At 37.2% G+C, this 136,024-nt stretch overlaps 20 protein-coding genes, 1 long non-coding RNA gene, 1 other non-coding gene and 2 pseudogenes across 33 annotated transcripts; 11 read left to right on the top strand and 13 right to left on the bottom strand.

Moving 5' to 3' along the window:
- Window positions 1–1,467: 1,467 nt before the first annotated feature.
- On the top strand, window positions 1,468–3,936 carry LOC137742575 (uncharacterized). 3 transcript variants are annotated; one of them, XM_068482484.1, is made up of 4 exons: window positions 1,468–1,857; window positions 2,505–2,645; window positions 3,186–3,357; window positions 3,634–3,936. In XM_068482484.1, the coding sequence occupies exons 1-3, from the start codon at window positions 1,621–1,623 to the stop codon at window positions 3,327–3,329; spliced, it is 522 nt and encodes a 173-aa protein (XP_068338585.1). In that variant the 5' UTR covers window positions 1,468–1,620; the 3' UTR covers window positions 3,330–3,357; window positions 3,634–3,936. The 3 variants fall into 3 exon arrangements, with proteins under 3 accessions (XP_068338585.1, XP_068338584.1, XP_068338586.1); XM_068482483.1 differs by lacking the exon at window positions 3,634–3,936 and having other exon boundaries at window positions 3,186–3,525; XM_068482485.1 differs by lacking the exon at window positions 3,634–3,936 and having other exon boundaries at window positions 1,471–1,824; window positions 3,186–3,525.
- A 5,138-nt stretch (window positions 3,937–9,074) lies between these two features.
- On the top strand, window positions 9,075–11,931 carry LOC137741441 (uncharacterized; annotated as a pseudogene).
- Window positions 11,932–13,579: 1,648 nt separating this feature from the next.
- On the top strand, window positions 13,580–16,902 carry LOC137741330 (uncharacterized). The gene is made up of 3 exons (XM_068481051.1): window positions 13,580–14,238; window positions 16,118–16,255; window positions 16,551–16,902. The coding sequence occupies exons 1-3, from the start codon at window positions 14,017–14,019 to the stop codon at window positions 16,695–16,697; spliced, it is 507 nt and encodes a 168-aa protein (XP_068337152.1). The 5' UTR covers window positions 13,580–14,016; the 3' UTR covers window positions 16,698–16,902.
- A 1,376-nt stretch (window positions 16,903–18,278) lies between these two features.
- On the top strand, window positions 18,279–20,129 carry LOC137742574 (uncharacterized). Its single transcript, XM_068482482.1, has 3 exons — window positions 18,279–18,537; window positions 19,452–19,592; window positions 19,864–20,129. Exons 1-3 carry the CDS (start codon window positions 18,316–18,318, stop codon window positions 20,008–20,010), a joined length of 510 nt encoding a protein of 169 aa, XP_068338583.1. The 5' UTR covers window positions 18,279–18,315; the 3' UTR covers window positions 20,011–20,129.
- Window positions 20,130–22,925: 2,796 nt separating this feature from the next.
- On the top strand, window positions 22,926–26,643 carry LOC137742420 (probable anion transporter 4, chloroplastic). Its single transcript, XM_068482280.1, has 9 exons — window positions 22,926–23,449; window positions 23,973–24,199; window positions 24,341–24,707; window positions 24,918–24,962; window positions 25,047–25,193; window positions 25,524–25,661; window positions 25,769–25,802; window positions 25,909–26,088; window positions 26,299–26,643. Exons 1-9 carry the CDS (start codon window positions 23,018–23,020, stop codon window positions 26,304–26,306), a joined length of 1,578 nt encoding a protein of 525 aa, XP_068338381.1. The 5' UTR covers window positions 22,926–23,017; the 3' UTR covers window positions 26,307–26,643.
- Window positions 26,644–27,327: 684 nt separating this feature from the next.
- On the top strand, window positions 27,328–30,728 carry LOC137743579 (calmodulin-binding receptor-like cytoplasmic kinase 2). The gene is made up of 6 exons (XM_068483502.1): window positions 27,328–27,694; window positions 28,321–28,562; window positions 28,646–28,814; window positions 29,050–29,139; window positions 29,260–29,555; window positions 30,173–30,728. Exons 1-6 carry the CDS (start codon window positions 27,463–27,465, stop codon window positions 30,494–30,496), a joined length of 1,353 nt encoding a protein of 450 aa, XP_068339603.1. The 5' UTR covers window positions 27,328–27,462; the 3' UTR covers window positions 30,497–30,728.
- A 1,021-nt stretch (window positions 30,729–31,749) lies between these two features.
- Window positions 31,750–37,792, top strand: LOC137743866 (alpha-glucan phosphorylase, H isozyme-like). Its single transcript, XM_068483798.1, has 16 exons — window positions 31,750–31,992; window positions 32,109–32,365; window positions 32,451–32,630; window positions 32,855–33,031; window positions 33,115–33,200; window positions 33,452–33,641; window positions 33,848–33,940; window positions 34,264–34,448; window positions 34,594–34,711; window positions 34,793–34,921; window positions 35,428–35,646; window positions 35,759–35,962; window positions 36,164–36,322; window positions 36,453–36,716; window positions 37,002–37,192; window positions 37,432–37,792. Exons 2-16 carry the CDS (start codon window positions 32,147–32,149, stop codon window positions 37,556–37,558), a joined length of 2,541 nt encoding a protein of 846 aa, XP_068339899.1. The 5' UTR covers window positions 31,750–31,992; window positions 32,109–32,146; the 3' UTR covers window positions 37,559–37,792.
- Window positions 37,793–38,208: 416 nt separating this feature from the next.
- On the bottom strand, window positions 38,209–41,333 carry LOC137743867 (serine/arginine-rich splicing factor SR45a). 4 transcript variants are annotated; one of them, XR_011069540.1, is made up of 8 exons: window positions 41,199–41,333; window positions 40,660–40,682; window positions 40,282–40,359; window positions 40,076–40,178; window positions 39,833–39,982; window positions 39,588–39,672; window positions 39,326–39,389; window positions 39,179–39,246 (listed from the first exon to the last, which is right to left on the bottom strand). XR_011069540.1 is itself a non-coding variant. In XM_068483799.1 (7 exons), the coding sequence occupies exons 2-7, from the start codon at window positions 40,680–40,682 to the stop codon at window positions 38,468–38,470; spliced, it is 1,197 nt and encodes a 398-aa protein (XP_068339900.1). In that variant the 5' UTR covers window positions 41,199–41,333; the 3' UTR covers window positions 38,209–38,467. The 4 variants fall into 4 exon arrangements, 2 of the variants coding, with proteins under 2 accessions (XP_068339900.1, XP_068339901.1); XM_068483799.1 differs by lacking the exon at window positions 39,588–39,672 and having other exon boundaries at window positions 38,209–39,246; XM_068483800.1 differs by lacking the exon at window positions 39,588–39,672 and having other exon boundaries at window positions 38,209–39,246; window positions 40,288–40,359.
- A 5,674-nt stretch (window positions 41,334–47,007) lies between these two features.
- Window positions 47,008–58,460, top strand: LOC137741684 (DExH-box ATP-dependent RNA helicase DExH11-like). 5 transcript variants are annotated; one of them, XM_068481383.1, is made up of 24 exons: window positions 47,009–47,307; window positions 47,656–47,913; window positions 48,149–48,409; window positions 48,495–48,563; window positions 48,715–48,799; window positions 49,302–49,480; window positions 49,606–49,713; window positions 50,533–50,634; window positions 50,725–50,925; window positions 51,073–51,183; window positions 51,749–51,816; window positions 52,025–52,412; window positions 52,872–53,027; window positions 53,107–53,217; window positions 53,452–53,505; window positions 54,171–54,428; window positions 55,076–55,185; window positions 55,468–55,621; window positions 55,946–56,405; window positions 56,814–57,028; window positions 57,132–57,370; window positions 57,764–57,890; window positions 57,965–58,195; window positions 58,375–58,460. In XM_068481383.1, the coding sequence occupies exons 1-23, from the start codon at window positions 47,173–47,175 to the stop codon at window positions 58,175–58,177; spliced, it is 4,062 nt and encodes a 1,353-aa protein (XP_068337484.1). In that variant the 5' UTR covers window positions 47,009–47,172; the 3' UTR covers window positions 58,178–58,195; window positions 58,375–58,460. The 5 variants fall into 5 exon arrangements, with proteins under 5 accessions (XP_068337487.1, XP_068337484.1, XP_068337486.1 ...); XM_068481386.1 differs by having other exon boundaries at window positions 47,008–47,307; window positions 48,724–48,799; window positions 49,302–49,477; window positions 57,965–58,460; XM_068481385.1 differs by having other exon boundaries at window positions 48,724–48,799; window positions 57,965–58,460.
- A 177-nt stretch (window positions 58,461–58,637) lies between these two features.
- LOC137741685 (uncharacterized) lies at window positions 58,638–59,926 on the bottom strand. Its single transcript, XM_068481387.1, has 3 exons — window positions 59,649–59,926; window positions 59,030–59,266; window positions 58,638–58,807 (listed from the first exon to the last, which is right to left on the bottom strand). Exons 1-3 carry the CDS (start codon window positions 59,868–59,870, stop codon window positions 58,766–58,768), a joined length of 501 nt encoding a protein of 166 aa, XP_068337488.1. The 5' UTR covers window positions 59,871–59,926; the 3' UTR covers window positions 58,638–58,765.
- On the top strand, window positions 59,322–59,393 carry TRNAG-UCC (transfer RNA glycine (anticodon UCC)). Its single transcript has one exon. It is a non-coding gene; the product is annotated as a tRNA-Gly (tRNA).
- Window positions 59,927–63,962: 4,036 nt separating the features above from the next.
- On the top strand, window positions 63,963–66,002 carry LOC137743691 (protein GRAVITROPIC IN THE LIGHT 1-like). The gene is made up of 3 exons (XM_068483622.1): window positions 63,963–64,108; window positions 64,257–64,966; window positions 65,047–66,002. Exons 2-3 carry the CDS (start codon window positions 64,297–64,299, stop codon window positions 65,820–65,822), a joined length of 1,446 nt encoding a protein of 481 aa, XP_068339723.1. The 5' UTR covers window positions 63,963–64,108; window positions 64,257–64,296; the 3' UTR covers window positions 65,823–66,002.
- A 562-nt stretch (window positions 66,003–66,564) lies between these two features.
- On the bottom strand, window positions 66,565–69,977 carry LOC137742771 (mitochondrial uncoupling protein 2-like). Its single transcript, XM_068482720.1, has 9 exons — window positions 69,685–69,977; window positions 68,930–69,148; window positions 68,746–68,824; window positions 68,411–68,544; window positions 68,207–68,305; window positions 67,984–68,088; window positions 67,388–67,462; window positions 67,144–67,230; window positions 66,565–67,032 (listed from the first exon to the last, which is right to left on the bottom strand). Exons 1-9 carry the CDS (start codon window positions 69,763–69,765, stop codon window positions 67,009–67,011), a joined length of 903 nt encoding a protein of 300 aa, XP_068338821.1. The 5' UTR covers window positions 69,766–69,977; the 3' UTR covers window positions 66,565–67,008.
- A 1,386-nt stretch (window positions 69,978–71,363) lies between these two features.
- LOC137742572 (proliferating cell nuclear antigen-like) lies at window positions 71,364–73,629 on the top strand. Its single transcript, XM_068482478.1, has 4 exons — window positions 71,364–71,751; window positions 72,387–72,539; window positions 72,631–72,728; window positions 72,836–73,629. The coding sequence occupies exons 1-4, from the start codon at window positions 71,433–71,435 to the stop codon at window positions 73,067–73,069; spliced, it is 804 nt and encodes a 267-aa protein (XP_068338579.1). The 5' UTR covers window positions 71,364–71,432; the 3' UTR covers window positions 73,070–73,629.
- A 4,510-nt stretch (window positions 73,630–78,139) lies between these two features.
- LOC137743153 (cytosolic enolase 3-like) lies at window positions 78,140–82,758 on the bottom strand (annotated as a pseudogene).
- A 2,759-nt stretch (window positions 82,759–85,517) lies between these two features.
- LOC137743690 (uncharacterized) lies at window positions 85,518–88,238 on the bottom strand. 2 transcript variants are annotated; one of them, XM_068483621.1, is made up of 4 exons: window positions 88,157–88,238; window positions 86,823–87,506; window positions 86,032–86,739; window positions 85,518–85,854 (listed from the first exon to the last, which is right to left on the bottom strand). In XM_068483621.1, the coding sequence occupies exons 2-4, from the start codon at window positions 87,432–87,434 to the stop codon at window positions 85,774–85,776; spliced, it is 1,401 nt and encodes a 466-aa protein (XP_068339722.1). In that variant the 5' UTR covers window positions 87,435–87,506; window positions 88,157–88,238; the 3' UTR covers window positions 85,518–85,773. The 2 variants fall into 2 exon arrangements, with proteins under 2 accessions (XP_068339722.1, XP_068339721.1); XM_068483620.1 differs by having other exon boundaries at window positions 86,823–87,509; window positions 88,157–88,237.
- A 2,807-nt stretch (window positions 88,239–91,045) lies between these two features.
- On the bottom strand, window positions 91,046–95,704 carry LOC137743537 (uncharacterized). Of its 2 annotated transcripts, XM_068483452.1 has the most exons (6): window positions 95,355–95,704; window positions 94,514–95,151; window positions 94,204–94,425; window positions 93,670–94,113; window positions 93,482–93,563; window positions 91,046–91,207 (listed from the first exon to the last, which is right to left on the bottom strand). In XM_068483452.1, coding segments are annotated over exons 2-6 (1,362 nt in total). In that variant the 5' UTR covers window positions 95,126–95,151; window positions 95,355–95,704; the 3' UTR covers window positions 91,046–91,205. The 2 variants fall into 2 exon arrangements, with proteins under 2 accessions (XP_068339553.1, XP_068339551.1); XM_068483450.1 differs by having other exon boundaries at window positions 93,670–94,425; window positions 95,355–95,701.
- On the bottom strand, window positions 91,316–93,197 carry LOC137743538 (uncharacterized). Its single transcript, XR_011069505.1, has 4 exons — window positions 93,038–93,197; window positions 92,867–92,936; window positions 92,205–92,267; window positions 91,316–91,521 (listed from the first exon to the last, which is right to left on the bottom strand). It is a non-coding gene; the product is annotated as an uncharacterized lncRNA (long non-coding RNA).
- A 5,331-nt stretch (window positions 95,705–101,035) lies between the features above and the next one.
- On the bottom strand, window positions 101,036–106,026 carry LOC137743536 (uncharacterized). The gene is made up of 7 exons (XM_068483449.1): window positions 106,006–106,026; window positions 105,781–105,896; window positions 103,277–105,608; window positions 102,994–103,069; window positions 102,260–102,888; window positions 101,375–102,166; window positions 101,036–101,269 (listed from the first exon to the last, which is right to left on the bottom strand). Exons 5-7 carry the CDS (start codon window positions 102,860–102,862, stop codon window positions 101,183–101,185), a joined length of 1,482 nt encoding a protein of 493 aa, XP_068339550.1. The 5' UTR covers window positions 102,863–102,888; window positions 102,994–103,069; window positions 103,277–105,608; window positions 105,781–105,896; window positions 106,006–106,026; the 3' UTR covers window positions 101,036–101,182.
- A 6,343-nt stretch (window positions 106,027–112,369) lies between these two features.
- LOC137743152 (uncharacterized) lies at window positions 112,370–113,655 on the bottom strand. The gene is made up of 2 exons (XM_068483049.1): window positions 113,014–113,655; window positions 112,370–112,936 (listed from the first exon to the last, which is right to left on the bottom strand). Exons 1-2 carry the CDS (start codon window positions 113,653–113,655, stop codon window positions 112,370–112,372), a joined length of 1,209 nt encoding a protein of 402 aa, XP_068339150.1.
- Window positions 113,656–118,785: 5,130 nt separating this feature from the next.
- LOC137743151 (uncharacterized) lies at window positions 118,786–120,435 on the bottom strand. Its single transcript, XM_068483047.1, has 3 exons — window positions 119,830–120,435; window positions 119,037–119,744; window positions 118,786–118,866 (listed from the first exon to the last, which is right to left on the bottom strand). Exons 1-3 carry the CDS (start codon window positions 120,433–120,435, stop codon window positions 118,786–118,788), a joined length of 1,395 nt encoding a protein of 464 aa, XP_068339148.1.
- A 4,268-nt stretch (window positions 120,436–124,703) lies between these two features.
- LOC137743150 (secreted RxLR effector protein 161-like) lies at window positions 124,704–125,300 on the bottom strand. Its single transcript, XM_068483046.1, has one exon. The coding sequence runs from the start codon at window positions 125,298–125,300 to the stop codon at window positions 124,704–124,706; it is 597 nt and encodes a 198-aa protein (XP_068339147.1).
- A 2,335-nt stretch (window positions 125,301–127,635) lies between these two features.
- Window positions 127,636–128,157, bottom strand: LOC137743149 (uncharacterized). The gene has a single exon (XM_068483045.1). It carries the CDS (start codon window positions 128,155–128,157, stop codon window positions 127,636–127,638), a length of 522 nt encoding a protein of 173 aa, XP_068339146.1.
- Window positions 128,158–130,382: 2,225 nt separating this feature from the next.
- Window positions 130,383–132,803, bottom strand: LOC137743147 (uncharacterized). The gene is made up of 3 exons (XM_068483044.1): window positions 132,195–132,803; window positions 131,403–132,110; window positions 130,383–130,487 (listed from the first exon to the last, which is right to left on the bottom strand). Exons 1-3 carry the CDS (start codon window positions 132,801–132,803, stop codon window positions 130,383–130,385), a joined length of 1,422 nt encoding a protein of 473 aa, XP_068339145.1.
- Between the last annotated feature and the right edge of the window lie 3,221 nt (window positions 132,804–136,024).

Below are 136,024 nucleotides of genomic sequence, written 5' to 3'. Positions count from 1 at the left end.
TGAATAAAGTTATTACATAATTTTTAGTTAAAAGAGGGCTCTATTCAATAAAGTCGGGCTACCACTGGGCACATTCTTGAGTGATTCCAAGGATCAACCTCAGATCGTCATTGTCTATATCTATTTTGGATTCGCTTTGGAAGTTGGTGTGGAAACTTAAAACCCCCCAAAAAAATCCAGTGCTTTATGTGGAAGTCCCTGCATAATGCCCTGGCCACAATTGTAGCTCTCTATAGACGAAAATCTGCCTCTTCACCTTTATGCCCCCTATGCAACTCTCAAGAGGAATCGATTGAGCACCTATTTCTCCTCTGCCCGTGGGTGGAAACTGCATGGTTTGGTGGAGTTTTAAACTACAAGGTAAACTGGAATGAGATTACAACATGGTTGAATTGGCTTCTTGCAATTATCAGGTCCAACGAAAACTTAAAGGCCGACCTGGAGAGGATACTGACTTTTTTTGCTTTCTCTTGTTGGCATATTTGGAAGGCTAGATGCTACTTCCTCTTCCAACAGAAACAAATAATCCTGTCCTAGGTGCTGGCTAACAATACGATACTCTACGTTTTTAACCATTAGATATTCATTTTTGTATTTTTAACTACATATCTAACAGTTAAAAAACTCTGCGAATTCGATACTATGTATCACCTTAATAAACTCTAATCTCATTACCCCTTGCACCTTTAAATTTGGTGGTGGACAGACCTATTTTTACATATCATACAACTTTTTCAAATTTCGACTATCAAAACGAGTCTATATAAATCCAACACTAAAGGTGAATACTATTTTTTTGGTGTCACAAGATTCAACAAAAGTATTTGGACAAAAATGCTCCTCAAACAAAATCTTCAAAAGCAACCCAAAATAATGTATCAAATGTGGCAGGGGTATTTTTGTCATTTAAACAATGTTTTTTTTTTAATAATTACTATTTTTGTACTTTTTTTTAATTAGTATCTCAAAATAAGTTAGTAATAATGTGATTCAATCAGCTGTTCATTTAATATTATTTTCTCTACTTTTAAACACGTTCAAAACATCTTAAGAGACGTGTAATGTCGGTTATAAAAAAAGATCTTTCGCACGCAGATAATAATGTGATTAATTTAGTTGTCAAATAATTTTTTTTTAAAACAAACGATATTATCTACACTAAAGGGGAGGGGGTTGGCTTAGCCTCACAATGGGCTAGTAATAATGTGATTCAACCAGTTGTTTATTAAATATTATTTTCTCTATTCTTAATGTAAATTTGATACAGATCGATTTTATTATATGGATTCAGTTGCTTTAAATGGTTTATGAGGGTTTTTTATAGCATGATCTAACATTATTAATTTTCTTCAAATATTTGACTTTTCTTTTATCAATTTACGTATATAAATACATTTAAAACGTGTAAGTTACGCTTAACATATTATGATTCAAAAAATATTTTCTGTGCGCGTGAGAGCATGGCTAGTGAATTTAAAAAGATGAATAAGTAAAACTTAAATTTACCCCTGCAGAACCGGCTTTGTTCAATTACGCGGAAGCACTTTGGTTCCCTGCCCGTAGTTCGGACATTTTTGGGGTTTTCAACGTTCTTCTTCGTTGTTCCAGTCTTCCAGAGAGATGAGAGAAGAGAGTTTGGCTCCGAAATTGGAGGATGCAAAGAAGTATCTCGAGGTGACGCAGGACGAGTCAGAGGCCGTGTCGCGACTCGTTTTTCCAAGCGACAGGAGTATATACGATCATTTCGTTGAGTCAGGCATCCGAGTCGACCGAGTCCAACCCGGATTCGTCGTCTGCACTTTCACAGTCCCTCGCCGCCTCACCGTGAGTCTTCCCACCGCTCACCCACTTTTCCTCGTATAATTTCTGGAATTAGCTTCCGTTTTTATTTATTAAAATCCTAATAACTAATCTATGCTAGGTTAGGATTTGAATCCATCAGTAATTTGGATTAATTAAGAGTACAAAAAATAAAATTAGGTTTTCTAGCGAAAAAATATACAAAATTAGGGTGAATAACTTCCAATTGAGCTTGTAGCTTTACAACAATAACAAAGCCTTAATCCCACTATGTCGGGTCCGCGGTATTAATCTTACAACTGCGCTCTGTTTTGCCCTAAGTCTACCTTTAGCTCAAGTACGCCATATATTTTCTTATAGTCTCTTTCTAAGTCTTCGTAGGATAGAGGAAGTTTTGGAATGTGAGGCATTACCAATTGGCAATAGGAGGGAGTGTCCCATTGATTTTAAACTATTAGCCAAGCTTCCCTTGCACGATGTGGGATTCAGACTCTCGAGTGGAGGATCTTGAGTATTTAAGAATCAAGCTTTTATCTTGAATTGTCAAATTCACAGGTGGATTTGATTGATATAGAAACCTTTGATTCTTTTCCTAACAGCTCAAATTTTTTTAGTGGGATTTGATGCAATTAGTATTGGTGATATTTATTGAAAACACGAGTTGCTTGTGAGTAATTTTGGAAATGTGTTTCTATTGTTTGCAGGATAGAGCTGGAAATCTGGCTAATGGTGCAATTGCAACCCTTGTTGATATGGTTGGTGCCTCTACTGTTTTTGTTCCACATATCCCTATGAACGTTTCAGTGGATATGTCCATCTCGTACATGGCAAATGCGAAGCTTAATGTAAGCAAAGCTTTCACTAAGTAGTAAATCCCCTTTTTTTTGTTTCAGATTTATGCTCTCCATGGCAACCTCTGAATTGGCCATACATGTCCACGTTCAATCTAACAGCTTGCAAATGTATGAACTATGTGCTGGAAAACCCATTATAGGTCTGGTTTCGATGGATCGGAATTATTTCCCTTCATATTTTGATTTTCAGAATTTGGTTACTGTAATGGATAGTTTTGTCTCTCTATTTTTCTCAAGGTCATAGGTTTTAACTCTCATGAATATGAGTTTGATCTGCCGTGAGTATTTTTTGTCAAAGGGAAAGAATGATTATCATTTCTAAACAATCTTTTAGGATCATTTCCATGCACATTTGGCTATGTTCTTATGTTTCTAATATTGGGATTTTTCCTACTCGTCTTGTGCTGGTGTTATATGATTCTCGTTTGGATATTTCTTGCTTGAACATCTTTTCTCTGTATCGTTCTGATTTTATCAGATTGTTCGAAGAGAGCTATAGCATCTGATCACTTTCGATCTCTCAAATTGCAGGATGAGTTAGAGATCACCTCGAAACGGTTAGGACAAAGAGGACGTTATTCTGGAACCTATGTACTTCTAAGAAACAAAGCATCTGGGGAGATTATTGCTGAAGGTCGACATTCGTTGTTTCGTTCGTCTTCCAGCAAACTCTGAGTCCTTTCCACATATACAAGTATAAACGGTATGCGTGAAGAGCACTATCCATTTATGGTTGGTTTCTTCTTGTAACTATTTTTTAAAATAATCAGAATGTTAGAAGGACGTAACCAAATTGATTATTAGCCCATATTCTTCCCTCTTGTAATACACACAAGATATGATTTATATGTAAGAGATTAAGGCCGATTAAGATCGATTAGTAGTTAGCGATTAGTAGTTAGCGCGGCTGTTATTCTTCTATCTGCTTCGTTCATTTCGAAAAGTTATAGGAATTCTTATGTAGAATTCAATTATGCAGGCGAGGAAGTGTTAAATTTCACTACATGGTGCATGGAAGTAAAAGGCTGCTTCTATGAATGAAATTTTCATATCACACACTACTGTGAGTTTTCTACTTGAAGAATGTTTATGCATGCGTCCAACAGATAAAATTATGACAACGGGGAACTCCGATGAAGATTGTAGTTTGGGAAATGAGCGGTGAAAGATTAACTGTAAGTAATTGAACAGTTGACTTAAATCGAAACATAGAAAGTTTGTTAAAAGTACGACTATGATTACTTAGTACTACAGTTTAGTGGTATTCATCTTCACTTCTAAGTGAAAGATTTTAAGTTCGATTCTCGCCAAATTTGAACCATATTATTGGAACTCATTATGAAGCTAAGCCTACTCACTCCCTTATAATGTAATATTGTTTGTTCAAAAAATGAAGAAAAGAAATCGGACTCTAGTAGGCTAGACTACTGAACGTAGACCTGTATTCATTTATTAATACTATACAACTCATCATTTAGAGTATCTCTAAAGGAGATGCCAAAAGTCCACATTAGTAGTAATAGTAAAAAAAATAATATGAGTGTTTTTCAACGTAAATGTTAATCCTTATGGGGCATGACGTGGATTGACAACAAAGGTGGTTGCTGTCAAACTTGACAACAACTTCAAATACATTTTTAATTGATTAATAAATACTTTTTATTTTTTTACTTTTGTTCTAAAAATATTTATTACCATTGTAAAAAGTAAATAACATAATAAATAATAATTTAATTTGACATATCGAGTGAAAATCAAAACTAAAAAAATAACATCAAAGTGCCACATAGGCTTCAATTTAAATTTTATGTTTAAAATTTGACATCTCATTAAAAATGTTTTTAACTGTCAATCATTTCATTATGCTTTATCTATATTATAATGAAAAAATTAATAACATCACATGTTTGTGTAACTGTCAATCACCAAAGAGCCAATACAAATAGTTTCGCAACCTTATAAAAAGCCCAATAATACAATAAAGCTAGTTGACAGGGGTTGGTTAGGTATTGTTGTACTTTGAAAAAAAAATTTCTTCTGCTATGATGTGAGAAAAAAATATTTTTTTGTGTTTTTAGCATTTTTTTCATTCAAAATTGTGAAGAAAAAAAAACTGAAGCTGAATGTTTACCAAATAAAAAAAAGCTTTTATAGTCACATTTTTCAGAATCACTTCAGTACGAAACCAAGACTAAATTTGGTAGTTGCTCTTGACATTTTAACGGTTAAGTCGTGCTGAGTTGTTTATTCTTTATTGATCAATCGGATGAAGGTTATAGGTTCAGGGAAGTTCTGATGGAGAAGGCGAAGAGGTCTCTGGGGCTGAACTCGGACGCGTCAGAGACCGTGTCGTGAGTCGCCATCCCTGCTCTCCAAATCGGAAAGTCCAGCTTCTACAATTTCTTCGCTGTAAGAGGTATCCGAGTCGACCGAGTCGACCCCGGTCTCGTCGTCTGCACTTTCAAGGTCCCTCCCCGCCTTATCGTCATTCAACTAATCTACATGTTTCGCTTTTGTTATTTAAATATTTTTTGAATTTAATTATTAATTAACTTGGATTTTTTTAATTTTATTTATCGATTAAATTAGTAGATTGTTTAAGGTTTTTATAGTACTTCAGGAAATTTCAGATGTAGACTCTAAGCCTAACTAGTTTTATTTTCATGAAAAGCATTATCCTATGGCTACTCATATGACTGAACCACCACGGGGTGTCCAAAGTGATTAAAGCAAATTTTAGGTCTATATTTCATACGGTTTGTCTTGAGTTTGATTCTTGGTAATGGTGAATCAGTGATGATGGCTAGAAGAGGCTAAAATACATATGTAAGTTTTCCCGACCCTCAAAAGAGTAGAATATCATGACTTCGCCACCAGCTGGTCCCTTTTTCAAAAAAATAAAAAATAAAAAAAATAAAGGGCCTACTTGTAAGATTGAAGTCTCTTCGCATAATATTTTAACATTTTGTTTTTTAGTTTTTAGCTAGAAATCAAAAGTTCTTTTAATATGATTGAAAGTACTTTTGATGAAAATGTTTTTGAAACCAATTCTTACTAAAATTCTAAGTAGATCATGAGAAAACACTTAAAGGGCTACATATGTAGTGATTGTTCCAAAAGCACTTAAATTGCTTTCGGAATTCAAAATCAATTTCATCAAAAGTGCTTTCAATCTTTTTAAAAGCACTTCTAAACGAATATTAAAAAGATTTAGTTTCATGTGAGAGATTTTGAATGTTCTTCTTAATAATTTGTTTCCAGGATAGAGATGGAAATTTGGCAAATGGTACAAATGCAAACCTCGTTGACATAGTTGGTGGTTCCTTAGCTTATGGTGCAATTCCAAGTCTCCCTATGGGCTATGAATGTTTCTGTCGACATTTCCATCTTTTATGTGTCAACTGCCAAGCTTCATGTAAGCCAAATCTTTCCACTCCGATCCTCTTCTTCTTGATGAATATGTGCTACGATTTCGCTTGGTATTTTCCAATCTCTTTAGTCAACTAGGAGGAAATTTGAACTTTGAACATCTTCTGACGTTAGAAAAAGAGATCGAAGTAGCATGAGATTAAGAGCTAATTGGTTAACACACAGATGATCGTTGTATCGTTCCAATCTTAATCATTGGATGTCCCGAAGAGACCTTTAAGGCCACCTCCAACATACCCGGCCAAAGGGTCATAGGCCAAAAAATAGCCGGTTTTGACACGAAAACCTTCTCCAACCGAGGGCTAAGCCAAAGGATTTGTGGGCTCCATCCGGCCAAAAATTGGAGAACCGGCCAACAGGCTGGCCAAGAACAGTCAGCCAGCTAACCCGATAGCCTAGCCCAAACACATGCTACCTGACGTCATGCTGACGACAGGTTACTGTTGGATTTGACTCTTTTTTTTTTAAACAAAATTTTTTAAAAAAAAAATCTAAATTTTTTTCCTATAAATACCTAAGTCATTTCTATCCCATTTCTCACATTATTTTCATCATTCCATACTATATTACCTCATTTTATTTCAATTCTTCATATCATTTTCATTATATAAAAATAAGAAATCCGGAAGCTTATTAATTTAGCAACAAGTGACACTCAAAATGTCTGAAAACCTTATTTTAATATGATAGTTTAATTCAATTAACCATATTAATTCAATTAAAATAATAAATTATTGAGGGGGCTAAAAAAAAGCCCCCTTGGGTTGGATATAGGTTTTTTGTCAAACGCTATGTTTTGGCCTATGACCTTTTGGTCTCCTCGGCCAGAGATGGTATAAACTATGGTATGTCATTGTTCATTAAAAAATAATTTATTGTTGAGCTATAAGGCTAAACATAGCCCCTTGGCCTTCTTTCGGTTGGAGATTACCTAACATTTTGATGTCAAATTACAGCATGAGCTAGAGATAACAAGGATTTTAGGAAGAAAAGAAAGTTACTGTGGAACAATAGTAATTTTCAAAAATAAATGAACGAGAAAGATAATAGTTGAAGGGCGACATTCATTGTTTCGTTTAAATGCTGGTCTCGTTCCCAAACTCTAATCAGTCATTCCCACATTCATATATATGAAGGTATCTCTAGAGGTCACATCTCTATTAAAAAAATTATATAAATATGGTATGAAAAATATGATAAAAGTATCATTTTTGTATTTAGTTCAAAAAGTTCACTCTTTTGTCCGTTCAAAGATTTCATAGTTATTCTTGTTATAAAAAAAATAAAAAAAAGGTCATAAACAAGATGGAAATGATTTCATTTACGCGCGTCATGCACTTACGTACATGTTCTAACATTTGTTTTGCCATGGAATAGAACATATTGTTGATATGCATTTGATATTGAACAAAATGTACAAACATGTAACTTACATTTTCGACAATATTAACGTGCATCTATAATTTTTTAAAGAACAAACATACTGCTTAGAGAATGTTTATCTGGTTAGTATTCAAGCACTGCTACTACTGTCGCCAAACATAAGAATTTCTCACGAGACCTCAAAAGCAAAACAATGATGGGCTATAGCACATGGACGAGTTCACAATTATCCCAATCTAATGGCAACACATAGGCCTATTGTTGCCCACTGTGTAAATGGTCATTTGCATCATTTCTTTAATAATGGCACTTAATATTTATTTTCAGAATATAATTTAAATTAGTTAAATAAAGAACACAGAATATACCCTGATGGAACTTGAATCCTCCGCCCATCCCCACCCATTCGTCCCTTTCCCACCCATTCCTGCATGGAGGCATATTGTCTGCTCTTCTGTTTGGGTGTTCTTCTCATCCACTTTTATTTTGTTTGGTCACGGTTACGTCACGTCAATATTTTATATTGATTTCTTTTTTTATAAAAATAATAAGACAAAAAGTAATTGGAATATAAACTATCGATGTGTTTTAATCGTGACCGCAAAAATAGGAGAGGATAGGAATGACATCCAAACAGGAGTGCAGACAATCTGCCTCCTTCCTGCCTTTCCCATCATCTCTTTCGTGTTTATTCTTGGTGCACTTGGCCACCATCCCCATCACCGGAATTGGCATCAACCCAGCTAGGAGTCTTGGGGCTGCCATCATTTCCTATGCGCGTCCTCTTCGACATCGTAGAAGTTCTCAAGATCGGTGTAATTGTCATCGTCGTCGTTGTAGTGGTCTGGAACTGAATGGTGTGGCGCGGCGGTGTTGTGATTTATGGGTTCCTCGAGGAAGTTGAGACCCTCGTGGTCGTCGTAGATAGGAAGCGAGTCGCCATTCAAGGTGGGGATCGGGGCCGAGGAGGGAGACATTCCGCATTCGTCAAGTTTTTTGTTCTTGTTTTTATTTAACTAATTTTTGTTAAACAAAAGATTTTTTAGGCAAAATGGTTATTGATATTTGTATAATTCATCACTTTGATTTCTAAGATTTGAAATCAATATAAGTGGTCAATGAGATTGTCTAACATCAATCATTTTGGTCATTCCGTGAATAATTATGTTAAATAAACATTAAAATAACAAAACTACCCTCAATTTAATAAACAATAGGTCAAAATGATTTGACAAAAATTGATGGTATTTTTATAATTTTATCCTTATTTAATGAAGATTTTTCAAGGAATGATCAAAATGATTGATGATGAACAAACTCAAAACCAATTATATCGATTTTAAATCTCAAAAACCAAAATAAATAGTTATGCAAACCTAAAGAATTATTTTGAATAAAAAAACCAAACAATGTTTAGCGGGAGATGTGATATCATGTGATTGGAGGGAACACCAGCTCACTGTTCACGATATGTGATATCATTTGATTGCAGGGGAACACCAGCTCACCAACGGTATAGAAAAAATAAATTCTCGCACTTTTTCAAGCCAGCCTTTGGTCTTTACATTCCAAGTTTTCAACGCCGGAGCGAGTCGTGACTCGTGAGAAATGGATCCGAATGAACAAGGTAATACTAATATGGGGAGGGCGAAGAGGTTTCTGGGGCTGACTCGGGACAAGCCAGAGGCCGTGTAGGGACTCGCGGTTCCAGAACAGGCAGCCGGCGCGGGAAAGAGCTTCTATGACGCTTTCGCTGTTGCGGGAATCCGAGTCGACCGAGTCGAACCCGGACTCGTCGTCTGTTATTTCAAGGTCCCTCCCCGCCTCACCGTAAGTCATCTAATTAATTCACTTCCCTCCTTGTTTGGTTACAATTGCATGTAAGTTTTGTATTGCATTTCTTGAAATTTGGATTAGTAAAACCATCATCAAACGCCGAATTAGCTTGAATTGTTGGTAATTTAAGCTGTATTTTATTTCTTTTCAGTTGTTATGTGAATCGAATCCCGGAAATGTCAAATTCGCAACCAATTTAATCTCCACTTACTTAGTGTAAATATATGGTTTATATATATATAAAGTCTAAGAATCTATAAGAAACCTATTAGTATTTGACAATTTGTTGTGAGGAATCACAACAATGGGTCTCACACACAAAAGTCACTATTGCCGATATTCCCCCCATTTTAGCCATCGGAAGAAACAATTATGGGGTGCTACCAAAAGGCCTCAGCAATATGTGTGTGTGGTACCATTGTTTATAAAGCACATGCTCATCTCACGAGCTAAAAACCAACAATCTCTACTTTGGCTTGATTCGAGCCATCTTTAAATTCACGTCTCACGATCCAAATACAAATAGAGCTCTACCTTGACCACATGCAACAAATTCCAAATGAGATGTCCAACTTCAAATATTGTGACAATCACCAATTCAAGTGTTGCCTGGTGCCTGATACCAATTGTTGTGCAAAAGCACACCAACGGGTCCCAGACACATGAGTTGATATTGCGATATTTCTTCCACTTTAGCCACCCGAAAAAATGGTGTATAGGGTTTTACCAAAAAACCTCGTCAATATGTGTGGTACCATTGTTTATGAAGCACTAGATGCTCATCTCACTAGCCGATGTGGGATTCTCAATTTGGCTCAAACCGAAGTCACCAAACCCAACGGTGTTCTCACAATGGAGTTGAATTTTGTGCTTTAAACATCTTAGGACTATCACACTTAATGGCCACAAATTAGAAAGCGCTACGTTTGAGGGGACGTGTTGAGGGTATTTCACAATGAGGATGGAAGTTTCATATACCACTTTTGCATTGCCTATTTGAAACATAATATGTGTAAGCGTATCTCCACCCGAAATAGGATTGAGCATGACATAGAGTCCCATTACTTGAACCAAGTTCCTAGTATAACCATATTGAACTTCTTAGCCCTCTCAACCAAACAGTTTTAAGTTTTATGTTGGACACTTGAGTACAATTGGTGTGTTTTAATATGTCAAAAAAATTTAGTTTTAGTTCTTGTTTGTGTTTGCAGGATAGAAGTGGAAACTTGGCAAATGGTGCAATTGCAAACCTTGTCGATCTGGTTGGAATTTCTCTGGAATTTGGCAAGGGACTCCTTAGGCCATCTCCAAACGAAGGGTCCAGAGAGCCAAAAATAGCCCGAAAACCGTCTCCAACTGAGGGCTAGGGTAGAGGGTTCTGGAATCTGAGAGGATCCCACGAAATCGGAGAGGACTAAAGGGCTGGAGGGCTGGCTACATCCAACCAGCCAGCCCGAGGCTGGCCATTTTTTTTTTTGCTTATGTTGGATTTCCTGTCGGTTATAACCGACAGGAATTCTTTGAATATTTTTTTTAACAGTTTTATTTATTTTTTATTTACAAAAACTTTCCTATAACTTCTATTTTTCATATTTTTTTTTAAATTCTATTTTTTTCCTATAAGTTTTATTTTACAAATTTGTTTCATATATTTTTTTTTAATTTCATTTTTTCCTATAACTTCTATTTCACAAAATTTGTTTCATTCTATTTTTTTTCCTATAACTTCTATTTCACAAAATTTATTTCATATTTTTTTTTAATTCTATTTTTTTTCTATAACCTCCTAAGCCATTATACAACATTAAATTAAATTAAGTAACATGAAACAACATTAATCAATATTAATAACATTAACCAACATAAAAATTATACAACATAAAAAAAACATTTAACAACATGAAACTTAAACAACATTTAAGTTGTAGTTTTTAAATAATAAATTATGTTTGGCTCTCGGTTGAAAACGGTTTTTTGTGGCAGGGCCAAAACGAGCCCTCTGACCCTCGGTTGGAGACGGAGGCAAATATGGCCCTGTACTGTTCGTTAAAATATTAATATCTTGGAGAATCTTGGAGAGTCAGAGGGCTAAAACGAGCCATGTGGCCAGCCATCAGTTAGAGATGGCCTTAGTGTTTCAATCGACATGTCTATCTCGTATTTCTCTACAGCGAAGATTAATGTAAGCATAGCCTTCCCCTCAAATCCCTGTTTCCGTATGAAATTCCATTCAGTCCAGCATCCTTAACGGACTTTCTGGGCGAACTTCCGTCCCCTAGTACGACGTATATGCATCGCCAGTATTAATCAAAGCTGTACTGGTAGAAAGTTTGTTTGTTGCAAATGATCTCTCTTCAATTTTCTGTTTCTAGTGTTGGGATTTACCTTGTCATGCGCGCTTCACCTCTCGTTCGAATTTTCTCGGATGTTCCCGAAATGACTCTTATCAGGCGATACTTTTTCCTTTCATGTCAAATTGCAGGACAAGCTAGAGATCACCTCAAAAAGAATAGGAAGAAGAGGAGGTTATACGGGAACGGTGGTAGTTTTGAGAAACAAAACAACGGGGGAGATTATTCCCGAAGGTCGACATTCGTTGCTCCGTTCACGTCGTTCTAGCAAACTCTGAGTTTCAACCTCCCTCCCCTTGAAAATTCGATGGCGATGGTCTTGAGGTACGACAACAAACAACTAGGCACAAGTTCTGGTGGATTCCACGTACGCTCTTTACATTTATGTAACATTCGCCGTTCTGAACCATAATTTAAAGAACGAATGAAATTAGAATTGTTTTAAAAGCTGTATATTGGTATCATATTATGTAGCTTATGTATGAACACGTCTTACTTCCAAGATAAGATCTTTGAGATTAGTTTATCTCTGAAGAACCTCCGCTAGCAATTCCGAGTAATAACGATCACAAAGAACTGAAGAACCAACTTCAATTGCTTGAGAGTATTAAAAGACGGAAGAGGACCAGCCTTCATAAGAGATACAAGTATTACGATGACGACAACAACAAAGTTTAATCCCATTAAGTGGGGTATGCTGTATAAATTCTAAAACACTACTGTGCTCGGTTTTGCATCAAGTCTTCCATCGACTGGTGATAATTTCACATGTGACACCCTCATTAATTCTCTAGCTTCTACTCTTCACTTTCACTTCTTTCATTCTGACCTTATCAAGGGGCTTGAGTATGATCGATGACAAATCCAACTTTCAAATCTACTGTCGCTGACTTCCGATCAAAGCCCACGTCTACTCGATGGCAATTTATAGTGTCCTTCTCCGACATAAGGGAGGGTTAGAACAAAAACTAGGGAGGGAGAAAGAGGTAGAAAGAGATAGAATTGAGGGGAAGGCAGAGATGGGTGGGAGTGGGTGCGGAGGTCGGAGACTCCGGCAGAAAATCAGAGTTCAATTTTTTCAATTAACTTTTTTTTGTTTTTATTTAATTTATTTTCTTTACGAGATAGGTTCGATTCTTGCAAAAAGCGAATTCGAACCACATTATTGGTAACTTATTGTGAAACTAAGCCCGTCATCTTCCGGCTAGCGTAAATAATGTCATAAAGATAGTATACAGTGTTGTGTTTGGCTCATATACTTATGAGTTGGCAACAATTTTGTAATTGTAACTTTATGAATGCTTGGCTTTCGGTTGTGGCATGGAAGACATGGTGAAACTAAGCCCGTCATCTTCCAGCTAGCGTAAATAATGTCATAAAGATAGTATACAGTGTTGTGTTTGGCTCATATACTTATGAGTTGGCAACAATTTTGTAATTGTAACTTTTTGAATGCTTGGCTTTCGGTTGTGGCATAAATAATGTCATAAAGATAGTATACAGTGTTGTGTTTGGCTCATATACTTATGAGTTGGCAACAATTTTGTAATTGTAACTTTATGAATGCTTGGCTTTCGGTTGTGGCATGGAAGACATGGTGAAACTAAGCCCGTCATCTTCCGGCTAGCGTAAATAATGTCATAAAGATAGTATACAGTGTTGTGTTTGGCTCATATACTTATGAGTCGGCAACAATTTTGTAATTGTAACTTTATGAATGCTTGGCTTTCGGTTGTGGCATGGAAGACATGGTGACTGCCACAAGCAAAGTCGGAAGCAAGAAAATCTTGACTTTGTGTTTGCTTGCACGCAACTGTGCATGTTTTATTTTCTATGCATTAAATGGCACATGGAGAAAAAGTTGTACTCCATAGGCTAGGTATAAAAAAGGGAGTTGCCGTGTGAACTTCCGGAGGAGAACACAAAGGAGAGAAAATAGAGAGTGAGAGTGAGAAACTCTTGGAGGTAGACTCAGGTTCTTGGGAAAATTCTGTGAGTGTACAAGGGATTGGGGTTTGAGTTATGTTGATTTAACTCAAGTGTATCTTGTACTAGTTATTCTCATAGTGAAAAGTAATATCTCTCCGAGTATGTAGGCATGATTTTGCCGAACCTCGTAATTCTTTCGGTGTCTTTATTTCTTGTATTTTAAACTGTTCAACTGTGGATTTGTAGTTTGATGAGATGATCTGAATTTGGTTTTGTCCTGACCAGCCAAAGCACAACATACAGGCCATGTCACTGTATCAGTCATCCATTACCTGAAAAATTTTCCCCATACGTACGTACATACTTTTTCCAGTGAGCAAGGTCTTTGCTGTTTAAATTCGAACCAGGCCGGAGCGAGTCGTGACTCGTGAGAGATGGATCCGAATCAACAAGGTAATAGTAATATGGAGGGGGCGAAGAGGTTTCTGGGGCTGACTCCGGTCGAGACAGAGGCCGTGTCGCGACTCGCGGTTCCAGAATGGGCAGCCGGCGCGAGAAAGTGCTTCTACGACGCTTTTGCTGTCGCGGGAATCCGAGTCGACCGAGTCGAACCCGGACTCGTCGTCTGTTCTTTCAAGGTCCCTCCCCGCCTCACCGTAAGTCATCTAATTAGTTCACTTTCCTCCTCGTTTTGTTACATTTGCAAGTAAGTTTTGTATTGCATTTCTTGAAATTTAAAATCATCATCAAAAAAAAAAAAAAAATCATCATCAAAAGCCAAATTAGCTTGAAATGCTGGTAATTTAAGCTGTATTTTAATTCTTTTTAGTTGTTATGTGAGTCGGATCTGGGGAATGTTAAGTTCGCAACCAAACATTTTTGAATTTATGTACAATTGGTGTGTTTTGATATGTCAAATGGAATTGGAACCTATCCGGATCTATTTTGTAGGGATCATAAGGATTCTCACATCTTAGCTATTCAACGTGTATCGTACGGTCAGAAATTATTTCATTTTTTTTGTTTAAAATTAAATATAAATAGTATTTGACGAAAACTGACTGCACGATATATGATAAATGGTCCACAAAATAGATCCGGAGAGAATCCCTTTCCATGTCGAAGTTTTAGTTTTAGTTCCTAATTTGGAACAAGGATCCTCTCCGAATCCTCTTTGTGGGATCCAAGGATCAATCAATTTTATCTGTTCATCGTATATTGCGTAGTCAGTTTCGTTAGACACTATTTATATTCAATTTAAAATTTAAAATTTAAAATGATTTCTAATCGCACGATGTACGATAAACGAACAAAATTGATTGATTATCTAGATCTCTACAAAAAGTATCCGAAGAGGATCCTTGTTCCCTAATTTGAGTGGGTTTGTCCTTTGGCCTTTTTATGTGGATGATGGCCAGTAGAAAAAATGGAAGACTAACAAACGGAAAATTAACAACGGCAGAATTAAAAATGGTCAAGGGTAAAACTGAAAATTTATTAGGTACTTTTGGTTGGGCCATGTTTATTGGACTGATTTAGGTTAGGCTTTGTCCTAATCATTGAATAAAATTATTACATAATTTTTTGTTAAAATGTCAAATTTTGAATATAAAATTTAAATTTTGACAACTTATGTGACACTTTGATATCTTTTAAAGTTTTGTTCTCTCATTGATATGTAAAATTAAAGGGTAAAGTAAAAAAAATTACTTTAACTATTGGTGTCACGGCACTTTCATGCCTCATCTTTTAAAATTAATAATATCATACTTCATTTTTAGAATTTATGTCAATGTTATACCTTCCGTTAGCTTAGTCGTTTATTTCTCAGTTAAATGTTGACGTGATTTGATCCGGACCCATTTTCTATTAAAAAATTAATAAAATATTATTAAAACTAAAAAAATCATTTAATAATTTTTAAATAATAAAATAATAAAGAAAAGTAAAAAAAATAAAATTAAAAGATGAAGTATGAAAGTCTCGTGACATCAATAGTTGAGGTAGTTTTTTGTACTTTACCCTAATTTAAGTTATTATTTTATAAAATAAATTATTAAACTAATTAAAATTTAATAAATGATATTTAAAGTTTAATTAGTAATCTGTACACCTTCCTTGATTGAAAAAATTTAAAATAAAAAAAAGTAGGATAATTGCATTGGTCAACTCAACATTGATTATAATAAATGATTAAACTAATTAAAATTTAATAAAATATATTTAATAATTAATTAAAAAATTAAAGTTGACAGCAACCTCTTTTGTTGCCAATCCATGTCATCGCCACATAAGATTTGACATTTTCTTTGGATATGTTTTTCTTATTAGTTTTCCTTTTGGTAGTTAAATAAAGAACACGGAATTTACCAACTTGAATCCTCCGCCCATCCCCACCCTTTCCCATCATCTCTTCATGTTTTTTTCTTGGTGCACTTGGCCACCATCCCCATAACCGGAATTGGCATCAACCCAGCTAGGAATCTTGGGGCTGCCATCATCTCCTAACCGTAAGTCATCTAATTGTGTTTGCAGGATAGAAGTGGAAAGTTGGCAAATGGTGCAATTGCAAACCTTGTCGATCTTGTTGGAATTTCTCTAGAATTTGGCGAGGGACTCGGTAGTGTTTCAACCGACATATCTATCTCGTATCTCTCTGCGGCGAAGATTGGTGTAAGCATGGCCTCCCCCTCAAATCCCTGTTTTCGTATGAAATTTCATTCAGTTCAGTATCCTTAACGGACTTTTTCTTGGCGCATTTCCGACCCTATTGTGACATATGTGCATCGCCAGTGTCGGTCAAAGTTGTACTAGTAGAAAGTTTGTTGGAAATGTCATGCGCGCTTTGTATTCGATCTGCATTTGAGCATTTCTAGCTATATATAACACACGTCTCGTTGTAATTTTCTCGGATGTCTCGAAAGGACTCTTAACATGCGATACTTTTTTCTTTCATGTCAAATCGCAGGACGAGCTAGAGATCACCTCAAAAAGATTAGGAAGAAGAGGAGGTTATACGGGAATAGTGATAGTTTTGAGAAACAAAACAACAGGGGAGATTACTGCCGAAGGTCGACATTCGTTGCTCCGTTCAAGTCGTGCTAGCAAACTCTGAGTTTCAACCTCCGTCCCCTTGAATACTCCTATGGCGACGGTCTTGACGTGTGACAACAAACAACTAGGCACAAGTTCTGGTGAATTCCACGGGGGCTCTGTACATTTATGGTCTCATTCGCCGTGCTGAACCATAAGTTAAAGAACGAATGAAATGAGTATTGTCGTAAAAACTTTATATTGGTATCATATTATGTAATTTATGTATGAACAAAACTTACTTCTAAGAAAAGATCTTTGAGATTAGCTGATCTCTGAAGAACCTCCGCTAGCAATTCCGAATAATAGCGATCACAAAGAAGTGAAGAACCAACTTCAATTGCTTGAGCGTATTAAAAGACGGCAGAGGACCAGCCTTCATAAGAGATACAAGTATTACGACGATGATGATGACAATAACAAAGCTTAATCCCATTAAGTGGGGTATGTTATATGAATTACAGAACACCACTTGCTTGGTTTTGCACCAAATCTTCCGTTAACTCCAAGTATTTCATGTTTTTTCTTAAAGTCTTTTTCCACCCCTTTTGTCATAATCCTTTGTCTCACAATCGTATTCTAACCGAAGCATCTATAGGTCTTCATTTCTCATGTCAACTTACTTAGGCGAGGGAGGACCTTTAGATTCCAAAACTTCTTGCCAAAGGTTAAGCTTCACATTTACTCCTCATACATTTCCTCTATCAATACTATCATTTACAAAAAACATACCCCAAGGGATATTATCTTGAATGTGTCATGTTAACTTATCCATTACCCATACAAAAAGATAAGGACTTAAAGCTGAACATTGGTATAACCCTATGATTATGGGCCCTCATGAGTTCTTATTGCAGTCCTTAGTTCATCGTACATATCATTTATTGCTCGAATATATGTTATTGGTATTCTTTTCTTTAGAATCCTCTAAAAAATTTCTCTTAAAATCCTATTTTACGCTTTTTCTAAGTATTTATTAAACATAAATCCGTACATAAGTTAAAACTTTTCTTTGTGCACGTGAGACTATTTCAACTCAAAAATTGCAGAAATAAACATGGGTGCTTACCTCAAAACAATGGGCCAAAAGAGACAGATATGTCACATTGCGAACTTGTGGCAGGAGCGCCACCGTTCTTCTTCAATGCAGGGGTCTAGAAAGTTCACTCTTTAACTCGTTCGAAGAGTTATTAATGTACAAACGGAAATGATTTCATTTACGCATTTCGTACGCTTACGTACATGGTTTAGCATTTGTTCAACCATGGAACATAACATATTATTGATGTGCCTTTGATATTAAACAGAACGTACAAACATGTAACGTACATTTTCGACAATATCAAAGCGCATCTATTCTTTATTAAAAAATATACATAATGCTCAGAAAATATTTATTTGGTTAGTATTCGAGCGCTGCTACTACTGTCTCCGCCGGACTTGAGAATTTCTTAGGATACTTCAAAAGCAAAACAATGATGGGCTGTGGCCCATGTACGAGTTCACAGTTATCCAGATCCAATGGAAACCCACAGGCCCGTTGTTGCTCTTACGTAATACGTACCTACTTCTTCCAGCCATAATGGTCTTTTGCTCTTTACATTCCAACCATGCCCGGAGCGAGTCGCGACTCGTGAGAGATGGATCCGAATGAACGAGGTAGTACTAATATGGAGAGGGCGAAGATGTTCCTGGGGCTGACGCCGGACGAGTCAGAGGCCGTGTCGCGACTCTCTGTTCCTGAACGGCAAGCCGGCGAGGGAAAGAGCTTCTTCGACGCTTTCGCCCTTGCGGGAATCCGAGTCGTCCGAGTCGAACCCGGACTCGTCGTCTGTTCTTTCAAGGTCCCTCCCCGCCTCACCGTAAGTCATCTAATTAACTCGCTTCCCTCCTCGTTTGGTTACGATTGCAAGTAAATTTTGGTTTACATTTCTTGAAATTTGGATTAGCAAAATCATCATCAAAAGCCAAAATTAGCTTGAAATGTAGGTAATTTAAGCTGTATTTTAATTGTTTTTAGTTGTTAATTTTATATGAATTTTCTTAATTCTTTCAACATTTGCACTGGTACGATCATTTCTCCTTACAATTTAGGGGCAATTTGCAAATTTACAATTTAACCTATGCTTACTTTTATTTATTTAATCAATTTAATCAATTTAATTTAAGAATCCATAAGTCACTTATTACTACGCATTATTGGCATTCGTGTTCACTTGTAGGTGAGAGTCTCTCTCAGAAATGTCCAGTTCGGAACCAATTTATTCCCCTCGCTTCTTAATGTAAATATATCGTTTTTATAAAAAATAAAATAAAAAATCTAAAAATTTATAAGAAGCCTATTAGTGTTCTCACAATGGAGTTGAATTTCAATTAATTTTGGATTGGATGATTTAATTTAATCATATGATATCAAAGCTAGGTTATTCTCGTGTGACACTTAACGGCCATAAATTAGAAGGCGCTACGTGTCAAGGGTATTTCACCATGAGGATGGAAGTTTCATATACTACTTTTGCGTTGCCTATGTGATATGATTACGTGTTAATCATTCTAGTTGGGAACTAAGATACGTTTAAGAGCCTCTAATTGCTTGTTGAAAGGTAATTTGTGTAAGCGTATCTCCACCCGAAATAGGATTGAGCATGCCATAGGGTCACATTACTTGAACCAAGTTCTTAGTATAACCATTTGAACTTCTTAGACCCTCTCAACCAAACAGTTCTGAGTTTTGATATGTCAAATTTTTAGTTTTTGTTCTCAATTGTGTTTGCAGGATAGAAGTGGAAACTTGGCAAATGGTGCAATTGCAAACCTTATCGATGTCGTTGGAATTTCTTTAGAATATGGCGAGGGACTCCCTATGATTGTTACAATCGACATGTCTATCTCGTATCTTTCTACAGCGAAGATTGATGTAAGCAAAGCCTTTCCCTCAAATCCTTTTTTCCGTATGAAATTTCAGTCAGTTCAGCACCCTTAATCGACTTTCTTGGCGAATTTCCGCCCCTATTGTGTAGAAGTGTCACCGGTATTGTTGCAAATGTTCTCTTTTGGCATAAAACTTTGTTTTGCAATTTCTGTTTCTATAACAATCGATCTCTCTGTCTCATCCTAATTTTATCGGATGTTCCTGAAATGACTTATAGCATGCGATATTTCTTTCTTTCTTTCATGTCAAATTGCAGGACGAGCTCGAGATCACCTCAAAAAGATTAGGAAAAAGAGGAGGTTATACCGGAACGGTTGTAGTTTTGAGAAACAAAACAACAGGGGAGATTATTGCCGAAGGTCGACTTTCGATGTTCCGTGCACTTGGTTCTAGCAAACTCTGAGTTTTAATCTCAATAGGGTTCCTTTCCTTTGAAACATTTTGTATTTACCATTCATGTTTGGCCATCTAATGACTCGTATTGATTCCAAATCTTCTAATGCTACCGTTCTTAAGCAAATACTCTGCAAGTTCCATCTCAACCTCCCGCTCCTTGAATTCTTGGACGGCGATAGTCTTGAGGTTCGACAACAAACAACTTTTCTTTGTGCACGCGATATATTTCGACTCAAAAGGAAATGAATAAGAGTATGCCTGTACTTGCCTCAAAACAATGTGCCAAAAGAGAGATGAAACATTGCAAACTTGTGCCAGAAGCGCTATTATGCGGTTGGAAAAGGCAGGTCGTTGCATCAATGCAGTGGGCTATTTGACACAACGTCCAGCTTAATATCACGGTTTTCAAGCTTGGGGCATCAATAATAGATGGACGAGTCCCTAAACTAAGTAACGTTTCTTGCTTGTTGGGTTCCAAACCTCCCACGTATATGGGTCAATCTCCTATCCTTGCCGCTATTGTGATGCACTATATCCATGTGAATTATGTCCTCTATCTCTATGAAGGAATTGTTCAATTATTGTTCACTAATAAATAATAAGCGAATCATTGGCGCAGAGTCAAAAAGTTATTCTGACCCAACACCGTTGATGAAACAATCCAATAAATCCAATTATAACAAGTTCTTATACGATTTCTAGTATAATTAGAAAATATTATTCTTTAGTGTTCGTAGACCTACTTAAGTAGTTATGGTAGTTACGGTTCTTCTCTCTACCTTTGAAATGCATTCTCCACACTATTTCAGATTCGTTGTGTGTGCTAAAATCGCTTGATTCACTGAAATCGTTGCCATCTCTGAGATCCATATTGAAGAATGACAATGACAGTTGTTCCTCCCGATTGTTCCTTGTGATGAAAGGAGTACAAGACTCAAAAGCACTTTTTCACTCTTTCATATGCTGAGGGATTTCACTTGGAAAAGAAAATGTTCCACAATAATGGATTCGGGTCTATAGCTATGGGTTCTACCAACAGACAAACTTATGCGCAACGATTTCAATTCAGGTGCAGAAATTATGAAGCTTAAAACTTCGTGAGCGCTGATATCTCCGTCAACAGTCAAGCCCTAAGTACGGTGGGACTTCGTGGTAAGAGCATCTCCATTGAGAGTTTTCAAAGCTGTCCTTATAGCTCTATGTCCTTATATATAAGGACTGTGGGACTTCCAATGGGAAGGAGCAGCTGTCCCTATAGTATAGAAACTGCTCAAAAATCTCCACATATAGGGAGTCCACAGGAACTCTTGAGTGGAGCCCAATGTTGATTTTGAGTGGGACAGAGGCCCTTCGCCCAATCCACGTGAAGGCTTTTTTTGTATTTTTTTATTTTTTCAACCGATGAGACCAACGGTTTAGATCTAGATAGCTTCTTGTTATTTTATTTTATTTTATTTTATTTTAATTTTCTTATTGTTTAGATCAATGATTTTTTAATCTTTTAATCCCTACTAAACTATAAGAACCTTCCATTGAGGATAATATTTATTTAGAGACTTGAAAACTCATTTGACGTAGTCTTTAAAAATGTTGGTGGGAGTTTTTATTTAAAGAATATAATCAAAGATGCTCTAAGCCTTAACCTAACCTAACCACTGATTGATGCTTTGACGTGGAACCATGGGCGGATCCATATAGGGACCCGGGAGGTCCTGGACCCTCTGGAAGCTCTGAAGAAACATTTGTAATCGACCTTCGGGACCCTTCAACAATTTGGGCAGGTGCAGCGAAGCCTCCATGGATGTGCATGCAGCAATGCTTAAAACGAAGAAGATGAGGTTTCTAATTTTTGTTTTAATCCTCCAAATCGTCGCAACCTCTCAACTTTAAACTCAAGTTACCCCAGCCCCAAGTACCATCTGCCGTTCCACCACCTCTAGCTGCCTAAATTTATTTCTTCCAAATTCATTTAAGTTTTTTCAAACCTAGACTCTAATCTCAACTCCCCATTGTAATATATATGTTACATTAACAAATTTCATCTTTGTAGAGTCATTAATTGATGCGTTATGTTGTTAAGAAGAATTTGTTGGTTTTATACTTTTATTACCTTTGAGATTAATCTTGATTATTATTATTTTATTTTTTTTAAAAGCGGGACAACTAGTGGCAAGCCACGGTTATCCACCCCTTCTAGGGACCTAGAAGACTCACAGAGGCATTTCAGCTTTCTCCTGGCCACAGTCAAGCAGACTCACTAGCTTGGAGCCTCGAACCCGAAACCTCCCTATTTTTTGTATTTTGAGAGCCAAAATCCGCACCCTTACCATTGAGCCACTTGATGTGGTTAATTAATTTTGATTATTCAATGAACCAAATTCAATAAAAAAATAGTGCTATGGAACTAAACTAGTCTAATATTTTTTTTTTGAACTTTTATTTTGGGACCTCCCGATCTTGAAATTCTAGATCCATCACTGCATGGAACCCTTTTGTACCCTCATCCTTTATTAACATAAAAATCTAATCATGTGATCCACAACTAGTTGACGCATCTAGCATCGCCCAAACCCAAAATGTAGACAATGAAATGGAATCCGGATCCATTCATCGTACTGTGCAATAAGAAATCATTTGACTTTTTTATTTAAAATTAAACACAAATAATATCTAATAAAAACTGATTACACAATGTACGATAAACAGTTAAACATTGAAGATTCTTATAATCCTCCTAAGGTGGATTTAGAGAGGATTCTCTTCCAATAAAAGGTAGTGAAAAATCATTTCAGTACCTAACTCCCGCAATAATTACCGGTTTACAAAAATTAATGATTTGATAATATAGATTTCCACTTCAGCCCTCAAACTTTCTCCGAATTTACAGACCCGCTCTAAACATTTTTTGCAGAACAGGAGGGCAGTCCACGTAATTTTGGCACTATCAAAACACGCGATTTCCGTCGACACTCTCACTGGCGACTGGGACTTTCTCCGCCACTACGCACTTGACCATGGCCTCCGCAATCCGAACTTCTTATCTCGATCTCTCCCCAGACCGAAACGTTACGAAACCCGAATCGAAGTTCACGATCCCTCCGCGTTTCGTCGACTCACGGAACCGAAACAACCGATTCCGAGACGTTTCGTCGGCGAGCTCGCTCCAGAGAATTCGACTGCGGCATGACTCGGCCGTGCTCCGCCCCGTTGCCCCCCACCGAGTTAGGGTTTCTTCTAACGACGCTCAGTTCGGTTCGTATTCGGAGGAGAACGAAGTTCAGGCGCCGAGTTTCGCCGAGTTTATCACTTCGGAGCGGGTCAAAGTTGTGGCGATGCTCGCTTTGGCGCTGGCTCTCTGTAATGCGGACCGTGTCGTGATGTCGGTGGCGATAGTGCCGTTATCGCTCTCTAATGGCTGGAGCCGCTCGTTTGCTGGTATTGTTCAGGTAGTTATCTCCTCATTTCTCCTTTTTAAATTTAATTTAATTTAATTTTTTATTGAAATGATTTTATTTGAATTTATGAAGTATATGAGCATAAAAAGTTCTGAAATTAATGCCTTCAGCTGAGGGACTGGTCCAAATCACCAAAGAGTTGAACTTGAATCAAATAATTGGTGATTTGAATATTGAGAAGCTGTTTAAATATGTAGATGTTGAATCAATGGACTCAATTTATTCTCATGATCTTATTATGACTACGGAAAGTAATTTCCACACTTATTTTCTCCCCTTGCACACCCATGTTTATTTAAGCATGCGGACTGAATAAATCTAACGAGAATCAAGAGACGTAATAAACAGGGTGTGCAAAAGGAGAAAATGGGCATGCGGAAAATGATTTCTTTATTATTTTTAAATTAAAACTGTTGAACTCATGGGTTTTCAACAAAATCGATCTAGAAATTGTTTTTGGTGATATGGTGATAGTAGGGAAGCTGAAATACTCTTTTGAAAAAATGCTTGGCAGTCATCTTTCCTTTGGGGATACATGGTATCTCCCATAGCTGGAGGGACACTTGTGGACTATTATGGTGGTAAGGTAGTCATGGCATGGGGGGTTGCTTTGTGGTCTTTAGCTACCTTTCTTACACCGTGGGCTGCGGAAACTTCTCTATGGGCTCTCCTTGCTATGCGAGCTCTCCTTGGAATTGCAGAAGGAGTGGCTCTTCCGTGCATGAACAACATGGTAGCGAGGTGACGGTGGTCTCTAAACTTCGTTTTTTGATTTATCAATCGCATTAAAGTCAATTTAATGATGTGCTTCTAGACGCACGGGTTCTTTTTCAGTTAAATTGTTGGTTGAGCTTTGATCAAGGTGTGAACTTTGTGTTTCAGGTGGTTTCCTCCAACAGAACGAGCCAGAGCTGTTGGACTTGCAATGGCTGGGTTTCAGCTTGGAAGTGCAGTAGGACTCATGCTTTCTCCAATCCTTATGTCACAAGGTGGTGTTTTTGGACCATTTGTGATTTTTGGTTTATCTGGATTTCTTTGGGTTTTGGTGTGGTTATCTGCAACATCAAGTACTCCTAACCGAAATCCTCAAATATCAAAATATGAATTGGATTACATATCGAACAAGGGGCAGAAGTCCTTTTTGGTGGAGAATAAACCTAAGACAGCCAAAGTGATCCCTCCTTTCAGGCGCTTGCTCTCTAAAATGCCAACCTGGTCCATAATAGTTGCGAATGCCATGCACAGCTGGGTAATGCATATACATCTCATGTCAGGTTATTTTACTCTGAGAATCATATTGTTAGTGACCTTAAAATGTGTTGAATATAACATCATCTAATCGGGGACAAAATTCCTATAGATAGTTATTGTGAATTCATATTTGCTTTGTATCCTTGTATGGAAATTATATATGCTTGCATGGACTCATTATTTTTGTTTCCTTTTTCAAATTTTGCAGGGTTTTTTCATTATTCTTTCCTGGATGCCCATTTACTTCAACTCTGTAAGGCCTAATATTTAACTGTATTTTCTTTTTTCCCTTTCTATTGTGAGGGTTGTGTAGCTTATGCTTGACTCTCTACTCCAGGTGTACCACGTTGACCTCAGACAAGCAGCTTGGTTTAGTGCTGTTCCATGGAGTGTCATGGCGGTCATGGGATATGTTGGTGGTTTGTGGTCAGACATATTGATACGAAATGGTACGAGTGTCACTTTGACTCGAAAGATCATGCAGGTATGTCAAGGAAATGCGGTCTATGTACTAGTTTTTTACTGTAACGAGTCATTAAACTTAAAGATGGATAATCCGTTCTCACTTCAAATATGGATAGAATGATCAATAAAATAGATGGGAAGGAAACTTCTATATTTTGAGCTTATTTGCAGAAGGTTATACTTGTAATCTTGAAGTTTAGTATTATCACATGTTTCTCATCACCGGGGACTGTTAAATTTCTAGCCAAAGTAGATCTTTGTTCAAGAAAAATTTTATATCCTATAATGTCATATATGAATTGAATTTCTAGTCATCTTATTGAATGTGAATATTGTTCCTTCTCTGCAGTCAATTGGTTTCGTTGGCCCTGGGATAGCTCTTGTGGGTTTAGTTACAGCAAAAAGTCCAGCAGTCGCATCTGCTTGGCTTACTTTAGCAGTCGGGCTGAAATCTTTTAGTCACTCTGGTTTTCTTGTAAATCTCCAGGTTGGCACAGTGAATGTTGTTAAAGTCAACTCTTTGTTAGTAGTTAGTACCCAGAATTGATACTTTATTTGTTTGGTGTGACTTAATTATTATGTTTCTTTAACCAGGAGATCGCTCCACAGTACTCTGGTGTTTTGCATGGTATGTAAAAGTAGAATTCAGTTTATTAATTTTCCAAAGCTTAGTGAAATATACAAACTTGTTTATTTGGTAAAATTTGATATTATCCCGTTATTTGTTGTGTTAGGAATTTCAAATACCGCGGGAACATTTGCTGCCATTTTGGGAACAGTTGGAGCTGGTTTCTTTGTTGAACTCGTGGGTTCTTTCCAAGGATTTCTATTGCTCACATCACTCTTATATATTCTTTCTGCCCTTTTCTACAACGTCTTTTCTACCGGAGAGAGAGTAAATTTTGATGAACCTAGTAAGTATCACTTGTTATTGCTTCTTCAAACTTGATTTTCCGTCCAAGCCCCCACCCCGCTTTTAAACTTCCATTAGGAATTACGGAGATTTGACTTAATGACCAATTCGTTGCTTTGTTATACCGTTTAAACATTACACGGTTTTATACTCCTAATGGGTTGACAGTTTTATATCCCTAATGGCATGTGGATTGACTTTTGCTTGACAGTTCATTAATGATATTCTAAGGCTGCTGGTGAAACATCCATTGATGATGATGAGACGATGCGTTTTCAACTGTAACTAATGGAGCTGTCTTATGGAATTGGACAGTTTGTTGGAAAGCGACTTGACGAATGGTACAGATCGTTTGAAGTCATCCGTTGTATCGATAAATAACCTTTTTGTTCATAGTATGAATCCAAAGTGTGTACAGTGGATTTTCTAGTAGTGTTCCTCCTCCTCATGCATCAGTAGTTTGTTTCAGGTGCATATGGGGATTCTGGTTACCAAATTTTGTAAAAGATATGTATAAATATGTTCCGGAGGTATGATGCCGGATTCTTTCCTCTTATTCCTCATTGATTGATTTCGGTTAATATCTACACATGCATGAACGACTGATGATAGCATTTTTTTTCGAGTGATAGCCAAATGCAAATCAATATCGTTATTTTAGATATATCAAGTAAAAAGTTGAAGTCACGAGCGCATGCTGAAAATGAACGCTAAAAATGAAGATTTGAGCAAAGGAAAATGATTTACACAATCCAACCTTTTGCATTCATCCATCTGTGGATGTTTCTTAATTATTTCTTATTTTATTCAATCAAATGGTTAGAAAAAGAAATGGGCGTACAGAAGAAAAAGGGAGTGCGGGAATGGAGATGCAACCTATTAATATATTGTTCCATTGGAGAGATTTTTCAGTGTGATTGGTATATGGGATGGTACATCATGTGTCATTAAACAAATAGTGGGATATGTGTGCTAAAAAATTAATAACTTAAAAAAAAAAATTTCCACCATGCCTTAGTGTACCATTTGTATTCTCGTCACAACTAAAAATTTCTCGCCGATCAAATATATTTTTTTTTTTTTTTTTTTCCGTTTTGGCAACCACTATTAACATATTATTGAATTCTTCTATTGACCAAATCATAACGTTGATAATTCAAATTACTGTAGCTGAGTTGTCCTTAATCAAAACACGGAATCACGATTAAATTACTAATCACTTGAATCAGTCTTACAAAGCAAAATTTAGGACTTAAAATTATATAGGTAAGAATCATAAAAACATGTAAGCAACAAATGCCATGTTGGTTTCGTTTCATCAAAAGAGATGATCAAAATCCGCATCGGACGCCCAAAAACTCCATAACTTGTGGCCATGAAGAGAACGCCAGGTCCTCACAACCTGCAAACAAATCAGAGGAAGCAATTATCCAGTTTGCAGCATGAAGATGCCAACAAGAACAAAATTAAGCAGCAGCATCGAACAAGTCGTATAAGGGCAGCGGTGAAGAAGGTTGCCGGGATTTTCAAAGTTCTCTTCGGGCAGCGAAAGGCTGCTGCTGTGATTGAAACAAGAAGAAACAGTTCTCGAATCCAAGGGATTTCGTGTAAGTTTTCAACTTTCGTGTTGCTTCTGCACAAATCTAAAATTAGACATGTTTGGAAGTGCTTTTATAATAGCTAAAAGCACTTTCTTCCAGACATGCTTTGGATTTTTATTGATAAATTTGGATGTAGTTTGAATGAAAGTGCTTTTGAGTAGATGTTCTTTCTGTAGAAGCATTTCCAAATGGACTAAGATCATGTGTTTTGCAGCTTGGTAGATATTGTACGCAGATGTAGGCCTAATTTGGTACCGAGTTGATTCTGAAAAAAGTGGCTATCAACAGTTTTTTTATGTTTGGTAAACATTCAGCTTCAGCTTTTTTTCACAGTTTTGGATGAAAAAAACTCAAAAACACAAAGCTGCAAAACCCAGCTTTGAAAAATCAACTTTTTTTCAAGTCTGTTTTACATAAAAATTTATCAAACACTGAAATGCTGCTTTTTTTTGTTTTTCAAAAGCACTTTTATAAAAAAAGTTTACCAAACACTGCTTTATTTTACAACCGCTTATTTTCATAGCACAACAAAAGCAGTTTTTTTTTAAAGCACAACCGTACCTAACCAGCCCGTAATGCTTTCAAAAGTCGAACATTGAGTAGTTTTGTTGATGTTTTCTTCTGCCCTGCAGCTTCAACTGATCGTTCGGCAGGGAGTGAGACTAGGAGTAGGAGCTCGTCAAAGTTTAAGCTCTCACAGTCCACTAGTTCTGCCAGTGGATTAATTGAGATGACGAATTTCTCCTACGAAGAGATTCTCAAAGCAACCGAAAAATTCTCTCCCGCGAATAAGATTGGCCACGGTGCATTTGGAACCGTCTACAAGGGAAGGCTCGGAGATGGATCTGTTGTCGCTGTAAAGCGTGCCCGGAAGGTATGGATATTGGTGAAGCATGGTTCGGACAATAGTTAATGTCATTTTCTGTTAGCTTGCATAACGACTTGAAGTTTGCGCAGGCTGTGTCCGACAAGCACTTAGCAATGGAGTTCAAGAATGAAATACATACCTTGTCAACGATCGAGCATCTGAATTTGGTAAGGTTATATGGATACCTGGAGCATGGAGATGAGCGGATTATTGTGGTTGAATACGTTGCTAATGGAACGCTTCGCGAACATTTGGATGGTAAGTCTTGTGAAAACTTATGTAACTTTATTGGGTTAGCAAGTATAAGCCGGAGAGCAGAATTAGTACCCGAGTATCTGTTAGACATAAGTTCATCAGGTGGAATATGTAAGTTCCGCTGAGAAACTGGAAATGTTACTTCAAAATTTCAAATAACAAAAAGAGTTAGATAAGAAATAACGTAGTACTTCGATACAGAAATGTTCTTTATAAAAATAGTCATCTTTTCATGAAGGTATCATTGGAAATGAACTTGAAACTGGGGAACGTTTGGACATTGCTATTGATGTGGCTCATGCAATCACCTATCTTCACATGTATACAGGTATGTATATCATTTTCGATCCAGAGTACTCGACCGATAAAGATTTTTTCATTTTGCTTCCCAATTAGTTTGATTAGACTTGGGAATTTGACAACCTAAAACATCTCATGTATTTGACAGATCCTCCGATAATCCACAGAGACATAAAATCTTTAAACATCCTCATCACTGAGAAACTTCGGGCTAAAGTGGCGGACTTTGGGTTTGCACGAGCATCTGCAGACCCAAATGCAACTCATATTTCAACTCAAATAAAAGGAACTGCAGGATACTTGGACCCCGAGTACCTCAAGACTTATCAACTCACTGAAAAGAGTGATGTTTACTCCTTTGGTGTCCTGCTTGTAGAACTTATGACAGGAAGACGACCCATCGAACCACAGAAGCCAAGCAATGAAAGAATAACAGCAAGATGGGTAAGAGTATAACTGATTAAGCATTCTTTACATTACTAAACCAATATGAAGCTGGAAATTTGTTGGGATTGATGTCTGTTTCTGTATGTTGCTTTGCGGTAAAATCTTCCCATATTTCCACCTTACATGATTTAGCCATCGCTAAAGTCTTGTTTTACTCTTAATCTCCCCGATTTCTTTGACTTCCGACATTCATCACATGTTTCTGTTGAACTTTAGACATTTTGTCATTCATGCTCTAGTAACATCCACCATGTTCCTGTGTTGCATTTGCACATGAAACACTCATCAAATGAAACCGCTACAGGTGCGGTGGCTCAGTTCATCCTCCTCTTCAGACGTCCTGTTCCCATGTGTTATAGACAAAGATAAGGCATTAGAAGTGGTACGAACCAAACATCAGCCTAACCATGTTAACACATAGATACCCGACAAAGCAAATTCCAAAATTAGAAACAGAAGAATTTGATCATTCGAATTACAACTAGTAGTTGTATAATTCTAGTAAAGATTGAAAATGCATGTGCCTTTAGCTTCAAATTCATGAGACCGGTGAAGAAAGTTTCCGATCCCTATAGATTATCGGAGCACAAATGAACTGTTGTTTACATCTGCAGGCAATCCAAATGTTGAAACGAGGAGATGCGATACTTGTCATGGATCCAAGGCTACGGAGAAATCCGGCGTCAAGCATGGTATTGGAGAAAATCCTGTTGCTAGCTCAACAGTGCCTTGCACCTCTAAGACCGTCAAGACCCTCCATGAAAGAATGTGGTGCAGTATTATGGGGAATTCGAAAAGATTTTCGAGAAAAATCCCTCTCTTCTTCCTCTTCTGCTGTTCATTGTTCTGCCAATTATCCTGTGAGAGATCCAAAGATGACTCGGCAGATATCGTTTGGGATTCAAGATGATGATAGGCATAAATTTATCTCTGCCTAGCTTTTAAGAATTTTGAGTGAATTATTTACTTAAATTTGTTTTCTTGTTTAATTCAAGTGTTAATTTGAAGAGAGAGAAAAAAAAAAAAGAAAAAAAAAAAAAAGGGATCTTTGTGTATAAAACCCAATCTTCAAATATTAAAATTCAATGTCAATCAGATTTTGTGATGTCTGTAGCTCCTTCTCTCTTAAAAGGACATGTAAAACCCAAACCCAAACTACATAAACTGTTTTATTCCATTCTTCGTGTAAAGCCCCTTTTCATGCTTCCAAAACTTTTGGACAACTTTTGGAAAAAGCACTTCTCGCATACAACAACAGAGTTGTATCATGACATTATTGGTTTTTTTTTTTGTTCGGGTGAGTGATGTTAATCTTACCACATATTTGTATCATCATTTGTATCATCTCTCCAATAAAAATAGGGCTCACTAACAGGGTGGGATCCATCTCTATTAAATAGATGACGCAAATATATGGTAAAAGTAGCATTTGGGATATATATCATTATTCCATCATTGCAAAACTTTCCTATTTTCCTTCTATCTTCTCGGCTCTTTTTGACATACTACAATATTGCACGATAATCCAAATCGTATATTTTTTTAGTAATCAATTAAAGATGAACCTTGCCAAAAACCAACCAAATTCGAAATCCTTTAATTATCTAACGATTATTCAATAAATAGACGAGCTATGTTATTCAGTTAACTAATACTTTGATAACGTTAATCATATGGTTCAACGATTTTTAAATGGTGAATTACAAAATAGACGATTCTGATCATGGTAAACATTGTCGATGTTATACATAAATCACAACCTCATACCTAAGTCAAGAGATGCTAACAAAATTGTTTCGCTCAGCTATAGATGTTTATCAGTCATTAATATAGAAAAAAATCTTGTTATATTACATCAAAGATAACTTTAAATGAATTATGAACGATTGTCGCTAACCTAACTTTACTTAAGCTTCACCCCTTATGAAGAATTCTTACATGCACACGTGATCCAAGGCACCTTGGATCAAATGCAATGACGTGGGATCCCTACCTAAAATTAAAAAAAGGCAAAAGAAAATGTCAAAATCTGATCCCCAATTGAAGCAAAAGCTTGTCATTTGCACCTTTCACTCACTCTTTTGGCTCCATTTTCATGTGACCGTTCACGTTCACTTCACCCCAACAAAACAAGAGAAAAAAAATAAACAAAAATATGAAAATTTAGAACCTCCCTCCTCCAATCTTCTTCTTCCTCCTCTCTCTCTCTCTCTCTCTCTCTCTCTCTCTAGTTCACTTCCAAAACTCTCTTTCTGTTTGCTTCCTTGTCTCTTCCCCCACTAAAATATCTCTCTTTGGCCTTTATTTTATAAAAATATCTCCTCCCTCCTCCATTCAGATTCTATGTTAAATTCCTTTATGCTCATAATTTCCAGCTGATTATATCACTCCAAGAACCTCACAATTCCAAAAGCCAAAAACCCACTTCAAAGATGTAATATTTTCTCTCTTCCTCTTCTGGGTTTTGTTCGTTTGATCAATTCTGTTCTGGGTTTTTTGTTTACAGTGTAAATCAACACTAATTTACTAACTTTGCATTGATTTTTTCAGATACTATTGAGGAGTGAGAAGCTGTTGCGAGTTCAGCCATGGTGCTTACTGAGAAATCGGACGGAAAAACAATCACAGACTCCGCCATTTCATCCAAGATTCCGGCGACAGCAAACCCTTTAGCCGAAGAGCCATCGCAGATTGCTTCGAACATCAATTACCACGCGAAATTCAGCCCCCACTTCTCGCCGTTCAAGTTCGAGCCGGAGCAAGCCTACTACGCGACAGCTGACAGCGTCCGCGATCGCCTGATCCAGGTACTGTACCGCAGTCTCTCAGCCTCCGGGATTTCATTGGCGTCCGGTTTTTATTTTTATATTTGCCTTTGTTGGCTTTTTTTAGCAATGGAACGAGACGTACCTGCATTTCCACAAGGAGAATCCCAAGCAGACATACTACTTGTCCATGGAGTATCTTCAAGGACGAGCCTTGACCAATGCGATCGGGAATTTGAATGTTCAGAGTGCTTATGCTGATGCTTTGAACAAGTTGGGGCATCAGCTGGAGGAAATAACAGAGCAGGTAATCTCCGATACGATTTTCGTTTGTTTAATAATGTAAAGATTGAGTTTTTGTTCTTCTACTCAATTAACTTTTGAGTGTTTACTTCTAGTGTTGTTGAAATGAGTTGTATTGTTTACCTCAGAGGTTGTTAAACATTTAAAATGGATTCTTAACTGGTTTTTGTTATATGAAATCGACGTGCAATCTGTTGATGGATGATTGGTAGAAATGAATCTTTGTAGGAAAAAGATGCAGCACTCGGAAATGGTGGGCTGGGAAGGCTTGCTTCGTGCTTTCTAGACTCCATGGCAACGCTAAACTTACCTGCGTGGGGGTATGGTTTGAGGTACAGATATGGTCTATTCAAGCAGCGGATCGCCAAGGATGGCCAGGAAGAAACTGCTGAGGATTGGCTAGAGGTTCTGTATCACCTTAAGTTCTGTAAAATTTCGTGTAGTTCATGCATTCTTACTGATACTTTTTTCGATTGAATTTTATGCAGAAGTTTAGTCCTTGGGAAGTTGTCAGGCATGATGTTGTGCACCCTGTCAGATTCTTTGGCCGTGTTCATGTCAATCCTGATGGATCGTAAGTATCTAATACTGATAACAGACTAGATTCGTAACTCCAAGAATGTTTTTTAATCAATTATCGTAAATTCACATGCAACGTGACACAGAAACAAGCGCAATGGCATTCTAGGATTCATATAGCCGACCCCACTTAGTGGGAAAAGGCTTTGTTGTTGTCGTTGTATCGTAAATTCACATGCAACTTGGTTGGTTGCTTGAAATATACGTACACTAACTCAGCAATAATTTCTTATGACTATATCACAGCCGAAAGTGGGTTGAGGGAGAGGTTTTGCGAGCTCTGGCTTATGATGTGCCAATTCCAGGATACAAAACCAAGAACACTATTAGTCTTCGTCTATGGGAAGCTAAAGCATCTGCTGAGGATTTTAACCTATTTCAATTTAATGATGGACAGTATGAATCTGCTGCGCAGCTTCATTCTCGAGCGCAACAGGTTGGTCATTAATATCCTAATGGCAAGGTAGTCTTGGAACCACTTCCCATTGTTCAAGTCTTCAATAGACATACAATCAAAAGCCTTTTGAATTTGTTATATGTACATATATATGTTTATATTATTGTGTATAATAATGTGTCTCCACCTCATCGTCATGTTTTTAATGTTTTCTTGAACCACGTTATGAAATTGTGCTTTTACAGATTTGTGCTGTTTTGTATCCTGGAGATGCCACAGAGGTGGGGAAACTTTTAAGGCTGAAGCAACAATTCTTCCTGTGCAGTGCATCACTTCAGGTCGGTTTATTATCATTTTAGCCTTCATTATTTTGTTGGTGTAAGCGTCACCATTTTTTTCTTTCTATTTTCTGTTTCAGATGACCATTTAATACTTCAAATTTAATTAAAGTTGAGAAGGTGAAAAGAATCTCACACATTTAGAGAAAATTTTCAGATTGATGTTTTCCCTCACAGTGGTGCTTGATTTCAGATTTCTTGTTTTTTTGTTTTAAAGATGAAAATTACATATCCAGTCTTCTCGTTAAGAGGCATTTTCAGTTTCTAGTTTGACATCCTGTCAAGATGTTGTGATCATCACTCTTAAAATCTTGAAATTACAGGATATTATTTGTAGATTCAAGGAGAGGAAGCAGGGGACAGACTCATTGCAATGGTCAGAATTTCCGAAAAAGGTTGCTGTCCAAATGAACGATACTCATCCTACACTAGCAATCCCTGAGCTAATGCGATTGCTATTGGATGAGGAAGGGCTTGCGTGGGATGAGGCATGGGAAGTGACAACAAGGTGCATTCTATTTCATGTTCTTTTAGACTTTCTTGGTTGAAGTTGTTGCCGCACATTCTTGTTTCTTCCATGACTGCTCTCCACTTATTTGTAGTACTTTTTGCACAAGGAGTTATAAAGTGCTAACTCGTAATAATTGAACCAGGACTGTTGCTTATACTAATCACACAGTCCTTCCTGAAGCACTTGAGAAATGGTCACAAACTGTAATGTGGAAGCTTCTCCCTCGCCATATGGAAATAATAGAAGAAATTGACAAAAGAGTAATATTTCTCATCTTTTCTGCTTTGTTCTGTTTATGCTAAAATTGTCATCTCCTAATGTAAATTCTTGCATCCTGGCAGTTCATTGCTATGGTACGTGCTACACGAACTGATCTTGAGAGCAAAATTCCCAGCTTGTGCATTTTGGATAACAATCCCAAAAAGCCTGTTGTGCATATGGCAAATTTATGTGTGGTGTCTGCACATACGGTAAGACATCTATTTTGGGAAATTTACAAGTATCTCCTGTAGTTTATTCTGAGCTGTCTTCAACATAAACATATGGTAACCTGGTTATTAGAAATCTTCTTTCAATAAACTTCTATGAAAGGCAACTTATTCCCTTTTTCCCTAAGAAAAAGGGTTGGGAGGGCAAGCAAGAGATTGTGCGCAATAGTGAATACAGAGCCTATGACTCTAAGGTACGATCCACCATGTACGTTGGTGAGACTTGAACTCAAGCTTTTAACGAGGAGAAGCAAGTTATTCCCAGGAAGACACCCATTGGCAGTCTGCAACTCTGCATAAGTGCATATTTTGACTATTCTATTTTATCTCAGAGTCCCATTTGTAATAAAATCTTATGAGGCTTGAAAATAAATATTTTCTGCTTTCCTTTTGTTTTTTTCCTCCCACAATATAAGAACCCCTTATTTCCACATTTGAGCTGTTGAGTGTTGACGTCGAGAAACTCATTGCTTCTTGTGTCATTGTAGGTTAATGGTGTTGCCCAATTGCACAGTGATATTTTGAAGAATGAGTTATTTGTAGACTATGTCTCTATATGGCCAACAAAGTTCCAAAACAAAACAAATGGGATTACTCCTCGTCGGTGGCTTCGCTTTTGCAGTCCTGAGCTCAGTAACATTATAACCAAATGGTTAAAAACTGATGAATGGGTTACCAACCTGGGCCTACTTGTAGGTCTTCGAAAGGTATGCATTTATGTTTTCAAACATATATATATATATATATATAGAATTGTTTGTCCTTGCCAGAGCGTTCCTGCAGTTGAATTATTAAAACTCAATGTGTTTTCTCCAACAGTTTGCCGATGATTCAAAATTACAAGAAGAATGGGCGTCTGCCAAGATGGCTAACAAGAAGCGTTTGGCACATTACATAGAGCACGTGGCAGGTCTCAAGATTGACCCAAACAGTCTGTTTGACATACAAGTGAAGCGTATCCATGAATATAAGAGACAGTTGCTGAATATTCTGGGTGCAGTTTATCGGTATAAGAAGTTAAAGGTATAAAAAGCATATGAACCTGCATGCTCTTCCAACTTGATTTCTGTATGCATCTTTGTCAATTTCTTCGTAATGGTTTTGCACCCACTAATTACACTTCATAGAGTTTTATCCAATTCTTTGGAGGCAGGTTTTAAGGCTATAACACTAGTAAATTTATGCATGGTTTTTGAGAACTTGCCCGTAACTGAACTGTCGCAGGAGATGAGCCCTGAAGAGCGGAAGAAGACAACTCCACGTACTATCATGATTGGAGGAAAAGCATTTGCAACATATACAAATGCAAAAAGAATAGTCAAGCTGGTAGACGATGTAGGTGCTGTGGTCAACAAGGATCCCGATGTCAATAGCTACTTGAAGGTTGGTTAATATTTTTAAGAGGTGCTTCATATCTCATATTTGCTTGCATTGGTTCTGGACGTCCTGTAAAGTTTCAGTGAGGAGTTGGGACCCTGGTTTGATTCTGACCTAATAACCATTAATTCTTCAGGTTGTATTTGTTCCAAATTACAATGTATCTGTTGCCGAGATACTTATCCCAGGAAGCGAGCTGTCACAACATATCAGCACTGCAGGCATGGAGGCAAGTGGCACAAGCAATATGAAATTTGCTCTGAACGGTTGCCTCATAATTGGAACATTGGATGGGGCTAATGTGGAAATCCGTGAGGAAATTGGGGAGGATAACTTTTTCCTCTTTGGTGCAACAGCAGATGAAGTCCCTAATCTACGCAAGGACAGAGAGAACGGCCTGGTATGAGGCGTCATTTTCTCTTTATTTTATTAGTGTCACTCAGATCAGTGTAAGTAGTATGGAAGCTCTGCACTCATTGTTCTTAGAGGTAGATGTCTTCTTATCTTCGTTAGAAAATGGTACTGACATCATGAAGCTTTAATTTCGGGAGAACTTGCCAAAGCCTGAGCAATATTAATATGAATTTCTTACATCTAGCTGAAAATTTAATTCATTTTTGTGCGTACTGGTAAACAAGCACAACTCTTCCCTATCTGACTTTGCCCCTTCTTGCAAATCATGCAGTTCAAACCAGATCCTCGGTTTGAAGAAGCCAAGCAGTTTGTTAGGAGTGGAGCATTTGGGAGCTACGATTATAATCCACTTCTTGACTCTCTGGAGGGGAACACCGGTTATGGTCGCGGTGACTATTTTCTTGTTGGCCATGACTTCGCACAGTATATGGATGCTCAGGCAAAAGTAGATGAAGCTTACAAGTAAGATGTCAAACCTACTAACCTTTACAATATAGATTTCTTGAATTGCAAGTATCTACTCCGACTAGAAAAGAAAATCCGAAAGCATTTACCCACATGTTGGCTGTTGTCATGAATCACATCGCTTGAAATATGAGTCCGTCACCACAAGACAAGGATTTAGGAAAAGGTTTAGGGTTTAGGGAGAGTTGCTAATATAACCTATTTCCACTACCTTTGACACCTTTCTTCACCTGCAGGGATAGGAAAAGGTGGCTGAAGATGTCCATACTAAGCACTGCAGGGTCTGGCAAGTTCAGCAGTGACCGGACAATTGCTCAGTACGCCAAGGAAATCTGGAACATCGAGGAGTGCCGCGTGCCATAGATCCCTCCACGGTGCTGGTTCTAATGCTTATGTTAATGTCGTAATTATGGGACGAGAAGCTTAAGGTAGAGAATAAAAGAAGCCAACAGAAGTAGCAACCACCATACGTACCCTGTTTGTATTATTGTGCCTGAGATCTAACTGAAATACGCACAACGATCCAAAGACAAAAATAAACAAGTGTATGTAAGAAGAGAAATAATGCGTTTGGAAATCGTTTGGCCTATGATTGCATCACTGTTAGTTTCAAAGTTTCCTCGATTACTATGAAAGGGAAATATCATTGCTCCATTTGGTTATGTGGTGGTTGGGGACCAAACCAAATTACAGTAGTACTACAAGAACCGAGGAGTTTTCGTCCCAATTCTATCACGTAAACCTGTCCAAGACCGCGTCACATGAGAAAGTTGAGACGAGTTTGAGCAGCTCTTGAAACTCGTAATTGGGTTGGATTTTATAACTCGCTAGATTCTATGTACGAAAAAATGGTTGCAACTAGCAATTTTCTACCTTGAACAAAACTTTGAAAGAAACATCCATTTCTTCATTCACAATTCATAATAGTACGATAGCTCATGGATGTGAATGTTGTTAGTTTCAGATCTTTGCGGCCGAGTCTTCGCCACAAGATCACTCGCGAGGGCTCAACGTTTATGAAAGGTAGCGCCTTCAATTTATACATAAGGTCAAACCAAACATCAGACACTGAATAGTATTAGATAGTCATGAAACGTTTCACTAAAATGACAGACTGATCAACTCCACAATATACAATAGTTGATCATCAGCTAATAGTACCCATCCCAAAATGCATGATAGACATTCCCCACTCAACCCCCCACCCATTGGTACCGACATCACGAAATCACCATCCCTACACAAAGCTAGACACATGCAAGTTAACATCCTTCACGATGAAGGTGAAGTAGACCTAGGGGTTGCGGATCTTGACATAAATCTGGAACTTGCATTCACACTCGGACTCCGGCTGCTTGAGTAGCTCCCCCTGGAAGAACCCCTGTGAGACTTTGAGCTCCTGCGTCTGGGAGATACGCTTCGAGAGTAACTCCTTGTTGACCGCTTCTTCACCGGTTCAGGTGATACACTAGGGGAATAACTCCTCCTGGAGATCCTCCTAGGCCTGGGCAAAGGACTGGGGGAGTAACTCCTCCCCCTAGGTCCGGGTGAAACACTAGGTGAGTAGCTCCTGTAACTCCTCCTCCTATGCCTGGGAGAGACACTGGGGGTGTAGCTCCTCCTCCTCCTCCTAGGTGACACACTAGGAGAGACAGAACGATAGCGACGCCTCCTACCATAGTAAGAGTCATCTGGTGAATAGTCCCTGTAGCGGCGTCTCCTTCCATAGTAGGAGTCATCTGGTGAATAGTCCCTGTAGCGGTGTCTCCTTCCATAGTAAGAGTCATCTGGTGAATACTCCCTGGAGTCATACGGAGAGTAGTCCCGATCATGCCTTCTCACCGGTGACCTACTGTAGGGGGAGCGAGACCGAGAGTAAGATCTACGCCGACTGTATTCAGGAGAGTATGACCTCCTCCTACGGTAGGGTGGAGAGGATGACCTGCTCCTGCTTCGGTCAGATGAATGAGGTGACCGGCTATAGCTCCTCCGATAAGGAGAGTAGGTAGGAGACCTACGAGGAGGTGAGTAGCTAGGGGTTCGTTGACGAACTACAACAAAATAAGAAACATTAGAGCCAGAAACAAGATATGTACATCTATGCAGATATGGTCTTTAAAATGAACTTACCATGAACTGTTCGCAGCCCAAGATACCTTCCTGGAGTGGGAGTTCTCCCTCTCCGCCTTCTAGCCTAAAATAGATGAAGACAGAATGAGAGCAGGGAAATGCCAATCAACGGGGATGTAACTATTGTAAATTCTTATCAATAACGTTGACTTCAGAAGACAAAATTATCAACCGGGCAATAGAAAATAACTGAAATAGCACAACATTCTAATATGTAAAGAAAGAGAGAAATGCAGGGCATACAACCCCAAAGATCTGATACTTGTTGAATTTGATTTGTTTGTTAAGTTGTGGTTTGGAATTCGTTGTAGAGCTGCTTCACACAGCTAAACCTGCTGCCACAAACACTTCAAGTGGAAAGAAGCAAACAACTTTCAAACTCAAATAACTCATAGCAAATCATCTTGAATCCATAAACATTGCCAAATGAAGTGTGGTATCAAATAACATAGACTAAAAGATGTCACAGTTGATCAATCATCGAAATGAAAAATTAAGGAACATTACCTTCTCCACTGTAATGACACGGCCTTCAAGTACAGATCCATCTAAGTACTTGATACAGCGCTCAGCCTCATCAACATTTTCCATTGTAACAAACCCAAATCCCCGAGATTCTCTTGTCCATGGATCAACCACGAGATGGACATCAGTGACCTGTAAACCAAAGGTACGGAAACTAAGAACACTACAGAAATAATAAATAACTTCCGAGTTACATAACAAATAATTAGGAAAGGGAAATCATACCTTTCCCTCAGCTGCAAAGTGCTTCTCTAGCTCTCTCTTTGTAACCCGAGGCGACAATCCAGTCACATACAAATTGTTCCCCGGGTTCTCCACAGACGGACTTCTGCAAAGCCAGCATCAAAATGCATACAATCAGAAACGTCCACAACATAAAAAATACCAATTAAAATTGTCCAAATGAGAAGCAACTTTGTTAAAGGCACAACCTTGACCTGTATCTCGACCTTGAAACAGACCTCGAAAGGGAACCACTGTATCGCTTCGGGGATGGAGAGTAGGAATACCTGATCAAGTAAAATGAAAATCAACAAATTGAAAATGAATTATTACAACCAACATAGCTATTCGTAAAGGCTACTCATTGGGTTGTTAATGAGTACCCATTAAGACTCATTTAGTTTGATTTCACCTTGCACCATCATCACCACTTCCAATCTCACCTCTATGCTATGGTGATATAAAATTAAACGGATCTTAATGGGTACCCATAAAAAAAGCAATGGGTTGATTTGCCACCTCTAGCTATTGACTAATCATAAAATTTTTAAGAACAGTGCAAGGGACTAGTTCTGAACAAAACGCACCTTGACCTTCTGGAGTACGACATCTGAGATAGAATAACAAAATACAAACAAGAACCCAGATTAGTATTAGGAATAACACGAATACATAATTAACAAAAATCAAAAGATCACCCAAAAAAAAAAAAAAACACAAAATCTCAACTTTTTGTAATTTTTATTACATCATTAAATTCAAACAACCAGATTCTCACATACCATCATAACGCAACAATTAATAACCAGTTTCAGCAACGAAAATGTATAAAATTAAATAAAATTAAAAAATTCCTAAATTTCTCATAAATTAATATCAAATCGCATCGGAATTAGCGTCTACAATACCACAAACGTTAGTTTTCTAGATAAATAGACGTCGCTTATTTAAAAATAAAAATTAATACTTATAAAAACGATCGCCAACAAAATATAACAGAAGAATAGGTGTAAATTTATACCAACAACAATAAATTGAATAATTGAATGAGAAAATCTAATTGCCTACAAGTACAACTATCATCAGATCAGTGAAGACGAAACACCGCGAGGGAACGAAGGCTTACCGTAGCAATCACAGGCAGAGATTAATCACTCTTCACCTTCCTAAATCAACGATCAATCTCTCGCCTTCTCCTCTCGCTCTGTGGGGAATCGCTTTGTCTGAGAACGGGAATTAACGGTGAAACCCGATTGGCGAAAACAGAAGGCCTTATATAAGGAAGGAACACGTAGGAGAAGTTTCTGGAGCCCCGGACGCCAAACCACATTAAAATAAAATTTAATTTACATACGGTGCCAACTTATGCCACGTGCTGACCAGTGATGGTTTTGGTAAAATTGGTAATTACCACCAACTTCTTCAGCTCGTAATCGCTTTCGCAAGTAGCAATTTATTAGAAACATATTGAAATCCAATGTAAGAGTATCTCTAAATGAAATATTAAAATTGTTAGCTAGGTATATATCAGTAAAAAAATAATAGCAAACTCTATCCAAATTAGCCTTTAGTTTCTTAGGTGGTGCTAAGTCATTTGAAGGTAAAGTCTTTTGCTGTCAAATTTATTAAATAATATTTTAATAATTTAATATAATATATAATAAATGTTGTTATATTTTTGAAATATTTGATTGGTTGCTTTAATCATTTGACTCCATAAAAAGATAAAAAATTTATTAAATGATATTATTATTTGACATATCGGGTGAAACAAAATATTGTACAAAATGTCAAATTGCCACATAAGCTATCAACTATCATTTTGATGTTTAAAATTTGACATCTCCTTTATAAATGCTCTAAGAAATTTGATTACATTTTGCGTCAAAGATTTTTATGGTCACTGTGAGTATTTTTAAACAAAAATGTTATTTTTATTAATATTTATATATGTACTATTTTTTTAATAGTGACACGACTACATATTTTGGTCGGTCCTATTTTTATTAAAAAAATGTTACAAATGATGAATAAATAATTAAAAATGTGTTAAGCGTAACTCATTTTAAAAGAAGATGTTAAAATGTCAACATAAAACATAATAGTAAAAAACTAATATTAGTATTTTCCAACATAAATATGAAATTTATGTGGTATGGCATGGATTCCTCGCAAATGTAGTTGGTCAATAAATTAAGGTGCTATATAAACTTTTAAATTTTAATTTTGTATTTAAAATTTGTTATTTCAAGAAACTTTTTAGTGTGCTTAAAACATGCATGGTACAATAATTATTTTTTTTAAATAAACGATATTATTTACATTAAGGTGGAGAAGTGAGATAAACCTCACAATGTGCTAGTAATAACGTAGTTCAAATTCGTCTTTAGCGAGTGGTATGATAAATTTTTGGAGAAATGTGGAATGATAAATTAGGCATGAAAAGTATGATAAATTTTGTAATCAAATACCCACAACAAAAGTTAATTAAAAACAAAAAAAAAACAAAAAAATGGTTTATCACAAATGGTCCATGTGATTGATCAAACTCATTATTTTGATCCCTCACTTTCAAAATCAATCAATGTGGTCTCTGACATTCACCACCCATCAATTTGGTCATTCCGTTAAGATTATGTCAACTACTCTGTTAGTTTGTACGTGGGACCCACAAATCCAATGAAATTGTGACACATGGATTACACAAAATAAGGGTTTTTATCGCAAATAGTCCCTAACATTGATCAAACTCCTCATTTTGGTCATTGAGTTTCAAAAATCAATAAATTTCATAACTTTTACTACCACACATCAATTTAGTCCTTTTGTTAAAATTTCATCAATAGTTTTCATTGTATGCTAATGTGATCCCACTAATTCATTCATATGACTCCACATGGATGAACTAAAAGAAACTATTTTTTTTAAGAGTAAACCAACAAACAAGTATTCTGCATTGACATTTTTCTCGCATCCCACATCCCCAATTGGAAAACAATTCAATCTAGATTTGATAAAATCGAATCCAAATTCAATTCAAATTTGATGGGACTATAACCAACTACAGAGAATGAGGAGTGAGTTCAAGAGGCCAAGTATTCTAGTGGTTTTATGGTACCTTCTTTTTCTTTTTTAGCATACCTGATGAAGATGACAATGACTTTATTTTTCTTTTAGTTTTGATTTTTAGTTTCTTATTTTTACTTTTAGTTTTCAATTAAAAAAAATAATAATCCATGTTGCGTCATATGATTGGATTAGTGGGACAAAAAATATTAACGAACTTTTAATGGAATAATTAAACTGACGTGTGGTATTGAAAGTCAAGGACTAAATTGATCGATTTCTGAAACTCAATGACCAAAATGAGGAGTTAAATCAATGTAAATGACCATTTACGATAAAAACCTTATTTTATGTAATCCACATGTCACCATTGCATTGAATTTGTGGGTCCTAAATACAATCTAACAGAATAGTTGACAGAATCTTGATGCAAAGACCAAATTAACGTGGGGTAGTGAATGTCAGGAATGATATTTATTGATTTTGAAAGTGTGGGACCAAAACGATGAGTTTGATCAATCTCAATGACCATTTGCGATAAAAAAAATAAAAAATAAAACGGTTGATAGTTGATACCAAAGGCAGTGAAAAAGTGACAACGATGACACTTCTTTGAGTTCTTTTGACAACCCATCAAACAAAACCCGCCAAAAACTAAACCCTTCGGAATCGGAATAAAAAAAAATCAAGAGTGTTCGAAAGGTTTTTTTTAACCCTCGAAACACTCTAACCCTAGAGCCCAAAACATGGATCTAATAGAAGCCGCGAATGGGCTCTCATTCTGGATTGGATTCTCTGGCCACAGTGGCCACCTTTGGCTTGAGCCCCTCTCCACTGTTGAAAGCTCCAACCCTGCCAAGTCTCTCCCTAATTTCATTATGGTCAGTTCTCTCCTTCCACTTTGCAATTCTGCTGCCAATTTTGTTTTCTTCTAGGGTTTGCCTTTGCAAAGTCACTCCCTTTTACTTCTTAATTTGCATAAATTGGATGCCATTATGTTTCATTGTTGTGTTGGATTTTGGTATAAGTGCATTTGGAAACTGAATTGTAATGTGAAGAGTGTAAGTTTGAAAGCTTGAATGCTTCAATGGCAAGCAACCAAAGATTGGTTGCAAAATTTCTTTCCGAAAACTGAAGACTAGGAAAGTATTTTCAATTTGTTGTGAGTGATATCAAATCTTGATGATTTGGATAAATTCGACTCTATCTAAAGATCTTTTTCCTTGGACTATTGGAATGGATGAATGCAGATTTATGTGGCTTTCTTTCGTAAAACATTTTGTTAGAGCTTATCGCACACACATTCATAGTCTTCGTGCTAAGATTCAAACGATCAAAAAAGGTGATTCTTCGATGACTAATTACCTCAATTCACTTAAAGAAATTTCTGACAAATTGGCTGTTGTGGGTGAACCAATTTCTGAGTCTGATTTGGTAGCCTATATTCTATCTGGTCTCCCTGATGATTATAAATCATTTGTTGATTCCATTGAAACCAGAGATGAACTGTTACTTCTAATGAACTCCATGGTTTACTTTTGAGCAAGGAAATTTCCTTTCAAAAGCGTAAAACTCGATTAACTGCATCCAATGTATCTACTCCATTTCATGCTTATGTTGCCCAATCCTCTAATAATTATGGTCATAACTCTGGATTCCGAGAGAATTATCGAGGTCGCAACTAGAATCGTACCAAATTCAATCAAAATCACAATTTTGGGGGAAATCGCTCTACTAACCAAACTGGTGGAATTCTTGGTGTTGGTCCATCTTGATTTGGTGGTTTTCAGTTTGGTCAATCATCTTTCTTATCTGGGAAATCAATTCCATGCCAGCTTTGTAACTAGCATGGTCATCAAGTTCCTTATTGTGGGCATCTTCTTCATCTTAAACAAGCCCCTAGAGCTTAGCATGAAGCCTTTTCTAGAGCTATTCTTTCCTTGGGTTCCTCTCCATCTTCTTCAGATACTAGCTTATTCATCAAGAAAGACACAACTATCATCTTCATGTAACATCCCACATCCCCTAGGGGAGTGGATCATGTAAGCCTTATATGCATATTCTCATATTTACCTAGCACGAGACATTTTGGGAGCTCACTGGCTTCGGGTTCCATCGGAACTTCGAAGTTAAGCGAGTTCGCACGAGAGCAATCCCATAATGGGTGACCCAATGGGAAATTTTTGTGTGAATTCCCAAAAACAAAACCATAAGGGCGTGGTTGGGGCCTAAAGCAGACAATATCGTGCGACGGTAGGGTCGAGCCCGGGATGTGGTGGGGGCCCGGGAGGGGATGTGACAATTTGGTATCAGAGCCAATCCCTGGCCGAAAGTATGCTGACGAGGACCTCGGGTCCCTAAGGGGGGTAGATTGTAACATCCCACATCGCCTAAGGGAGTGGATCATGTAAGCCTTATATGTATATTCTCATCTCTACCTAGCACGAGGCCTTTTAGGAGCTCACTGGTTTCGGGTTCCATCGGAACTTCGAAGTTAAGTGAGTTCGCGCGAGAGCAGTCCTAGGATGTGTGACCTATTGGGAAGTTCTTGTGTGAGTTCCTAGAAACAAAACCGTGAGAGCGTGGTTGGGGCCCAAAGCGGACAATATTGTGTTATGGTGGAGTCGAACCCGGAATATGATGGGGGCCCAGGCTAGGATGTAACATTCATCTTGGTTTATGTTGATGATATAATCATCACAAATAGCTCATCTTTAGTATACCAAACCATTATTTCTCAACCACAAGCTATGTTTCCTATTAAAGATCTTGGTGATATTCAATATTTTTTGGGAATTGAAGTGCAAAGGTCTTCCAAAGGCTTATTTCTTCATCAGTCTAAGTATGCTTTGGATTTGCTCAAGAAAACTAATATGTTAGGTGTTAAACCATGCAACACTCCAGTTAATTATTCTAAACTGGATCACTCTAGTACTTTACTTCCAGATCCTACTTCCTACATGTCCACTATTAGTGCATTGCAGTACCTTACCAGGGTTTGACCTGATCTAGCTTTTGTAGTGAATCAAGTTTGTCAACATATGCAGGCTCCAAGAACCATACATTTGCAAGCTGTAAAGCGTATCTTACGATATCTCAAAGGTACCATTGACCAGGACTATGGTTTACAAAAGGTGCTCAGCATCTCACAGCTTAGTCCGATGATGATTGGGCTGGCTACCTTGTTGACAAACGCTCTACAAGTAGATATTGTGTGTTTTTGGGATCGAATTTGGTGTCTTGGAGTGCTAAGAAACAAAACGCAATGGCTAAGTCATCCATTGAGGCAGAATACAGGTCTCTTGCAAGCATTGCTGCAGAAATTACTTGGATTTGCAAGATTCTTTTTGATATTTCATTCCCTTTTCTCAGAAAACCTGTCATCTTCTGTGATAACAAGAGTGCAACATCACTAGCTTTCAATCCAGTTTTCCATGCTCGGACAAACCATGTTGAGAATGATCATCATTTCATCTAAGAGAAGGTTTTTTGGGACAAATTGGTGTTCAACATGTTAGCACAATGTCATAGATTGCTGATATTTTCACCAAGTTTCTTCGGCTGATTGTTTTGCTTCCTTGGTTGACAAGCTTTCAGTTCGCTCCTCTACCTTAGGCTTGAGGGTCTGTGTTAGGAGTAATGAAGGTTCACAATCTGATCAAGGGTGTGAAGCACCACATTAGTACCTTAGTCTACATGTTAGTTAGGGGAGTGCTGAGTCAGCATAATTAGTTAACTTTGGTATTTATGTATAAATACTGATTGTACACAGAATTTTAATGCAACTGAAAATACAGTTTAACAATTCTCTCTCTCTAAAACTCTGATTTCTTACTCACTAAGATACTATTTTCTACATATAGTTGAACCAAAGACAGTGAAGAAGTGACAACGACGACACTTCTTTGAGTTCTTTCGACAGCCCATCAAACAAAACCCGCCAAAAATCAGACCCTTCGGAATCGGAATAAAAAATCAAGAGTGTTCGAAAGGTTTTTTAACCCCCGAAACACTCCAACCCTGGATCCCAAAAAATGGATCCCATAGAAGCCGCGAACGGGCTCTCGTTCCGGGTCGGATTCTCTGGCCACAGTGGCCACCTCCGGCTTGAGCCCCTCTCCACCGTTGAAAGCTCCGACCCCGTCAAGTCTCTTCCTGATTTCATTCTGGTCGGTTCTCTCCTTCCACTATGCAATTCCGCTGCCAATTTTGTTTTCTTCTAGGGTCTGCCTTCTCAAAGTCACTCCCTTTTACTTCTTAATTTGCATAAATTGGATGCCATTATGTTCAAGTGTCGAATTGTCGTGTTAGGTTTTGGTATAAGTGCATTTGGAAGCTGAATTGTAATGTGGAGAGTGTAAGTTTGAAAGCTTGAATGCTTCAATGGCAAGCAACCAAAGATTGGTTTCAAAATTTGTTTCCGGAAACTGGAGACTAGGAGAGTATTTTCAATTTGCTAAACATGGCTGCAACTCGAAATTCGGATATTAATGTATGCGTTGTTTTGCGTGTATCAGCCGCCTGCTTTTCCTAGGGAGACGCCCGGATCGATAAAAGAGTATATAGAGGAGAAGTATCTGTCGCTGAGATTGGATGACGAAGTATTTGCATCCGAAAAGGTTGGGAGGCAGTGGGATTTTGACTGGTTTGATAAGGCAGATGTTCCCTTGGAGCCATCACTGCCGCGCTGCGTTGTGGTTCCCACGTGGGAATTGCCATTTCGGCGCCAGAAGAATGGGTCGGCTGAAGGTGAATGGGAACCTAAATCTGTGCAGGTATGTGGTTCACCCAGTGTTTGTGTTTACCCACACATGTCGATTAGCTTAGCGTGGGAAGTCAAAAGCACAATGGGGGTATATATAATTCATTGATTGTTCTAGATGCTATTAGAATACAACCTAAATCACCAGGAATTTTTGTTCTTTAGGGTTTTTTGTACTGTTTTAGTGCTACATTTGTTACCCTTGTGTTTCTAAGTGTGTCCCAGAGTTTGCTTTTATATTGGTTTAGGTGGATGTGTCAGAACTTATAGTAGGAGCTCGAGAGTCTGGTTCATTGCCACGTTTGGCTGGACCAGCTAAGGATTTTGTACGGGGAAGCATCAACAACCGCCCTTTTCGTCCAGGAGGCTTGGATGATTCCCAATCTCTAGAAAGAGTTGTTCCTGATGGTGCTTGTAATGGCGAATGGGTACGCGAACTTCTGGTTGGTGGCTCTCCTCAGGCTGTACCTCCAAGCTTTAAGCAAGGATTGGACCTTGGTGATCTGAAGGTTAATTTAATTGTCATCTAGATTGAAAGTTGTAAAAATATAAATTATACATAACATAATATTGATGGAATAGCTTTTTTGGAAGGCCTATCCATGCTCGTGGAATGTATATAAGGATCAAAGTTCCATGGAGAGCACGTCAGATGAAAAACTGGTCAGTTTTGCTTCTCTCTCTCTCTCTCTACTGAGTCATAGTTTAAAAACTCAGTGGTTCCTCCTATATTCTTTTTATACTTCTATCCTTTCTATATTATAATTGTCTCTTATCTTAAGTTAACAAATGTTTTATTTTTATGTCTTGCTAGTATTCGCAGAGTGGGTTGTCTGTACAGTTTGATGACCTGTTCAAGAAGGCTTGGGAAGAGGAAGTTGTTGAATTTGAAGGAGATGGTATGTATAAACTGCTAACTGGATACAATTTGTTTATAATGTTTAGAATTTTATGGGTTAAGAGTAAGAGCTGTAACTTAATTCACTGGGCCTTGATGCTTAGGCTTATAAAATCAGGGCAGTCGTAGGCCAGATTTAGAATATTTCTGCTTTCAAATCAGCTCCGGTTAACTTGGCTCTGTTAGGTTGAGATTGCTTTGATGTTTGTTCTCAACTAAGTGTAGAAAGTAGATTATGCAGAACTGTGATACATTTCAAGATCATGTATCCACATTGGATTTCAGCTTCTACTAGTTGCAGGGTTAATAAACTATGCATCTATAATAATTCATAAAGTGAAAAGTTAACTCTATTCCCCCTGCCTATCAAACATCAACTAGGGTTGTGGATTATGTTGCAAATACTTCACAGGGTAACTTTGAACAAAGGACAATTCTGTGAGCAGTCTCTTAAGTGTTTTGCTTTCATTATTTTTGGGCTAATGTGGATGCCGTCCACAAAGGTCAATTGTCAGGATCGGAATCTGTTAAGTCAGAGGATGAAGCAAAGGAGGTTGATGTTGCCATCGATTCTTGTGAGCCTGAATTGTCTTTGTTGGATGAGCTTTTGTCAGTTGAGGCAGGAGAAACAAAGTCAAGATCTAATGGAACTGGTGAAGATGATGAACAAAATCCGAAAGTGGTATTTAGTTGTGAAGTAACAGTTAACAGAAAATTTCTAATATTTCCACATGTCATGTTTCATGCTTTTAACTGAAACTTGCTCACTGCTATATTTTTATTTTTTAACTAGTTCACCATTGGCAGGCTTGGGCTATTAGTGGAGGTACTGAATATATTGCACAGAACTTTCATGATCTTGTTCCCAACAAAGCAATGGATTTTCCTTTTGAATTGGACAAATTCCAGAAGGAGGTATCGGTCAATCCAGACTCTCTTCTGCTATTTTTCCATTAGAAGACTGATTTATTTTTTTTCTTGTAAAATTCTTTTAGACCAAAATTTATAGATTGATTAGTTTCACGTAAAAATGGTAGCGGTAGATCGTTGCTCAATGATTAGTTTTGAGGGATAAAATTCTGATATTTAATTACTAAGCTTGGTTTTCCTTGGCTTGTAGTTGAGCTCATATCCCTTTAGCTAATACAATTTAATTATAATGATGAAAAAAAAAATGATCAACAGTGGATTTATACATATACATCACTCTCAGTCTGTTTCAAAAGTGGGATGTTGCGGATGACCCACAGGCATTGATTTTACTGACTACATAATGAAGTCAACATGGTTAAGTGCGTTGTACATTGTTGTCATGTAGAGAACAGGGCTAGATATAGGTATATTGTTGGGTGAGTTATACTTGTAGTGCTATTGAGAAGGATCAAATTTAAACAGTTGTGTAGCTACTTAATTATATTATCCATATTTTCACCATATGCATTAGAGAGGGCAGTCCAAACAACTTTATATCTTCTTCTTTACAGAATCTAGATGTCATGATAATGCAGCTTCTCATGTTGAAACTGTCATCAGACTTTTCATGTGACAGTAAATTGTAGGATTTTGTGGACGAAAAAAAATTACACATAGAAATCGTTCATATTTCTAAATCTACTTTCCTCCTTTTCTCTCACGTTATAGATTACAAATTATTTAACATTATTATCTTAAGATTGCTTTGAAATTCTGTTTTATACCCTAAATAAACTTTCCTCCGCATTGGGATGTTTACAGGCTATTTATTATCTTGAAAAGGGGGACTCGGTATTTGTGGCTGCTCACACATCAGCTGGAAAGACAGTTGTTGCAGAATATGCATTTGCTTTAGCATCAAAAGTACACCTTGAATCTATGAGCTCGCTGTTTCTTTAATCATATATATTTGGTTTCTTTGTCGATTCTGACCCTTATGTTAATTTTGTGCAGCATTGCACCAGAGCTGTGTATACAGCTCCTATCAAAACCATCAGCAACCAAAAATATAGAGATTTGTGTGGAAAATTTGATGTTGGACTTCTCACTGGTGATGTTAGCTTGAGGCCAGAGGCTTCTTGTCTCATTATGACAACCGAAATATTGAGGTCAATGCTTTATCGCGGTGCTGACATAATACGTGATATTGAATGGGTAAAAGGCTCATTTTCTGTGATATTCTTTTGAACAGTAATTTCCCACCATTTTGTTGGTTAAGTTTTGTATTTTGTTTTCCCCAGTTTTTTTTTAATAAGCAAAAATATTTTTTTGCTACTCTTTCTGCATCTCTGTGGGAGATAGGTTATCTTTGATGAAGTGCACTACGTCAATGATGTCGAAAGAGGTGTTGTTTGGGAAGAAGTTATTATAATGCTTCCAAGACACATCAATATTGTCCTCCTTTCAGCTACGGTACTTACTTTTTCCTGATACTGTTGCCAATCTCAACATGAATGAAATATGCAAATATCATGAATGAAATGTGCAAATATGAAGTATGATTATCTATAAAAGAAAAGTATAAGGGTTTAAGTTTGTTGATCACTATAGTCTTTTATTTGACAGAATAAATTATTGATTAGGCATTTAGGTGATACAGCAAAGAATTTCTTAAAAGTTATTGTTTCTTACTTTGTACTACTAGAATATATTAGGATCAGATGATTTAGACCAAATAATTTGATTGATAATAAATGCTATGGTTGGAAGAACGTACCTATTATTGTAACCTGGGTAGCAAGTGGATTTGCTTGTTTACCTTACCGTGGTGCCTACTCCCTTGTATACATCTTAGGAGTGCCTATTATCAAAACTTTGGAATAACTGTTGTTGCTCTTAAGCTAAATTCTCAGCTTCAGTAAATATATTTGGAATTTGATATGTGGACAGTTGGTCTTTATTTTCCCCTGCCCCTGTTTTATTATTTATGTTTGCAGCACAAGATGCATTGCATTACGTATTAATTATGAACTCGTAGGTACCAAACAAAGTCGAGTTTGCTGACTGGATTGGACGGACAAAGCAAAAGCAAATCCGTGTTACCGGGTAAGCATGAATCTTTGTGGCATATGGATTTATTTATGTTATTTTGGTTATTTTGTGACAGTTCAAATTATTTGAAACTCTCTTGATCTGTTTTTGTCTTGTTGTTCAAACTATTTATATAAGGATGTGGCTCAAAGGAAATTTGAATTGCATTGTTGTCAACTTATTTACACGATTTTCATATTTGAGAGTATAATTCTGATATCAGGACTACAAAAAGACCAGTCCCATTGGAGCACTGTCTATTTTACTCCGGAGAACTTTACAAAATATGTGAAAGTGAAAGCTTTATTCCCAAGGGGTTCGAAGCTGCAAAAGATGCATTTAAGAAAAAGAATATGAGTTCTGCCACTGGTGGTAGTGGATCACAGGCACCAGCTTCAGCTTCTCATGATGGGACTCGATCTCAAAAACAAAGTTCAAACTGGGGCGGAAAACAGAAGAAGCAATCTGGTCCCCAAAATTCAGGGAATTTCTCCCGAACGAGAGGAGAAAATCAAAACAAAAATGGCATGAACAGTTGGGGTTTAAGAAGATCAGATGTTTCTTTGTGGTTGTCACTTATTAACAAGCTCTCAAAGATGTCACTATTACCTGTATGTTCGAATATAATCCCTATGGCGCATGCCTGTTGCTTTCAATTCATTTGATTCTAGTCATTCATGGAAAGAATACAACTACCACCCGCAAGGATTGTGTAGTTTTTTTTCCTCCTATTAAATAAAATATAAGTGGAAAACTCAAAAAATAAAAATTAGTTTTTTCTACTGAAGTAGAGTAGTTTTAGAAAAACAAGAGGAAAGCACCGCGAAATGTGTTTTCTGCATTAGTTTCATATTTAACAGGGGAAAAAAACATTGATTCCTTCCATTTTTTTCAGCTGTAGCTTATACGAAAGTATTGTCAATAGTCCATGGCGAGATTGGAATTTCCACCCAATATGTAGGAACCAGAGAGTTGTTGCGTTATTCTTGTTAAGCCTGTGTTAGTAACTTAGCGTTACCTTCTCTTGTAGTAGTTATAATTATGTAATCTTGGTTTCAATGTCTGCCTAGGTGGTGGTATTTTGTTTCTCAAAGAATCGCTGTGATAAGTCAGTTGATAGTATGTATGGGACTGACCTTACAAGTAGTTCTGAGAAAAGTGAGATTCGTGTTTTCTGTGACAAAGCATTTTCGCGGCTAAAGGGATCTGATAGGACTTTACCACAGGTTCGGTTGCACGCTAAATATTTCTTTATACTTAACCAGAAAAACCTTGAGGCTTGACATAATATGACTTGATATTCAGGTTGTCAGAGTTCAAAGCCTTCTTCATAGAGGGATTGGTGTCCATCATGCTGGACTGCTTCCAATTGTTAAGGAAGTTGTGGAAATGCTTTTTTGTCGTGGAGTGATCAAGGTATTTCACTTCTGTATTATTTCTGTGTTGTGACATTCGTATTTCGATTTTCAAAATGATACACCAGGTACCTTTGATGATCTTTAGTGGTTAACAAAAATATTGCAAATAGTTGTATATGTGTGTTAATAATGACCATTAGAGTTCAGGTTTCACCATTGTTGTTATCGCATTTGATTGAGTTACGCTCATTTTTTATCTATAATGTTTTACTGCTTATCTCTGTTGTTGTAGGTTTTGTTCTCAACAGAGACATTTGCAATGGGGGTTAATGCACCAGCTAGAACGGTGAGTTGTGTTATGCAGTTTTCTCAAAATGGGAAGGATAATTCTGCTACAAATATAAAAAAAAAAAAATGTTATTTTGTCCTTTGGCGCATATTCTATGTATCCGAATTCTTTTGTTGAATTGGTTTTCTACTTTTTAATTTTGAATTGATTAACATCAATCAATCTGAAAAAACTTCAAAGAAATAGTCGTACAAGTTTAGAAATAGTCCTGTTGGCACAAATGTTTGCAAATCTGTTGACTGAACTAAGTATTTCCATCATTTGAGGCTACTCCTGTAAGATCTTCTACTTTGACATCTTATAACGTGGTCATGTAGAAGTCTCGTTAATTCAATTCCAACATTAAACTGATTCGCTTGATGGTTTTGATTTCATACTTGAGTTCTATACTTTTATGTTCCATTAATCAGTATTTCATTAAAACAAGAAAGAACATAGTCTCTGACACCTAACTAGAGTATAATTTTCTGCAGAGCCACTTCATGTCCTATACTAGTTGTGGTTTGTTTGTATTGATGAAACTTCAATTTTGACAAACATTTCTGATTTGCCAATAGAATATCTTGTAAATTTACAAGTGGCTTAGTGACAACCGACTGGGCATCTTTATACACGTTTGCTCTGTGTTGGTTGCATTCTAACATTCTTTAAGGGTTTTGCAGGTTGTTTTTGATACATTAAGGAAATTTGATGGCAAGGAATTTAGACAATTACTTCCAGGAGAATACACTCAAATGGCAGGGCGTGCTGGCAGAAGAGGACTTGATAAAATTGGTACAGTTATTGTAATGTGCCGTGATGAAATCCTAGGAGAGAGTGATTTGAAGCATGTCATAGTTGGAAGTGCAACCAGGCTTGAATCTCAGTTTCGGCTTACCTATATTATGATCCTGCATCTCCTTCGTGTTGAGGAACTGAAGGTACCTAGTTACTTCTTTCATACAAATAAGGAAGGGAAAAGGATTGCAGATCAGCATTTTACCAAAATTGAATTAACATCCCAAATTCTAGGAGCTAAATATAATGTCTGCATCTTATGGTATAACCAATATATGCCTCTTGTAAATAGAGTGGCCCAGAATCAGTAATATTTCAACGAGGCTCACTAGGAGGGGAAAGAAAACCCGTTAGGTGCTGCTCAGGCTGCATTTAAAGTAATGCCCATCATGGCCCCACTGGGTGAAGGAATAGCTTATGGATTTTAATCTCATTCTCACAGTATTCTATCAGCAAAAGCTGATTTTTCGTAAAGTTATAATGATTGTTCCATTTAGTTAATTCTTTATTTATGGAGAATACAAGTCTTCTTTTCATATCATAAGTCCGTAAGGTTTTAGCTCAGTCTGCACTTAAAATATAACAATCTTGGGTATATTGGATAAAGGAATGGCTTCTGCATGTTAAACGGAGTCTCACGGTTTTCTATCAACTCACATCGATTTTTCCTTTTAAGTTATTCTGTGTTTATGAAGAATACAAGTCTGCTTTTCATATCGTAAGTAAAGGTTTTAGCTCTGCAGTGTAAGTAACTCCATTTTAATAATATTGGTTGGGACTGTCACTGCAGGTGGAGGACATGCTGAAAAGAAGTTTTGCTGAGTTCCATGCTCAGAAGAAACTACCAGAACAGCAGCAACTTCTGATGCGAAAGCTTGCTCAGGCTACAAAAACTATCGAGTAAGTTTATGGACTTGTATAATAATTTAATTTGTATACTTGTAGCAGCATATTAGCATTTATGAATGATATAAAAAAAAAAAATTGATTTTTTTTTAAACAATGGCCGATGGGTTGTCCTTGTTGATCAGTTTAGTAGATGTGTAATGTGGGAATCTCTATGATACTAATATCAATGAAATGTGAGCAAATTAGATGCTGTACTGCAATTTATTTTTTGATGTTATTTTTTGCCTTTCATCACATACAAACCTTTGTGTTGCATGGATACTTTGCATGTAGATGTATAAAAGGTGAACCAGCTATTGAGGAGTATTATGACATCCACTCGGAAGCTGAGAATCATAACACGGAAATATTGGAGGCAGTTATGCAGTCTCCTGTTGCCCAACAATTTCTTACAACTGGGAGAGTGGTAGTCATGAAATCACAGTCAGTGAGTCCCTTACATAGTTACACATTTATTCCAGTCATATCCTAAACCATTTGTTTTTTTATATTAAGTTCCCCGTCCTTGCCCTCCTTCAGGATCAAATTGTAGTATTGCTCTTCGGATTAGTGTTATTATGCAGTGAACATGCTGTAGCAATATGTGTTACTAACTGCTAGATATGATTCTTTTCCTGCATGACTTTTGGTGATTCTTTACGTGATTTGTGGTTACTGATATTATGCTGGCATCTGATTTATATCTATAAAAAAATAACTCAAATTCCAAATATTATGGGTATGCTGATACCGTATCATGCTTTACCAACAGGAGCGGGACCACTTGCTTGGAGTCGTCGTGAAAGCACCTTGTGCTACTAATAAACAATATATTGTTTTGGTGCTGAAACATGAACCACCGCCGCAGACTCCACTGGGTAGTGGTAACTTGCAAGATAGCAAAAGCACGGACTTTCGACAAGGGTTTTTTGTGGCACCAAAATCTAAACGTGGTCTTGATGAAGATTATTGTTCTGGTGTCAAAACTCGGAAAGGAAAGGGTGTCATCAACATAATATTACCACACCAGGGTTCTGCTGCTGGGGTGAGCTTTGAGGTTAAAGGAGTCGACATCAAAGATTTTCTATGCATATGCAATTGCAAGATAAAAATTGACCAAGTTGGGCTTCTTGAAGACAATAGCAGTGCTGCTTACTCCAAGACAGTTCAACAGCTGTTGGACACAAAATCCGATGAAAATAAGTACCCTCCAGCCTTGGATCCACGTAAAGGTAGATCTATCTGTCAATTCAAATTCCAAATAAGAAATAAGATTCTGGGCAAGTGCAGTTGTATCATTACAGAATTCCCTTCAATCCCAGATAAATATACACCTTAATGCAACAGTGCAACTATAGAGTTGCGATGCATGCCTTCTTTGGTTGATTTTTGTGCTGTTGGAAATTTGAATTCACTCCTTGATTTGATATTCGTTTGTCCCCTTTTCTTTCTCCTTTCTGTTCAGTTGTTTCTGTTAGGTTCAAAATTTAATTGTTGAGAAAGCCTTCTAGCCTACTTATATAATAGCTTGCATGTTCTCATTAATTGTTAAAATGTGCCCAACACTTGGGATAAATTAAGAATTGTTAAAGCTGAACTCGCTCTTAAAGCTGACTTTCATTGTGGTGACTCTGGTTCAGATCTGAAGTTGACAGATATGAATCTCGTGGCAACATACTACAAGTGGACTAACTTATTGCAAAAGATGGCAAAGAATAAGTGCCATGGATGTATAAAGTTGGACGAGCACAGTAAGTTAGCAAGAGAGAAAAAGAGACACAGTGAGGAAGTCGATGCTCTTAAGTTTGAAATGTCAGATGAAGCACTTCAACAAATGCCAGACTTTCAAGGCCGGGTACATTTCTACAATGCGGATGATATTTCTTAGTTGCTTGTGGCTTGTGATAATTGTCTTAACACTTGTGATTCATCTTAGTAGTTTAGCTTTGTATTTTCAGATAGATGTTCTGCAGGAAATTGGATGTATCGATGCTGATCTTGTGGTTCAAATAAAAGGCCGTGTTGCTTGCGAAATGAACTCTGGGGAGGAGTTGATAGCCACAGAGTGTTTGTTTGAAAACCAACTGGATGACCTGGAACCAGAAGAAGCGGTGGCGTTGATGTCTGCTTTTGTGTTTCAGCAGAAGAATACTTCTGAACCTTCTCTTACTCCAAAACTGTCTCAGGCCAAACAGAGGTCATTCACTCCCATCATCTGCATACAAAACTTTCTTCTCTGTGCCAAATTGCATGCTTAAATATCGTGTTTAATACAAGGATTTGGGTAGTCTACTTTATGCTTACATTTAGAGGCTGCAATCGACCAGTAGGTCTGGCCGGATTTGGCATAGAATTTTTACTTCTCGGTGTCTCTGAGCACATACTTGTTATCAGATATGAGATGCTTATGGAGTCCTGGCTTGGGTGCTGATAATCAAAACTTTGGTTACATCATGCTGCACATGCCATAATTTCCATCAAAATTGGTTTCTGTATTATCCTCCTAGTTTCAGCACACTATGACAAAGAAAAAGAACAAATCTTGTTCCCGTTCCAGAGTAAACTCAATTTATATAATTATTCATTTCAGGTTGTACGATACAGCAATAAGACTTGGCCAGCTTCAATCCCACTTCAAACTTCAAATAAATCCAGAGGAGTACGCTCGAGAGAATCTCAAGTTTGGTCTTGTTGAAGTCGTTTATGAGTGGGCGAAGGTATTTATCTGAGAATTTCATCAACTCTTCCTATGATTTTGAGTGATTGGTCTTACATCCCCTTGTTATTGCAGGGCACTCCGTTTGCAGACATTTGTGAACTTACAGATGTTGCTGAAGGAATGATAGTGCGAACCATTGTCAGACTTGATGAGACGTGTCGTGAGTTCAAAAATGCTGCATCGATTATGGGTAATTCTGCTCTGTACAAGAAAATGGTAACAGCTTCAAATGCAATAAAGCGCGACATTGTATTTGCAGCTAGCTTATACGTCACCGGAGTTTAACTGCTTCTCAACTTGAAGGTACACCTCTCCACTTCATCCCTGTTAAGTACTGAATAGGAGGATCTGGAGAAGCAGACATAACCGTTTGTTTAATTGTAAATTAATTCCCCCCTGTTCCACATCTCAATTTCCGCAAAGTTCTCAATGTCCGGTCATCGAATTTGTTTTATACCTTAACTGATTCGTTCTGATAACAGTTCCAGATGTTGTAGAACTACAGCAGGACATCAATGTGCAATTTTAGTTCAGACAGGGAGTTAACAAGTGAGATTTTCTTTGTTTTGCTTGTGCTAAATGTTTCTGTGCCGTTTTGGAACGAACTTTATTTATTCAGACACGCCTGTAAGTAGGCGGGCACATACCCTGATCACTTGGCCTAACCCACATTCGCGAACATTTGTTTTGCTCATAAGTTGAAAACAAATATTGAACTTCCTCTATAGAAGGAGCATAATACCAATGAATGAGAAATAGTGATGTACTTATTGGCAACACTGAAAAGTGAAAACCCCAAATTGCAAATTCACAATAATATTATCATACAGACTTAAAATCTGCTACATTAACACACTCCCAGTCCCATCCATCTTAATTGTCACTTCTCCTTGGCTTGCCTGAATCAAAAGCCACCTGGAACAAAAAGCAAACACACGATTGAGTTAGACCACCAACAAATGCAAATTGGTTAGTTGACTTAACTGTCATCCGCGCTTCATAGAAAGTCATTTTGCACTCTTTCATATACAAGTACACATTTTCGTTATCATAAAACAAATAACGAGTGACGGACTAGTTCTGAGTGCTAATAACAGTTAATTGGTAAAAACGTGCGGGGGGTTAAACTGAATATACTGTATTGGCAGCAGAAGCATCTGGGATCCAGTCATTAGTTGCTGGGTTGCACTGGCCAGAGGCATGGACATCGGTGTCGGAATCCGGTTCCAAACTGTAGCGGTTGTCACTTTTGTTGGGCATTTTGATGAACCCAGTTCCTGTGGTGTGGTGCTGCTTGTCCGTTTCGTTCAGGTCCTTGTAGTAGTCTGTCTCCACAAACTCCTCACCAACCTCACTTCCGTTCAGCACTATCTTCTGCTCACATACAAAAATAATTTATTATAGGAAAGAAAATGAATCCGACAAGCAAGCGTTTGTAGTCCAACGGTTAGGATAATTGCCTTCCAAGCAATAGACCCGGGTTCGACTCCCGGCAAACGCATATCACCCTTTTTTGTTTTTTTTTTTTTTGTTTTTTGTTTTTGTTTTGCCCTAATCTTGTATTAGGTAATGTATTAGATTTTTTTGTCTAAACGAAATTATTACAAAAATATAGCTTCGTTTTGACATAAGTAGCTCTTAAGTGACTTTACGCATGCATCTTACAAACTAATTGCGAGAAAAAAGGTATGGTGCTAAATGATTATCGTTAAATTGCAACAATTAGTGAACTATAAAAGTTCATTGCAAAACCAACCTGAGAATCGCTTTCGAGACGGTGGAACTCAACAAGTTCGGGAATTTCGTCTTTATTTTTCAAATCGTCCACATACTTTGATGAATACTCACTGCGTTGAGGTTTGGAGTGATGCTTGGGAGTCACTCCATCGAAGTACTCTCTCGTCTTCGACTCGATCTCTGCCTCTTCCTCTCTCGACAAATGAGCGTCACTCCTGTTTGGCCTCCCACAGCACTCCATTTTTCTTCTTCTTCTTCTCTAATCTCTTCTGTATTTTCCTACAAACTTTTCTTTCTGTTTAATTGGGTTTTATATTAAAGAGGGAGATATTTTTGCTTACCTAATTATCTTGGTGACTTGAAGAAATTGTGGTGGGAAATTTTTGGACCAAAAGTATCCAACTTCTAGGATGGGAAATATCTCAGTGATCTTATCTATTTGTCCCTTGCTTACTTGGCATTGTTAGGTGACAATTCAAGTTGGATTTTCTATTTTTTCTTCTAGATTTTGAGCATTTGAGGTCCCGTTGTCTTTAACTTAGATCATTAGATCTTTTATGTCACTTCTGGGGGAGGTTTAAGGGAGATTTTTCGGTATGTCCAGAATATGATACGATATACCACATGTTATCACATAACTAGTGGAAAGTTTTTGTTTTTATTTTTATTTTTTATTGTACCTCCAATGGTATAATTACATATGGTGTATCACCTGTTTTTCGGACACACTAAAAAATCTCTCAAAAGCTCAAGAGATACCCGCTCCCAATTTTTATGCAAACTTTGAACAATTTTTATGGTGCAAGGATAATGTGAGTCAATCTAAGTCTTTAAATTGCCAAGATGAATGCAAGAATTCTTGCAACTCAACGACATTTGTCGCGCACACACTCTTAAATTTCCTGAGAAATGAGAGGTTTAAACTTCTATCGTGAATCTGAAAGTGCTTTATAACTGAAGTTATGAGTCCTACAAAAATTAGTTGGGAAAGAGAAAAAAGAAGAAATGCATTTGGTTTTAGCTTAAAAATTAGACTGTTGTGATGCCCACCGACCCCATACGAAAAAGATAAATGACAAATCAATATAAGATGAGTAAAAAAGTACGATGGGTAAATAGGCACACCGGTCATAATTTTGGGCAAAAAAACTTTATTGGATTATTTCATGGAACTTACGATGAGTATCTGCCAAGTTATGTTGCATTTTGTCTATTTTTATTTAGGACTATTGAGTGAGGTTTTTTTATTGAACACTTGTTGTGCACCATAATGTCACATAGAAGAAATAGAAGAAGAACGACAAAGGAAATAAGAAGAAAATTAACAAGTAACTGTACAGAGGGGGTTGCACAAAAGAAGCAGCAGTTTGAAATTTAGTATTTTGACTCAAATTTTCAATTTGTTGTAGTTGTGTATAGGAGTCGTATACAAATACACAAATAATACACATTAAGGTTATGAAGTTATTGGAGTCATGAGCAGCTAATACCCTTATATTGGCTCCGCCACTAAATGGGCATACTAGCACTCACCATTAATCACATAATAAATTTAGCTAGAGGGGGGAAACTTTAGCATCTCCAATGGGAGTCCTACCACCATTTTTAGGACTCATTTAGGAGTTTTAGAGGAATATTCAAGTCCCTAAAAGAATATTGTCTAAAATGAAAATTCCTTATAGTATAATCCCTAAATATAGGGACTAAAATATTAAAAAGTTATTATTCATTTCATTGAAATATTGTAACCATTGATTTTTCAAGAATTAAAAAAAAAAAAAAAAAAAAAAAAGGCAAATGACAAGTTGCCCCACTTGGGCGGGTTCGAATAGAACTGGCATTTTGGACCTAACCTGTTAATATTAGTATTTTGGTAGATGCTTAACGGGTCAGGTCGCTAAAGGGTGAACCCGTTAAATAATAGGTCATTTTGGGTCAATTCGTCAGACCCGTTAGCACCCATTATAAATTATAACCACACCTTATCTTTTTCCTATTTTCCCATCTTTTTTTCCATCATCGATAAATAATCTACTGCTTCATTGATTCATTCATTTGATTAGTTCATGGCAATATCTCCATAAGCATTTCCGCCGCAAGAATGCAGGCCCTTAGCAGGGGCCTTCATATTGCCCAAGCTCTCCAACCAGACCCTCCTCCGCTCCTTCCACCATCTCTCCCGAGAAATCTCATCCCTCAGTCTGTATCCATCCTCTTTGAAGACATCATTTACAGCTCCACTGCCGTCTTTTCCCACTCTGCCATCCTCTGCTCCAGAGGATCCAAACCCGTCTTGAAGACTCCTCCAACAGCAGCCGAATGTGGCTCCTCCTCCAGACCGAGTATCTAGCAAACAGCTTCCACGAGCTCACCCTCGACCTCTCCACCTTAAGGAAGAGTTCCAGAACCAAACGGAGGAGAAATCCAAGTCGTAGCTCCTTGTCTGTTTACTATATATCCGAGTCCCTTTTTCATTATTAGCACCCTTTTATACATCCTTGCAGTTAATATGTGTAATTGTATTGGAATGCCTAAAAAAAAAAAAGAATGTTAACCGGTGAAATAGGTGATCCGTTAGCTTAATGAGTCGGGTTTGGGTGACCCGTTCGCTTAATGGGTTGGATTTAACCTGATCCAAACCCGATAAACCCAACCTGTTTACAGGTCTAGGTTCAAAAAACAAGGAAAAAAAACATAAAGAGCAGCACCATTCCCACTTAAAATTAATATGGAGTCCACTATTTGAGTCCATTTATGTAGTCCTTATATTGAGAATTCTTATGAGGTATCCGGCGAGTTTCTATGTATTCATATACTTTGAGAACTTCAATTTCGGCACATTGAAAATCATTTGTCCCTATATTTAAAGACTATACGGTTATAGGGACTCCATTTAGGGTCTCCATTGGAGATGCTTTAATCTTCTTTCAAATTGTCTTCCAATCAAATATGTCACATTATTTTTCTAGATTTTGTATTGGCAAATGTGCCACGAACGACTGAGAATTTGACCATAAGTGAGAAATTAGCCATTTTATAAGTTTAGGAGGGCTCCAAACTAAATTGAAATTTGTCGAGCAACATAGCTAAAATTTTCTCTTAGTGATGCAAGGAGACTTGAGAACTTTTGTGCTGCATTTCAAAGTGTCATTTGATTCCTTTTTGGTTTATTTAAACCAAAAGCTAGAAGAAAAAAAAAAGGAGTTTTAACGAAAAACATACGGTACTGTTCACTTTAACGAAAAATCATATTTTTATATTAAAAAGTCAATCTTGGTACTATTCACTTTACCATTTATTTTGTTCTTATCATTAAAACTCAAAGTTTTAAAGTCATTTTCATTAGTTTTCCTTAAAAAAAAATGCAGTTGTGCAAGAGGAGAAAATGGCATGCATTAATCATTTTCGTTATATATTATTAGGCGAGTTTCATTTAATCTACCAGCTAAAATTGTCTTAAAAATCAAACTCATTTAACAACTAATACAATTTTGAACTTAGCAGTGAGCAAATCTTGCTCAAGTACGGGCTACTGTAGAAGTGTTTTTTTTTTTTTTTTTTTTTTTTTTTTTCAAATCATAGCGATAATAAGAGATGGTGGAGCTCGTTTTAAAGTGATTTTAAAATGACTTAAAAAGCTTTTGATGAAAAGATTTTTGGATCTTTGGTAAAAATGCAACTAAATCTTGAAAAACGCTTCAAATACTTTTAAAACTAAAAAACATTAATAAAAAAAACAGTTTTCAAGCATTTTAAAAGCGCCTAATGAAAAATGATTTTTCCACAAAAATTAACGCATTATATATAGAGTTTAAACCCCCTTCTCTTTTCCATGATGTAATCTAAAATGATAATTTAGAATTTAACTTTCATGCTACGCAAGTAACGCAACATTAAATGCTACGAACATTGGATAACATGAATTCACAGGACCATAATAAAAGCAACAATTCAAACAAATGCAGACCACCTATGGCTTGTATTATTCAATACTACGAAACATGAAAAAAACCTTCGATAATTTGGCTTGTGATAAAACATAAAAAAACTAATCTCTCGGTTTTTTTTTATTTTTTTATTTTATCCCTTTTCAAACTTAATTTGAGTTTTTCCTGTTCTGGACACTATGATTCAGTTCCAGTCATCTCTATCAAATTGAAAAGGACAACTTTTTCATGGTCAACCGTCCCTCCAAATCCTCACCGTACAAATAGAAATATCGCACACGTGTATGGTAAGGGGACAACTTTCTTCACATGCACGTGCCCCTCCCCGTACTCCACAGTGGTATCCTTACTCTGAATCTGTGATAACCTACCACCTTACACTAAATAACGCCGTTAATTTTCCCGTAACTCAGAAAGAAGAAGATCGTCGCCGTCAACGGCAGCCGGGACAGCCTGTTCGCCGTTCCGCTCCACGGTGATCCGTTGCCGGTTGGGGAGCTTCAGCAAACACGACTGTCACTGAGTCCGATAGGTCAGTCTCATACAGCTTCGTTTTTTGTTTTTAATTAAGTAGTTAATTAATTAAATAAGCTATCTTAAACGGTGGTAACAATTTCTTATCCTGCGCACCCACCCCTCACTCAAAGCACTGGTCTGCGAATCTGATCTTGTTTTCTCAGAGGCTGAGAAGTGCTGAAGGCAAAGAAGAAAGGGGAGAAAATGGCGGGAAAGGCTTCGAATTTCTCGGATCTGATTCAGCGAGTGGCGGCTTCTTGCTTGCTCCATCCACTCGCCGCCGGCCGCTACGATTCCTGTGATTCACCTGTGAATCGACGCGCCGGCGATGAGGAGGACGAAATGTACGAGCACGAAGCCGGCGACAAGCACGACGGAAAGGAGGAAGACGAAGACGATGAAGTGATTGACGGGGGAGGTTTAGGGGTAACGGTTGGGGAGGATCGGGGGTCGACGAAGGCGAAGGAGGTGGTGGAGATGGAGATGGCAATGAGGGAGGTGTTCGACGCCGTTGCAGCGATGAAGAAGGCGTACGTCAGCCTCCAAGAGGCCCACATCCCGTGGGACCCGGAGAAGCTCAGGGCAGCTGACGCGGCGGTGGTCGGTGAGCTGAGAAAAATTGGGGTACTGAGAGAGAGGTTCCGAAGAAGGCGTTGTAGCGGCGGCGGAGAGCGAGTAATGGCGGGGAGTATGTTGAGAGAGGTGGTGGCTCCGTACGAAGCGGCAGTGGACGAGCTGAAGAGAGAGGTGAAGTCCAGAGAGGTCGAGATCCAGAACCTCAAGGAGAAGCTAAACGGCGCCGTTAACGGGTCCCACTCGAAGAAGGGCAAGTCCGTGTCCAGAAGAAAAGTCGGCTGCATCACTCTAGCCGAAGGTACACAGTAAAATGTCTCTCCTAACTGTCTTACCCTACGAAGTGACAATTCTGCCCCCCTAACCGATTGCTAATTACAGTTGCAGTATCTCCGGCGCCGGAGCTGTTCGAGGCGACGATGAGCCAAGTGAGAGAGGCATCCAAGTCGTTCACGTCGCTGCTCCTCTCCCTCATGCGCGCGGCCCACTGGGACATCGCCGCCGCTGTGCGATCAATCGAAGCCGCCACCGCCACCACCGGCGGGATCAACACGACGTCATCGGTCATCGCAACGCAGAACGGCAACGCCAAGTACGCGCTGCAGTCCTACATTTCGCGGAAGCTCTTCCAGGGCTTCGATCACGAGACGTTCTACATGGACGGCAGCCTCTCGTCGCTGCTCAACCCGGACCAGCACCGCCGCGACTGCTTCGCCCGGTACCGCGACTTCAAGGCCATGGACCCCACCGAGCTGCTCGGGATCCTGCCCACGTGTCAGTTCGGGAAGTTCTGCTCCACCAAGTACCTGGCCGTCGTCCATCCTAAGATGGAGGAGTCGTTGTTCGGGGACTTGGAGCAGAGACGACATGTCGTAGAAGGGGGGCACCCGAGGAGCGAGTTTTACGGGGAGTTTCTGGGTCTGGCGAAAGCGGTGTGGCTGCTGCACTTGCTGGCGTTTTCGCTCGACCCGCCGCCGAGTCAGTTCGAGGCGAGTCGAGGGGCGGAGTTTCATCCGGGTTATATGGAGAGTGTTGTGACGTTTGCGGGCGGGCGGGTTCCGGCGGGTCAGGTTGTCGGGTTTCCGGTGTGTCCCGGGTTTAAGCTTGGGAATGGATCAGTTATTAAGGCTAGGGTTTATCTGATAAATAGGAATTAAAGTCGTTAATGTGGTGGGTTTAAGGCTTAGGTCTCTAGTGAATAGCGTGGCTAATGTTACTAGACTCTAGTTCTCTGGTGTTGAGATGTGTCACTACCTGCTATGTAGCATGTGTAACTGTTATTGCCCTGTTTCATTTAAACATAAATCGCTCTTTTATCAAATTTGAAAATCTTTTAATTGCGGACAATATTGTATTCTTCTATTATCGTGTCGTGTCATAGTTAGATAACTAAATAATCTTTGATTTCGGTAAATTTTAATAAGGATGATCTCTTAATGATAGCTTAAAAATGATCCGTTCAGATTATAAGTGATATTGTGAAGTTGATTCAAATTAACGATCAGTTCAGAATAAATTTTGAACATTTTAAGATGCAATTTAATTCTGAAGAATGAGTATGATACTTGCATATATTTTATATAATCATTATCTAACGGTCATATATAATTTATGTAAAATATGTATTTAATGCAATCCTTCAATTCCATTCCTTTTATTCCCTTGAACTTTTTAGATTCATCCAAAGTTGAAAAAAAATAAAAATCTGGTGAAACCAAAAATTTCTAATTCAACTTGTGGATGTAAATTTCTATCCAAAGAGAAGAGCTTATGCACAATTCATATCATTCACTTCCTCTAAAACGTTATTTAAACGAGGGTCTTTAGGATTACTCAAATCATATAAAACGTTTTAGGCAGTGCAATCAACAACATCCCTACTTAGCTGATGCCACAAGAAAAATAATTATTTGGTATATTAAATTTCAAATGGCAATGCGAAAATAATAATAATATTTATATAATTGTTTAGTATGAGGGTGGGACTTGGCGCAATAGAAAAGTTGCTCTTTAGTGACCTTTTTCGGGTCCAAGTCGTGGAAACCTCTTTGCAAAACAAGAGTAAGACTGCGTACGATAGATGTTCCTCCTCCAACACTCACAAAGTGGGGAACCTTGTTGGCTTGGGATCGTCCTTTATATAATTGTCCAGTATAGCTGAAGGAAGAAGGGTACAATGATATGTGTCTCCCTTTCGAACTCTCCAATCATACAAAAATATAAGGATTTTATGCCTAGAAGAAATTTAGGAGGAAAAATGAATCTTTAACAATCGAAGAGGGCCATTCCAAAGCAAAAGCTGTGTCTTCGTGCTTTGTGGTGACTGAAATCAGACGAGCATATTCATACCCGGAAAACGTTCTTCGCCTGCCATGGAGATCATACATGAGCAAAAGGGCATCATTACAATGGACAAGTTAGCAGATTCGAACATGAAACACCTACGCAATTGAAGAGACCCTATCAATTCAATCTTACTTGCTCTAGCACTAGAAACATAACCACATTCCAAGATCCTAGCCGACTGAAGTTTGGGAGGAACCCCTTATAGAAGGCCAAAAATCCCTGCAGTACGTCATGAATTACAAAACATTTGAGGAAGCTGATGACAAAAATCCATGTAGAAATTTAGCCTCGTTGGTATAAAAAACTTTGAAGGGTTATGAGTCTAATGACTTACAGAACCAGAGTGCACTTACGAATTAAAACTGAAAAAGCATACCTCGTACTTCAAAGTTTTGACAAAGCAATCAAAGGTGTTTTTGTAAGTTGAATCTCCCATCATTCGAGATTTCACCTGGAACATAACAAGGAAGGCGTCCAAGCCAACATTGCCTTACTAGCTCATCCACTAAAAAACTATATAAAATTGTTTTGTACAATAAGAAAATGTCATCACAATCTTTCACTAGCAAACCGTGGTTACAGCCTGCACCGAATAATATGTAATGCAGGCCATGCTTCCATCACAGAGCCAACATTCAGTGATGACTTAAAACTCAAGAACACATATAGCATGCGCTTATCAATTCTGTTTTTCTTTGTTAGGTTGGAATATAGCATGCACATTTATCATATGATTTTCAATATTCTTCAGTTTTATAACTATTCTTTACAAGACACTACACATGAGAGAGAGAGAGAGAGAGAGAGAGAGAGATTTATCATTTGATTACTTTTCTTTAAATTTTGTTTTAATTTTACAGTTCTGTTGTAGTTTCCATATGTTGCAACCATTTCTTACATCTCTTCCGGTAGCATTCAATCCTAAAAACCACAAAACTTGATGTCACAACTAATTAGTTGCAGAGTGCATACCACATCAACAGGAGAGCCAATAGAAACTGCAAAGAAGCCGGCACCCAGACCAGCTAGGAGATGAGTTAAAATATTGTCTGTGGACCCTGGAATTTTCAAAATTGTCTGCATAAGTATGAAGAATCAGGAATCATTGGGATTATTATCCTAGATATAGCAGGTTAGATTAACTTGAAATTCATAAATATAACTGCATTTAAGAGAAGGAATGTTTTGAGATTACCTCCTTCACTTGATCATAACTGGCTAGTTCAGCAGCATTTATAATAGCATTCCGTGCTACATTTGGCCCTAGCCCAGTCCAAAGGGCCCCTAATCCTTCCTAAATGTTAGACAAACATTAACCAAAAAATGTAAAACAGATGAGCTGATATGTATCCAAGAAAACAGGACGAAGAAAAACAATGTTCTACGTTAAGAAAATAACCTGTCTAACTATAGTAGAATAAGCATCTAAGGATCCAGTATATCGCTTAGGAACTCCAGCTGGTAATTTTCCTTCAGCTTGAAGTCGAACCTTCACAAGGTCAGTTGGATTAGCCACTATGATTGCCAGAGCACCTGTTAACATAGAAGTACGCGAAAGAGCATGCAGTTAAATTAGTTTTTTTTCAGATCAAAATGCAGGGAAGATAACAGCAATAGTTCCGGCAACTTCAGATATGTTAATGAACAGCAAGAGTTCCGGCAACTTCAGATATGTTAATGAACAGCAGGTTGCATGAAATCTAGTCTTGAAATATGGTTTCCAAGTACACTAACCAGTCAATAGAGCTGCAAGTATTTTGTGGAATATAGGAAAATCTCCAATAAAAGCACTGCCAATAAGGAAAATTTTGACCTGTTTCAACGTTCAGTTTATGGATATGCAGAATGTGTCACAAATAAAGCATCAAACAAGTAATTCGTAATTGCATTTATGAAATAAAACATATTTGGAACTCACAGGATCATATAATCCAATTCTCAAGCCTCCGTAAATACATTGGCGCTGTAATCCTGGAATTATGCCATTCCAAAGTGCTGCTAAGCCTTCTTCCCTAGCGATTGTAGCCATAGTACCCAAAAGGCCTCTATAGTTTGGTGTGCCAGCTCCATCCCCTGGGACTGCTTTCTTTTGTAGCTGGAGCCTGACTTTAGCGGTGTCTAAAGGAATGGTACAAAACTGCACAATATTCATGCAGACACCGTTATACACTAAACTTTGATTTTTATGCACACACATGATGTTGAGACCTTGTAGTTATAAGGCCATCAAATTGTACTTAAAAGTGCTTAAATTGTTCAACAAAGTCTTAACCACCAAGATAAAACTAATTAAACCGATTCGATTCTAGCATAACATTCGCCATTCAACCTAACTTGTTCCATCTTTCGATCCTAGTGTATCGGTTTGTTCACATTAAGCCACATTATGCAATTCTCCGAACCATCATACCAGGACTAAATGTCAAGTACAAAAGAACAGCAGCTACCCTCAAATTTTAACTTCATATTTCCACATACATTCCCACAAAATTGGAGACCAAATTTCGCATTGATCTCAATCAAAACTCAAAAAACCCAAGTAAGAAATCACACTAATTGCGCTAAAACACAGAGATTAAAGCTAAATGATGATAAAAAATGCCGACCCAGTAAACCAAATTTCAAAACTAAGAAGTAAACAACTAACATTTCAGCAGAAGGATCATCGATTACCTCAGCGAAGCAGGCAGCGAAAGCACTGCAGAGGAAAGTTTGCAAGAAGGAGATCTCAGACCTGGGGCTGAGATCTGCCATTGAACGGCGCAAACGAAAGCTTCAAAAGCAAGGATTTTGGGGAAATTGGAGGGAAATTCAGAGGGATTGGGGGGGATTAAGGTTATATAAAGAAGGTGGTTAATTACGAAGGAAAGGAACTAGGAAGAAGAAGGAAGCTTTTTGCAATTGCAAATTCGCAACTGAGTTTTTCATTTTGTCACTCGCATTGCTATTTTCTTCATCGTTTTCAATTGTATTAGTTTAATCATTTGGGGCTTAAAAAGGGATTTTGTTGCTTAATTTGATTCTCTCTTTAATCTCAATAAACTTTATATTACTTCACAATTTAACGTCAATTTTTGTATTAACATTATAAACGTTGTATAAAAAACATAAAGTAATAAGGAATCTATAAAAAATCTCTTCAACATTCCTCCTGTTTTGGTTGGTTGGGTTTTGATTTTGTAAGTTTTATATTTTCTTTGGAATGATTTGTAAATTTATTATTATATTTTTCTAGATCAATTCAAGAAATTGTTAAATCATTTCAACAGATAAAAAAAATACTTGGGGTTCCTTTTATATAAAGAGTTATTTCTTTTTAGGGGTGTGTTATCTACACACCTTATTTTACTTCTCACACATCCTTTGATAATTTTTGTCCGTTGATCTTCTTTAATTCATCCGATCTGACGGGTGAAAAATCAAAAGGTATGTGAGAAGTAAAATAGGATGTGTGGATATCACACCTCTTCTTTCTATTAGCAAATTTACGCACGTCAGTAAACTATGTTAGTCTCTCGATTCGTGTTCACGTGTGCGACAATAAGTTGTAACTCTAAAAGTAAAAGTATATTTGATTTTTAACAAATTTATTGTAACAAAATTTTTTTACATGTTTCGCGAGTTAAGAAATGCTAACACTTAAATATATAAACTTGATAAAGCATAATTACCATAAAAGTTTCAGCTTATGTTTGACTTGATTCACCATTCTACATCCACGTTGTCCTCCCACAATGTTTACTTAAACAATCTTTGTTTAAAAATCACTAGTAGAGAGCTAAAGACATTTTACGACAGTACTTTTTACCTATGCAGTCCAATTTGTGCCACCGACTTTAATAATACTATATCGGAGTTACAAATACAATAACGTTGTTTCTTTAGCTTAGACATGAGTATTAAACCCATACTAATATTTTGTATTCGATTCCTCTTTCCTCTGTTATTGCTTGTACATTACAAGAGAAAAGAAAAAACGTATAAAAAATACAAGTGACTTGCAGCTCAATAGGTTAAGAGCATTTGTCATTACACTCGAAGTATGTTCAAGTCTTTTAGATATTAAAAATGGGCCTGAAGGTGCAATGTTTTTTCTATATGGGCTATCGGTCACGGGCCTTCAAATTTGTACAGTTTTCTTCTGGTCAGAAATCAACCCAAACAACTGAAGGTGCACGAATAATTACCCTGTACCCTCAAGGCACGCAGTCACTCCCCTTCAAAGTCCTGCGCGGGAACACGAATCCATCAAATCCCGCCAATCGAACCCGAAATTCCCAAACACGCCTTCCCATTTCCCCCCACTATATAAACCCTAACCCCCACTCCCTCACTCAAACCCTCAAAATCTCCCCGCCTAAAAAAAACCTAGATTCCCCAAATCAAACAACCCGAACGCTTCTACCGACGACCCGGAAACAATGTTGGAGCTCCGACTGGTGCAGGGGTCGCTGCTGAAGAAGTTGCTGGAGTCCATCAAGGACCTGGTGAACGATGCCAACTTCGACTGCTCCTCCTCCGGCTTCTCCCTCCAGGCCATGGACTCCAGCCACGTGGCGCTCGTCGCCCTCCTCCTCAGATCCGAGGGCTTCGAGCACTACCGCTGCGACCGCAACATCTCCATGGGCATGAACCTCGGCAACATGTCCAAGATGCTCAAGTGCGCCGGAAATGATGACATCATAACCATCAAGGCCGACGATGGCAGTGACACGGTCACCTTCATGTTCGAAAGCCCCAGTATGTTCCTTCTTCCTCTTCCCCCATTTTTGTATTTGGGGGTTTTCCCCCAATTGATTTGAGTTATTTGGGGTTAAATAATTTGGGATTTTTTTTGCTATCAACTTAATTATTGGCTGTTAATTTTCTTTCTTTATTCTTTTTGTAAATTGCTTCTCTTGTATGCAAGAAATTATAAGAAAGCAAACAGAAACATTTTTTTTTTTTTTTTTTTTGTTTTTTCAAATTTCTTTTCATGAATCTTGAAATTGATACTGGATTTAATTGTCAGTTTCGCTCTTATTTGGTTAACCTGCTAATGTTTGGATTGCATTTAAGTAAATTCTGTTAATTCCGTGTTTGCCAATGTTTATTAATTCGTACCTCATTGATGTTCTACGATAGAGGCTGTTATTCTTTACTTGTATGGAAATATATATACACTCATATTTGGAGAAATTGAATTGTAAGTGATGAAAATTTTACTGACATCTTAATAAATCATCAGGAGACATTGTATCCGGTAGTTGTAATCGTTAATTGGAAGTTTTGCAAACAAGATTTTGGTTTTGTAATGGTTTATTACCATGCCCCAATTTTAGATTTCTGTTTCATGTATTTGTTTGTCGTTTTGATTTTTGGGTGATGGATCACAGCACAAGATAAAATTTCTGATTTTGAGATGAAGCTGATGGATATTGATAGCGAGCACCTAGGAATTCCGGAGGCAGAATACCAGTCTATTGTGACGATGCCCTCAGCTGAGTTTGCTAGGATATGCAAGGATCTCAGTGGCATTGGTGACACAGGTACTATTTTTTCATCAGAGGATTCACGGTTATCTAAATGTGGTGTGTTTGTGTTGTGGATTTGTGAGTAATGGTTCGATATTGCTTGCAGTTGTGATATCTGTGACCAAGGAAGGTGTGAAGTTCTCCACAAGAGGGGATATAGGCACTGCTAACATTGTCTGTAGGCAGAACACTACAGTTGACAAGGTATATCGTCCTTACAAACGGATTAATTGGCAAGCTGCTTGTCTTTTGGTATTTTAATGCAATGTCTAACTTTGTTTATTTTTGTTTCTGATTTTTGGGAATTGCAGCCCGAAGAAGCAACGGTCATAAACATGAGCGAGCCAGTGTCGTTGACATTCGCTCTGAGGTACATGAACTCGTTCACAAAGGCAACCACATTGTCGAATACAGTCACAATCAGCTTGTCTTCTGAACTTCCAGTTGTGGTTGAGTACAAGATTGCAGAGATGGGCTATATTAGGTTCTACCTGGCTCCGAAGATAGAAGAAGACGATGAAGGCGAAACCAAGCCAGAAGTTTGAGTGTTCACACCACATCATCACCAGCATACTCTTTTGCTGACTTGAATTACTCGGTTTAAAAATCCAAGTAGCGGGATTTTCTCAATACTTCTCTGTTTGAGGTTTTTCTTGCTTTCTCTGTGACAATTAGTTAGCAGATGTGTAGTTTCGGAGTTTTCGAATCCGTTCCGTTAGGTAAAACAATGTTGTTTCTCCTGGTTTTTTTAGTTGATTTGTGGGTTGCATAATTAAGTTTAGTCTGCTAACTTACGTGGAGAGTCAAGGCACTGGTGTGTTTTGTTACCAAGAAGTTAGTCAAATTGACAAAATATCCGAGAGCAGAATTTAACACCAGGTACCAGACGATTGACACGTCATCTCTTGCAAATGCAATTGCTATTCCAACTACATCCTCCTTCAAAAGAGCTGCAGGGAGAAGAATTGCGACAGCTACAGGAGCAGTGTACATGAGCAGGTTCATAGAATTGCAGATTAATCAACGATTGTTAGTTGTCCACGCGAGTGAAAACTAATACTTGCAAGATTCGTTTTCTCGTATTTCTTGTTAATAAATGTCAAAGTCAAATTAATTTTTGGTAACAAGCAATTCAAATTAATTAATTTTGTGCACTTTCTGTTGTTTTATTTCAACTGACGGTGCGAGGAAGTAGTGTCTGTCAACTAATTTTGTCATGCTTAATTTTGATTTATTTGACCTTAGTCACATGAGATCAAGGGCTCATTTGACGCTCATAGAAAAAAAGCACTTACAAACAAAATTTGCTTTTTTCCAAAAGCATTAACGTACTACACTACGCCCATGTCTAGAACACCTTAGCAAACTTAATTACAAATTCCATACTGCTCTTTACTCAGAGAGAAAACAAAGAAGAAAACACTCTGATAGCCAAAACAATGAAGCAGAAGGATCGGTGAGCGGTGGACCATGTTGCTGAATATTTGTGATGTTAAAAGTATAAGCCGCGGCCTTTAGATGAAGAATATGAGAAGAGAATTGTGAGGAGAAAACCTGAGAAACGTGATCAGTGATTGCCTCCAATCTTCACCAGCATAAAATGTAGACCTGGCAATTTATTACACGACACGTTAACACGACACGTAAACGACACGAAAATAACGGGTTTCGGGTCAACACGATAACTAATCGGGTCATTATCGGGTCACACGATAATAACCCGTTAATAACGGGTCCTTAACAGGTTTACACGAGAGTGACACGCGGGTAACCTATTTCGACACGATAAGAAAAATGCTATTTTGATGATTTTAATTTTTTAAACTACTAAAAAAAACTTACTATAAAATGAAATAGATATAATGAATATGTATATATTGTTTATTAATTATTATTCTATTATTATTCTATATAAATTTTAAAATTTAAGTTTTATTTATTTATTTATTTTTATAGTATATTATAGGCAAAGATTGAGATTAAAAATCATAAAACACATTAAAAATAAAAATATCAAGTAATTTAAAAATACCAAAAACATAAAAAAATTATAATAATTAATTTCCCGCCTAATATATCAAGAGTTTCATCCATTTCCCACCTAATGTTTGGGAAATTTTGCAACCTATATCCATCCATTTCCCGCCTAATGTTTAACCCAAAGAAAAACAATAACCAGCTTTTTTTTTTTTTTATATCTCTTATAACATTTTAACTTGAATAAAAATAAAATACGTAATAAAAAACATAAATGTAATTTTATTATTAAATATCATCACATACTAATTGAAACATAGTCTAATTAACACTTAAAATATATAAATAATTAATATATTTATTCCAAGCCATCAAAACGATAAGATTCACTAACGCTTAAAGTTTATTTATACTTTAATTAAGTATAACATTAATGCGTATCCCATCAAAATGATGAAAGTATGAATAAACTCTTACGTATTAGTGAATTTATCGTTTTCACAGGATACGTATCCTACAAAACTAATTTCAACAATCCAACCGTCAAATTTGTTTATACATGCTTCGAGATCGCATACTCCAAAAATTGCAAAAAACAAACATTAAGAGATGAAGTAATGAGACAAAACTTTTCAACGGTTATAAACGAAAAATCATTATTTAACGGTTGTTTTAGCTCCGATTTTGATGACTTTTTACAGCTACACTCCTTGACCTTATATGAATACAATGAATGAATTCGATCTTTAATTTAAAATATTTCCACTAGTGGATACCACAAATCTTATGTTATCCTTAATGAAAGTATAAATAAACTCTTAGTGTTAGTTAATGTATCGTTTTGATGGGATATGCATCCTATCAAAACTAATTTCAATAATCCAACCGTCAAATTTGTTTATACATGCTTCGAGATCGCATACACCAAAAATTGCAAAAAACAAACATTCAGAGATCAAGTAACGAGACAAAACTTTTCGACGGTTATAAACGAAAAATCACGATTTAACGGTTATTTTAACTTTGATTTTGATGATTTTTTTACAGCTACACTCCTTGACCTTATATAAATACAATGAATGAATTCGATCTTTAATTTAAAATATTTACACTAGTGGATACCACAAAATCTTATGTTATACTTGATGAAAGTATAAATAAACTCTTAAGTGTTAGTGAATCTATTGTTTTGATGGGATACGCATCTTAGAAACTAATTTCAACGATCCAACCGTCAAACTTGTTTATATATGCTTCAAGATCGCATACGCCAAAAATTGCAAAAAACAAACATTCAGAGATCAAGTAATAAGACAAAACTTTTCGACGGTTATAAACAAAAAATCACGATTTAACGGTTATTTTAACTCCGATTTTGATGATTTTTTACAGCTACACTCCTTGACCTTATATAAATACAATGAATGAATTCGATCTTCAATTTAAAATATTTACACTAGTGGATACCACAAAATCTTATGTTATACTTGATGAAAGTATAATTAAACTCTTAAGTGTTAGTGAATCTATTGTTTTGATGTGATACGCATCCTACGAAACTAATTTCAACGATCCAACTGTCAAACTTGTTTATATATGCTTCGAGATCGCATACGCCAAAAATTGTAAAAAACAAACATTCAGAGATAAAGTAATGAGACAAAACTTTTCGACGGTTATAAACGAAAAATCACGATTTAACGGTTATTGTAACTCCGATTTTGATGATTTTTTACAGCTACACTCCTTGACCCTAAATGAATACAATGAATGAATTCGATCTTCAATTTAAAATATTTACACTAGTGGATACCACAAAATCTTATGTTATACTTGATGAAAGTATAAATAAACTCTTAAGTGTTAGTGAATCTATCGTTTTGATGTGATACGCATCCTATGAAACTAATTTCAACGATCCAACCGTCAAACTTGTTTATATATGCTTCGAGATCGCATACGCCAAAAATTGCAAAAAACAAACATTCAGAGATAAAGTAATGAGACAAAACTTTTCGATGGTTATAAACGAAAAATCACGATTTAACGGTTATTGTAACTCCGATTTTGATGATTTTTTACAGCTACACTCCTTGACCCTAAATGAATACAATGAATGAATTCGATCTTCAATTTAAAATATTTACACTAGTGGATACCACAAAATCTTATGTTATACTTGATGAAAGTATAAATAAACTCTTAAGTGTTAGTGAATCTATCGTTTTGATGTGATACACATCCTACGAAACTAATTTCAACGATCCAACCGTCAAACTTGTTTATATATGCTTCGAGATCGCATACGCCAAAAATTGCAAAAAAAAAAACATTCAGAGATCAAATAATGAGACAAAACTTTTCGACAGTTATAAACGAAAAATTACGATTTAACGGTTATTTTAACTCCGATTTTGATGATTTTTTACAGCTACACTCCTTGACCCTAAACAAATACAATGAATGAATTCGATCTTCAATTTAAAATATTTACACTAGTGGATACCACAAAATCTTATGTTATACTTGATGAATGTATAAATAAACTCTTTAATTGTTAGTGAATCTATCGTTTTGATGTGATACGCATCCTACGAAACTAATTTCAACGATCCAACCGTCAAACTTGTTTATATATGTTTCGAGATCGCATACGCCAAAAATTGCAAAAAACAAACATTTAGAGATAAAGTAATGAGACAAAACTTTTCGATGGTTATAAACGAAAAATCATGATTTAACGGTTATTGTAACTTTGATTTTGATGATTTTTTACAGTTACACTCCTTGACCCTAAATGAATACAATGAATGAATTCGATCTTCAATTTAAAATATTTACACTAGTGGATACCACAAAATCTTATGTTATACTTGATGAAAGTATAAATAAACTCTTAAGTGTTAGTGAATCTATCGTTTTGATGTGATACGCATCCTACAAAACTAATTTCAACGATCCAACCGTCAAACTTGTTTATATATGCTTCGAGATCGCATATGCCAAAAATTGCAAAAAAAAAAAAACATTCAGAGATCAAGTAATGAGACAAAACTTTTCGACGGTTATAAACGAAAATTTACGATTTAACGGTTATTTTAACTCTGATTTTGATGATTTTTTACAGCTACACTCATTGACCCTATATGAATACAATGAATGAATTCGATCTTCAATTTAAAATATTTACACTAGTGGATACCATAAAATCTTTTGTTATACTTGATGAAAGTATAAATAAGGGTAGATTTTTTAAATATCTCATGAACAATGTTATTTGTTTGAGTGAAAATTAATAATAATAAGTGTGAAAAATGTAATCACACGTAATGAAAAACTTTACAACTTTCATTAAGGGGTCAACTCCGAAATTTAGTATGTATATACTAATTTAATATTATGTTTTACATTTTTTTGGGTCAAATTATGTTTTTCTTTTCAGTTTTATTGTTTTAAAATATAATTTTCTTAACGGGTAACGGGTCGGGTCATATTACCTGATAATATTAACGGGTTGATTTCGGGTCGGGTCATATTACCCGTTTACTTTAACAGGTATTACACGACACGACCCGTTAAGCTATCGGGTATGACACGAAAACGACACGAACACGAGAAACACGACACGAATGCCAGGTCTAATAAAATGCATTGTCCCCAAGTTCTTCCTCAATTCGAAGCAACTGCAACAAAACTTGGCCCATCAGTTTCAAATCATGTATTTGTCTGTTCCCAGAATGGTGGACACGGAAACTGAATCTTAAATAGAAGTTTACCTGGTTGTACTTGGCCAGCCGTTCGCCTCTGCAAGGAGCACCAGCTTTGATCTGACCTGTTGAGAGACCAACAGCTAAGTCAGCTATGAAGGAATCTTCAGTTTCACCACATCTATGAGACATGACCACTCCCCAGTGGGCATCCTTTGCCAGCTTCATCACTTCAATGATCTCGGTCAATGTTCCAATCTGGTTTATCTGATTTTGAATTGTAAAATTATCAGTTGCCTCTCCCTCATCTCTCATCCCAAAAAAAGCCATAACAGTAAATATCAGTATTAAAAATATCTCAAAACCGTTAAAATACCTTTATGAGTAGAGAATTGCAGGTGGACTCCTCTATAGCTCTCTTAATACGCTTTGGATTTGAAGTTATCAAGTCATCTCCAACTACCTGAAAAACCATATAGTCTTCCAGTTCAGACACTAACCATATCTCAGGTCTAAAGGAGAAAATACATGAGGCATCCAATAAAAAACAAACTTTTATATAGGCAGGATTCTAAATTGCTCAGCGACAGTCATAGGCAAGCCAACCGAATTATTCTTACAAGTTACCGACAGACGAGGTTGGATATTTATGATAATATCTAATAAAATTTGCAGTGTACTACGGCCTTAAACACAAGGATGTCAAACAAAAACAGTTACAGGCCCATATCTATCTATTTACTTCCTACATAGTTTTCTGTATGGAGGAACAAAACAAAAATGATCAATCCCTTATCTGGTCAAAGCTAATTCGACAAAGAATGAAAGCACCAAGATACTAAATAAATATATCTCAGGAACAAAAGAAAAGTAAACAAACCTGACAAATTCCAAGACTAGAAAAGCGTTTAGTGTGTTCCCAGTCCTCTTTATCAAACGGATCTTCAACTGACACTATTGGGTACTCTGACACCCCAAACACAGGGAAGGCAGAAAAGGTAAGTTACAGTGCAAAATTGCAAACCAAATACACAAACATTGAGAAACAGAAAAGGAGAGACTGACTTACCACTACAAAGTTCTTTATACATCCCAATCATATCATCAGCCGACTTGAAATTTTGTCCCTTATCCGCTGATTTGTAATCCAGATCGTACTTTGTACCTGTATTCATGGGGAAAACAGAAAGGAAAATATTGTCATTAAATTATACATGAATTCATGTTGTTTTTGAAAAAGAATATAAATTTTAATCATTACTACAAGATCATTTAGCCTTGGATTTCCATCAAGAAAACATAAAATGCAATTATTTTCCCAAATTGCTGTTACAGAAAAAGACCAATTCTCAAGAAAGATCCATCACCTATGCAAAAGTCAGTAGCAGCAACATCAATTGCTAGTTTGATTTGGTCTTTATAATCTGTTCTACATATCGCCTCTTTTACAAGATCCAAGACTTCTTTAACACTGCCAAGAGATATAGAAATAATTTTAAAAATGGCATATGTTCTAATTAGTTCAGAAGTTTCTCATAAGGCACAAAGTAACAGCCATTGCAAACAGCTTAAAAAAAACCTAAAACAATGTGTTTTAACGCATTTTAGGAACATCTAAGATGATTTTCCTTTTCCAAAGACTTATATCTCATTTTGGGAAGCCGTCATGGGGATTCATGAGGCAAAGAAATTAAAGAACACTACAGGTCACACAAAAAAGACTTGCCTCGAGATGTTGGGAGCAAAACCACCATCTTCACCAACGTTACATCCATGTGCACCATATTTTTCTGTAATAACAGCCTGCTCTTTTTGTAAGCAATAATAGTCGTCAACAAAAACAATAATAGTTATCAATAAAACTGAGAGAGGCTACTATGAAAACAAAGTGGGACATAATGGCATCGCCTTGTTCACATGTACAGAGAAAGGTCCTTTTCCAATTTCTTATGCTCATGGGATGCTGAGCTATTGACTTGATTATTTAAGCCAAATAAATTCCATGCATACTCCTATATTTGCCACTTGCGAGCAGCTATGAAGAGCCATGAAATTTATTTCAAGGATTACCATAATGGCATGATAAAACTGAAATCAGTACATACTCAGATATTTAACATTCGGAAAGGCACAAGTCACTTAAAATTTGGATGAAGTTTTCACTTTCAGAGCTAATTTTCATTGTCACTAATCTAGCTGAATATTTGTTGAAAATCTGGCACTAAATAAAGCTTTTAGGTCAAATTAATACTTACTAAAATAAGAAAAGTTGCGTTCCGGTCCATTGCAGTTTAAAACACAACAATGTGCTATATACTTTGCCACAAAAAATAAGGTTATTGCTTGTAGGAAATGAGTAACTCAACAGGTCTCATAAAATGGAAAAAAGATTTTTTTTTCTCATCATTAAAAGCATAGACGGAATGTAATCTCCAAAGTCAACAGTTGAGATGAAAAGTACCTTTAGGTGATGATAGGTTTCAGATCCCATTTGCAATGCCTCCTCAAACTTGCTAGCTCCAATTGGGAGAATCATAATTTCCTAAAAATTTCAAGTCAAGTTTAATTATAAGGACATGCACACAAAAATTTGAAGCGTTCATGCTTAAAAAATCTATATTGAGACCTACGTAAGCAGCTTCAGCAGGCATATAAAAAATTGTTATAGGAGGAACCAAGGAGAGCATTAAGCAGTCGTTACTGACACAATCAATTCATAGAGAAGTATTTCACCAGTGAATTCGACTGTAGTCTCCCAATAGCCAATTTCAAATATTTAAAATGTTAAGCTCATTTTTAGTAAAAATGCCACACTTTCATGATGTCAACACAAGTTACCCACATCAACCAAATGATCCAAATATTGAAACCCCTCTCCCCGCATACATTATAACCGAAATAAAAGAATTGGTAAATACATATCTATAGATTCAAGCTTACCAGAGCATACCTGAATGGCCAGATTATTCCCAGCACGCTTTCCTCCACTAATAACAGTAAAAGCAGGGACAGGCAGGGTCAGGTGGCCTTTTCCAGAAAGGTCAGCAATATGTTTGTACAGTGGAACCTGATGTTAATCTTTACTCAGACACTTTCGAGAAAAAAGTATACAAATTTTAGCAATACTAATAGAAAAATAGTCATGCCCGACTACCTCCTTTTGAGCAGCTCCAGCTTTGCAAGCAGCAATTGACACAGCCAATATGGCATTTACTCCAAGTTCGCTCTGATAGATGATTTGATTATAATTATAAATCCAAAATCATAAATAAAAAGTAATATTACAAATGCTTAATAATAATAATTTATATTTTTTATAGCTAGACAAGGAGGGTCATAGCATACTACCAGACAACATACTAGATAACAGAAATGCAATTTCCTGAAAGCACCGATATATATTAGCAACAAATTCTCAAACAGCTCAATTACATCAAGTTGCACTGAAAAACGAAAAACGTTACCTTCTTTTCTGTTTTATCGAGGGCCATCATTGCCTGATCAATCTGAGACTGAAGTGTAGGATCCATACCCACCAATGCTTCAGATATTTTCTCATTGACATTCTTAACAGCTTTACTCACACTATTTCCAAGATATAATCCTTGTCCCCATCTCGCAGTTCAATAGCCTCGTACCTGGTTTCAACAAATCCCCCCCTTGATGATTGTTCTCAGAATCATATACTTTTGAACGAGATTGACCTCAAATAGCATTGTCTACTAGAGGCATAACAAATATAGTTACTTAATAGCAATGCTCTTGATCAATGCAATTACAAATCAATTTCTGAGTCATACAAAGCATTTCTACACGCAATTGTACAAAAAATTGCAATTCAATTGAAGCAAAAGGTCTTGTGTTTTCGAACAAATACAATTCTCGGCAGCCAAACAACACACACACAAACCACAGAGAGCTTACATTCCAGAAGCATCAGAGCTAGGAGCCGAAGCACGAAACATTCCTTTGTTAGTGTGGAGGTCGACTTCAACGGTAGGAATTCCTCTGCTATCGAGGATCTGTCGAGCTTTGACCTTCGTTATCACTGAAGGAACCGCTTTCTTCATATGATTCGACTGCGTAATTCAATTCAAGAACAAAGAAAAACAACAAAATCATTTCACAGCTCAAACAAAACCAATCAAGAAACTACAACTACCCTTTCTTTCCAAAAACTTTCCTGCATATTCATTTTCCGAGTAACCAAACAGAATCACAGACGAGAGCGAGAGCAGAGATTTACGATGAAGAGGACGGGATCGGAGGCCTTAGCCCTAACGGCGGCATTGACGGCGTCTTCGATTTTCCGAGAGAGCATGTATTTATCCAAGTAATCTTGCACCGGCATTTCTTCTTCTTTTTAATTTCGGTCGCCGGCCGAAACAGCGGCGGTTTTTAGTTAGCCTACAATCCGACCTGGTCTGACTGAACCCGTTTGACCGGGCATAACCAAACTAGCCCACGATTCAACCCGTTTTCAGTGTAACAGGCCTACTATTCGACCCGGCCCAACCAAAACTCCAATATGGGACCCAGTCCAGATTCGTAAACCTGATCACGGGAAATGAAAAATCTGTATTTTAAAAAAGTTACCGAAAATTACAAGCTAAAAAATATCATATTTCAGCATCTGTCTTCTTTCGACTTGACTCGATTAAAAAAAAAAAAAAAAAACATATTTGCCCGGTTGATTTTGTAGCCTTTTCAGCTTGAATTAGTAAGTCTTTAGGGTTTTTTACACCTAGTGCCCTAAAGCCTTATGGTTTAAGAGTCATTGACTTAAAACTCACTATATGCGTTGGATTGAAAGCTCAGGAAATTAGCATTGCACGACCACTACTGATGTGCATAAGCAACAAATTAAACAAGTCCTGATGTTGAAATATTGATATCAAGCAGATTACTCATATCAGGCCAAACAGCTCAACATCACGAGTACATTTAACCTAAAAACATGGAATTTGAAGATCGAACATGTTCATATAAATCTTCTGAGTCGTAGTAATGGATGAACGTGATGAAAACACAAAGACTTGAGAGAAGTCAGCTGCAGGTGAAATAGTACGGAAATATATCATGAGTGATTAGTTGCTTAATTAGGAAGACACCTACATCTGAGGCGAAATGAGATGGAACGTATAACAAAAATAATATCATCTCTCGAAGCAGTTATGGCAGAGACAGAGTAACAATTGAGAATTAATTTTCAGATCAGCATTAACATAACACATAACAAGCAGATTGAACCCGTCCAGACAGATCAACACTGCAAGTATAATTAAAATTTAAAAGCATGGAATTCAAATATATTACCTTCTTGTGTAAAACTGTGAAGCTCAAGTAATGGGTGAAGGTAATGAGAAGACGAAGACTTATAAAACGGGCTCAGCTTAAAGTCATACACTAGCGGGTGCTTATGTTATGACCGAGCAGTTTGGCTTTTGCTTTTGAAAAGCTAATGAGGTGTTAATGGCATCTCTAAGAAGATATCGAAGACAAAAAGTTGTACGGAAACAGAAGAAGAAGCGTCACCACCCTGCATTAGATAACCAAGCTTTAGCTTTTGAAAAGAAGTGAGGATCACTTGACGGTTTCATCACCTGCAGATTCATTACTTAGCTACGAAGAAATTTACAGTTTCATCGTATCTGCAGGTTTGAAGCTCTGAAAATAAGTATAGCATCATGACTTTAACTCCAGCTAGCCAGGTGTTAACAGAATATCCAAAAGAGACAGCAAAGGCAACCTAATGAGTATGCTCAAACTATAGTTCAATTTTGGTTAAATTGGGTGCAAAGGCCTCTAATTAGTCTTTTTATAAGAGAGATTGATGCATTTGATAGCTAACTGTGACTACAACTGATAAGTTCTACTAGCGGTCAAGCATTGATATCCCTAGCACTGACATAATAAAATATTTCATCATCCTCATTCCTCATATCTCCAAACACTAGAGGATCAATAAATATACGAGGGTTAGTATTATTTTTTACTTATTTAAACACACGAAAAGCATTTTTGTGCCTTTTGATTTAGTATTAATCTTTATAGACACAATTGTTCGTGTTTTAGAGCAAAAGAAATGTCAAAAGCTTTGAACCTGATTCTCTCTATAAAGATATATTTTGGGACGTCTTAAGCTTTAAAAGGATACATTTTGAGCATATTTTGAGGAAGGTTGCTTTTGAGGATTTGTTGGGGATGTCATAAGCTTTACAAAATACATTTTGGGACAAAATTGGAGTTGATTTGATTGGTCAAAAGTCTGATTCTATCTACCGTCCGAATTTGACTTTAAATAAAAAACCTTTTATTTCTTATTTTATTATTTTGCTTATTCTAGATTTATTAGAAAGCCTTGTTTAGTTGGAGATAAGGAATAAAGCACTATAAATATGGTGTATCATGTATGAGAGTTCTCAATGCATTAATTTGAAGAACTTGACTAGGCTTTGACGATTTGTTTTCTTGTTTCAAGATGTTTTCTATCCTTATTCTTAATAATATTTTAGTTATGAATCTGCGTAACTAACTTTCTTTTACTAGGGTGAGGCCACCGGCCTTATGTAGTTTCTTTTCAATTCACTTATTATATTATGCATGTAAGTTTTGAATTGAAAATCATTGTGTTTAAACTATCTTTGCGTCTTGATGCTTGATCATCGTTAGGATATTTCAAAAAGTAATTTGATGCAATTTTAGTTAGAAGGTTCCTGAACTTGACTATGACTTCTTGTGGTTAATAATTGTAAGTTCACTTAGGGTGAACACCAAGTCTAAAGGATTGCATGATTTTTCAAAGGGTTTTCATAAAGCATAATGAGTTTTTCATGCTCACATTTGATCCAGACATCCAGATAGATTCCAAGTTTGATATTCGTTCTATATTATAGGTTCAAGTAAAGCCTACTTTAGGAAAACCTAACCTTCAATATATGCATGGGTAATTTATAAGTAACTTGGAGAACAACGTAGGATTGTTAAGGTGACAGTGGAACCGTAATGCATTTTAAATTGATTTTCCAAACCATTTTCTTTTAGTTTATTTTACTTTTGCCGATTTCTTTAAAATTGTTTTTAATTTTTAATTTAATTTAATTTAATTTTTATCATTTCAAGTCACAATTTCAATTTCTTTGTTTCAATAATTAATTAAGAATTAGTTTTAAATATAATTTATTTTTAATAATTCCTGGAGCATTTATACTACAATTACCTTATACTTTTCCAAGTATTTTTTTGCGTTTTTATCCACACTTTGTGCATGTACCTAAAATCCTATCAACCATAACATTGCGACCGCTACGTGGTGTTTTCATTCCATTCTACCGATGTTACAACATATGTTTTATTTAGTATACTATTTTCAAAATATAAAATTATTGTCCACTCATGTTGTAATAAAATGAAACTAGAACATTCGAACTTGCCCACACACGCAAACACCAATCCCAAGTTTGCACAATCATGAAAACATTACAGTCCTGTTGGAAACAACAAAAAAAAAAAAAAAAAAAAATCATTATATCCTATCCTCTTCATCTTATATAACCAAGCTCTGGTTATGCTTGATATGGCTTGCTAATGAAGGCATTAGTTAGGGCAGAGTCACTATCAAAAGAAGCCATCAGAAGACTCAAGGCCTGCAAACAAATAAGGAATATTTCAGGAGGCATCAGCAAACTATTTAATTAGCTTCCAAAATTCATTAAAACAATCGAAATCTTTGCCTAATGCCCTGCAGTGCTTAAAAGATCCTGCAAGTTAATACTAAGGATTCTGTTAGTATAGGCAATCGAAAATTATAAATGACTACTCACCTCCTTCTTGCCCATAAGCACGACTCTTTTTTCAATGTCAGTGAAAGGTACATTCAATTTGTCAAGAACAGACAGCTCAAGGATTGTAGATATCGGTCTTACGACCAGATTATCAGTTACTGTGAAAAACGCAGGTCCTTTTAAAAATCCTCTAGCACTGGAGTTGTTATCTGTGGGTTCGATTTTATATGACTCCAATGGCGCATAAGAAGGGATAAGGGAACTATCGGTAGTTAGCTTGCCGTCGAGATAATAATATGAGGCTTCCTCAATTCCTAAAAGATTCTTGTAGCAAAAACCAGGAACAAGCTTCGGATTGAGTAGCATTTCCTTGTGATGATTTGACTTCAAGTATTGTTCGTCGAGATCTTGGACGCTCCGGTACAACTGATCAATGCATCCCTTCAGAGACCCATCCTGCATCTGCTTTGCTACAAACCCAAGTGGCAGAGTTAGGAAACTGAAAAGTAAATTAACAAAATCCTCCCCGGCTTCTGCGTAGCAAACAATGTTCTTGGATTTGCAAACTATCAGCTTAATAGAAATGTTGTCTTCTTCCGTCAGGACTGTCTCTCCTACTATTTGAGGATCAATGTGTATGGCTTGATAATTATTTTCATTGGTCAGTTTGGCCACGGGTTTATGCTTCAGCAGAGTTTCGGTCAACGCTGTCTTTGATACTAAGGAGCTTAAAAGCAAATTCACAACCTGGGAAAAAATAAAGTCAGAAATCACCACTGCAATTTTAACGAAAAGTTAATTAAGGCATGCGTAAATCAACAATTGAGTACCTCATCAACTCCAATATTCAAATTCAACTCCTCGGTAGTGTTCCTATTGGTGACTCCAAGATTGGTAAATAAAGAATCGATCGATTCGCTAAAGGGGGAGATCAGTTGTAAATCACCAGTAATCAGAAGTCTGGCTCGCTCTTTTACAAAGGCGCTTGCAACATCCACAGAAAATGGAATCTCCTCCCCAGACGTGCAACATCCGCAATTTCCGCACCGTGTACCACCTGAGTTAAAACGGAATAACTTTTTAGTGGTCTGGTTCCGGCACCTAGAGCATCCAAAGTACCGTGTTGGCTTGGCATTGTGATCAATTTGCAGTACAAGGTACTTGCAATGAGATTCAGCCGCGTTGCGGGGAAGCAACAACATTTCTCTACATGCATCTGACCGCAACTCACTTACGTCAATTTCCTCCACACTTGAATACAAATTGTTCATGCATCCTATTTCCACTGGTGCTGAATGCTTACGGCCAAGCTTGATTATTGTTCCTAAGGGGATTGTCAAGAAACTTAGAAGAACATCGATAAAAGCATTGCCGGACTCTATGAAGATAATTTTGTTGCTCCCCTTATCCACCAAAGCCTTCAAGTTTATCTTATTCTCCATAGTCGGACTAGCTAGGTTGCCTTTTTTACCCTTCTCTGCAGAATTTCAGTAAGTAAAGTGGCACACTATTTCCTGCTGAACATGAAAGGAGCAAGTGAGAAATCAAAATCTGCAGTATTAAGTTTCATAAGTAGGCAGATGTTGTAGGAGGAAGAGGGATAGAGAAACGTAGGAGAGTGGAGAGGTTTTTAAAACTTGAAAAGACTCTTCTAATTTCTGATTTCTTTTCTCACACAAAACTCACTACATGGCTTTTATAGCCACTACAATACATCATCATTTATTTAGGTAATTATAAGGTTCTTGAACTTTGAAACATCTAGAGAAATCATGATTAACTCTAGAAATTCCAAACATCACAACTCTAGAACTTCTATCCTTTCTTATTCCTGATTTATGACTCTTTCATGTAACTGAAATTTGGTTTAACCTTCCAACAGATGTTACGCAGATAACAAACACGATTCATATCTAAAAAACCCGAATGCAGAATATAATTGTAAATATATTCCACCTCCTACAACTGATGAGTGATTAGATGGAACGTGTAACAAAAATAATACGATCTCTAGAAGCAGTTATGGCAGAGACAGTATAACAATGAGCAATTAAATTCCAGATCAGTATTAACATAATACATATCAAGCAGATTGAACAAGTCCAGACGGATCAAAACTGCAAGTACAATTAAAATTTAAAAATATGGAATTCAAATATCAAACCTTTTTGTGTAAAACTGCGAAGCTGAAGTAATGGGTGAAGTTAATGAGAAGACAGAGACTTATAAAGCAGGCTCAGCTTTAAGTAATACACTAGTGCGAGACGATTGCAAGGGGGTGCATATGTTATGGCCCAGCATTTTAGCTTTTGCTTTTGAAAAGCTAATGAGGTGTTAATCGCATCTCTAAAGAAGATATCGAAGACAAAAACTTGTACAAAAGTTGTATAGTGACAAAGAAAGTTAAGTTTTCACCATAAAACCAATTGGGAATAGGGGGAGTAACCCAACTTACGTATAAACTCATGCAAGGTCCATTCTCAAATCAATGTGGAATTTATTTTCAACAGAAATAAAAGAAGTGTCGCCATCATGCATTAGATAACAAAGCTTTAACTTTTGGAAAGAAGTTAGGGTCACTTGAGTGGGGGGTGCATATAAAGGGACACAATCTTTAGCATTGTGACTTAGCTAGGAAGAAATTTACAGTTTCATCACCTGCAGGTTCATTACTTAACTAGGAAGAAATTTACGGTTTCATCGTACCTGCAGGTTCGAAGCTCTGAAATTAAGTATAGCATTATGAATTTAACTCCAGCTAATCTGGTGTTACCATAATCTCTAAAGTAGACATCAAGGGCAACCTAATGAGTTTGCTCAAACCAGTTCAATTTGGTTAAATTGGGTAGAGAGGTTGACGCATTTGATAGCTAACTGTGATTACAACCGATAAGGTCTACTGAAATACGAGAAATTTTTCCAATTACCTGGAACATGAAGTGACGTGGAGCTCCTAGTGAATAGAACCATAACACCTGGCTATTTCAATTTTAAAGTTTAAAAAAATTGCCATGTAGTCGTTTAAGTGTATTTTTGTTAAATAACTAGAATTTTTGGTCCACTAAAAAATTTCTCCAAGTAGAGAAGTTAAAGAAAAAAACCTGCTTTATTTAGATACAGAAAGTTAATGACGAACAAATGTTCATTAAATCATTAGAAATTAAACCCATGAGTAATATCCCTAATTAATAGTAATAGTATAACAGCAGTCAAGCATTGATATTCCTAGCACTGACTAAGAAAATATTTCTTCATCCTTATTCATCATGTTCATGTCGCCAAACAATGGAGGATCAATAAATATACTTTTTTTTTTTTTTTTTTTTTGTTTTCTCAAAAGGATCCTTGAAATTAGCTTAATTATTTTGGTTTCTGAGATTTAAAATCTATAGGAGTGGTCCTTGAAATTTGTCCACCGTCAATCATCTTGGTTATTTTATGAAAAATCTCCGTTAAATTAGGAGGTGGTTGGTTTGACAAAAATACCCTCAATTTAACAGGGATTTTCATAGAAGGACCAAAATAATTGACAATGGACAATCTCGTAGCCAATTCGATCGATTTTAAATTTCAGGAACCAAAGTGCGTAACCATAATAATCTCAGAGACCATTTTGGCTAAAAAGCCATAAATATATGCTGGTTAGTATTATTTTTTATTAATTTACAAACACACAAAAAATATTTTTGTGCCTTTTGATTTATTAATTTTTGTGCCTATTGATTTATTAAAGCATCTCTAAAAGAGATGTCAAAATGTTCAAATAAGCACTAACAACTGAAAAATGCAGCAATAATGTTTTCCAACCGAAAAATCAAATCTAATGTGATATGACATGAATTACGAGCCTTCGCCATCACTGTCAAAATTGAGAACAGCTTCACAATTTTTTTTAATTTATTATTAAATGCCTTTTATTAATTTTATTATTCTTTTTTGTTTTTAAACATTCATTATTGTTTTGAAACAAAAGTCTGATTTGCAAATAAGATTCTACTAGATTGAAGTTATTGTAATTTTTTTTAACTACATATGAAGGTAATCCTTCAGCACAAATTCAAACACACAGTTTAAGGTTAATTTTCATACTAACAGTATAAAATATTATGTCAAAAATATATAAGGTGTCAGAAAGTCCACAAAAAATCTTGTTTTGGAAGACGAAACATCAAGAAAACCAAATAAATGCAACCTGTAAATGCATGATGCAGCACCATGCTGATTAAATGCAACACTATTAACTCAACCATTTTACATACGCATCAAATGCTTCGAAATTTTAATTCGCTTGGCATCAAATAAGTGGAGAAAATTTTTATTGTGACGGGACCACGGTGATACACTACGTGTTCTTATATAAGTGGTGAGAGATATTATATTTTAAGTTATTAACTTTTTAACACACATATCTCACAATTTGTATAGTGACATGTGATGTACCACCCCGTGTTCTGATTACATTGAAAAATCTCTCAAATAAATTAGGCTAAGTGAGTATTCCATCAGACCCCACTTGACCACTCACCTCATTCCAATTGGTTTTGAGGTGAAACTTCAACTTAGAGCACGTAAGTTATATTACATGTATGGAGCAAGAGGGAACTTCTTCGAAAAGGGCAATTGGTTGATATCTATTAGGCGTCAAGTTGTTCGTTCTTAGCTCATCGTTCGTGCGCAATAAAGTTATATGTATTGTGGGTTAACTTGTACATTTTGTTTAACAGGGGATTGTTAAAAATTGGCACATAAATTTCCGTAAAATTGTAGATTCGGTTGGACAAAAAGATTGCTGAGAATAATTGATCAATTGTTGTCGATTACATCCTGGCTGTCTAGATTTTGTTTCCATTATCAAGACGCTTATTGATTTCTTCCTAATATGAGCTGAATTCCGTATGTATCACATCACATCATGGTTGTACACATTTTCCAGGAAAAGTTTTCTGGAAAATTTTCATGACAGGCTAGATTATCTTCTGCAAACCCACACACTTACGTAGATTGCAGATCGATCATGTTCGTAGCAAGTATGAAATTCAAACAAATTCTCAACCCCAGAATTTATATTAGTAATCCGGCAACACGCTATGCAGATCATATAGCAAATACGTACAAACGAGAGTGCGAACAAGTAATCTCACACAAAAATACATATTAGAGTTCGAGTTTGTAACATATTTATAATCAGGCCTTCAACTTTGTTCTTGCCTTGGTCCTTTGTTGACACGCCCCGACCCCGATATTCCCTGAATACCAGGATAGGCACGTGCTGGCCGACACCCGAGGGTGACGAAAGCCATTTATTAAGTGCAAATGCTGAAAATAAGGGATAAATAAGGTTTATAAATATAAAAGAATAATTAATATGCAAATAAGGACCGTGTTCAGAGCACACCTCTAATCTAGAACACTAAAAGAAAATAATATAAAATTGAATGAAACAAAGGAGTGGGTCCTACATCGAGAGGACTAGAAGATGCCGATGCGGAAGTGCCTGGACGTCGGGATTGTATGCCTCGATTCTAAGTCCTGAAGGGGGCGCAAAACAAACATGAGTGGACCAAGTTGATATATATATAATAAAACAGTTATCAACGTACTAACCCCCAGGTTTTATGAAAACACAAATATAATGATAAACATAGGTTTTCCGAAACCTAGCATATCGTGCAATGTCTCAAATCATCATTCGCATAAAATAATAATCACTAGTGAATGTCCAATATAACACTTCAGGCCCCATGCCGGCTCCCCGTCTCTGAGCACACAGTCAGAGGAAAATGCACTTCAGGCCCCTTGCCGGCTCCCCGTCTCTGAGCAGACAGTCAGAGGAAAACACACTCCAGGCCCTATGCCAACACCAAACCGTCGCCTGGGACGGACCGGATCTATCCCTACGTCCCGTAGCGGAAGGGACAACTAGGTAAGTACAAAACCAGTGAACATACATATATTGAAAATCAACTTCATAGTATAAAGTCATCCATCATCTATACTATAAAGAGGTGTTCTAAACATGTTCTAAATATCATATCGTCATCCATCAGATATGCTATAAGAACATGGGTTATAGGAAAAATAGTAATAATTCAAACTAGCCTTAATAAGCATGTTATCTCAAAACGTTTCATAAAACATAATCGTAAAGTCATGCTTTTCTGTGTATGCAATTCTATCATTAAAACATGCATTTTTAGAAGGGGTCCACTCACAGTACTTCGCCGTCGAAAAGCCACGCCATCTAGCGAAGAAGGAAACGCCACAGATAATCGCCCCTAAGCACATAAAGGGTACATTTAGTCAAACTCTACTCAAATGATTGAATTTGGGAAAACGGACATCGGAAACGGATTCAGAACGTCGAAATTAGCCTAGGAGGGTTCCCGCACGAACACTCAAAAAGTCAACGGTCAAAGTCAACGTTGACCATTGACCGGGTCAACGGGTCACGGGTTAACTGGTCATGGGTCAGGGTCACGGGTTTGGGCTTTAGGGTTTTGGGTTAGGGTAATTGGGTTAAGGTAATTGGGTTAGGTGTTAGGTGGGTTGGGTTTTAGGTTAGAAACCACACGGCCCAAAGGCCTAAATAAAAGGGTAATGGGTTTGGGCTTGGCAAGAAAGGCCCAAAGGCCTTGGGTTTTTAAAGAAACAAAATAAAAATAAAAAGGAAAAGGTTTTGGGTTTTGGGCCAGAGACCAAACAGGCCTAAGGCCCGTGTGAGGGTGGAGAACGGCCCGAAGGCCTAGGTGCGCCGGAGAAAAACGCCGGAATTCGGCCGGAAAATTCCCAAGCTCCGTTGGAGCTCAAAACTCAACCAAAACATGTCATTTAATATACCAAATTGAAGCCCCGAAGGTAAGGAATCGAAATATACCCTTGGTTCCCGTCATCGTGGTCGGAGTTGGCCGGAAAACAGCCTGGAAGCCACGGGTGTCCGCCGGAAACTGGGTAAGATTCAAATGAGTGTAACTTCTTCAATACTCAATGAAATTGGGTGAAACAAAAAGGAAAGTTGTAGTACTCAGCGAGACGAAGAGATTGATACCTCGCACGCCGGCCAACTCGCCGTGGTTTGGCCGGAAATTGCCTCGAAAGGGGCGGTGCTCGCCGGAAAACTGGGAAATGCCTCTGAGGGGGTTTCTTCATGGTTTGACGTCCAAAACACAACCACGGGGTTAGAAAAGAGTTATAGGTGCGGGCATGGGTGTGTGTGTGTGTGTGTGTGTGTTCTGCTCGGAGAAAAGAGCACCGAGAGGAGGGGGGAAAGAGAGAGCACGGAGGAAGAAAGAGAGAAGAGAGGAGAAGACTTTTCAGAAAAAAAAAGAAAAGAAAAGGGAAAGGGAAGGAACCGGGGGACAAAAACAGGGGGTGGGCCCCTTGGGCTCACCAATTAAGGTTTAAAAACAATTTTAAAAAGGAAGGTATTCCCAAATTTAGTGAAAATACAAAAATACTTATTTTCTTACGTAAATCCCGGACTGGTTCTTACATTTGTTCTGCTTTGGCTCCCTAATGAAGACGTTGGTTAGCGCAGAGTCACAAACAAAAGAAGCCACCAAAAGACGCAAAGCCTGTAAGAAGAAACATAAACAAGAGTCATCAGCAATTTAAAGAATATATTCTGTGGAAATAATTTGCGTAAAGATTTCATCGGCAATTATAATTTATAATTGATACCTCCTCTTTTCCCACATGCACGATTTTCGCTTCAATGTCAGTCGAAGGCACCTTCAATTCATTCAGGAGAGACAGGCCAAGGATTAGAGATATAGGTTTTATGATCAAATCATCAGTTACTGTGAACATCGCCGGTCCTAAAAATCCTTGGTCTTTAACTCCTTTATCTTGATCTTGGTAGGATTTGGGGCCCATGACTTTCATTGACTTGATAGGACCTTCAGCAGCACTTATACTAGAAGCGATAAGAGTTTTATCAGTAGACAGCTTGTAACTGAAATAGTTACCTGCATAACAGCGACCTGCATAATAAAATGTGGCCTCCTCAATTCCTAAGAGATGGTTGTCATAGCAACAACCGGGGGCAAGCTTGGGACTGAGTAGTATTTCTTTGTGGTAGTTCGATATGTAGTGATTGTCAAGATCTTGGACACTCTTGAACACCTGACTAATGCATCCTTTTAATGAGCAATCACGCATTTTGTTTACAATGAAACCCAGTGGAATAGTTAGGAAACTGAGGAGTAAACTCACAAAATCCTCCCGTACTTCTGCATAGCAAACCATCTTCTTGGATTTGCTCACTATAAGCTTGACAGAAATGTTTCCGTTTGGATTCGTTGTGCCTTCTGCAATTTCAGGTGCAAAATCTATTACTTGATTTTCATTGCTCAATTTCCGTATTGGTTTATTGTTTAGCAGAGTTTCTGTCAGCGGTGTCTTTGATGCTAATGAGCACACAAGCAATTTCAAAACCTAAAAGCAGAAGACAGGTAATAAAAACCACTGATGGATAAGGTTGTTTAAAAATAAAAACAAAGGCGCATGTCGATACTTCAGTTACCTCATCAGATCCGACATTGAAAGTCACCTCCTCAGTAGTACTACCATTCATGACTCCAAGCTCTGAAAATACTGGAAGGCTTTCTGTAGTTAAAGGAGGCATCAATTGTAAATCATCACTAATTATAAGTCTGGCTAGTCCTGTGACAAAGAAGTCTCCGTCTTGAATCGCGGAAAGTTGTCTCTCGTTCCTTATATGTATCCATCCTCCACAACATTCACATCTAACACCATCGCTATAACTTAATGCAGGACATTCACTCTTTGAGCAGGTATAGTACCGTGTGGGCACACTACGGTCAATCTTCAGTTTGAGGTTCTTGCAATGAACTTCGGCCCCATTCGGGGGACATAACAACATGTCTCTACATGCTTTAGACCGGAAATGCTTTACATCCATATTCTCAACACTTGCATACAAATTTTTCATACAACCTATTTCTAAAGGTTCTGATTGATTAGGTGCCAGCCTGATAATTGTCCCCATGGGGATTGTCAAGAAACTCAATAGAACATCAATAAAATCATTTCCCGACTCTATGAACATAATTTGGTTGTGCTCCTTGTCCACCAAGGCTTTCAAGCTAATGGTGTTCACCGATGTATTAGCCATGGATTGCAGCAGAAAATAATTCTAGCCTTGAAATTCACAAACCCATCAGAAAAACATAACTCATAAAATCCAAAACATAATTCACAAAGTAACATGAAAAACGAAAACAGGATGTACTTGACCATTAAACTAGACTCCTAACTAAATCAAGCAGATTACTCATATCAGGCCAAACAGCTCAACATTACGAGTACATTTAACAAAAAAACATGGAATTTGAAGATCGAACCTGTTCGTATAAACCTTCTGAGTCGTAGTAATGGATGAAGGTGATGAAAACACAAAGATTTGAGAGAAAAGGTGAGCTGAAGGTGAAATAGTATGAGTGATGAGATGGAACGTATAACAAAAATAATAAGATCTCTAGAAGCAGATATGGCAGAGACAGTAGAACAACTAACAATTAAATTCAGGTCAGTAGTAACAGAATACATATCAAGCAGATTGAACCAGTCCAGACAGATCAACACTGCAAGTACAATTAAAATTTAAAAACATGGAATTCAAATATCTTTACCTTTTTGTGTAAAACTGCGAACCTGAAGTAATGGGGGAAGGTAATGAGAAGACGAAGACTTATAAAACAGGCTCAGCTTAAAGTCATACGCAAATGGGAGGCGGTTGGCAAGGGGGTGCATATGTTATGGCTCAGCATTTTGGCTTTTGCTTTTGAAAAGCTAATGAGGTGTTAATAGCATCTCTAAAAGAAGATATCCAAGACAAAAACTTGTACGGAAGTTTTATGGTGACACAAGTGAAGAAAGTCGAGGTTGTAAGAATTGGGTGACATGGAGCATGTACCGAGTGGTTGTTGGGCATCACACGTGAACCAACCTGTTTTAATACTGCGAACAAGTTGAGCTTCCATCATAAAACCAATTAGCAATATAAGGAGTAGCCAAACCTGCCATTGCAAGGTTTCTCTTTTCACCGATGTGAGACTCTTTTCCCTTCACATTCTCACAACTTCTATCTTGTGTTACCAATCAATGTGCTATAACATGAGTGAATTGGTAACAAAACGTGACAATGTGATGTTACCAGTGAAAATTACTCATCATCATTATATATATTCACTGACTGCGCCTCTAATCAGTGTGGACCAGAAAGTCCTTGGCTGTTATTGTTAAAAAGCCTGTGTAGAACAGAACTAAGGACTCGGCTTCTACGCAATCACCGATCTATTGATCTCACACTCACACGGATGAAAATGCAAAAAGTCCTCGCGTTTTCATCACCGTGAGATTGATCGCATCACTGATGCTCAATTCTAAAAAGGGCAGTATTATCTCGGTGACGAACTTACAGAAGGGTGCATCACGGTGACCTTATTAAACAACAACCTGATGAGATTGATCAAACAATGAATAATACAATCCGTACGATCAGTTTATATAAACAGAAGAAGCGTCACCATCATGCATTAAGATAACCAAGCTTTAGCTTTAAAAAAGAAGTGAGGTTCAGTTTGAGTGGGGGTGCAGATAAAGGGCCGCCATCTTTAGCTTTTGAAAAGATTTATTCATTACTTTACTTACCTAGGAAGAAATTTACGGTTTCATCGTACCTGCAGATTCGAAGCTCTGAAATTATGTATAGCATTATGAGTTTAACCTCCAGCTAATCAGGTGTTAATAGAATATAATCTCCAAAGGATACATAAAAGGCAACCTAATGAGTTTGGTCAATTTTGTTTAATTTGGATACATAGGCCTCTAATTAGTCTTTTATAAGAGAGAGTGATGCATTTGATGGCTAACTGTGATTACAACTGATACGGTCTATTGAATTACGAAAAATACAATCAGAGAAGAAAAGGAAGAAACCTGCATTAGAAAGTTAATGACGAACAAATGTCCATTAAATCTGTAGACAATATAAAGAAAGTTCAACCTCTTCTAGAAATTAAACCAATGAGTAATATCCCCAAAAGCTTAAACAAGATCTGACTTCTCCAAGGAATTAGTTGATCAATTGTTGTCCATTCCCAATTAACGGTATTAAAACGAAACTAGTATATTCAAACTTGCACACACACTCGCAAATTCAACTCAACAACTCTAGTATTCAAATTCAACTCCTCGGTAATATTCCCATGGTGACTCCAAGATTGGTACATAAAGAAACGATTGATTCACTAAGGGGGGAGATCAGTTGTAATTCATCGGTAGTCAGAAGCTTGGCTGACTCCGTTACAAAGGCGCTCACAACATCCACGGGAAATGTAATCTCACGACGCATGAAATTTGTGGACACTGGACAAGTGATACCTGGGTAATGATTGAAGAACTTTCTTGTGGCCGTGTTCAGGCAACAAAAAGAGCATACAAAGTACTGTGTTGGCTTGGCATTGTGATCAATTTGCAATACAAGGTTCTTGCAATGAGATCCAGCCGCGTTGTGGGGAAGCAACAACATTTCTCTACATGCATCTGACCGCAACTCCCGTGCGTCAATTTCCTTCACACTTGAATACAAATTGTTCATGCATCCTGTTTTATCCTTTCATAGTCCAAAGGAGTAATAGGGGATGGCTACAAATTAATGTGATTCAAATCCAAAATGAGCAACCAATATTTTTATCAAAAGATTTGAATTACTACTGATATGTGTTATGAAATATATGTAAAATACGAAGATAGTAACAACAATAACAATTAAATTTTATCTCATTAAATAAATTTTTTTATAAAAATTCTAAAATTCCATTACTTTGGATAAAATAAAAAGAGTAGGCATAAAATATAGTGAAACAGCACAACTTCCAAATTACATTAGAACAAAAAGTAAAGCTAGGAATTCAAAGTGCCTTTTTCGGAAGAAATTTTTAATTGTGACGAGAACACAAGTGGTACACCACGTGTTTTAATAGAATTGTTGGAAATTTTTATTTTTTAAGTTATTAACTTTTTAGCACACATATCTCACCATTTGTATAATAACACGTGATGTACCAACTCGTGTACCGATGACATTGAAAAATCTCTCCATCTTTCGGTACACTGGTAAGGTCGTCAAAGTAAGGACGAGGGTAATGAATACACAAAGACTCAAAACCAAACAAGCGTCTGTCTGTCTGTCTCTCTCTCTCTAGAACAACCAAACCGAGACTCTCCGTTACCCAACAGCAAAAGTGATCCTCTCATCGTGAGCTTCCTGTCTATGTAAGTGGGTTTCTTCAATTTTATCTTTTATATTTGAGGTTCAAGATCTTAATTCGATTTAAACTTGCATGCTGAAGACTTGTTTCGTGGTTGTGTTTGGAAGATTGAGTTCGAGCTGGGCTGTACGAAAGTGGTTCAAATTGTTGGATTTGGGTAAGAACCCTATAAACCCGAACCGTAATTGCAGCCCTCTTTCGATTTCTTAAGCGCTGGGCTTGATTTCTGTGTGTGTGTTTTTAGGGATATTGGGAAAACTAGCCAAAATTAGAACCATGAATTGAATATTAGCCAATTATTATGCTTTCTTTTATATTTCTAACCATATTTTGACATAAAAGTACTTAAAACACCCTTGTTAACTAAAAGTTGCTAAAGCTAGCAACTTCTGTGGCGAATAGTCACTGAGAATACCACCACCACCACCGTCAGAGCCTGAACCATCAGGTGCATTGCCGCCACTGTTAGACCTACCACCACCACTGTCATCCCACTCACCAATCAACGAAACCCGATCGACGCCATCTCACGGCCATCTATACGACTATACCCAATAAAACCACTATCACCATCCAAATCAATAACGAAGAAGAAAAGCCGGTTTAATTATGAGGTTTCACATAGAAGGAAAATCTCGAAAAAAACAGAGATAGGTTTCTTCTGGTTTTTTGGAAAGGAAAAAGCTATCTGGTGAGCACTGGAGTCTGGAGTACAGAACATCTGGACTTCAAATGAGCTTCTGAGGTGGTAGTGTAGTGGATTGAGCTGCAGTGTAATAATAAATAATGCTATACCGTGTGCCATCTATCCGGCTTGACGCTTGTCTCAGTGCATGTGAGGGGTTCAGTTCTTTTGACAAGTCTCGTTAAGTTTGTGGGTCTTCACCATTTTATTCCACTTATAGCTCAGAAAGGGCGGATTACAGGTTTTACAAATTGTGGTGGTGGTTGTGTAAGCTGGGTGAGCATACTAGTGCTTAGAGAAAAAATTGAAAGTAATTCTCACAGAAAAAGGGCATTGTAATTATGTTTGTTAACAAAGGGTATTGTAGTATTTTCATGTCAAGCTTTGGTTTGAATTATAAATAATTATATTAGTTGGTTAAAATTCTATACATGATCCAAATTTGGACTATTTTTCCAAATTTCCCCCATTTTTTTGTGAATTATTTGAAGGTGGTGAGTTTATATTGGAGAGTTTTGAACTTTTTCGTTGGAATTTAAGAGGGTAGAAGTGTATGAGGAATTGGTTAGAAGAGATTGTAAGTGCATCAGATATGGGTTTTTTCAAAACCAACATGATCCTCTTTGTCAGGATCCGTGTAAATCGTGTTCGTTCATAATCAGAATTTTGTCAGGTACTGTTTGTGTTCAATTTTAAATAAAAAAAAATTAAAATGAGTTTTGATCGCACAATGTACGATAAACGTGCACGATTTACGGATTTTGGGATTCTCACAAAGATGATCTAGATTCTTTTCAAACCGCATCATATTCGAATTTGTGTGTGTCTTTTGGATTTGAGTTTATATATTTTCAGATCTGAGTTATTGTTTATATATTTTCATGATCTTAGAGTTTCATTTTTTATTAATATTTAACTGATAGGGTACGATTACAAAAATTGTGTTAACATGAATTGGGAAAGTCATCTGACAAGGTTGCACAATATTTTATAATGTTGGTACGGAAATTGTGTAATAAAACATGAGATGACGAAGAGTTCATAGAGAGTCTCTTTAGCATTTCGCTTGTGCTTAACTCTTTGAGCACAAAATAGAGAGATTTTTCCATGTACTCGAAACACGGTTTAATACACTACGTGTCATATTATAAGTTGGGAGCGAAGTTTTTTATTTTCAAATGTCCCTCAATTTGTATTATGACACATGTGAAGTGCCGGTCTGTGTTCTCAGTGCACAAGCTATAGGCGCTGACAAAAAATTTCGTTAAGACTCCACCATGGAATAATGTTGTATGTAACCGAATTCCAATGGTTAAGACTATTTCCAAAGGAAATGTCAAATTATAAGAGTCAAATTACAATTGATGGCTAATGTGGCAATTTGAAGCCTTATGTCAAATTTTGTACTTGTCCAACCGAAATTGTCAAATGTTATTTTATTATTAAAATAGAGCTTTAAATGATTGTAATTATTAAAAAATGTTGAAACAAATTTTTTATTGGTTGAAATGTTAGTGGAATAAGGGACCAACTATTTAAATAAATTAAAAATAAATTTGACATTGATGTCAAATATGTACAGTGACATTCCACTTATGATTTTGACATCTTCTTTAGAGATGTTCTAAGCTAAACAAGATCTGATTTCTCCAAGGATGTTGGTCAATTGTTTTCCATTACACCCTGGCTGTCTATATTTGTTTCCATTATCAAGACGCTTATTGATTTCTTCCTAATACGAGTTGAATTCCGCATGTATCACATCATATCATGGAAAAAAATTTGGGAGTTTTAATGAAAAGCTCGCGGTACTGTTCACTTTAACGGAAAAACCATATTTTTATACTAAAAAATCAATTCTGGTATTATTCACTTTATCCTTTATTTTGTCCTTATCGTTAAAACTCAAAATTTTCAAATCTTTTTCATTAGTTTTCCTAAAAAAATTTCCCATCACATCATGGTTGTACACATTTTCCAGGAAAAGTTTTTTGGAAAATTTTCGTGACAGGCTAGATTATCTTCGGCTGGCAAACCCACACACATACGTTGAATTGCAAACAAGTTCTCAACCCCAGAACTTATATTAGTATGCTGACAACACTCTATGCAGATCACATAGCAAATACGTACAAACAAGAGTGTGAACAAGTATTCTCACACAAAAATACAAATTAGAGCTCCAGTTTGTAACATATTTATAATCAGGCTTTCAACGTTGTTCTTGCTTTGGCTCCCTAATGAAGACGTTGGTTAGCGCAGAGTCACAAGCAAGAGAAGCCACCAAAAGACGCAAAGCCTGTAAGAAGAAACATAAACAAGAGCCAACAACTTAAAGAATATTTTGTCTGTGAAAATAAATCGCGTAAAGATTTCATTGACAATTATAATTTATAATTGATACCTCCTCTTTCCCCACATGCACGATTTTCACTTCAATGTCAGTCAAAGGCACCTTCAATTCATTCAGGAGAGACAGGCCAAAGATTAGAGATATAGGTCTTATGATCAAATCGTCAGTTACTGTGAACATCGCCGGTTCTAAAAATCCTTGGCCTCGAACTCCTTTTTCTTGATCTTGGTAGGATTTGGGACCCATGACTTTCATTGACTTGATTGAACTTTCAACAGCACTTGTTGAAAAAGGTTTTGCTCCGAAAGACGAAAACCCACCTGAAATAGGAGAAGCGAGAAGAGTTTTGAGAAGAGTTTTATCAGTAGACAGCATGCCACGGTTACTTGCATAATAAAATGTGGCCTCCTCAGTTTCTAAGAGTTGGTTGTCATGGCAAACACCGGGGGCAAGCTTGGGACTGAGTAGTATTTCTTTGTGGTAGTTTGACTTCATGTAGCGATTGTCAAGATCTTGGACACTCTTGAACAACTGACTAATGCATCCTTTTAATGAGCAATCACGCATTTTGTTTACAATGAAACCCAGTGGAATAGTTAGGAAACCGAGGAGCAAATTCACAAAATCCTCCCCGACTTCTGCATAACAAACCATCTTCTTGGATTTGCTCACTATAAGCTTGACAGAAATGTTTCCGTTTGTATTTGTTGTGCCTTCTACAATTTCAGGTTCAAAATCTGTTACTTGATTTTCATTGCTCAATTTCCGTATTCGTTTATTCTTCAGCAGAGTTTCTGTCAGCGGTGTCTTTGATACTAATGAGCACACAAGCAATTTCAAAACCTAAAAGCAGAAGACACAAGACAGGTTAGAAAACCCACTGATCGATATAGTTGTTAAAATAAAAACAAAGGCGCATGTCGATACTTCAGTTACCTCATCAGATCCGACATTGAAAGTCACCTCCTCAGTAGTATTACCATTCATGACTCCAAGCTCTGAAAATATAGAAAGACTTTCCGCAGTAAAAGGAGGCATCAATTGTAAATCATCACTAATTATAAGTCTGGCTGGTCCTTTCACAAAGATGCCTCTGTCTTCAAACGCTGAAAGTTCTGTCTCTCTATTCATCTTTCCTCCACAACAATCACATCTGAGAACACCGCTGCTATAAGTTATACATTCATTTCTTTCGCAGATAAAGTACTGTGTGGGATGACCACTGTCAATCTTCAGTTTGAGGTTCTTGCAATGGACTTCGGCCCCATTCGGGGGGCATAACAACATGTCTCTACATGCTTTAGACCAGAAATGCTTTACATCCATATTCTCAACACTTGCGTACAAATTTTTCACACAACCTATTTCTAAAGGTACCGATGGCTTAGGTGCCAGCCTGACAATTGTTCCCATGGGGATTGTCAAGAAACTCAATAGAACATCAATAAAATCATTTTCTGACTCTATGAACATAATTTGGTTGCGCTCCTTGTCCACCAAGGCTTTCAAGCTAATGGTGTCCGCCGATGTATTAGCCATGGATTGCAGCAGAAAATAATTTCAGCCTTGAAATTCACAAACCCATCAGAAAAACATAACTCATAATATTTAGTTTCATACTCATATTCTAACACATCTAACAAAAAAAACATGGAATTTGAAGATCGAACCTTTTCGTATAAATCTTCTGAGTCGTAGTAATGGATGAAGGTGATGAAAACACAAAGACGAGAGAGAAAGCATCAGCTGAAGGTGAAATACTATGAGTGATGAGATGGAATGTATAACAAAAATAATACGATCTCTAGAAGCAGTTATGGCAGAGACAGTATATCAATTAACAATTAAGTTTCAGGTCAGTATACACATATCAAGCAGATTGAACCAGTCCAGACAGATCAACATTGCAAGTACAAATAAAATTAAAAGAATATGGAAATCAAATATCTTTACCTTTTTTGTGTAAAACTGCGAAGCTGAAGTAATGGGTGAAGGTAATGAGAAGACGAAGACTTATAAAACAGGCTCAGCTTAAAGTCATACATAAGTGGGAGACGGTTGCAAGGGGGCATTTTGGCTTTTGCTTTTGAAAAGCTAATGAGGTGTTAAATAGCATCTCTAAAAGAAGATATTGATACTAAAACTTGTACAGAAGTTTTATGGTGACACAAGTGAAGAAAGTTGAGGTTGTACGAATTAGGTGACATAGAGCACGTGTCATGTGACCGTTGGGTTTCACATGTAAGCCAACTTGCTCTGATATCGTGAACAAAGCTGAGGTTTTGTAAGACTAATTGCCGATATAAGGAGTAGCCCAACTTGTCATTGTAAGGTTTTTTTTCTTTCACCGATGTGACTCTTTTACCTTCACATCCTCACAACTACTATTTTGTGTTACTAACCAATGTGTTATAACATGAGTGAATTCGTAACAAAACATGACAATGTGACGGTACCAGCAAAAATTACTTGGTATCATTGTATATTTTCACTGAATGCGCCTCTAATTAGTGTGGACGAGAAAGTCTGTGGCTTCTACTATTAAAAAATCTGTGTAGAATGAAACAAGGACTCAGCTTCTATACAATCACTGATCAATTGATCTCACACTCGGTGATGAAAATGCAAAAAGTCCTCGCGTTTTCATTACCGTGAGATTGATCGCATCACTGATGCTCAATTCTAAAAAGGGCAGTTCAGTGACGAACTTACAGAAGGATGCATCACAGTGACCTTCTAATTAAAAAACAAACTGATGAGATCGATCAAACAATGAATAATGCAATCCGTACAATCATTTTATAGAAACAGAAGAAGCGGTGCATTAAGATAACCAAGCTTTAGCTTTTGAAAAGAAGAGAGGATCACTTTGAGTGGGGGTGCATATAAAGGGCCGCCATCTTTAGCTTTTGAAAAAGAAGTATTCATTACTTAGCTAGGAAGAAATTTACGGTTTCATCGTACCTGCAGATTCGAAGCTCTGAAATTATGAATAGCATTATGACTTTAACCACCAGCTAATCAGGTGTTAATAGAATATAATCTCCAAAGGAAGCATAAAGGCAACCAGATGAGTTTGATCAGTTTTGTTTAGATTGGTTGTATAGGCCTCTAATTAGTCTTTTATAAGAGAGATTGATGTATTTGATAGCTAACTGTGACTGCAACTAATAAGGTCTACTGAATTACGAGAAATACGATTAGAGAAGAAAAGGAAGAAACCTGCATTAGAAAGTTCATGACGGCTGGGCACCGTCCCAATCAATACCTAAGCGTTTGAAACTTAAGAAAGGACTAGACCTACTAATATGCTCGCCTAGACCCTGGTTCGATTCGACCTCCGATTTGATTGGCCCACTTGGTTAGATTGGACACCCTAGTTCCGTTTGTCAGTGTCTGTTTGGCTGTATCCTGGTTGGCTGGGACTGGATCGAAATCTTAAGCTGAAAAAGAGTGATAATTTTTGAAAAATCCAAAAACATTTTTGTTATTTATTTCTCTTCCATATTTTACTTGAAGATTTCAAATCTTTGTATTACAATTTTTAACATACATATTTGCTTGCAGAAAATAAATCTTGATTTCAAAACATGCAAGGCAAACAAGACCGCCTGGACGGATAATATAGGGCTGGATCCTGCATCCAGCAGCAATTCTACATTGACATCAACCACCGCAGTTGTACTAGTACCATATGGCAGAAATTAAAGGCGGAAATTCAAAGCAGACTAGCAGATATGGGGTCCTAACCTCTCATTGCATGACTAGGTTTCTGAGGCCATCCCTATTCATGCTCATCTAGCAGATATAACCCTAAGCATGTTTCTAAGCGGTCACAGCAGATAGCAGTTACCAAGCGGGTTTTTTAGAGATCGTACCATGGCATTTCTGATGAAGCTTCTGCACTCAGAGCCACTCACTCCCACCCCCTGAATTAATCACATACCATTTCAAAATTCCTAATACATTTTCTAAAGTTCAGGGTCCGACTGCACAAGGGTCCACATTGCTTAATCCAGTTGGGTCCAAGAGTTCATTTCCATTATATGTCAGATTTCTACTTTAGCTCAGAGTTCAATAAAAATTTCACCAGCAGATTCATACATGTGCAGATGAGTTATTTACAGTGAAAGGACGGTGAAAATCTATACCTTCCATGTAGTAGATCTAATCCTCGCAACTCAGGTCCATTTTCCCTTGATGCCTGCTGGATCCGAACATACCATGGGCTTGCAAACTTCACAGATTCAATTCATTCAAGAATTCAATTGGGGTCTTTAGGGCTCTATAGATAACATAGTCAAAGACAGAGACAGATCAAACTCAGGTTTTATACCTCTCAAAAATTATGGATCTGCGATTTCCAGTGTAATGTACGTGCATGAATTTTTATATGGATTTTCGAACTGCTGATCTTACTGAACAAGAACGATAAAGGAGAGCTCGGTGGGTTATACCTTTAAATGACGGATCTAGAACGGAGACAACTACGTGGTGGTTTTTTTTCCTTGAAATGCGATTTGGGGATGTACCAGTGCTTCCATCGTCGTTTTTTTTTACAGATGTCAGGTCCCTGCAAAAGAAACAACACAATCATAAGGAGTTGAAGCTTTTTCTTGTATGGTATATTTCAATCGGTGAACCTGAGTGAATGAATCGGTAAGGGAGGGTGAGAAGTTTACCTCTGAGATCGGCACCAAGATTAGGGTTTGAGAAAATGTGGAGAGAGGAGCTGCGGTTTTAGGGTTTGCTTGGAAGAAGGGAGAGATAAATGAGGGAGGTGAGGCTCTGGGCTCGCGGTGAAGACTCTTGAAAGAGGGAGGGCTCTCAAACGGCTAGAATTTGAAAAGTTGGAGAAACGAGTTGCTAAGTGCCTTTATATAACTTTTTTTCCAGGGTTTCCGTCGGAATGGTTTGCACGTGTGGCGTGTGAGATGCTCAGCGCCCGTCTGTCAAGTCTCCCACAGGTCACGAATTCTGCTCCAGCTCCCAGCACATTTGTGTGTGTGTGTGTGTGTTTTTTTTTTTTTTTTTTCCTTTTTTGTGTCAGTTAAAAACTTTCCTTCTTTTTAAGTCAACACTCATAGTTTATTTTAAACGTTAGAACAATTGGACAAGATGAAGTTTAATTCTACAGTACAATCTTTTCTATTTAGTTTTGCTTAAACACCAGTTCATGAGTTAGACTTTGCTTAGTAATCGGATCAGTCATGTGTAATCAGTAGTGATTCTCAGGTCGAACGATAGAGTTTTGGCATGGGGCTGGATGGCTAGTTGGTTTTGTAACATTTTCAACCTGAGTTAATAAGTCCTTAGGGTTTTTGACACCTAGTGCCCTAAAGCCTTGTGGTTTGAGAGTCATTGATCTAAAGCTCTTTACATAGGTTGGATTGAAAGCTTAAGGGAACTGGCATTGCATGACCACTATTGTTATTGAAAGAGAGAAAAAAATGAAAAAGAAAAAAAGGGAGAAATTTCGGAAAAAGAAAAAAATATATCAAGTTTGGATGTGTGGAGTATTAAAATAAAGAAGGCGAGAGGTAGGGATTTTAATCGAGTCTCCTTAAATTTGTTAGTTCACTTTATACCAAAGAAAGTTCTTGAATTATTTTCTAATTGGTTAAAATTAACTTAGATAGATTTTGTGGTGGGATTCGTAGGAACTTTTGAAGATATGTTCTAATTTTTAACGTTTTCTCTTGCTTGCAACTTGAAGGTGAAAATTTTCATCTTAGTCGAGCTTTAGTTAGGTTTCTAGTTTGTTAAGTTTTATTTTTCTTTTGAGTTTTATTCTGCTTGAGGACAAGCAAAAAACTAAGTTTGAGAGTCTTTGATATTATATATGTTAACATGGGGTCATTTTTAACCCTTAGAACAGTGTAGGCCTAAGAGGAGGCTCGACAAGGGCCCAAGAAAAGAAGAGAAGACCAAGGCCCAAAGGAAAAATGGAAGAACAAGATCTCAGAAGTTAAAAGGAGGCACCTCTTTAGCACATGACATGCCGTCTCCGAAGTACTTGGCATATTGTGCTAGGCTAAGGGCTAGGCATATTGTGCTAGGCATGTTGTGCTAATTGGATGTGCTAGGCAAAAGTATGCTCTACAGACGGTCACTACATAAAGGCACGTTGATCAAAACTAAATATTTGTTAATTTGTATATTTAATTGAGTGTTAGGAAGGTCCCACATCATCTTGTTTGTGACCACACCTTTGACATTCCTTAGACAAAACCCAATCCTGGGTTAAATGCTATTTTTTAGGTTTTATTCTCTCTCCAAACCCAACCCAACTCATGCTAAATGTGTGGGTTAAAAAGCTAAAAGCCAAAAAAAAAAAAAGAAGCCAAATTCTCCTTAGGATTTAGCCCAGAAAATGATGTGGGCACAACCAGCGAGACCCCACCTACATGAGCATGTCTCCCAGGATTTATTGAATCCAACGACTGATATCGAATATAATCAAATTTAACGGTTTAACGGTAAAAAAAAAGATCTAACAGCCCAAATTTAAATTCAACGGCTAAAATAAATAAAAAAAATTATTTAACTCAAAATTCACCCAAATTTAGTATTTTTCAATATTTATCGGAATTTAGATATTTTTAGGTTAAAATGTTCATAAAATTAAATTATGATAATGACACACCCCGATCGAGATCAGGGCATGCTGGCCGTCACGTGGAAGTGACGTAACCATGTGCACAGTGCGGAAGCTAATAAAATAATAATACGAATAAATAAAAACCAGCTTTACACAAGGTAATAACATACATGTGCAAGCGTAAGTGTGAACACTAAGTTCAGAGCACGAAAACCTAATGCAGTCCGGGAGAAAACGACAATACAAAAGCACACCCGAAGATGGTCCTACACTGGTATCAGTCTGTCAGATATGCCGGAAAAATCCTCAGGGAAGCCACCAAACGTACTAGCCAATTAGAACCTGGAGGGGCGCAAAACAAAAGCGTGAGTGGGCAAAAACAAAGCTTTTCGAAAACCATTTAATCCCCTCGCCGTAAAACCTGTATACTTCCCAGAAAATATAATATACATATATATCAATCATGCTCGGAAAGTATGCTATGCCAAAACCTCAAAGTAAAATGCAAGTGCTCAGGTAATATCACATCAATGCCATATAATCTGTTAGCCGGAGTCACCTAACATGACCTGTACGGCTGAAGCTAGAGCTCAAATCTCCATCTCACTAACTATACCTGCACACGAGTCGGAACCACCTAAAGTGGTCTGTACGACAGGCCTGGGTGTAATATAAGTACGCTCAAGTGCTACGATCACGTGAAGGCTGGACGAATAATCGCGGGTCACCTACGAGTCGGAACCACCTAAAGTGGTATGTACGACAGGACTGTGCACCTAAGTTGGATCCAAGATGAGCGTGTGGTGCGGGAGGTGAACATCACGTGAAGGACTGTGCCCAACTCTGGGCGGGAGCACTAACACCGGGGGTGCAGGTTATGAGCTCTCTGTGCATCTCAAATCACTACTGAATGTAAACATAAATCATACTCACCTGGCACTTACCTGTGCGTCCGCAGCACCAAACATATATATATATATATATATATATATATGCAACTAACAATGCATAAACAAACGGCAATATAATGCATGGCATATAAACGAATAAACGTTTCATATCACTTTCTGGGAAAAGTATAAGTATATAGGTATATACAGAAAACCAAAAGCCCACTCACTGGTATGTAGAAGGGTCGTAACCCCCTTGCCTCGAGTGACCATGCTCGTCCTCGGGATATGTATCACCTATATGCGAAACAACTACAAAAACGTTAATTTTAAAGCGCATAACCAACCTTAAGAAATAACTTCTCATACAATGCTCAAATGGGGTGTATGAATACACCAACGTGATCTACTCAACCTCAGGAACATCCCCATATTTTTAGAAAAAAATTTCACCGTTGCAAGCGCCCCCACGCGCCGGCCACGCGCAGGCACGTGCCTAGCACGCTGACGGCGTCAGTTAACGCCGTCAGGAATATTCCGTTAATTTTAACGGATTTCGTCAACGACGTTAGGAATATTCCGTCCAAACTGACGAAATATTCCGTCGTCTTCTCGGGCGAGGCTCCAACGCTGTCGCTGGCGCTGGAAAATCGGGAAAACTTCAAATCGTGATATTTTCTTCGTTTTTCAACCAAATTTCACAAAATTGGTACCAAATTGAAGCTTACAACGAGAGGAACAAGTTCATACCACTTTCAAGTGCTAAAATCCACGAAATCTCACCAGGAAAACACCACCAACTCCGGCCAACCTCGAAACTCACGATCTCGACGTCCAAAACCTTCAAACGAACCACCCCGAGCCTCCTAAGGACCTCACCAAGCTTCCTACAAGCTTGAAATTCCCAAAAACATAAGAATTTACGTGTGCATGAACAGTGCCAAAAATCGGGTATCCCAAGTTCGACGTGAAAACAAAGGTATCCTTACCTGAAATGGGTATGGTTGAACTTCTAAGGACCTCACGAGCATGGATATGTACTTTGTTTCTTCGATCTGTGAAGATTACAAGGGTTTTGGGGTATGTCCGTACAAATGGAAGTGAAATGGCACGGGACAGGTGCAGGGACAGGGAAAGGGTGAAGGAAATGTGTGGGGGAAAGTGTGTGGTGCAAAACCAGCCACACCAAGCTCAAAACAACCATACAACGTAAAAATCACACTAGGGGCAAAATCGTCTTTTCACGCGTACGTTTTAAAAATTTTCGGAACGGGTTGTCATAGATAATGTACATAATTTTTTTTTTAAATTACTTTAAAATAAAAAATTAGCCTAAATTTATTGAATCGGTAAGGGAGGGTGAGAAGTTTACCTCTGAGATCGGCACCAAGATTAGGGTTTGAGAAAATGTGGAGAGAGGAGCTGCGGTTTTAGGGTTTGCTTGGAAGAAGGGAGAGAGAAATGAGGGAGGTGAGGCTCTGGGCTCGCGGTGAAGACTCTTGAAAGAGGGAGGGCTCTCAAACGGCTAGAATTTGAAAAGTTGGAGAAACGAGTTGCTAAGTGCCTTTATATAACTTTTTTTTCCAGGGTTTCCGTCGGAATGGTTTGCACGTGTGGCGTGTGAGATGCTCAGCGCCCGTCTGTCAAGTTTCCCACAGGTCATGAATTCTGCTCCAGCTCCCAGCACATTTGTGTGTGTTTTTTTTTTTTTTTTCCTTTTTTGTGTCAGTTAAAAACTTTCCTTCTTTTTAAGTCAACACTCATAGTTTATTTTAAACGTTAGAACAATTGGACAAGATGAAGTTTAATTCTACAGTACAATCTTTTCTATTTAGTTTTGCTTAAACACCAGTTCATGAGTTAGACTTTGCTTAGTAATCGAATCAATCATGTGTAATCAGTAGTGATTCTCAGGTCGAACGATAGAGTTTTGGCATGGGGCTGGGTGGCTAGTTGGTTTTGTAACATTTTCAACCTGAGTTAATAAGTCCTTAGGGTTTTTGACACCTAGTGCCCTAAAGCCTTGTGGTTTGAGAGTCATTGATCTAAAGCTCTTTACATAGGTTGGATTGAAAGTTTAAGGGAACTGGCATTGCATGACCACTATTGTTATTGAAAGAGAGAAAAAAATGAAAAAGAAAAAAAGGGAGAAATTTCGGAAAAAGAAAAAAATATATCAAGTTTGGATGTGTGGAGTATTAAAATAAAGAAGGCGAGAGGTAGGGATTTTAATTGAGTCTCCTTAAATTTGTTAGTTCACTTTATACCAAAGAAAGTTCTTGAATTATTTTCTAATTGGTTAAAATTAACTTAGATAGATTTTGTGGTGGGATTCGTAGGAACTTTTGAAAATATATTCTAATTTTTAACGTTTTCTCTTGCTTGCAACTTGAAGATGGTCTTAGGAGGATGACTTTGTTTATATAAGGGGGAAGAGAGTGGAGAGAGAGAGAGAGAGAGAGAGAGAGAGAGAGAGAGAGAGAGAGAGAGAGAGAGAGAGAGAGAGAGAGAGAGAGAGAGAGAGAGAGAGAGAGAGAGAGAGAGAGAGAGAGGGAGTGGTTGGGGTGAAAAGGGGGATTATGCTCCACGGCTTCACCATGCTAACCGACAGACTATAGTGAATGTAGCTCCGTTATAGGAAAACCACTATATATCATTGTTTTTATTTTCAACCCAGTATTTTATAGTTCATGTCCCAAGCCCACCAGGAATTCAGTATATTTGATTGTTTCGTTCAAAATCAATGAACATTTACCCGGATTCGTTGGGGTTTGACTTTTACAATTTTGAGTGTTAACAATATCATTTACTCAGAATGTTATGATGATGATGTTTCAGTGCTATAAATGTTGTTCTTGCAATTACCCAGCAGAAAATAACCCAAACAACTGATCGACACAAGGGAAATTAAAAGAAAAGAAGCAAAACCAAGGAACAAAGTCCTATCTTTTAATTTAACAAAAATGCTAAAAAAAGGAGGACAATATGAGCAAGCTGTTCTTAATACCACGAACCAATTAGCATATTGGCTTTTGTTCGAGTTTGTAGCGAGTCTAGCGACAGAAGCATCGCCTCATATCATATTAGTAAACCTAGACACATGCATTAATTATCAACAATCTTAGAAAAATCAATCTTTCGTTTATGGCTAAGGAATACGTGGGTGAGAGCTGAATCGCATCGAAAAGATGTCACCAAAAGAAATAAGGCCTGCAGCAAGTAACTATACAGTAGACGTCAATTGTTAAAACAACGAGACATACACTTGAAGCTTGAAAAATACAAGCACCGAAGATGCATGAGTTGTTAAATGGAAGCGTAACCGAATGTTGAGGACTCAAGTTAAATTGAACTGTAAAAACAATAACTAACCTCCTCCCTGCCAACCTTCACATTTTGCACCTCAATGTCGGAGAACGGCACCTTCATTTCGTTCAGAACAGAAATTCCAAAGAGAGGAGATATAGGCCTTATGACAAGACTGTCAGTTATGGTAAACATCGTCGGTCCATTTAAAAATCCTCGAGCACTTAAATCACCTTGAGCTTTGCAGTACTAGAGTTTGAGTGGCACTGTAGGTAGAGTCGTTGCAGATGATGGGATAAGGGTTTTATCAGTAGTCAATATTTCCTCAAAAGAATCACCTGCCCGGTGACACGCATAATAGTATGAAGCCTCCAGGGCATCCTCAACTCCTAAAAGATGGTTGTCATAGCAAAAACCAGGATACATTTTAGGAGTAAGTAGAATTTTCTTGTGGTAATTTGACTTCAAGTATTGCTCATCAAGATCCCGGACACTCTTGTACAATTGATCAATGCAGCCTTTCGAAGAGGAAGAGCTATCCAGCATTTCTCCAAGTGGAACAGTTAGGAAACTGAAGAGTAGATTAACAAAATCCTCCCCAGCTTCTGCATAACAAACCATGTTCTTAGATTTACTATCCATAAGCTTAACAGAAATGATTCTTCCGTCATTCGCCATCTCTCCTGCCATTTGATTTTTAAAGCGTATATCTTGCTTATCATTGGTACTGCTAAGTTTTTGTTCTGGTTTACGCTTTAACAGAGCATCTGTAAATGGTGTCTTGGAAACAAATGAGCGTAAAAGAAAATTCAGAACCTGGAACATAAATATCGGGTCAGAATCACTTGTAGCAAGAGAAAAAGCTTGGCATAGCAGGATTACAGTGAAATTACCTCTTCAACTCCTACATTGAAAGTCATCTCCTCAGTAGAATTTGCATCCGTCACGCCAACCGTTGTAAGGAAAGGAGAGACTGCCGAATATAATGGAGATATCACTTCTAAATCATCACTAATTATAAATCTGGTTGCTTCTTTACAAAAGACTCCGCCGTCTGAGAACGAGGGTCTTTTTAACTTTCCTTCTTCTGAAAGTTCTGAAAGGGAGATCTCACTATCCATGGGTTCTCCGCACTCGCAAAGAACGCCTTTATAATGACTAAATGGATTACATCTTCGAGTGCAACCCTCAGAGCACAAAAAGTACCAAGTGGCCTCACCGTTGTCAGTTTTTAATCTGAGATTCTTGCAATGAGATTCAGCCCCCCGGGGATGTAGCAACATCTCTTTACATGCTTCAGTTGGAAAGTGACGTGCATCAACATTCTCAACGCTTTCATACAAATTATTAAGGCAACCTATTTGCGAAGGTGCTGGGTGTTCACGAGTAAGCCTGATAATTGTTCCCATCGGAATGGTCAAGAAACTAAAGAGAACATCAACAAAATCATTGTCACACTCTATGAAGATAACTTTGTTGCTCCCCTTTTTCACCAAGGCCTTCAAGCTAATGTTGTTGTCATATTTATTGGCCATGGATTTGTAAAGAAAGTATTGATTTGGCTTCGTCGTTGTTTCTTTGTAAAAAGTCACTGACCAAATCGGCACTAATAATGGTTAGACGAAAACTTCTGGCTTGATAACAGGTTGTTTACCTGCTTAAACACGAAAGAAGCTTTAATCTACAGTTTTAAGAGATCTGAAGGCAGTATTTAAATACCAACCATGATGCCGAACACTGACAGAGTTATATATGGAATTTTAAACAAAACTAGTAACAAGTATACCTACAAAAATCAATGACAAAGAGAGTAAGAAATGAAATTCCAGATGTTGAAATATTGATATCAACCAGATTACTCATATCAGGCCAAACAGCTCAACATTACGAGTACATTTAACCTAAAAACAACACGGAATTTGAAGATCAAACCTGTTCATATAAATCTTCTGAATCGTAGTAATGGATGAAGGTGATGAAAATACAGAGACTTGAGAGAAGTCAGCTGAAGGTGAAATAGTACGGAAAGATATCATTAGTGATTAGTTGCTTAATTAGGAAGACACCTACATCTGAGGCGAAATGAGATGTAACGTATAACAAAAATAATATCATCTCCCAAAGCAGTTATGGCAGAGACAGAGTAACAATTAAGTTTGCTTTAAAAAGATATATTTTGAGCATATTTTGACAAAGGTTGCTTTTTGAAGATTTGTTGGGGACGAAATTGGAGTTGATTTGATTGATCAGAGTCTGATTCTATCTACCGTCCGAATTTGACTTTAAATAGAAAACCTTTTATTTCTTAGTTTATTATTTTACTTATTCTAGATTTATTAGATAGCCTTGTTTAGGTGGGATAAGGAATAAAGCACTATAAATATAGTGTACTGTGTATTAGGATTCTCGACGCATCAATTTTGAGAACTTGATTAGGCTTTGACGATTTGTTTTCTTGTTTCAAGGTATTTTCTATTCTTGTTTTTAATAATATTTTCTCGGATAAATTACAAAAAACTACCTCAATTATGAGTTGAACCACAATCTCATACCTCATGTTTTAAACATTGCAATGTCATACCTCAACTTATAAATTCATTGCAATGTCAAACCTCCGTTAATTTTTTTTGTCAATCTAATTATTAAATGATACCGTGACAAAAACGAGACCCATCCTTTTGCCAACTTGAATAAAAAATTAATTAATTACAAATTATTAAATTTTTATTTGACAATTAAAATTAACTTTAAAAATAAAAAAAAAGGTCTCCTCCTTGTTCCCTGGAAATCGTCCCCGTTCCTCCTCCCCTCACTCCTTCCTCCGCACTTCTTCCTCGTCCTCCTTAAACACAGCTAATTTTCGTCCTCCTTCGGGAGCAACTGATACACCGCCGATCGCAAAACGTAGGTGGGTTTCGATGGCAAACCAAAACCAGACCCAAATCATCTTGCTCCAACAGTCTTCACATAAAACTAATTTGATTTCTTCATCATATGTTCACTAAGATTTCGCAAAACTGAGCATTATTGCCTTATCATTTTCCATCTCGTCAAATCCCATCACCGACTGGGGCTTTTACCCCACCGCCATTTCTTCAATTTCTTGTTCTTCACCATTTTTCTAAGAAAAACCACCAAACAAAATTTGCAAAGGGAGATTTCCAGAAAGCCAAATCAAAGAACCCCACAAAAACAAAACCCAAAACGAAAAACACAAATACAAACCTAGAAAATTCAAGAAATTATAGAAATTAAATTTTAAAAATTAGAGAAATTAAAATTTAAAAAATTTCAAGAAGTGGCCATTCGAAATCCTCCATAATATTATTTGAAGATTGGAAGTTCATTACAATCCAATCTTTTTCTTTTTCTTTCCCCAATTTTTTTTCTTTTTCTTACCTTTTTTCCTGTCTTTTTCCCCTTTTCTGGATTCATACGGTTACATCTCACATTGCCTAGGAGAGTGGATCCTCTATGCCTTATATGTACATGCCCACCTCCATATAGCATGAGGCCTTTTGGGAGCTCACTGGATTCGGATTCCGTAGGAACTCCGAAGTTAAGCGAGTTCGCGCGAGAGCAATCCCATGATGGGTGACTCACTGGGAAATTCTCGTGTGAGTTCCCAGAAACAAAACCGTGAGGGTATGGTCGGGGCCCAAAGCGAACAATATCGTGCTACAGCAGAGTCGAGCCTAGGATGTGGTAGAGCCTGGGTCGGGATGTAACAATTTGGTATCAGAGCCAATCTTTGGTCGGAAGTGTGCCGACGAGGACGTCGGGCTCCTAAGGGGGGTGGATTGTTAGATCCCACATCGCCCAAGGAAGTGAATCTTCTATGCCCTATATGTACATGCCTACATCCATATAGCATGAGGCCTTTTGGGAGCTTACTGGCTTCGGATTCCGTAGGAACTCCGAAGTTAAGCGAGTTCGCGGGAGAGCAATCCCAGGATGGGTGACCCACTGGGAAGTTATCGTGTGAGTTCCCAGAAACAAAACTGTGAAGGCGTGGTTGAGATCAAAAGCGAACAATATCGTGCTACGACAAAGTCGATCCAGGAATGTGGTGGAGCCCGGGTCGAGATGTAATACATACCAAGACCACCACTATTACAAATTCGCTTCCCTGATGCGTGTCAACCTCTACACCTTCTTATTTCAGTCTTCGTCTGTCCAGTTCTCTATCAACCTGTCCGGTTCTCCATCAATCACCATTCGATTTTTCCCAACCATCATTCGAATCGATCCACTGCCGTTTCAAAGAAAATCAGATCAATTTTGACGTCAAAGAAGACATGTATGCACTCACCGATGTTGTAGCCAGATATTTCGTTGCAACCTCCACAAGAACCATGGAGGGAGTCAAAACACCAGATCTTTCTCTTCAAACAAATTGAATATGTTGCGATCTAATATGACGAACTCGCTGTTGAATATTTCAAGAACATATTCATATATTTGTTGGCTGAAAAGTTGGGTATTTACCCAACCATTGCTTCTATTCGAGTGAAGCATTTTAGCATATGACATACTATATCTTAAATATATGTTATATATGTATATATATGAGTATAATATATATATATATATATATATATATATATATATATTGGTACTGCATTGTGCAGTATGTGTGTGCAAAAATGATGGTACCAAAAGGTTGGATTTAATTCAACCTTGTATCTTTTGGTTGAACTACAACTTTTGGTTAAAAGACATGATGCTTACTCAAATTGTATGAGTAGAATTAAAAGATATAAATAATCAATATTTATTTTCTGAAATTCTAAATAGAAGACATGTCTTTTGGGTCAACACTATTAAGAAGGGTTGTGTATCTTCAACTAAAACGAATGGGCTCGATGAACGGGTACTTTGATGTCTATAAATACATGTTGTGGCATAATGTTTCATACACAATTTCAGAAATTTGTTTCTACATTCCTTGGTCTCTTCTTTCTCCATCATATTCATAAAATTTCTTTCTAGTTATTTCTAAGGAAATACAATTCGGTTTTGCTAATCGAATATTTCATACTTTGTTGTATCCTGGAAGTGACTTGCCAAGAACCCTTTAGCAAACTCATTCGAGTTGGGGCAAATAATACTTTAAGGAAACAATCCAAGTCGTACCTCAAAGTCATCATTCAGATTATTCTCTATATTTCTACATTTACACTAACACTCGTTGGTTCGAATCGGTGGACTCGAAGGTGGTGGATGGACGAGGAAGAAAAGGGACGAAGGAGGACAAGGAAGAAGGAAGACGAATGGGGGAGTGAAGGGGATGAAGGAGGAAGAAGGGGGACGGAGGAGGGAGTAGGTGGAGGAGACGATTTCTGGGGAAATGAAGAGAGTTGTATTTTTTTTTTTTTTTTTTTTTTGGAAAAAAAAAAAAAAGTTTAATTGTTAAATAAGAATTAGTAATTTATTATTAATTAATTAATTTTTTATTCAAGGTGGCAAATGAGTGGGCCCCACTCTTGCCACATCATCATTTAACAGCCAAATTGAAAGAAAATTTAACGGAGGTCTGACATTGCAACGAATTCATAAGTTGAGGTATGACATTACAATGTTTAAAATATAAGGTATAATATTGTGGTTTCTTAGTTATGAATATGTGTAACTAACTTTCTTTTGTTAGGGTGAGGCCACCAGTCTTATTTAGTTTCTTTTCAATTCACTTATTATATTATGCATGTATGTTTTGAATAGTTAATCATTGTGTTTAAACTATCTTTGTGTCTTGATGCTTGATCACCGTTAAAATATTTAGAAAAGTAATTTGATACAATTTTCGTCAGAAGGTTCCTGAACTTGACTATGGCTTCTTGGGTTAACAATTGTAAGTTCACTTAAGGCGAACACCACATCTAAAGGATTACATAATTTTTCAAAGGATTTTCATAAAGCTTAATGAGTCTTTCATGCTCACATTTGATCCGGACATCCGGATAGATTCCAAGTTTGATATACATTCTAGATTGTAGGTTCAAGTAAAGCATACTTTAGGAAAACCTAATCATTAATATATGCATGGGTAATTTATAAGTAACTGGAAGAACAATGTAAGATTGTAGGTGACAGCGAAACCCAAGTGCATTTTAAATTGATTTTCCAAACAATTTCCTTTAAGTTTATTTTACTTTTGTCGATTTCTTTAAAATTGTTTTTAATTAGTTTTTTTTATTATTTCAAGTCACAACTTCAATATCTTTGTTTCAATAATAAATTAAGAATTATTTTTAAATATAATTTGTTTTTAATAATTCCTGGAGCATTTATAGTACAATTACATTGTACTTTTGCAAGTAATTTTAGATGTTTTTATCCACACTTTGTGTATGTACCAAAAATCCTATCAACCATAACACTGTGACCACTACGTGGTGTTTTCATTCCATTCCACCGATGTTACAACATGCATTTTATTTAGTATACTATTTTCAAATATAAAATTATTGTCCACTCATGTTGTAATAAAATGAAACTCGTACATTCGAACTTGCCCACACACGTAAACACCAATCCCAAGTTTGGATCATCAGGAAAACATTACAGTCCTGTTTGAAACAACAACACCAAAAAAACAAAAAAACAGAAAAAAACAAAAAAATCACTACATCCTATCCTCTTCATCTTATATAACCAAGCTCTGTTTATGTTTGACATGGCTCGCTAATGAAGGCATTAGTTAGGGCAGAGTCACTAGCAAAAGAAGCCACCAGAAGATTCAAAGCCTGCAAACAAATAAGGAATATTTCAGGAGTCATGCAACTATTTAATTAGCTTCCAAAATTCATTGAAACCAAGTCTTTGCCTAATGCCCTCGAGTGCTTAAAAGATCCTGCAAGTTAATACTAAGGATTCTATTCGTATGGGCAATCGAAAATTATAAACGAGTACTCACCTCCTTCTTGCCCATAAGAACAACTCTATTTTCAGTGTCAGTGAAAGGTACATTCAGTTTGTCAAGAACAGACAGCTCAAAGATTGTAGATATCGGTCTTATGACCAGATTGTCAGTTACTGTGAAAGATGCCGGTCCTTTTAAAAATCCTCTAGCACTGGAGTTGTTATCTGTGGGTTCGATTTTACATGACTCCAATGGCGTATTAGAAGGGATAAGGGAACTATCGGTAGTTAGCTTGCCGTCGAGATAATAATATGAGGCTTCCTCAATTCCTAAAAGACTCTTGTAGCAAAAACCAGGAACAAGCTTCGGATTGAGTAGCATTTCCTTCTGATGATTTGACTTCAAGTATTGTTCGTCGAGATCTTGGACGCTCCGGTACAACTGATCAATGCATCCCTTCAGAGACCCATCCTGCATCTGCTTTGATACAAACCCAAGTGGCAGAGTTAGGAAACTGAAAAGTAAATTAACAAAATCCTCCCCGGCTTCTGCGTAGCAAACAATGTTCTTGGATTTGCAAACTATCAGCTTAATAGAAATGTTGTCTTCTTCCGTCAGCACTGTCTCTCCTACTGTTTGAGGATCAATGTGTATGGCTTGATTATTATTTTCATTGCTCTGTTTGGCCACGGGTTTATGCTTCAGCAGAGTTTCGGTCAACGGTGTCTTTGATACTAAGGAGCTTATAAGTAAATTCATAACCTGGGGAAAAAAATCACGTCAGAAATCACCACTGCAATTTTAACGAGAAGTTAGTTAAGGCATGTATAAATCAACAATTGAGTACCTCATCAACTCCAATATTCAAATTCAACTCCTCGGTAGTATTCCTATTGGTGACTCCAAGATTGGTAAATAAAGAAACGATTGATGTGCCACAAGGGGAGATCAGTTGTAAATCATCGGTAATCAGAAGCCTGGCTCGCTCTTTTACAAAGGCGCTTGCAACATCCACAGAAAATGTAATCTCATTATTCATGTAATGTCCGCACTCTGGATTAATGATAAATGGGTAATAACTGAAGAACTTTCTTGTCTTCCACAGCTGGCAATTAGAGCATCCAAAGTACCGTGTTGGCTTGGCATTGTGATCAACTTGCAATACAAGGATTTTGCAAAGAGATTCAGCCGCATTGCGGGGAAGCAACAACATTTCTCTACATGCATATGACCGCAACTCACTCACGTCAATTTCCTCCACACTTGAATACAAATTGTTCATGCATCCAATTTCCACTGGTGCTGAATGCTCACGACCAAGCTTGATTATTGTTCCTAAGGGGAATGTCAAGAAACTTAAAACAACATCGATAAAAGCATTGCCGGACTCTATGAAGATAACTTTGTTGCTCCCCTTATCCACCAAAGCCTTCAAGTTTATCTTCTTCTCCATAATCGGACCAGCTATGAATTGTTAAGAGGTTGCCTTTTTTACCCTTCTCTGCAGAATTTCAGTAAGTAAAGTGGCACACTATTTCCTGCGGAACATGAAGGGAGCGAGAAATCAAAATTGGCAGTATTAAATTTCATAAGTAGGCAGAGGTTACACGGATAACAAACGCGATTCATATCTAAAAAATCCGAATGCAGAATATAATTGTAAAATATAATTCACCTCCTACAACTGATGACTGATTAGATGGAACGTTTAACAAAAATAATATGATCTCAAAGAAGCAGTTATGGCAGAGACAGTATAACAATGACCAATTAAATTCCAGATCAGTATTAACATAATACATATCAAGCAGATTGAACAAGTCCAGACGGATCAAAACTGCAAGTACAATTAAAATTTAAAGACATGGAATTCATATATAAAACCTTTTTGTGTAAAACTGCGAAGCTGAAGTAATGGGTGAAGGTAATGAGAAGACAGAGACTTATAAAGCACGCTCAGCATAAAGTAATACACAGGTGCGAGAAGATTGCAAGGGGGTGCATATGTTATAGCCCAGCATTTTAGCTTTTGCTTTTGAAAAGCTAATGAGGTGTTAATTGCATCTCTAAAGAAGATATCGAAGACAAAAACTCGTACAGAAGTTGTATAGTGACAAAGAAAGTTAAGGTTTCACCATAAAACCAATTGGGAATAGGAGGAGTAACCCAACTTACGTAAACTCATGCAAGATCCCTTCTCAAATCAATGTGAGATTCATTTTCAAAGGAAACAGAAGAAGCGTCGCCATCATGCATTAGATAACAAAGCTTTAGATTTTGGATAGAAGTTAGGGTCACTTGAGTGGGGGGTGCATATAAAGGGCCACCATCTTTAGCATTGTGACTTAGCTAGGAAGAAATTTACAGTTTCATCACCAGCAGGTTCATTACTTAGCTAGGAAGAAATTTACGGTTTCATCGTACCTGCAGGTTCGAAGCCCTGAAATTAAGTATAGCATTATGAATTTAACTCCAGCTAATCTGGTCTTACCATAATCTCCAAAGGAGACATCAAGGGAACCTAATGAGTTTACTCAAACTAGTTCAATTTGGTTAAATTGGGTAGAGAGGTTGACGCATTTGATAGCTAACTGTGACTACAACTGATAAGGTCTACTGAAATACGAAAAATACGAGAAATTTTTCCAGATACCTGGAACATGAAGTGACGTGGAGTTCCCAGCGAATACTATTTCAGTTTTAAAGTTTAAAAAAATTTGCCATGTAGTCGTTTAAGTGAAGTTTTGTCAAATAACCAGAATTTTTGGTCCGCTAAAAAATTTCTCCGAGTAGAGAAGGAAAAGAAAAAAAACCTGCGTTAATTAGATACAGAAATTAAAGTTAATGACGAACAAATGTTCATTAAATCATTAGAAATTAAACCCATGAGTAATATCCCTAATTAATAGTAATAGTATAACAGCAGTCATGCATTGATATTCCTAGCATTGACTAAGAAAATATTTCTTCATCCTTATTCATCATGTTCATGTCGCCAAACACTAGAGGATCAATAAATATAGACTTTTTATTTTTTTTATTTTTTTATATATTCATAAGGATTCTTGAAATTAGCATAACTCTTTATTTTGCTTCTTGAGATTTAAAATCTATAGAAGTGATTTTTGAAATTGTCTACCGTCAATCATCTTTGTCATTCTATGAAAAATCTCCGTTAAATTAGGGGTGGTTGGTTTGACAAATATACCCTCAATTTAACAGAAATTTTCACAGAAGGACCAAAATAATTGACAATGGACACTCTCATGACCACTCCTATTGATTTTAAATTTCAGGTACCAAAGTGCGTAGCTACAACAATCTCAGAGACCATTTTGGCTAAAAAGCCATAAATATATGTTGGTTAGTATTATTTTTCTATTAATTTACAAACACACAAAAACATTTTTGTGCCTTTTGATTTATTAATTTTTGTGCCTTTTGATTTATTAGAGCATCTCTAAAAGAGATGTCAAAATGTTCAAATAAGCACTAACAGCCGAAAAAGGCAGTAACAATGTTTTCCAACTGAAAAGCCAAATCTGATGTAACATGACATGAATTACGAGCCTTTGCCATCACTGTCAAAATTGACAGCAGCTTCAAATTTTTTTTTTAATTGATTATTAAATGCCTTTTATTAATTTTATTATTCTTTTTGGTTTTTAAACATTCATTATTGTTTTAAAACAAAAGTCTGATTTGCAAATAAGATTTTTTTAACTACATATGAAGGTAATCCTTCAACACAAATTCAAACACACAGTTTATGGTTAATTTTCATGCTAACAGCATAAAGTATTATGCCAAAAATACATAAGGTGTCAGAAAGTCCACGAAAAGTTTCGCTTTGAGAGAATCTCCTTAACATTTCTCTATGAAGTTATCTAAATCACGTTGGAAGATGAAACATCAAGAAAACCAAATAAATGCAACCTTCGATGTAAATGCATAATGCAGCACCATGCTGATTAAATGCAACACTATTAACTCAACCATTTTACATAAGCATCAAATGCTTCAAAATTTTAATTCACTTGGCATCAAATAAGTGGAGAAATTTTTCATTGTGACGAGACCATGAGTGGTACACCACGTGTTCTTATGTAAGTGGTGAGAGATATTATTTTTTAAGTTATTAACTTTTTAGCACACATATCTTACTATTTGTACAATGACACAAGATGTACCATCCCGTGTTCCGATCACATGAAAATCTCTCAAATAAATTAGGCTAAGTGAGTACTCCGACAGACCCCGCTTGACCACTCACCTCATTCCAATTGGTTCTGAGGTGAAACTTCAACTTAGAGCACGTAAGTTATATTAAATGTATGGAGCAAGAGGGAACTTCTTCGAAAGGGGCAATTGGTTGATATCTAATAGGCGTCAAGTTGTTCGTTCTTAGGTCATCGTTCGTGCGCAATAAAGTTATATGCATTGTGGGTTAACTTGTACATTTTGTTTAACAGGGGATTGTTAAAAATTGGCACATAAATTTCTGTAAAATTGTAGGTTCGGTTGGACAAAAAGATTGCTGAGATTAATTGATCAATTGTTGTCGATTACATCCTGGCTGTCTAGATTTTGTTTCCATTATCTGTAAGCAGTATATGAATAAGTGAACTACAGCAACGTAGCAAACCAACACAACACTAGGATTACCAAAGAATATCAGATTCACAATAACTGGAAAAACAACAACTTATAATCTGTGAGATCAACTTACCTGGAGGTATCGCCATTGAGAAACAACAGAAGAAGTCTTCTACTTCCAACACTCGAAAAAATACTCCTCTCTAAGTGAATAGGGTTTTAGATATCAAAGAAGTGTACGTGTGGAAGCAGGGACTTCAACTATTTATACAACCATTCATGTCGTTATAGATTCACTCGGTCCATCCTATTATCAGAAAGAGTGGCGATCTCTATCTCTTAATAAGTTTTAGTCCCATCATGACTCTATATACTAGTATATATCTGATAAGGATCAAAATAGAATAGCTGCAATATATAAAACTCCATGACTCTTATAGAACTAAGGCTCTCAAACTCCTTGTGTTTCACATAACCAGTACAACTATTCAGGCGCCAACCAAGTAGTCCAATTGTAATCTCATTGTCATTCAAACAAAGTTTTACATTCTCCCACTTGAATGTCAATGATATACCTCAATACAATAAGAATCATGATGATCATTGAGTTCACAAAAGCTTGCAACTGATCTTTCTCAGTAACTTGTCATCTTCAAGAAAAATATAGGACCATAGAAAACAAAGCACGCATTGCTTGCACCTTGCACTCTGTGATCACATACATATTTATCTTGAAAACACTATGTCACCTTTAAGAGTCATGATGTCAAGAACTGATAATTCATAATGTCAGTTCCACATAACAAACTAAAATAATTCTAGTACCAAAGTTGTTTGTAGAAGCATAATCAGCCTTTTAAACAAATCAATAATAATAATGAGTTGTAAGGCAACTAACAACTGTCAATAATAAACAAAATAATTGAAGCAAAACCAACACAGTTTATGGAGTGCTTACTCCCACTCATTAACTGAATCAAAGAGTTCTCTCACTCCCATGTTGTAAACATGTTTCTTGAAGACTCCCACTAGTAAGGCCTTTGTCATTGGGTCAGCAACCATTAAACTCGTGTTGACGTACTCAATTTTGACAGTCTCTTTCTTCACTTCATCTCTTACTTTTAATTACTTAATATCCATCAATCCACTAGCATAAGACCTCTTGTTATTCTTCGAAAAGAAAACTGCAGCTTTGTTGTCACAATACAACTTGAAGGGCCTTTCAACACTGTCAACGACTTCCAATCCTTTCATCATGTTTTTAAGCCAAATGGCTTGTTGAGTTGCTGCATAGCACCCTATAAGCTCAGCTTCCATAGTTGAAGACGCAATACCTTTCTGTTTTGCACTTTTCCACAATATTGCACCATTAGCCAACAGAAAAATATAACCATTAGTTGATTTTCTGTCGTCCACACACCCTGCCAAGTCCGAATCCGTGAACCCCACCAAATCCAGCTTGTCCACATTACTGTAAGTTAACATGAAATCTCTTGTCCTTTTTAGATATCTTGGTACCTTTTTCGCTGCAACCCAATGAGATGCACCAGGATTTGATTGAAACCTACCTAGCATACTCACTGCAAAAGCCAAGTCTGGTCTTATGCATACCTGGGCATACATAAGACTCCCTACAAGAGATACATAGGGCTTATCTTTCTTTCCCCCTTTCAACAAATCCAGATGCTTGTTGCATGTAAATATCTTCTTCAAGGTCTCCATTTAAGAACGCCGTCTTGACATCCATTTGATGAAGTTCTAAATCAAAGTGTGCCGTGAGAGCTAGGATTATTCTCATGGAATCTTTTGTTGAGACTGGAGAAAATGTCTCATTATAGTCAATTCCTTCCCTTTGTGTAAAACCCTTCACCACTAGCCTTGCTTTGTGTTTGTCAATGTTACCTTGTTAGTCTCGTTTTGTCTTGAACACCCACGTGCAACCAATAATTTTTGTTATCCCAGTTGGCTTTGGAACTAGGCTCCACACACTATTTTTCTCCATAGACTCCAGTTCTTCATGCATGGCTTGTTTCCATAACATTGATCGTGCACTTGTTATGGCTTGATTGTAGGACAAAGGATTATTTTCATCACCTATAGTATGTTCTGCCTCATTAAGGTACATGAAATCAGGCAACAATACTGCCTTACGTACCAGCTGTGATTTTTGAACATTCGATTCCAAAATTGCAGTGACTGGAGCATTCATGATATCTTCTTTAATTGATTGTATTGGTGCATGTAATTCATTTTCTTAGGCATCTGCATGAGGCACGTGCTCCTCATTTATTATCTCATCTTCATGGGACATATGTAAATTGTCATGAAAAGGACTTTGCATGGGAATAATGAGAGTAGATGCGTGTTGATCAGGTAACTCATTATCAAGTGGGATTTCTTCGAACTCTGGGGATGAAGCTGCTGATGTACTGATGTCAATCTCATTCTCATCTTCAAGAAACTTGCAACTGGTGGTTCTTGGATCAAGTTTCTTCTTTGTTGGATTATAAAATCTGGCCTCGGCATTACAACCCCATACATGAAAGTGGTTAAAAATCAGTTTCCTTCTAGTCCAAGCTTCAAATGGAATCATGTCAATGGACTTGCTCGGTACACGGTTCAATATATAGTTTGCAGTTTTCAGTGCTTCTCCCCAAAGAAACATTGGAAGCTTTGAATGTGCAAACATGGATTTGATCATGTCTTTTAGGGTTCGATTCCTTCGTTCAGCAACTCCATTTTGATGAGGAGTCCCAAGGGTAGTATACTGAGCCACGATGCCATTTTGTTCAAGATAAGTTGCAAAAGGTCTTTTGTGTTGTCCAACCTCAGTGAACCTGCCAAAATACTCACCACCTCTATCGGATCTCACAATCTTAATGTGCTTTTCTAGTTGTTTTTCAACATCCAAATGAAATGTTTTAAAACAATGCAAGGCTTCAGATTTTTCAAAAATAAGAAAAACATATGCAAACTGTGAAAAATCATCAATAAAGGTTATGAAATATGATTTTCCACATATGGTTTTAATTGGAAAGGGTCCACAAATGTCAATGTGTATAATTTCCAATAGAGATTGGCTACGGTTTGACCCTATTTTCCTAGTATTGGTGAGCTTTCCTTTAAAACAATCAATACACTCTTTAAAGTTGCTGAAATCAAGTTATGGCAATAAGTCTTGTTTTGTAAGTGTGATGATTCTTTCTTTAGAGATGTGCCCCAACCTTTTGTGCCAAATCATTGAGGTTTTTGCATGAGTGAGCACTTGTTTAGAACCAACACTTTGAACATTAAAACATTCAATCTCATAAGTACAATTCATTTGCCACATATCAACTTTGAGATAAGCTTCACCAAGTAATTTATTCATGTCATTTGAATGGAAAAACTTTACACTTTGATTGTCACCCACAAATGTAAAGCCGGACTTAACTAGCTTAGATGCAGAAATTAAATTCCTTCGCATGGAAGGTACATAAATTACTGGACTCAAGTCTAAAATAAAGCTAGAGGAAAGAACTAATTTCACACTTCCTATGGATTCGACAGCAACTTTGCTCCCATTCCCCACATAGACATTGTAGACTTCATTGTTTATCACCCTTGTTTTTGAGAAGCCCTGCAAAGAATTGGTTATGTGAATAGAGCAGCTTGTGTCAAACCACCAACTTTTAGGAGGAATGTAAACTAAATTAGACTCAACACACACAAAAACATTTATTCCATTACCTTTCTTAACAAGCCAATTCTTGAAGCCATTGCAATTCTTTCTTAAGTGACCTATTTCTTTGCAAAAATAGCACTCCTTATCTTTCTCAGTTTCAATGTTAACATGCTTTATTTTATGAGATCCCTTAGAGGTGATGTTAGCATTTTTAAATGTAGAAGAAATTTCTTTCTTCTTATTCTTACCAGCAGCCACGGTTGAACCTTGAGTGAAGTCCCTTTTGTGTTTTTCTCCTTGCACAAAATTCACATCTACTGATTTGTCACTCTTGAGCCGATCTTCTTCTTGTGCACACATAGTGATCAATTCCTCGATGCCCCATTTATCTTTCTAAGTGTTATATGAAACCTTGAGCTGCCCATATTTTGAAGGCAAGGAGTTCAAGGCCATATGAACTAAAAACTGGTCAGTCATGGGTACTTCAAGATCCTTTAACTTCTGAGCAAGATCAACCATTTTGAGAATGTGTTCTCTGACACTTCCCTCACCATCAAATTTCATGGAAGTAATTTGAGTGAGAAAAGTCCCAGTTTCAGCCTTGTTAGATTCTTTAAACTTTTCCCCAACTGCAGCTAAGAAGTCTTTTGTGTTGTCTTGTTTTGGAACACCCCTTTTAACTGATGGAGCCATAGCCTTCCTCATAATCATTGGTGACATTCGGTTCGTTCTCTCCCACTTTTCAAACTTTGCCTTATGATCTGCAGTGCTCTCTGCAGTAATAGCTGCATGTTTTTCCTCCCTTAATGCCAAATCGAGATCCATAAGGCCAAGAACCATTTCAACATCCTTCTTCCACTTCTTGTAGTTAGAACCGATCAAAGTCTTAATATTGTTGAAATTGAGGGATCTCATGTGAGGTGTCACATCCCGGCCCGGGGCGGATCACTTCCCGGGCCTGCTCCACCACCGTAACATGATATTGTCCGCTTTGGGCTTACCATTCCCTCACGGTTTTGTTTTTGGGAACTCACGAGCAACTTCCCAGTGGGTCACTCATCATGGGATTGCTTTAGCCCTCTTCTCGCTTAACTTCGGAGTTTCTACGGAACCCGAAGCCAGTGAGCTCCCAAAAGGCCTCGTGCTAGGTAGGGATGGAAATATACATATAAGGATCACTCCCCTGGGCGATGTGGGATCTTACAATCCACCCCCCTTAGGGGCCCGACGTCCTCGTCGGCACACACGCGACCAGGGTTAGGCTCTGATACCAAATTGTCACATCTCGGCCCGGGGCGGATCACTTTCCCAGCCCGCTCCACCACCGTAGCACGATATTGTCCGCTTTGGGCTTACCATTCCCTCACGGTTTTGTTTTTGGGAACTCACGAGCAACTTCCCAGTGGGTCACCCATCATGGGATTGCTCTAGCCCCCTTCTCGCTTAACTTCGGAGTTCCTATGGAACCCGAAGCCAGTGAGCTCCCAAAAGGCCCGCGCTAGGTAGGGATGGAAATATACATATAAGGATCACTCCCCCGAGCGATGTGAGATCTTACATGAGGAGCTGCAAAACCAAATGATAATTTTTACAGTTGTTAGTCATTTAAGTGTCAACAAACAAAAGGAAAGATTACGCTTAATCTTTTCCCAACACATAATCGTATAAGCATAGTATTATCTTTGGACAGAAACCATTTATACTAGATTTGCATAGCCAAAATATTGAACACAAGGGTAATTTACATAACTCCAACACTTTTGAGCAGATGAAGAATGCAATCTTGTCAATTCAATACTTCACTATACATTGATTCATTTGTTTAACTTGAATAAATAAACACTTTTGAGCAGATTATTATTCACTTGATACAAATAAATCACATTTCCAACTCTTTAGACAACAAGCCAAAATCAACAACCTAAACACTTTTGAGCATATTAGGTGTTGAGATGCTTGTTTACAATTCAAATCTTATTTATCAGTTCGGTTTTGACAAATAAAATATGAATCCAAAAGTTCTTGGTTGAGTTTTCCAGTATTGTAACTATTCTTTAAATGATCTTCTCTGCACAAGATAAACACAACTCGAGGTATACATGGCAATATATAGTGATCATACAAATTCCATTGTCAGTATGCAGCGGAAACATTTAATGATTCAGGATCAAAACATATAGATTATTCTTATCAAGAATTAACCATGTATAAAATGAGGAACCCTAGCCATGTTGGGTTGGCTCTGATGCCACATGTAAGCAGTATATGAATAAGTGAACTACAACAACGTAGCAAACCAACACAACACTAGGATTACCAAAGAATATCAGATTCACAGTAACTGGAAAAACAGCAACTTATAATATGTGAGATCAACTTACCTGGAGGTATTGCCATTGAGAAACAACAGAAGAAGTCTTCTACTTCCAACACTCGAAAAAATACTCCTCTCTAAGTGAATAGGGTTTTAGATGTCAAAGAAGTGTACGTGTGGAAGCAAGAACTTCAACTATTTATACAACCATTCATGTGGTTAGAGATTCACTCGGTCCAGCCTATTATAAGAAAGAGTGGTGATCTCTATCTCTTAATAAGTTTTAGTCCCATCATGACTCTATATAGTAGAATATATCTGATAAGGATCAAAATAGAACAGCTGCAATAAATAAAACTCCACGACTCTTATCGTACTAAGGCTCTCAAACTCCTTGTGTTTCACATAACTAGTACAACTAATCAGGCGCCACCAAGTAGTCCAGTTGTAATCTCATTGTCATTCAAACAAAGTTTTACATTATCAAGACGCTTATTGATTTTCTCCTAGTATGAGTTGAATTCCGTATGTATCACATCAAATCATGGTTGTACACATTTTTCAGGACAAGTTTTTTTGGAAAATTTTCGTGACAGGCTAGATTATCTTCGGCAAACCCACACACACAAGTAGATTGCAGATCGATCACATATGTAGCAAGTATGAAATTGCAAACAAGTTCTCAATCTCAGAATTTATATTAGTACGCTGGCAACACTCTATGCACATCATACAGCAAATACGTACAAACGAGAAAGCGAACAAGTATTCTCACACAAAAATACACATTAGAGTTTGAGTTTGTAACATATTTATATTCAGGCTTTCAACCTTGTTCTTGCTTTGGGCTTTTGTTCTGCTTAGGCTCCCTAATGAAGATGTTGGTTAGCGCAGAGTCACAAACAAAAGAAACCACCAAAAGACGCAAAGCCTGTAAGAAGACACATAAACAAGAGTCATCAACAATTTAAAGATTATATTGTCTCTGAAAATAAATCGTGTAAAGATTTCATCGACAATTATAATATATAATTGGTACCTCCTCTTTTCCCACATGCACGATTTTCTCTTAAATGTCAGTCGAAGGCACCTTCAATTCATTCAGGAGAGACAGACCAAAGATTAGAGATATATGTCTTACGATCAAATCATCAGTTACTGTGAACATCGCCGGTCCTAAATATCCTTTATCTAGATCTTGGTAGGATTTGGGATCCTTGACTTTTATTGATTGATAGAACTTTCAGCTGCACTTGCAGGTGTCACATAATAATCAGCTAAAATACGAGAAACGAGAAGAGTTTTGTCAGTATACAACCTGTCATATGTACTTGAGTAATAAAATGTGGCCTCCTCAGTTCCTAACAGATGGTCGTCCACTCATGTTGTAATAAAATGAAATTAGTACATTCGAACTTGCCCACACACGCAAACACCAATCCCAAGTTTGCATAATCATGAAAACATTACAGTCCTGTTTGAAACAACCAAAAAAAAAAAAAAAAAAAAAAAAAAAAAAAAAAAAAAAAAAAAAAAAGAAAAAGAAAAAATCATTACATCCTATCCTCTTCATCTTATATAACCAAGCTCTGGTTATGCTTGATATGGCTTGCTAATGAAGGCATTAGTTAGGGCAGAGTCACTACCAAAAGAAGCCACGAGAAGACTCAAAGCCTGCAAACAAATAAGGAATATTTCAGGAGTCATCAGCAACTATTTAATTAGCTTCCAAAATTCATTAAAACAAAATTTTTGCCTAATGCCCTGAAGTGCTTAAAAGATCCTGCAAGTTAATACTAAGGATTCTGTTAGTATAGGCAATCGAAAATTATATATGACTACTCACCTCCTTCTTGCCCATAAGCACAACTCTTTTTTCAATGTCAGTTAAAGGTACATTCAATTTGTCAAGAATAGACAGCTGAAAGATTGCTGATATAGGTCTTATGACCAGATTGTCAGCTACTGTGAAAGACGCCGGTCCTTTTAAAAATCCTCTAGCACTGGAGTTGTTATCTATGGGTTCGATTTTAAATGACTCCGATGGCGTATCAGAAGAGATAAGGGAACTATCGGTAGTTAGCCTGCTGTTGAGATAATAATATGTGGCTTCCTCAATTCCTAAAGGACTGTTGTAGCAAAAACCAGGAGCAAGCTTCGGATTGAGTAGCATTTCCTTGTGATGATTTGACTTCAAGTATTGTGCATCGAGATTTTGGACGCTCCGGTGCAACTGATCAATGCATCCCTTCAGAGACCCATCCTGTATCTGCTTTGCTACGAACCCAAGGGGCAGAGTTAGGAAACTGAAAAGTAAATTAACAAAATCCTCCCCGGCTTCTGCGTAGCAAACAATGTTCTTGGATTTGCTAGTCATCAGCTTGATAGAAATGTTGTCTTCTTCCGTCAGCACTGTCTCCCCTACTGTTTGAGGATCAATGTGTATGGCTTGATAATTATTTTCAATGCTCAGTTTGGCCACGGGTTTACGCTTCAGCAGAGTTTCGGTCAACGGTGTCTTTGATACTAAGGAGCTTATAAGTATACTCATAACCTGGGAAAAAAATCACGTCAGAAATCACCACTGCAATTTTAACGAAAAGTTAATTAAGGCATGCATAAATCAACAATTGAGTACCTCATCAACTCCAATATTCAAATTCAACTCCTCGGTACTATTCCTATAGACTCCAAGATTGGTAAATAAAGAAACGATTGATGTGCAACAAGGGGAGATCAGTTGTAAATCATCGGTAATCAGAAGCCTGGCTCGCTCTTTTACAAAGGCGCTTGCGACATCCACGGAAAATGTAATCTCCTCATGCGTGTAAAATCCGCAGGCTCCACACGCTGAAGTATTAACTGGGTAATAAGTGAAGAACTTTCTTGTGGCGCTCTTCAGGCAATAAGAGCATCCAAAATACCGTGTTGGCTTGGCATTGTGATCAATTTGCAATACAAGGTTCTTGCAATGAGATTCAGCCGCATTGTGGGGAAGCAACAACATTTCTTTACATGCATCTGACCGCAACTCACTCACGTCAATTTCCTCCACACTTGAATACAAATTGTTCATGCATCCTATTTCCACTGGTGCTGAATGCTCACGACCAAGCTTGATTATTGTTCCTAAGGGGATTGTCAAGAAACTTAAAAGAACATCGATAAAAGCATTGCTGGACTCTATGAAGATAATTTTGTCGCTCCACTTATCCACCAAAGCCTTCAATCTTATCATATTCTCCATAGTTGGACTGGCCATGAATTGTTAAGAGGTTGGATTTTTTTTCTTTTTACCCCTTCTCTGAAGAGCTTCAGTAAGTAAAGTGGCACACTCTTTCCTGCTGAACATGAAAGGAGCAAGTTGAGAAATCAAAATTTGCGGTATTAAGCTTCATAAGTAGGCAGACGTTACGCGGATAACATACATGATTCATATCTGAAAAGCCGAATGCAGCATTTAATAGTAAATATATTCAACCTCCTACAACTGATGAGTGATTAGATGGAACGTATAACAAAAACAATAAGATCTAGAAGCAGTTATGGCAGAGACAGTATAACAATGAACAATTAAATTCCAGATCAGTATTAACATATAATACATATCAAGCAGATTGAACAAGTCCAGACGGATCAAAACTGCAAGTACAATTAAAATTTAAAAACATGGAATTCAAATATAAAACCTTTTTGTGTAAAACAGCGAAGCTGAAGTAATGGGTGAAGGTAATGAGAAGGCAGAGACTTATAAAGCAGGCTCAGCTTAAAGTAATACACAAGTGCGAGACGATTGCAAGGGGGTGCATATGTTATGGCCCAGCATTTTAGCTTTTGCTTTTGAAAAGCTAATGAGGTGTTAATCGCATCTCTAAAGAAGATATCGAAGACAAAAACTTGTACAGAAGTTGTATAGTGACAAAGAAAGTTAAGGTTTTACCATAAAATCAATTGGGAATAGGGGGAGTAACCCAACTTACGTATAAACTCATGCAAGGTCCATTCTCAAATCAATGTGGAATTCATTTTCAACAGAAATAGAAGAAGTGTCGCCATCATGCATTAGATAACAAAGCTTTTAACTTTTGGAAAGAAGTTAGGGTCATTTGAGTGGGGGGTGCATATAAAGGGCCACCATCTTTAGCATTGTGACTTAGCTAGGAAGAAATTTACAGTTTCATCACCTGCAAGTAAATTTACGGTTTCGTCGTACCTGCAGGTTTGAAGCTCTGAAATTAAGTATAGCATTATGAATTTAACTCCAGCTAATCTGGTGTTACCATAATCTCTAAAGGAGACATCAAGGGCAACCTAATGAGTTTGCTCAAACCAGTTCAATTTGGTTAAATTGGGTAGAGAGGTTGACGCATTTGATAGTTAACTGTGATTACAACCAATAAGGTCTACTGAAATAGGAGAAATTTTTCCAAGTACATGGAACATGAAGTGACGTGGAGTTCCTAGCGAATAGAACCATAACACCTGGCTATTTCAATTTTAAAGTTTAAAAAAATTGCCATTTAGTCGTTTAAGTGAATTTTTGTTAAATAACTAGAATTTTTGGTCCACTAAAAATTTCTCCGAGTAGAGAAGTTAAAAAAAAAAACCTGCGTTAATTAGATACAGAAAGTTAATGACGAACAAATGTTCATTAAATCATTAGAAATTAAACCCATGAGTAATATCCCTAATTAATAGTAATAGTATAACAGCAGTCAAGCATTGATATTCCTAGCACTGACTAAGAAAATATTTCTTCATCCTTATTCATCATGTTCATGTCGCCAAACAATAGAGGATCAATAAATATACTCTTTTTGTTTTTGTTTTTTTTTTTTTTTTAAGGATCCTTGAAATTAGCTTATTTTGGTTTCTAAGATTTAAAATCTATAGAAGTGATCATTGAAATTTGTCCACCGTCAATCATCTTGGTTATTCTATGAAAAATCTCCGTTAAATTAGGAGGTGGTTGGTTTGACAAAAATACCCTCAATTTAATGAAGATTTTCACAAAAGGACCAAAATAATTGACAATTGACACACCCCGACTCGGAATGTCCACTAAGATCCCAAATCGAGTTGTGTTGGCCGACACCTGGAAGGTGACGAAGCCATAAAGTGTGATAGTGTACAGTGAGGGGTTATTACTGTTAGAAAGGTAATAGTTTTGGGAAGCTTGGTTTTACTGCTTACTCACACTTTCTGTTTTGTATCCCCTCCAGGTTATAACTGCTAAGTCCGTATTGACGAGGATCTATGGGTAATCTTAGTATTGGAGGCTACTTTTAAGGGTATGATTCTTACCCACACTACTGCACTTTACTTATGCTCTGACATCGCGTGTGAAATGGGTTCGCTCCCACTCATGGCGCACTCTGGTATTTAGACACTTTTAGGTTCAAATTTATTCACATTTTATACACTATCACACTTTATGGCTTCGTCACCTTCCAGGTGTCGGCCAACACAACTCGATTTGGGGTTTTAGTGGACATTCCGGGTCGGGGTGTGTCAGTTTGGTATCAAAGCTTAACCCTGATTGTGGTGTGCCGACGAAGACGTCGGGCCCCTAAGGGGGGGTGGATTGTAACATCCCACATCGCCTAGGGGAGTGATCCTTAAATGTATATTCTCATCCCTACCTAGCACGAGGCCTTTTGGGAGCTCACTGGCTTCGGGTTCCATGGAAACTCCGAAGTTAAGCAAGTAGCGCACGAGAGCAGTCCCAGGATGGGTGACCCATTGGGAAGTTCTCGTGTGAGTTCCCAGAAACAAAACCGTGAGGGCATGGTCAGGGCCCAAAGCGGACAATATCGTGCTACAGTGGAGTCGGGCTCGGGAAGTGGACCCACCCGGGCCGGGATGTGACAACAATGGACAATCTCGTGACCACTTCTATCGATTGTAAGTTTCAGGAACCAAAGTGTGTAACCATAATAATCTCAGAGACCATTTTGGCTAAAAAGCCATAAATATATGCTGGTTAGTATTATTTTTTATTAATTTACAAACACACAAAAAACATTTTTGTGCCTTTTGATTTATTAATTTTTGTTCATATTGATTTATTAGAGCATCTCTAAAAGAGATGTCAAAATGTTCAAATAAGCACTAACAATTGAAAAAGGCAGCAACAATGTTTTCCAACCGAAAAGCCAAATCTAATGCGACATGACATGAATTACAAGCCTTCGCCATCACTGTCAAAATTGACAACACAACTTCACAATTTTTTTAAATTTATTATTAAATGCCTTTTATTAATTTTATTATTCTTTTTTGTTTTTAAACATTCATTATTGTTTTAAAAAAAAAAGTCCGATTTGCAAGTAAGATTCTACTAGATTGAAGTTATTGTCATTTTTTTTTAACTACATATGAAGGTAATCCTTCAGCACAAATTCAAACACACAGTTTAAGGTTAATTTTCATGCTAACAGTATAAAATATTATGCCAAAAATACATAA

This window comes from Pyrus communis, chromosome 8 (genome assembly GCF_963583255.1).
Source record: "Pyrus communis chromosome 8, drPyrComm1.1, whole genome shotgun sequence".
Classification (NCBI taxonomy): domain Eukaryota; kingdom Viridiplantae; phylum Streptophyta; class Magnoliopsida; order Rosales; family Rosaceae; genus Pyrus; species Pyrus communis.
Note: the sequence above shows the minus strand (reverse complement) of the source record. Positions and strands in the feature narration are given on the sequence as shown.

Bases quoted from the DNA above. Each gene is read 5' to 3' on its own strand.
- LOC137743536 (XM_068483449.1), bottom strand. From the start codon at position 102,862: ATGGCTAATACATCGGCGGACACCATTAGCTTGAAAGCCTTGGTGGAC. The intron at 102,167-102,259 runs GTAACTGAAGTA...TTCTGCTTTTAG, and splicing joins TCAATGTCGGATCTGATGAG to GTTTTGAAATTGCTTGTGTG. The intron at 101,270-101,374 runs GTATCAATTATA...TTCTTCTTACAG, and splicing joins TGCATGTGGGGAAAGAGGAG to GCTTTGCGTCTTTTGGTGGC.
- LOC137743152 (XM_068483049.1), bottom strand. From the start codon at position 113,655: ATGGCCAATAAATATGACAACAACATTAGCTTGAAGGCCTTGGTGAAA. The intron at 112,937-113,013 runs GTAATTTCACTG...TTTATGTTCCAG, and splicing joins TCAATGTAGGAGTTGAAGAG to GTTCTGAATTTTCTTTTACG.
- LOC137743147 (XM_068483044.1), bottom strand. From the start codon at position 132,803: ATGGAGAATATGATAAGATTGAAGGCTTTGGTGGATAAGTGGAGCGAC. The intron at 132,111-132,194 runs GTACTCAATTGT...TTTTTTTCCCAG, and splicing joins TGAATATTGGAGTTGATGAG to GTTATGAGTATACTTATAAG. The intron at 130,488-131,402 runs GTGAGTAGTCAT...GTCTTCTTACAG, and splicing joins TGCTTATGGGCAAGAAGGAG to GCTTTGCGTCTTTTGGTGGT.
- LOC137741685 (XM_068481387.1), bottom strand. From the start codon at position 59,870: ATGGAGTGCTGTGGGAGGCCAAACAGGAGTGACGCTCATTTGTCGAGA. The intron at 59,267-59,648 runs GTTGGTTTTGCA...GTATGTGAGCAG, and splicing joins GTCTCGAAAGCGATTCTCAG to AAGATAGTGCTGAACGGAAG. The intron at 58,808-59,029 runs GTATATTCAGTT...TTTTTGTTCCAG, and splicing joins ATGCTTCTGCTGCCAATACA to GTGGCTTTTGATTCAGGCAA.
- LOC137742572 (XM_068482478.1), top strand. From the start codon at position 71,433: ATGTTGGAGCTCCGACTGGTGCAGGGGTCGCTGCTGAAGAAGTTGCTG. The intron at 72,540-72,630 runs GTACTATTTTTT...TATTGCTTGCAG, and splicing joins CAGTGGCATTGGTGACACAG to TTGTGATATCTGTGACCAAG. The intron at 72,729-72,835 runs GTATATCGTCCT...TGGGAATTGCAG, and splicing joins AGAACACTACAGTTGACAAG to CCCGAAGAAGCAACGGTCAT.
- LOC137743866 (XM_068483798.1), top strand. From the start codon at position 32,147: ATGGTGCTTACTGAGAAATCGGACGGAAAAACAATCACAGACTCCGCC. The intron at 33,642-33,847 runs GTTGGTCATTAA...GTGCTTTTACAG, and splicing joins TTCATTCTCGAGCGCAACAG to ATTTGTGCTGTTTTGTATCC. The intron at 36,323-36,452 runs GTTGGTTAATAT...TTAATTCTTCAG, and splicing joins ATGTCAATAGCTACTTGAAG to GTTGTATTTGTTCCAAATTA.
- LOC137743867 (XM_068483799.1), bottom strand. From the start codon at position 40,682: ATGTCGTACTCCAGAAGGTCAAG. The intron at 39,983-40,075 runs GTATGATTTCCC...TTTGGTTTACAG, and splicing joins ACTTTGCAGCTGAGGGAAAG to GTCACTGATGTCCATCTCGT. The intron at 39,247-39,325 runs GTAAGTTCATTT...ATTTTGTTGTAG, and splicing joins TGGGCTGCGAACAGTTCATG to TTCGTCAACGAACCCCTAGC.
- LOC137743691 (XM_068483622.1), top strand. From the start codon at position 64,297: ATGGCGGGAAAGGCTTCGAATTTCTCGGATCTGATTCAGCGAGTGGCG. The intron at 64,967-65,046 runs GTACACAGTAAA...TGCTAATTACAG, and splicing joins CTGCATCACTCTAGCCGAAG to TTGCAGTATCTCCGGCGCCG.
- LOC137743149 (XM_068483045.1), bottom strand. From the start codon at position 128,157: ATGAGATCCCTCAATTTCAACAATATTAAGACTTTGATCGGTTCTAAC.
- LOC137742575 (XM_068482484.1), top strand. From the start codon at position 1,621: ATGAGAGAAGAGAGTTTGGCTCCGAAATTGGAGGATGCAAAGAAGTAT. The intron at 1,858-2,504 runs GTATAATTTCTG...TATTGTTTGCAG, and splicing joins CCGCTCACCCACTTTTCCTC to GATAGAGCTGGAAATCTGGC. The intron at 2,646-3,185 runs GTAAGCAAAGCT...CTCAAATTGCAG, and splicing joins TGGCAAATGCGAAGCTTAAT to GATGAGTTAGAGATCACCTC.
- LOC137742771 (XM_068482720.1), bottom strand. From the start codon at position 69,765: ATGGCAGATCTCAGCCCCAGGTCTGAGATCTCCTTCTTGCAAACTTTC. The intron at 68,545-68,745 runs GTTAGTGTACTT...CTATGTTAACAG, and splicing joins ACTTGCAGCTCTATTGACTG to GTGCTCTGGCAATCATAGTG. The intron at 68,306-68,410 runs GTTATTTTCTTA...TCTAACATTTAG, and splicing joins ATTCTACTATAGTTAGACAG to GAAGGATTAGGGGCCCTTTG.
- LOC137743151 (XM_068483047.1), bottom strand. From the start codon at position 120,435: ATGGAGAAGAAGATAAACTTGAAGGCTTTGGTGGATAAGGGGAGCAAC. The intron at 119,745-119,829 runs GTACTCAATTGT...TTTTTTCCCCAG, and splicing joins TGAATATTGGAGTTGATGAG to GTTATGAATTTACTTATAAG. The intron at 118,867-119,036 runs GTGAGTACTCGT...ATTTGTTTGCAG, and splicing joins TTCTTATGGGCAAGAAGGAG to GCTTTGAATCTTCTGGTGGC.
- LOC137741684 (XM_068481383.1), top strand. From the start codon at position 47,173: ATGGATCCCATAGAAGCCGCGAACGGGCTCTCGTTCCGGGTCGGATTC. The intron at 47,914-48,148 runs GTATGTGGTTCA...ATATTGGTTTAG, and splicing joins GGGAACCTAAATCTGTGCAG to GTGGATGTGTCAGAACTTAT. The intron at 55,622-55,945 runs GTGAGTCCCTTA...CTTTACCAACAG, and splicing joins TAGTCATGAAATCACAGTCA to GAGCGGGACCACTTGCTTGG.
- LOC137743579 (XM_068483502.1), top strand. From the start codon at position 27,463: ATGAAGAGAACGCCAGGTCCTCACAACCTGCAAACAAATCAGAGGAAG. The intron at 28,815-29,049 runs GTAAGTCTTGTG...CTTTTCATGAAG, and splicing joins GCTTCGCGAACATTTGGATG to GTATCATTGGAAATGAACTT. The intron at 29,556-30,172 runs GTAAGAGTATAA...TTACATCTGCAG, and splicing joins AAAGAATAACAGCAAGATGG to GCAATCCAAATGTTGAAACG.
- LOC137743537 (XM_068483450.1), bottom strand. From the start codon at position 95,125: ATGGCTAATACATCGGTGAACACCATTAGCTTGAAAGCCTTGGTGGAC. The intron at 94,426-94,513 runs GTAACTGAAGTA...TTCTGCTTTTAG, and splicing joins TCAATGTCGGATCTGATGAG to GTTTTGAAATTGCTTGTGTG. The intron at 93,564-93,669 runs GTATCAATTATA...TTCTTCTTACAG, and splicing joins TGCATGTGGGAAAAGAGGAG to GCTTTGCGTCTTTTGGTGGC.
- LOC137743690 (XM_068483621.1), bottom strand. From the start codon at position 87,434: ATGGAGAATAAGATAAACTTGAAGGCTTTGGTGGATAAGGGGAGCAAC. The intron at 86,740-86,822 runs GTACTCAATTGT...ATTTTTTCCCAG, and splicing joins TGAATATTGGAGTTGATGAG to GTTGTGAATTTGCTTTTAAG. The intron at 85,855-86,031 runs GTGAGTAGTCAT...ATTTGTTTGCAG, and splicing joins TGCTTATGGGCAAGAAGGAG to GCCTTGAGTCTTCTGATGGC.
- LOC137743150 (XM_068483046.1), bottom strand. From the start codon at position 125,300: ATGGAGACCTTGAAGAAGATATTTACATGCAACAAGCATCTGGATTTG.
- LOC137742420 (XM_068482280.1), top strand. From the start codon at position 23,018: ATGGCCTCCGCAATCCGAACTTCTTATCTCGATCTCTCCCCAGACCGA. The intron at 23,450-23,972 runs GTAGTTATCTCC...AATGCTTGGCAG, and splicing joins CGTTTGCTGGTATTGTTCAG to TCATCTTTCCTTTGGGGATA. The intron at 25,194-25,523 runs GTATGTCAAGGA...CCTTCTCTGCAG, and splicing joins TGACTCGAAAGATCATGCAG to TCAATTGGTTTCGTTGGCCC.
- LOC137741330 (XM_068481051.1), top strand. From the start codon at position 14,017: ATGGATCCGAATCAACAAGGTAATAGTAATATGGAGGGGGCGAAGAGG. The intron at 14,239-16,117 runs GTAAGTCATCTA...TTGTGTTTGCAG, and splicing joins AGGTCCCTCCCCGCCTCACC to GATAGAAGTGGAAAGTTGGC. The intron at 16,256-16,550 runs GTAAGCATGGCC...GTCAAATCGCAG, and splicing joins TCTCTGCGGCGAAGATTGGT to GACGAGCTAGAGATCACCTC.
- LOC137742574 (XM_068482482.1), top strand. From the start codon at position 18,316: ATGGATCCGAATGAACGAGGTAGTACTAATATGGAGAGGGCGAAGATG. The intron at 18,538-19,451 runs GTAAGTCATCTA...TTGTGTTTGCAG, and splicing joins AGGTCCCTCCCCGCCTCACC to GATAGAAGTGGAAACTTGGC. The intron at 19,593-19,863 runs GTAAGCAAAGCC...GTCAAATTGCAG, and splicing joins TTTCTACAGCGAAGATTGAT to GACGAGCTCGAGATCACCTC.